This window comes from Bufo gargarizans, chromosome 3, assembly GCF_014858855.1.
Source record: "Bufo gargarizans isolate SCDJY-AF-19 chromosome 3, ASM1485885v1, whole genome shotgun sequence".
NCBI classification, from domain to species: domain Eukaryota; kingdom Metazoa; phylum Chordata; class Amphibia; order Anura; family Bufonidae; genus Bufo; species Bufo gargarizans.
This window is the reverse complement of record NC_058082.1, coordinates 457,691,869-457,836,047: the sequence shown is the minus strand read 5'-3', so window position 1 is coordinate 457,836,047 and position 144,179 is coordinate 457,691,869. Positions and strand designations below refer to the sequence as shown.

The 144,179-nt window shown below is 43.9% G+C and overlaps 1 protein-coding gene across 1 annotated transcript; it reads right to left on the bottom strand.

Annotated features, from left to right (window-relative positions):
* Positions 1-23,807: 23,807 nt before the first annotated feature.
* LOC122931669 (amine oxidase [flavin-containing] B-like) lies at positions 23,808-134,392 on the bottom strand. The gene is made up of 17 exons (XM_044285739.1): positions 134,356-134,392; positions 132,512-132,606; positions 120,222-120,363; positions 113,620-113,709; positions 104,540-104,547; positions 98,864-98,955; positions 96,830-96,971; positions 85,165-85,314; positions 84,464-84,623; positions 79,592-79,688; positions 74,130-74,147; positions 72,380-72,415; positions 46,133-46,190; positions 42,058-42,155; positions 40,605-40,716; positions 37,801-37,863; positions 23,808-24,070 (listed from the first exon to the last, which is right to left on the bottom strand). Exons 1-17 carry the CDS (start codon positions 134,390-134,392, stop codon positions 23,912-23,914), a joined length of 1,557 nt encoding a protein of 518 aa, XP_044141674.1. The 3' UTR covers positions 23,808-23,911.
* Between the last annotated feature and the right edge of the window lie 9,787 nt (positions 134,393-144,179).

The following is a 144,179-nucleotide window of genomic DNA, read 5'->3' as shown; positions in this document are numbered from 1 at the left end:
GATATTTAGGCCCAGCACCCAGGCAGAGGAGAGAGGTCCCGTAACAGACAATCTGGCTTCATGTCAGCAGAGAATCAGTCTGCATGTCATAGCAGAAAATCAGGCTTCACGTCAGCCACCACTGCAACAGTCCATTGTCAGATATTTAGGCCCAGCACCCAGGCAGAGGAGAGAGGTCCCGTAACAGACAATCTGGCTTCATGTCAGCAGAGAATTAGTCTGCATGTCATAGCAGAGAATGAGGCTTCACGTCAGCCACCACTGCAACAGTCCATTGGCATATATTTAGGCCCAGCACCCAGGCAGAGGAGAGAGGTCCCGTAACAGAGGATCTGGCTTCATGTCAGCAGAGAATTAGTCTGCATGTCATAGCAGAGAATCAGGCTTCACGTCACCCAACATTGGAACAGTCCATTGGCATATATTTAGGCCCTGGCACCCAGACAGAGGAGAGGTTCATTCAACTTTGGGTAGCCTCGCAATATAATGGTAAAATGAAAATAAAAATAGGATTGAATGAGGAAGTGCCCTGGAGTCCAATAATATATGGTTAAGGGGAGGTAGTTAATGTCTAATCTGGACAAGGGACAGACAGGTCCTGTGGGATCCATGCCTGGTTCATTTTTATGAACGTCAGCTTGTCCACATTGGCTGTAGACAGGCGGCTGCGTTTGTCTGTAATGACGCCCCCTGCCGTGCTGAATACACGTTCAGACAAAACGCTGGCCGCCGGGCAGGCCAGCACCTCCAAGGCATAAAAGGCTAGCTCTGGCCACGTGGACAATTTAGAGACCCAGAAGTTGAATGGGGCCGAACCATCAGTCAGTACGTGGAGGGGTGTGCACACGTACTGTTCCACCATGTTAGTGAAATGTTGCCTCCTGCTAACACGTTGCGTATCAGGTGGTGGTGCAGTTAGCTGTGGCGTGTTGACAAAAGTTTTCCACATCTCTGCCATGCTAACCCTGCCCTCAGAGGAGCTGGCCGTGACACAGCTGCCTTGGCGACCTCTTGCTCCTCCTCTGCCTTGGCCTTGGGCTTCCACTTGTTCCCCTGTGACATTTGGGAATGCTCTCAGTAGCGCGTCTACCAACGTGCGCTTGTACTCGCGCATCTTCCTATCACGCTCCAGTGCAGGAAGTAAGGTGGGCACATTGTCTTTGTAGCGTGGATCCAGCAGGGTGGCAACCCAGTAGTCCGCACAGGTTAAAATGTGGGCAACTCTGCTGTCGTTGCGCAGGCACTGCAGCATGTAGTCGCTCATGTGTGCCAGGCTGCCCAGGGGTAAGGACAAGCTGTCCTCTGTGGGAGGCGTATCGTCATCGTCCTGCCTTTCCCCCCAGCCACGCACCAGTGATGGACCCGAGCTGCGTTGGGTGCCACCCCGCTGTGACCATACTTCATCCTCATCCTCCTCCACCTCCTCCTCATCCTCGTCCTCCTCGTCCTCCAGTAGTGGGCCCTGGCTGGCCACATTTGTACCTGGCCTCTGCTGTTGCCAAAAACCTCCCTCTGAGTCACTTCGAAGAGACTGGCCTGAAAGTGCTAAAAATGACCCCTCTTCCTCCTCCTCCTCCTCCTCCTCCTCCTGGGCCACCTCCTCTTCCATCATCGCCCTAAGTGTTTTCTCAAGAAGACATAGAAGTGGTATTGTAACGCTGATAACGGCGTCATCGCCACTGGCCATGTTGGTGGAGTACTCGAAACAGCGCAACAGGGCACACAGGTCTCGCATGGAGGCCCAGTCATTGGTGGTGAAGTGGTGCTGTTCTGTAGTGCGACTGACCCGTGCGTGCTGCAGCTGAAACTCCACTATGGCCTGCTGCTGCTCGCACAGTCTGTCCAGCATGTGCAAGGTGGAGTTCCACCTGGTGGGCACGTCGCATATAAGGCGGTGAGCGGGAAGGCCGAAGTTACGCTGTAGCTCAGACAGGCGAGCAGCAGCAGGATGTGAACGCCGGAAGCGCGAACAGACGGCCCGCACTTTATGCAGCAGCTCTGACATGTCGGGGTAGTTGTGAATGAACTTCTGCACCACCAAATTCAGCACATGCGCCAAGCAAGGGATGTGCGTCAAATTGGCTAGTCCCAGAGCTGCAACGAGATTTCGCCCATTATCACACACCACCAGGCCGGGCATGAGGCTCACCGGCAGCAACCACTCGTCGGTCTGTTGTTCTATACCCCGCCACAACTCCTGTGCGGTGTGGGGCCTGTCCCCCAAACATATGAGTTTCAGAATGGCCTGCTGACGTTTACCCCGGGCTGTGCTGAAGTTGGTGGTGAAGGTGTGTGGCTGACTGGATGAGCAGGTGGAAGAAGAGGAGGAGGAAGCCGAGAAGGAGGAGGTGGCAACAGGAGGCAAAGAATGTTGCCCTGCGATCCTTGGCGGCGGAAGGACGTGCGCCAAACAGCTCTCCGCCTGGGGCCCAGCTGCCACTACATTTACCCAGTGTGCAGTTAGGGAGATATAGCGTCCCTGGCCGTGCTTACTGGTCCACGTATCTGTGGTTAGGTGGACCTTGCTACAGATGGCGTTGCGCAGTGCACACTTGATTTTATCAGATACTTGGTTGTGCAGGGAAGGCACGGCTCTCTTGGAGAAGTAGTGGCGGCTGGGAACAACATACTGTGGGACAGCAAGCGACATGAGCTGTTTGAAGCTGTCTGTGTCCACCAGCCTAAATGACAGCATTTCATAGGCCAGTAGTTTAGAAATGCTGGCATTCAGGGCCAGGGATCGAGGGTGGCTAGGTGGGATTTTACGCTTTCTCTCAAATGTTTGTGAGATGGAGAGCTGAACGCTGGCGTGTGACATGGTTGAGACGCTTGGTGACGGAGGTGGTGGTGGTGTTGGTGGTACATCCCCTGTTTGCTGGGCGGCAGGTGCCAACGTTCCTCCAGAGGCGGAGGAAGAGGCCGAGGCGGCAGCAGCAGAAGAGGCCGAGGCGGCAGCAGCAGAAGAGGTAGCAGGGGGAGCCTGAGTGACTTCCTTGGTTTTAAGGTGTTTACTCCACTGCAGTTCATGCTTTGCATGCAGGTGCCTGGTCATGCAGGTTGTGCTCAGGTTCAGAACGTTAATGCCTCGCTTCAGGCTCTGATGGCACAGCGTGCAAACCACTCGGGTCTTGTCGTCAGCACATTGTTTGAAGAAGTGCCATGCCAGGGAACTCCTTGAAGCTGCCTTTGGGGTGCTCGGTCCCAGATGGCGGCGGTCAGTAGCAGGCGGAGTCTCTTGGCGGCGGGTGTTCTGCTTTTGCCCACTGCTCCCTCTTTTGCTACGCTGTTGGCTCGGTCTCACCACTGCCTCTTCCTCCGAACTGTGAAAGTCAGTGGCACGACCTTCATTCCATGTGGGGTCTAGGACCTCATCGTCCCCTGCATTGTCTTCCACCCAGTCTTGATCCCTGACCTCCTGTTCAGTCTGCACACTGCAGAAAGACGCAGCAGTTGGCACCTGTGTTTCGTCATCATCAGAGACATGCTGAGGAGGTATTCCCATGTCCTCATCATCAGGAAACATAAGTGGTTGTGCGTCAGTGCAGTCTATGTCTTCCACCGCTGGGGAAGGGCTAGGTGGATGCCCTTGGGAAACCCTGCCAGCAGAGTCTTCAAACAGCATAAGAGACTGCTGCATAACTTGAGGCTCAGACAGTTTCCCTGATATGCATGGGGGTGATGTGACAGACTGATGGGGTTGGTTTTCAGGCGCCATCTGTGCGCTTTCTGCAGAAGACTGGGTGGGAGATAATGTGAACGTGCTGGATCCACTGTCGGCCACCCAATTGACTAATGCCTGTACCTGCTCAGGCCTTACCATCCTTAGAACGGCATTGGGCCCCACCATATATCGCTGTAAATTCTGGTGGCTACTGGGACCTGAGGTAGTTGGTACACTAGGACGTGTGGATGTGGCAGAACGGCCACGTCCTCTCCCAGCACCAGAGGGTTCACTAACACCACCACGACCATGTCCACGTCCGCGTCCCTTACTAGATGTTTTCCTAATTGTTATGGTTCACCACAACAACAAAAATATTATTTGGCCCAATGTATTGTATTCAAATTCAGCTGAATATAAATTTAAGGCCTAGTATTTAGGCGCTGGGTGACCGGTATGGATTTAGTGACAGAATTAGACTTGGAAATGCACAGTAGCGTGTGTGTGAAGTTATTCTGAATGACCCTATGTGCACCTTGAATATTATATACCCTTTTAGGGATAGATTTCAAATAGCTCTGATATAGCAGAAACCACTAAATTATGAAATTGCTAAATTGGGAATTGTATTTCAACCCTGAACAAAAAATGTGCTTTAACGGACACTAAATAACTTGCCCAGCCACAACAGTACAGCGGTAACGACAGATTTAGCGGGATATAAATTTGAGGCCTAGTATTTAGGCGCTGGGTGACCGGTATGGATTTAGAGACAGAATTAGACTTGGAAATGCACAGTAGCGTGTGTGTGAAGTTATTCTGAATGACCCTATGTGCACCTTGAATATTATATACCCTTTTAGGGATAGATTTCAAATAGCTCTGATATAGCAGAAACCACTAAATTATGAAATTGCTAAATTGGGAATTGTATTTCAACCCAGAACAAAAAATGTGCTTTGACGGACACTAAATAACTTGCCCATCCACAACAGGACAGCGGTAACGACAGATTTAGCGGGATATAAATTTGAGGCCTAGTATTTAGGCGCTGGGTGACCGGTATGGATTTACTAACAGAATTAGACTTGGAAATGCACAGTAGCGTGTGTGTGAAGTTATTCTGAATGACCCTATGTGCACCTTGAATATTATATACCCTTTTAGGGATAGATTTCAAATAGCTCTGATATAGCAGAAACCACTAAATTATGAAATTGCTAAATTGGGAATTGTATTTCAACCCAGAATAAAAAATGTGCTTTAACGGACACTAAATAACTTGCCCATCCACAACAGGACAGCGGTAACGACAGATTTAGCGGGATATAAATTTGAGGCCTAGTATTTAGGCGCTGGGTGACCGGTATGGATTTAGTGACAGAATTAGACTTGGAAATGCACAGTAGCGTGTGTGTGAAGTTATTCTGAATGACCCTATGTGCACCTTGAATATTATATACCCTTTTAGGGATAGATTTCAAATAGCTCTGATATAGCAGAAACCACTAAATTATGAAATTGCTAAATTGGGAATTGTATTTCAACCCAGAACAAAAAATGTGCTTTGACGGACACTAAATAACTTGCCCATCCACAACAGGACAGCGGTAACGACAGATTTAGCCGGATATAAATTTGAGGCCTAGTATTTAGGCGCTGGGTGACCGGTATGGATTTACTAACAGAATTAGACTTGGAAATGCACAGTAGCGTGTGTGTGAAGTTATTCTGAATGACCCTATGTGCACCTTGAATATTATATACCCTTTTAGGGATAGATTTCAAATAGCTCTGATATAGCAGAAACCACTAAATTATGAAATTGCTAAATTGGGAATTGTATTTCAACCCAGAACAAAAAATGTGCTTTGACGGACACTAAATAACTTGCCCATCCACAACAGGACAGCGGTAACGACAGATTTAGCGGGATATAAATTTGAGGCCTAGTATTTAGGCGCTGGGTGACCGGTATGGATTTACTAACAGAATTAGACTTGGAAATGCACAGTAGCGTGTGTGTGAAGTTATTCTGAATGACCCTATGTGCACCTTGAATATTATATACCCTTTTAGGGATAGATTTCAAATAGCTCTGATATAGCAGAAACCACTAAATTATGAAATTGCTAAATTGGGAATTGTATTTCAACCCTGAACAAAAAATGTGCTTTAATGGACACTAAATAACTTGCCCAGCCACAACAGTACAGCGGTAACGAGAGATTTAGCGGGATATAAATTTGAGGCCTAGTATTTAGGCGCTGGGTGACCGGTATGGATTTAGAGACAGAATTAGACTTGGAAATGCACAGTAGCGTGTGTGTGAAGTTATTCTGAATGACCCTATGTGCACCTTGAATATTATATACCCTTTTAGGGATAGATTTCAAATAGCTCTGATATAGCAGAAACCACTAAATTATGAAATTGCTAAATTGGGAATTGTATTTCAACCCTGAACAAAAAATGTGCTTTGACGGACACTAAATAACTTGCCCAGCCACAACAGTACAGCGGTAACGACAGATTTAGCGGGATATAAATTTGAGGCCTAGTATTTAGGCGCTGGGTGACCGGTATGGATTTAGTGACAGAATTAGACTTGGAAATGCACAGTAGCGTGTGTGTGAAGTTATTCTGAATGACCCTATGTGCACCTTGAATATTATATACCCTTTTAGGGATAGATTTCAAATAGCTCTGATATAGCAGAAACCACTAAATTATGAAATTGCTAAATTGGGAATTGTATTTCAACCCAGAACAAAAAATGTGCTTTGACGGACACTAAATAACTTGCCCATCCACAACAGGACAGCGGTAACGACAGATTTAGCCGGATATAAATTTGAGGCCTAGTATTTAGGCGCTGGGTGACCGGTATGGATTTAGAGACAGAATTAGACTTGGAAATGCACAGTAGCGTGTGTGTGAAGTTATTCTGAATGACCCTATGTGCACCTTGAATATTATATACCCTTTTAGGGATAGATTTCAAATAGCTCTGATATAGCAGAAACCACTAAATTATGAAATTGCTAAATTGGGAATTGTATTTCAACCCAGAACAAAAAATGTGCTTTGACGGACACTAAATAACTTGCCCATCCACAACAGGACAGCGGTAACGACAGATTTAGCGGGATATAAATTTGAGGCCTAGTATTTAGGCGCTGGGTGACCGGTATGGATTTACTAACAGAATTAGACTTGGAAATGCACAGTAGCGTGTGTGTGAAGTTATTCTGAATGACCCTATGTGCACCTTGAATATGATATACCCTTTTAGGGATAGATTTCAAATAGCTCTGATATAGCAGAAACCACTAAATTATGAAATTGCTAAATTGGGAATTGTATTTCAACCCTGAACAAAAAATGTGCTTTGACGGACACTAAATAACTTGCCCAGCCACAACAGTACAGCGGTAACGACAGATTTAGCGGGATATAAATTTGAGGCCTAGTATTTAGGCGCTGGGTGACCGGTATGGATTTAGTGACAGAATTAGACTGGGATATGGCCAAAAAATAACCACACTATTGCTGGTTAAATGCACTTGGTGTGACAGCTTGACCAACCACACTACTGAGGGTTAAATGCACTTGGTGACGGGCGCAGCTTGCCCCTGATGTAGTATATGGCCAAAAAATGAACAGACTATTGCTGGTTAAATGCACTTGGTGTGACAGCTTGACCAACCACACTACTGAGGGTTAAATGCACTTGGTGACGGGCGCAGCTTGCCCCTGATGTAGTATATGGCCAAAAGATTAGCAGACTATTGCTGGTTAAATGCACTTGGTGTGACAGCTTCACCCTGATGTAGGCTTTAGCCAAAAAACAACCACACCATTGAGGGTTAAATGCACTTGGTGACAGGCGCAGCTTGCCCCTTATGTAGTATATGGCCAAAAAATAAACAGACTATTGCTGGTTAAATGCACTTGGTGTGACAGCTTCACCCTGATGTAGGCTTTAGCCAAAAAACAACCACACCATTGAGGGTTAAATGCACTTGGTCGCAGCACCGCACAAGACACAAAATGGCCGCCGATCACCCCAGAAAAAAGTGACTGACAAACGGTCTGGGCAGCCTAAAAACAGTGAGCAATTGAATTTCAGCAGCTCAATGATGCACAGCTGCAGATCAATCGATTAATCAAGTCCTTTGGAGGAGTTAATCTGCCTAATCTCGCCCTACTGTCGCAGCCGCAACCTCTCCCTACGCTAATCAGAGCAGAGTGACGGGCGGCGCTATGTGACTCCAGCTTAAATAGAGGCTGGGTCACATGGTGCTCTGGCCAATCACAGCCATGCCAATAGTAGGCATGGCTGTGACGGCCTCTTGGGGCAAGTAGTATGACGCTTGTTGATTGGCTGCTTTGCAGCCTTTCAAAAAGCGCCAAGAAAGCGTCACGAAAGCGCCAAGAAAGCGACGAACACCGAACCCGAACCCGGACTTTTACGAAAATGTCCGGGTTCGGGTCCGTGTCACGGACACCCCAAAATTCGGTACGAACCCGAACTATACAGTTCGAGTTCGCTCATCCCTAGTCCTTTTCTTTTGCGCCCTGTCTTTTAGTGATACAGCAGTTTACGACCGCAAATGTGGCGTTTCTGTAAACTGCAGTATCAGGGCAATAAATATTAAGTTTTGTTTGGTTGTTAACCCTTGCTTTTTTACCAGAAAAAACGGATTGAAATGGAAAAGTGCCAAAAATAGATGTTTTGGCACCGTTTAAATTTAGTTTTTGACTGTGTTAATCGGGGGGGTTAGGTCATGGGGTATTTTTATAGACAGGTGCACTCTGCAGTCTTACTAAACCCTCAAACTGAATTTAAAATTGAGAGATTAGCCAACTTGTCCTACGGTGTAGGACATGTCTGAGCCCGGGCACCACGCCAAGGTTTCTCAAGTAGCCCGGGACCTAACACTCTCCTACCTGAGCCGTACCAGGAGCCAGTGGGCAAATTACAGGAGCATGAGGCAGACTCACAAACAACTCACCAGTTATCTCCAGCATTTAACCATGCTTGCAATGGGAGGAGGGAGGAGTCTGCGAGTCCCACTCAAGACTGGCTGATATGGCCCAGGCCTCACAGGTGCACCTAAATGTGACCTGTAAATGGAAAGCAGGCACATTTAAATTGGAGTATATACACCTCCAGACAATTCTATATATACAAACTGAAAAGAATAGTGTGGTATTAGCAGGAGGTGCTCAAACCCACATGCAATCGTGCATATATATATATATATAGGGGAGCAAATCCTGCACTTGTTGCCCGCTGCTAATGACGATCCCCAGCAAAAATGCATACGGTGGAGGATGCCCGCAGCGAACCACAAGTACCACAATAGACATCCCACACAAGATAGCAATTATGTGGATGTGATAATCAATATAACAAAATAATAGCAAAGACAGGTGCACTCTGCGGTCTTACTAAACCCTCAAACTGATTTTAAAATTGAGAGATTAGCCAACATGTCCTTCGGTGTAGGACATGTCTGAGCCCGGGCACCACGCCAAGGTTTCTCAAGTAAAATCAGTTTGAGGGTTTAGTAAGACCGCAGAGTGCACCTGTCTTTGCTATTATTTTGTTATATTGTTATATTGATTATCACATCCACAACTGCTATCTTGTGTGGGATGTCTATTGTGGTTCGCTGTGGGCATCCTCCACCGTATGCATTTTTGCTGGGGATCGTCATTAGCAGCGGGCTACAAATGCAGGATTTGCGCCCCTATATATATGCACGACTGCATGTGGGTTTGAGCACCTCCTGCTAATACCACGCTATTCTTTTCAGTTTGCATATTTTTATAGAGGAGATTCTTATGGACGTGGCGATACCTAATAAGTCAACTTTTTTTTACAATTATTTCGGTTTTAGACTATATTATCCTTTTTGATACAAAAAAATTGTTTGTATCTCTAAAGTCTAAGAGTCTTTTTTTTTTTTTTTAGCCGATTATCTTATGTGGGGGCTCACTTTTTTGCAGGATGAGAGGGCGGTTTTATTGGCACTATTTTGGGGGCTAAATGACTGTTTGATCGCTTGCTATTAAACTTTTTGTTATGTAAATTGACAAAAAGAATTCTTTTTAGCACCTTTTAAAATTTTCTTTGGACCGTGTTAATCTTGGGGGTTGGGTCATGGGGTATTTTTATAGAGGAGATTCTTACGGACGCGGCGATACCTAATAAGTCAACTTTTTTACAATTATTTCGGTTTTAGACTATATTATCCTTTTTGATACCCCAAAATTTTTTGGGTATCTCTAAAGTCTGAGTCTTTTTTTGGTTTTGTTTTTTAGCCGATTATCTTATGTGGGGGTTCATTTTTTGCAGAATGAGAGGACGGTTTTATTTGCACAATTTTGGGTGCTATATGACTTTTTGATCGCTTGCTATTAAACTTTTTGTTATGTAAGGTGACAAAAAAAATCTTTTTTTGCACAGTTTTTTGTTTTCTTTTTTGGACCGTGTTAATCTTGGGGGTTGGGTCATGGGGTATTTTTATAGAGGAGATTATTACCGATGTGGAGATACCTAATTTGTATACTTTTATTAAATTATTTAAGTTTTTAAATATTTTTTGGGGTGTCTCAAGTCTTAGAACCGTTTTTTTATCCGATGTCAGTGGCTAAATTGGGATATAAATTTAGTACTCCATGGAAGTGTGGTACTCCCTGAAGCAACCAATAATGCAGAGGTTCGGATGATCGGGGCACGTGTCACATTGAGTAGTGGTGTCCTTCCGTATCCGCCTCCTGTGACACACTCTGCACCCTTTTTTGGGTGCTCCAGTTCCTGAGGTACTCCGGCCTGCTCTTTCCCAGTCTGAAAAGATCAGGGCCTTGATGACTGCCTCCTAGAACTGAAGGAATGTCCCTGTGTTGCCAGTGCTCCTGGACAGCACAAAAGAGTTGTACAAGGCAACCTACACCAAGTAGACTGCAACTTTTTTGTACCATGCCCGGGTTTTGCACATGGCATTATATGAGATCAACTCCTCCCATATACTGATTGTAGTCGACGATACAATCAGGTTTGAGGACCATTGCACAGGGACAGGGGTGATGCCACTGGTGGGGGAGGGCAGGGAGGCTGCTTTGATTTTTCCGCACGGTCCCACAAGCGGACGTAGATCTGGCGGCAAGAAACTGGAACAAGGGGATACTAGTATAAAAGTTATCCACGTAAAGGTGGTAACCCTAATCTAGCAGTGGGTGCATATGGTCCCACACAAGTTTCCCGCTAAAACCCAGAGTGGGGGGATATTCTGGGGGTTGAATACGGGAATCTCGCCCCTCGTACACATGAAACTTGTAAGTGTACCCTGAGGTACTCTCACAAAGTTTGTATAGCTTCACGCCATACCTACCTCACCCGCTTAGAGGGAACATACTGGCGGAAAATGAGTCTCCCCTTGAACGCAATGAGAGACTCATCAACCGCGACCTCCCTTCCAGGTACATAGGCCTGTACAAATTTGGCCCCAAAGTGATCGATGACCGTCCATATCTTATACAGACGGTCATGGGCAGGATCACCTCGGGGGGGACATGCTGCATTATCTGAACAATGCAGACATTTCCCGATGGCCTAAAACCGGGAGCGTGTCATGGCCGTACTGTAAAGTGGGGTCTGGTAGAGGACGTCCCCACTCCAGTAATGCCTGACACTAGGTTTCTTGACAAGGCCCATATGCCGTACGAGGCCCCAAAATGTCCTCATCTCGGCTGCACTGACCGGCGTCCAGCAACCGGGCCTAGCCAAAAAGGAGCCCGGGTGTTGAGCAACGAACTGTTGGGCTTACAGGTTCGTCTGCTCCACCATTAAATTTACCAGTTGGTCACTGAAAAAAATGACAAAATAAGTCATATTCAGTGAAGCCCACTGTGGAAATCTGGATTCCTGGTTGGCCTACAAAATCAGGAATCACGGGCTCATATCGCTCTGGGGAACACCAGAAAAGTTCACCGGCAGGGGGCTCCATGTATTTAACTGGGGGGCCGGAAAACTAGTACGAGCCCCAGAGCTGCTCGTACTAGGGTGGGCCACAGGGTCCCTAACATGGCGGTCCCTTTGCTCTGCCTGGCGGCATCTCCGCCGCCTTGGGGGCTCATCATCATTGCTAGATGATGAGGAGGACGCGGATGACAACAGGAAAGTGGGGTCATTCTCGTCCTTACTGGGACTCTCGGACTCGGAGGCAAGCTGGGCGTATGCTTCCTCGGCTGAGAACATCCGGCGGGCCATAGGGGAGTGTGTGTCTGCGTGTGTATGTGTGCATGTAAATCTTTATTTGGTGTGCGTGTGTTTGGGGGCACGGGTGTTTGCGAACTCACCCTAAAACTAACAGAATTTTTTTTTATTTTTTTTTATTCTTAACCGCTGATCAACCGTCCGAAGTTGATCAGCGGTGGGGTGTGTGATGCGCTAACAGTGGCCGGACGCTAAGAGTGCCGGCCACAGTCAGCGTATGCACATAAAAAAAAAATCCTGTGCCCCAAAAAAGTTGGGGGGGGGGCAGGGGGGCAAGCGGCAGCACCCCTGGGGGGTCTAGGGTCACACAGCTGTACTGTGGACCCCAGACACGCTACTTAGGGTGATGCAATAAAAGTTTTTTTCACACTAACTTTCCCTTTATTATCCCTGCCTAGCCCAACCTTTCCCTATACTTTACCTAATCTAGTCACAGGACCCCCCTCCCCTGGCGCATCTAGCCAAGGTGCCTGCTCAATGATTTGTGTCCTTAAGTACCAGGTACGTCATGTGTCCTGAAGAGGTTAAAAAGGTTAAAAACTTTTAAGCCTTGTAACAACCCCAAAAAATAAAATGGCATTCCCAAAATGATTCAAACATAAAGTAGGCATATGGGGAATGTAAAGTAATAACTATTTTTGGAGGTTTATGTATAATAAAATTAGAAAAATTGAAACTTGGAAATTTGCCAATTTTTCGAAATATTTAGTAAATTTGGTATTTTTTTATAAATAAAAATGAATTTAGCATTGACCTCCACAGTGTCCACACCTTTAACAGTGACCACAACAGTGTCCACCCCTTTAACAGTGACCTCCACAGTGCCTGCCCCTTTACCAGTGCCCGCCCCTTTAACAGTGACCTCCACAGTGCCTGCCCCTTTAGCATTGACTACCCCTTTAACAGTGACCTTTGTAGTAGCTGACCATTTAACAGTGAACTTGACAGTGCCCGTCCCTATAATAGTGACCTCCACAGTACCCGTTCCTTTAACAGTGACCTCCACAGTGCTCGCCCCTTTAACATTGACCACCCCTTTGACAGTGACCTTCATAGTGGCCACCCCTTTAACAATGACCTTCACAGTGCACCTCCCTTTAACAGTGACTTCCACAGTGCCAGCCTCTTTAAAAATGACCTCCGCAGTGCCTGCCGCTTCAACAGTGTTCTCTACAGTACCCACCCCTTTAACAGATACCTCCACAGTGCCTGTACAGTGCCTGCCCCTTCAACAGCGACTTCCACAGTGCCCGCCCCTTTAACATTGATCACCCCTTTAACAGTGACCTTCATAGTGGTCGCCCCTTAACAGTGACCTCCACAGTACCTGCCCCTTTAACAGTTACTTCCACAGTGCCCGCCCCTTTAAAAATGACCTCTGCAGTGCCTGCCGCTTCAACAGTGTTCTCTACAGTACCCGCCCCTTTAACAATGAACTACACAGGACCCGTCCATTTAATAGTGGCCTCTTCTCCCATGCATGTAGCAGTGTAGTTGTGCCATCATACGTCATATGACTGAATAGTTAAGGACCTACGAACTGCTAAAACCTGTGATCAGTTGTTATGGCAACCTGGAGTAGGACCTGCGAGCTTCTATTGGCTAATATGGGACATGTGACCGTGTGAATGGCAGTTCGGATTTAAGTGAAAGGCTTGCTGGATTCTAATGGCTAATGCAGGTAATTTTTGGGGAATATCTCAGGAACCTGGAGAGCTGAAACAATGACCTTCGCAGTGCCTGCCCCTTTAACAGTGACCTCCACAGTGCCCGCCCCTTTAATAACAGTGAGTTGGGATATGAGTGAAAGACCTGTAGGCTTTTATTGGCTAATGCAGGTCCTTTTTTGGGAATATCTCAGGAACGGTAAGTCCTAGAGAGCTGAGAGCCGGTCTTAAACCTTCTTTACCTGTGTGCCAAATTTGGTGATAATCGTTCCAGTCGTTTGGTCACGCATAAAGAAAGTCTAGACAGACAGACAGACAGAAACACATTTTTATATATATATATATATATATATATATATATAACAGATACAGTATATAAGTATATCACAAAAGTGAGTACACCCCTCAAATTTTTCTAAATATTTTATTATATCTTTTATTAGGACAACACTGAAGATGTGACACTTTGCTACAATGTAGTCAGTGTACAGCTTGTATAACCGTGTAAATTTTGTGTGCCCTCAAAATAACCCAACACAGCCATTATTGTCTAAACCGCTAGCAATAAAAGTGAGAACACCCCAAAGGGAAAATGACCAGATTGTGCACAATTAGCCATTTTCCCTCCTCGGTGTCATGTGACTTGTTAGTGTTACCAGGGGCATAGTGTGGGGGGGGGGCGGGGGGGCTGTTGCTGGGGGCACCAGGCAGCAAACACTTCAATGAGGGTCATGGGAGCCTATGGCTCCCGTCCCCTCTGTTCTTCCTCATAGGTTTCAGGCTAGTGGCCTGAAGCCTATGAGGCAGTAGAGCGAGCGTAGTGTCAAGAATGTAGTTGATCCTGGGAGGTATGATGTCAGGGGAAGAGGGGGTCATCCAGGGGATGTGGCCTAATGATGTGCGGGAAATTCTACAGAGCAGGAGCAGAGTCTGCAGGTAAGTATGTGGAGGAGAATAGTGACTGTTATTTTTACTTGGGGGGGCTTTTTGCAGGGGCTGAAAGGAGAAGGAATCATCTTTGTTATGGAGACTGTATGTTAGAGGGGTCTGAAGAGAAGGTGGGGGTGATATTATTTACATGGGACTGTATGCTGGAGAGGCTGAAGGCAGGGGGGGGTGATATTATTTTAAATGGGACTGTATGCTGGAGGGGCTAAGGCAGGGAAGTGATGTGTCTTACATGGGACTGTATGCCGGAAGGGCTGAAGGCAGAGGGGGGGTTGTATCTTACATGGGACTGTATGCTAGAGATGCTGAAGGCAGGGGGAGTGATGCATTTTACATTGGACTGTATGCTGGAGGGGCTGAAGGCAGGGGGAGTGCTGTATTTTATATAAGACTGTATGCTGGAGGGGCTAAGGCAGGGAAGTGATTTGTCTTACATGGGACTGTATGCTGGAGGGGCTGAAGGCAGAGGGGGGGTTGTATCTTTCATGGGACTGTATGCTGGAGGAGCTGAAGGCAGGAGGAGTGATGTATTGTACATTGGACTGTATGCTGGAGGGGCTGAAGGCAGGACGAGTGATACATTTTACATGGGACTGTGCAAGAAGGGCTGGAAGGCAGGGGTGTGAGGCATCTTACATGGGACTGTATGCTGGAGGGGCTGAAAGCAGATGGCAAAGAGAGGGAGTGTGATATTATTTACATAGGACTGTATGTTGGAGGGGCTGAAGGCGGGGAGTGATGTATTTTACATGAGACTGTATGCTGGAGAGGCTGAAGGCAGGAGAGTGATGTGTCTTACATGGGACTGTATGCTGGAGGGGCTGAAGGCAGGGGGAAGGTTGCATCTTACATGGGACTGTATGCTGAAGGGGCTGAAGGGGGGGCATAATTATTACTATAATACTACAGAGGGGGCCATTATAATATTAATAATATTAATACAGAGGAGGAAATAATAATAATACAGAGGGGCCAGTATATATTATAATTATACAGAGGGCATTATAGTTATGGGCACTACGGGGAGGTCTGTTATCTGAGGATAATAGTAAAGTGAGAAATCCCCCAAAAAAATCTGTGAAACTCTACAGAGATGAGAAGCGGCTGAAAGCAGTTATCATGACGGTCCTATCTCCGAATGAAGATGCTGAGGAAAGTCTACATCACAGGAGAGATCACTGGATGCAACAGGTATGGTGCGGTATTCTCCTGTATATTTCATAGCAATGTATGTTATGCCCATCCAAATATCTGTTTGGGGGGGGTGGATATAGAATTAGGGCCACACTGCCGAAGCCTGGCCCCAGAGTTCAGGTCACACTGTGTGTGTTCTGAATTCTGGGGCCTCACACCCATCTACTACATTATCTGTACTCAGAGTTATCTGTGTTATCTGTGGTGTTACATAGGACTGCAGATGACATCTACTGCATTATTTGTAAAAAAGGGGCGTGGTCACAGGTTGGGGGCGCAATACTTGGCTTGCCCCGGGTGCTGGCAACCTACGCTATGCCACTGAGTGTTGCTAGGTCTCAAATGTGAAGTGAAATGTGAAGAGGGAGCAGGTGTGTTAAATTTGGTGTTACCACTCTCAAAGAATCTCATACTAGCCACTGAAAGTTCAACATGGAACCTCATGTCAAAGAACTATCTGAGTATCTTAAAAAAAGAATTGTTGCTCTACATAAAGGCTATAGTAGAGCCTAGGCTATAGGACGATTGCCAACACTCTAAAACTGAACTGTAGCACGGTGGTCAAGACCATACAGCGATTTGACAAGACAGGTTCCACTCAGAACAGGTCTAGTCATGGTTGACCAAAGAAGTTGAGTGCACATGCTCGGCGTCATATACAGAGGTTGTCTTTTTAAAATAGATGTATGAGTGCTGCCAGCATTGCTGCAGAGGTTAAAGAGGTTAGCCTGTCAGTGTTCAGACCATACGCTGCACACTTCATCAAATTGGTCTACATGGCTGTTGTCCCAGAAGGAAGACTCTTCTAAAGATGATGCACAGGAAAGCCTGCAAACAGTTTGCTGAAGACAAGCAGACTAAGGACATGGATTACTGGAATCATGATTTGTGGTCTGATGAGATCAAGATAAACTTACGGTATTTGATCCAGATGGTGTCAAGCGTGTGTGGCGGCAACCAGGTGAGGAGTACAAAGACAAGAGTGTCTTGCCCACAGTCGAGCATGGTGGTGGGAGTGTCGTGGTTTGGGGTTGCATGAGTACTGCAGGCTGTGGGGAGCTACAGTTCATTAAGGGAACCATGAATTGCAACATGTACTGTGACAAACTGAAGCAGAGCATAGACACCTCCCTTTGGAAAATGGGCCGCAGGGCAATATTCCAACATGATAACGGCTCCAAACACACCTCGAAGACAGTATACACAAACATATACACACTACAGAAGTCAGGACTAATATATTTATATACACACACAGGGATATTTGGCTTGTGGGTAACATTTCACCATAGTTGCTACTCTGTATCAAAATCTAGGGGTGTAAGCATGCTAATCTCCAGATCTACCCCCTGGGAACTGGTAGACTTTCAGACTGATGATAATGGTTGATACCTTTTCGCAAAAGGCTGTCTAGCAGGACAACTTTACACTCTAGACAATGTGTACCTCCCCAACACCAATCAACACAAGGCTCTAGCGCAGGGGTCAGCAACCTCTGGCACTCCAGGTGTTGTGAAACTACATCAGGTACTTCCATCTTATCCTAGTGTCACTTTTAGACGTGGTCCAAGACTAAAGGACCAATTGGTGCATAGTTTTCTCCCCAAAATTGGGCAGGAAACAGGATGTGGTTAAAATCTAGACTGATGGGGTCCTATCCATGTGGTGGTTGTACTTTCTGTAGGTTCTTACAAAAAATTAAAAAATTCTCTAATCCAGTTGATGGAAGGGAATATGAAATTTGGGAATGGTTTAATTGTAAGCAGTGGAATAGTATATATAGCTTCATGTACGTGCCCAAAATTATACGTCGGTAAGACAGTCCAGGAATTGAGGAGACGAATATCGGGGCACATCAGTGCAATAAATACTAAAAAAAGATACATCATTGTATAGACATGTTTCATATGTTCATAATGGTTGTAAAGGTGTGCTGAAATTCTGGGGTTTTTTCCAAGCTAAATTGGGCCCTAGATCTGGAAACCTGGATGCCAAGCTATTAAGGGAAGAGGCCAAATATATAGATTATCTAGCAAAGCCCCAGCTGGACTTAATGAAGGTTTTTCTTTTTCTGCCTTCTTATAAAAATAGTTCATACTGGATATGCATGTTTATGGAAAATTTGGGATATATCATAACTGCCATTTATGTGATCACAAATGAATAATATAAATAAAATAGAATAAAATAAAGTATATGCGCAAGGTCATAATTTGTTATAGGTCATATGATGACCCCATACCCCCCTTGCAACTGAGGAACAAATATAGGCGTATTTCGAGTACCTTTTCTGTTACTATTGAAGGATGGAGGCTAATGGTATTTTTATGGGGAATATAAAGTTTATTGTTAATATAATGGATACAATTCCCCTTTATGTCCTGCAAATATAGTTCTATATAAGTGTGATCCGTTATTAATAGTATACAAATTTATATCTTTGTGCCTCCATCCTTGCAATTGTATCCAGCAGACAGCTACTATCTAACAAATGTGTCTATTTGCAAATGCCCACTCCTACCTCCATGACATGGAGGAGGTGGGCCGATGACGTCGATTCTGACGTAATTAGATGGTGCCGATAAACAGAATGGGCAGGGGACGCGTGGTGATGAGCTAATCGCTAAGCGTCCATGCACTCGATACTGCTGACACGCCCCCTGCAGCTGCGACCAATTGGTCTGCCGCTGCGCACAAACAGGGGCGTGACTTAGCTAATATAGCCTCCAGTTCCTCAGCGCGCCGACACTAATCCCCCTAACCCCTGACGAATCCGCATTGCGGCGAAACATGTCGGGTGGGGACTAGTGTTATGCGCAGTTTAATTTTAGGCAGACGTTAGTACTGTAGGAGCTTCATTAAGTATATATGGTCTCAGAGATACGACAAATATCTTCCTGAGTGTATGTGAATGTTGTGTTCTGAGTGGCAGTGACAAGTGATACGCAGGTCCATCTAATAGGTGTTAGGATTTACAGTTGGGACCTGGGCCCAGGTCTTGGTGTTCCCTAAATAGGGTCACATCCTTGTTTCTGTGTATTTAACTGCACACCATAAATCACTACATTTCACCTCTCTTTAATCTCCTCTCTCTAATGTGAGAGAAACAGTTTCAATCAGCAACTCAGCATAATCCAGTACCATCGTCTGATAGTTTTAAGTGTGTGGGTATTGGGGTATCTATAACCCTATTTTAAAGGATTAAATAAAGTTAATGTTTTAATTTTCATATAGTAGTACCCCTACAGGGATTTTTTGGTCCAGTGACCAGTGGTGTGTTTGAGGTTACATCTCCCATCATGCACACTTGCTGGCTGTTCTCTAAACTCCCACTCAAGTGAAAGGAGCATGCTGGGAGTTGTAGTTTCGCAACAGCTGGAGTGCCGAAGGTTGCTGATCCCTGCTCTAGCAGGAATACTATTGAAATTAGACGGTTTTGCGGAAGGTGTGCTTTTCGTCGGGGGGATCTAAATGTCGCCATACACCCGCAGATAGACATATCTAGAGGGGCTTCACACTTGGCCTATTCTTATCTCCATAGTATCAAATATCTTCTACACTCCCACCAACTAAGGGCTCTTTCACACTCGCGTATTTCTTTTCCGGCATAGAGTTCCGTCGTCGGGGCACTATGCCAGAAAAATCCTGATCAGGATTATCCCAATGCATTTTGAATGGAGAGAAATCCGTTCAGGATTCATCAGGATGTATTTAGTTCAGGACCGGAAAGTTTTTTGGCCGGAGAAAATACCGCAGCATGCTGCGCTTTTTGCTCCAGCCAAAAATCCTGAACACTTGCCGCAAGGCTGGATCCGGAATTAATGCCCATTGAAAGGCATTAATCCAGATCCGGCCTTAAGCTAAACGTCGTTTCGGCGCATTACCGGATCCGACGTTTAGCTTTTTATGAATGGTTACCATGGCTGCCAGGACACTAAAGTCCTGTTTGCCATGGTAAAGTGTAGTAGGGAGCGGGGGAGCAGTATACCTATCGTCCGTGTGGCTCCCGGGGCGCTTCAGAGTGACGTCAGGGCGCCCCACGCGCATGGATCACGTGATCCATGCGCATGGGGAGCTCTGACGTCATTCTGGAGCACCCCGGGAGCCGCATGGGCGGTAAGTATACTGCTCCCCCGCTCCCCACTACTACTATGGCAACCAGGACTTTAATAGCATCCTGGCTGCCATAGTAACACTGAACGCATTTTGAAGACTGATCAGTCTTCAAATGCTTTCAGTTCACTTGCGGTGTTACGGATCCGGCGGGCACTTCCGGCAACGGAAGTGCACGCCGGATCCTAACAATGCATGTGTGAAAGAGACCTAATAGATGTATGGAGGGCGGTGAACCCAGATGTCCGGGACTACACCAATTACTCTGCGGCAAGAGATGTCTACTCCAGGTTAGACTACTTCCTGATAAGACATTCAGCGGTTCCTCTTTTAGCTTCCTCCTCAATCGACACAATGACCTTCTCTGATCATGCTATGCTCCATGCTTCTTTGAGGATCCCGCTTCCAGCACCCAAATCCTGGCAGTGGCGATTGAATGAGTCTTTAATAAAGGATCTAGTGATCTCAAGATATCCACAAGGTTCTCTCCAGTTACTTTGAGGAAAACCAGGTGGATAACACTTCCCCCCTTACATTATGGGCGGCTCATAAATGTGTGATCAGAGGGGCTCTCATTAAGCATAGAGCCAGGTGGAAAAAAGCAAGAGCAGAGGAAATCTCCCAACTTCTTGCGGAGGTCTCCCACCTTGAGCTTGTTCACAAACAAACAACCTCATGCCCAGTCGACTAAGGCTACTTTCACACTAGCGGCACGGACCTCCGGCAGGCTGTTCCGTCGGATTCGTCCTGTTGCTAGTGAACGTGTGCCCCTGGACTACAGCTCCGGCCCCATTAACTATAATGGGGGCAGGGGGAAGTTCCGGCGGAGGCACGGCAGCGCACGGCGAGAGGCTGATGGAATAAATGTCGGACATGTAGTTTTATTCCGGCAGCATTGAACAGCATTGCTCTCGAACCCCTCTAGCGCTCTTGCCCTGGACAATGGTGCGGACACCAACCGCTCTTTCCGCTCACCCCACCGTAGGCCCCACCTTATTCCAATTCCACAAGTATGCTGCCGTGAACATACTATCCCCTTCACTCTCCCCATTGTTCCCAATCCTGGGTCACCCGGACTTCCTAGTCAGCTGTTCCTCAGGGCCATACCTACAAAGGCGTCTGAGTGGTAAGTGCAGGGCCCTTCAGAACTGCAGGGAGATGGCTCACATATTCCGAATTACAAAACCTATCGGACCCGTGTGCCCTGGGGCATTGGAGGGCTAGACAAATATCTCACTTCCTCTCCTCGATCCCCTCGTCTCCGGGCTTTGACAGATCCTTGACTTAATTTGAAAAGGTCTGTATCGGCTCAGGAATCTACCGACACTCCGAGTTTGATAGAGCGCTGGTAGCTCCGGATCCGGACTTCCGCTCAACATATATTGTTAAATGGAGCTCTGATCTTGGGACAGACATTCCCCCCGACCAATGGCCAAAGCTATTCCACATAACGCATAAATCATCCATCTCCTGTAAATTTCAAGAAGCAGGTTTCAAGATACTCTCTAAATGGTACTATGTCCCGACCAGCCTACAACAAATGTTCCCCTCAGTATCTTCACTATGCTGGAGATGCGAGTCGGCACCAGGCACACTGATTCATATCTTTTGGCACTGTAGTAGAATCAGACCATTTTGGGAGTCAGTACATAAAACCATGACACAGATCTTCTCCTTTCAAATTCCGAATTCTCCGAGGTTTTTTTTATTACACCTTTCAGACCTACCTAACTGTCTACTATACAAATCAATATTGCATCACCTAGTAAACACTGCAAGGACCTGTATCCCAGCCAGATGGAAATCACCTTCCTCACCTGCTATACACCTTTGGGTCAACAAGTTAGAGGACATTCAGAGAATAGAGGAACTAAAAGCCACCTTGAAAAACTCTCATGAGGCATTTGTCTCGGTATGGACTTACCTTCCAGGACACACCAGAATACCATGCTCTGTTAACATAATGGAGACCTCCTTTCTTACTTTACTCATCCCTCTTCCGCTCCCACCCCCCTTTTTTTCTTTCTTTCTCCTCTCCCCCTTTCCCCACAACCCTCCCTTTATATTGCTGTTTGTCTCCCTCCTACTGACTGTCTAAATATACTGTATTTAAGATAAGATTGATAGTTTAAACCACTGTTAGACTATATCATATGGACAATTGACAAAGCACAATAGAGCTGAAACTGATTTGTCACAGAGGACTCTTCACACAGGTCAATATTTGACATGTTTTATTTCAATGATGATGAAATTATTGAGTTGCTGATGACTTGCTTTACAGATATATGTCTGATATGTTTTATTGTAATGAAGAGACACTTGTTCTTGTCTTTATTGAAATTGCTTAAATAAAGAATAAAAAAAAGAAGAAATATATGCGGATTAAGGCCCCTTTCACAAGAGCGAGTTTTCCGAGCAGGTGCAATGCGTGACGTGAACGCATTGCATCCGCAGTGAATCCTGACCCATTCATTTCTATTGGGCTGTGCACACGAGCGGTGATTTTCACGCATCACTTGTGCGTTGTGTGAAAATCACAGCATGTTCTATATTCTGCGTTTTTCACACAACGCAGGCCCCATAGAAGTGAATGGGGCTGCATGAAAATCGCAAGCATCCGCAAGCAAATGCGGATGCGGTGAGATTTTCATGCATGGTTGCTAGGAGACGATTGGGATGTGGACCCCATCATCATTATTTTCCCTTATAACATGGTTATAAGGGAAAATAATAGCATTCTTAATACAGAATGCATAGTACAATAGGGCTGGAGGGGTTAAAAAAAAATAAAAAATAATATAACTCACCTTAATACACTTAATCTCGCAGCCCACCTTCTCTTCTGTCTTCATCTTTGCTGTGCACAGAAAAATGACCTTTGATGATGTCACTGCGCTCATCACATGGTCCGTCACATGATCCATCACCATGGTAAAAGATCATGTGATGGACCATGTGATGAGCGCAGTGACGTCATCAAAAGGTCCTATTCCTCAAAGAAAAAGACAGAAAAGAAGCCGGGCTGCACGATCAAGTGGAGTAAGGCGAGTTAAATTATTTTTAATTTTTTTTCACCCCTCCAGCCCTATTGTACTATGCATTCTGTATTAAGAATGCAATTATTTTCCCTTATAACCATGTTATAAGGGAAAATAATAAAATCTACACAACACCTAACCCAAATCCGAACTTCTGTGAACAAGTCTGGGTTCGTGTCTGGGTACCAAACATGACAATTTTTCTCCCGCGCGTGCAAAACGCATTACAATGTTATGCACCTGCGTGGAAAAAACGCAAACATGGAACGCAATCGCAGTGAAAACTGACTTGTTTTAGTGTCAAAATTGCACCATTTTCCCTGAATGCATCCGGCCCCAATCCGCAAAGCCCATGTGAAAGGGGCCTAACATTGCAAAGAATGAAATCTTAAACGGAACAGTACAAGTGATATGCTGCAAATTTAAAATCTGCACAGTGGTACAATTTACCCTGCTGGTTTTTATTTGCCTGCCATGTATAGACGAGAATTCTCAAAATCACATCAACATTGCTTGTATTGAAAATTAAAGAAGATTTTCCGCACACGATTTCACGGTTGCATCATACCCTAAGGGCTCATGCACATGACCGTATGTATTTAGCAGTCCGCAAAAAACGGATCCGCAAAAAATACAGATGACGTCCGTGCGCATTCTATATTTTGCGGAACGGCACAGCTGGCCCCTAAAAGACCAGTCCTATCCTTGTCCGTAATGCGGACGATAATAGGACATGTTCTATTTTTTGCGGAACGGCAATACGGACATACGGAAACGGAATGCACACGGAGTCACTTCCATTTTTTGCAGACCCATTGAAATGAATGGTTCCATATACGGTCTGCAAAAAAACCTAATGGACACGGAAAGAAGATATGGTTGTGTACATGAGCCCTAAGAGATAAGGTTAACGTGGCATGTGGCTTATACGCTGTGTATACCAAATAACATAACAGAATTGGCTGATTGTCACCATGAAAATGAGACCAGTATTGTGAACTTATTTAACATGAGCAATGAAGCCTTTCTTGTATGCAAAGAACCCAAGAGCAGTTGCAGAAGCAATGAATGTAGAGTAGCCAATGAACCTAACAAATCCTTGAGCTGATGGCAAATTTCTTTCCAAGAACAATCTAGTAAATGGTAGTGCAGGAACATCCTACAAGAGAAAGATCACAGCGTTAGATGACAATGCCTCATATATCTTCATAAAATGTTAAGAAATGTTCACACCATGTTTTTTTCATCCTGGTTATTTTTTTTTTTTCAACATAACAAAAAACATTTCCTACCATATCCACATACCGCAATTAGCTTCTATTGCAAGACCTTAAAAACTGGTTACATCTGGATTTTAAGGGTCCGCATACAGCGTGTCCGCAATGGGTCTGCAATCCGGAAGATGCGGTGCGGTGAGGCCATAGAAGCCGCTGGCATTTTTCATACCACATGCTGTTTCTACAGTGTTATAACAGTATAGCACTTTGTAGCAAAAGTTTGAAGGACATTTTTTTCAGGTGTTTTTTCCCCTCGAAGCAGAAGCAATCCAGCAATAGCAATTTATCATAAACCGGGAAATGCAGACCAGGTCCAAGGTATCCTGAGGCTGGGAGTCGCTCTTTTCAGGGCGAGTGTTCAGACATACAGCCACGCTAGACTTACTTCAATGGGTCCGCAAAAACAACGGAAGGTACTCCGTGTGCATTCCGTTTCTGCATTTCCGTTCCGCAAAAAAGTTGTGCATGTCCTACTATTGTCCGCAAATCACGGTGCGAGACCCCATTCAAGTAAATGGGTCCGCAAAAAATACGGAACGCACACGGAACACATCCTTATGTCATCCGTATTTTGCAGATCCATACAGTAGAAATGCTATGCCCACCCATATTGCTCATGTGTTTGGTGATTTATAAGTTGCTGTTTCTGTTTCCGATCTGCAAAAAACGGATCGCATACGGAAACCATACGGATGTGTTTTGTGGAATAACGTAAAGGAAGACAACTTAAATCAGAGAAAAAACTCTCAGATATGGAACAACAGATCTGTGAAAAACGGACCGCAAAACCACAACGGTCGTGTGCATGAGCCCTTATACTGAATATAGAAGTGTCATGTTTGACTGTAATCCAAAAACATAATCTATGTTTGTTTAGCCGTTTAAGCCTTCATCACATGAGAATGTCATCAAAGCCAGAAGTTTATCTCAGTCTTTTATCATTACGTTGTTTTTTTTGGGCCAATATTCTATGCTGATTCATTTCATAACATATCTTTGTAACATATGCAAATTAGGGCTCGCAAGCCACCCTCGTAGGTGCCCTGCTAGCTCAGCCTTTTCTTTGCTTCCCCCGCCCCTTCCTTCCCTCCGCCCACCCATCCTTTCCCTCTGACCGCCTATCTATGAACTTGTTGTTTCAACAAGATCCCGCGCCTGCACACTCAGTCTGTCGGCCGGCGCACGCGCACTGCGATGCCCATTCCTTGTATGGCATCACAGTAATTAATGTGCATGCGCCGGCTAACGGTGCGAAGCCGGTGGATGCGCATTAATTACTGTGATGCCGTACAAGGTATGGGCATCACAGTGCGCGTGCGCCGGCCGATGGGCTGAGTGCACAGGCGCGGTGTCACGGCTGAGGATAGGCAGGTCACCTCCTACACATCCCTAATTTTGACCCTGTCTCCTATCCGTATGAGCCAACCCTGATGGTAGGAGGGCTCATACTCCGGAACCTGATATTCCTGCTAGCCCTCAGGGTGGCCCTGGACTAGGAGCAGGGTAAGACGACCTGTTCCTCCTAAACACGGAGGAACAGGAGTCTCACTGGCCAAGCTACATTGAAAGGGGAACATGAACAGACATATGGCAATGACAGGTAAATGAGACTAGTACCACACTTACCTGCCACAGACACACAACCTGGAACCCATGTACAAGTGCTGCTGTCCACAACAACACAAAGGACACAGCACACAACAGACATCACACGGGAACCCAGGAAACCATATGCTGCAATAACAAAGAGACCATATAGGTCATTTATAGGCCCAAGTAGCCACACCCACACAGACACACCCAGTGTTCACACACACAGAAGGGATTTAACCCTTCCAACACCAGGCAAGGGAAGACGGCCACTTAAAGGGGAAATACACACATAAACATACACTTCACCTGTTGCCGCGGGCAACGGCATGCGTGGGAACCATGTCCTGGGGATCAGCCATCGGGCTGAGACACTGCCACCACATGAACACAACACCACACGTTGCCACGGGCAACCAAGTGAAGGAAAGTGTCACAAAACACACCATAGGCCGTGACACGCGGGATCTCGGCGAAACAACAAGTTAGTAGATAGGCGGTCAGAGGGAAAGGATGGGCGGGCGGAGGGAAGGAAGGGGCTGGGGGAAGCGAAGAAAAGGCTGAGCTTGCAGGGCACCTACGAGGGTAACGCCGCCCCTGGGCACTTGCGAGCCCTCATTTGCATATGTTACAAAGATGTTTTTTGATGGTTTTATAAGTCCAGGATTGATGCTAAAGGTAACGTTTTTATTAACTGTAAGCATGCTAGAATGCTATGGGAAGGTTTTTTTTTAATAGTTGTAATTTTTTTCCAATCTGAACTTCAGATGAGAAAAAAATTACAACTATTAGACAAAGAAGATTATAGCACTATATTAGCTAAATTTCTCTATATTCGTTTTTTCGAATATTTACTATATTGCTATATATTCTTGTTTTAGAATATTACGAATATTTGAAAAAAAATGAAGTTATAGCAATATAGCGAATATTTGAAAAACGAATATAGAGCAATTTAGCTAATATAGTGCTATAATATTCTTTGTCTAAAAGTTGAAAAATTTGCAATAAAAATGCAAAATTCGAAAATTCGCATTACGAAAATTTGCATATTACACGATCATTTCCTTGCCGATTTTTCGAGTAAAAAAAAAAACGTAGAATATAATGAATATTCGAATTTGCGAATATTCAACGAATATTCTGCAAAATATTTGCGAAATATCGCGAATTCGAATATGACCCCTGCCGCTCATCGCTATTCTGTAAGAGAGGAAGATGCTGAGCTCGGGGGATATATTGTTTTTATGATGTTATTCAGTATTTTAATGAAAAAAGAAAAGCTGTAGTCAGAAATCATCGAAAAAGCCTACGAGTTCTGCTTTTCCCGACAAACGCAGCCTGATTGACATTTTCCCGTATAAGATAGTATGCACTGCTGTCAATCACTCTATGTTTGGCAGTGGGAGTAGGACTCTGTTCTTTATGATTCCTGGCAGTTTGTAAACTGCTTTTTACGTGCAAATATCAATTCAAATTCTAGAACACTATATAGTAACTATATACCTATATTAGAATAGGTGACTTGAAACTCCATAGGAAAAACTGAGCTCTGAAAAAAGAGGTTTGCTATGCTGAAGGTAAAGGGGTTGTTCAATGGTAGAAAACATGGCAGCTTTCTTATACAAACAGCACAACACCTGTCCACAGGTTGTGCGTGGTATTGGAGCTACTTTCCACTGAAGTGAATGGGAATGAGCTGCAAAACCACACACAATCTGTGGACAGCAATGGGACACCTTTTTGTCGGGGCCCACAACCATGAAGTGATGGCGAGCAGTCATTGGTGTAGACAACCTTCATTTACTTTTCTCTCTTTAAAGAGGAATTTCTCATCACAGTCATATCACTAGAATATGTCTCCATTGTCTGATAGGTGCGGGTCGCACCTCTGGGACCCACACCTATACCGAGAACGGTGCGGGCAGAGCAGCAGGTTTACGGCCACCACCAAGCTCTCTCCCCATATAAGTGAATGGGAGCACAGTGCGAGCAAGCCACGGCTCCAATAAATTTCTATCAGGACCGACGGAAATAGCTGAGCCAGCTCGGCTATTTTCGGCGGCCCAATACACATGCGCCCTCCACCACCTGTCACCACCAGACATCTGAGAAGCTCTGACAGACGTTCTTCAGAACCTCCTCCTTGAGGTTCCTTTTGTTTTGCTTTCGTTTTCTCATCTCGTTAGCCTCTCTCAGCTGTCATGTAGTTGCACCGATTGCATCCCTTTAAATCCCTTCCCATACTGCATCACTTTGCGGTTTATACAACTTCCTGGAGTGTGTGCATGCTGGATGCTACTACTGAGTCTTCTACAAATGATCATTCATTTGTGTTTTCCTGTTTGCTGGATCCCAGGTGACCCTGACTCCCTCCGTATCAAGTGTAGGGAGTCGGTGGTCATCTCCCCTCACTATTATAGGGTGTTCAGGTGTTATACAGTCGAGTAATGAGGATATGCGATCATCTACCATTGAGATTTTTGCATAGGCTGAGCAGTTAGGGAGAGAGCCAGGTCTGTTGCAGGGCTCTCCCTTTGGTTCCTTAGTTTTGGATCCAGTCAGTCGGATCTTCATTTCGTGTCTTCTAGTTTTCTGTACACCTTCCGTGACACCACCTTTCCCAGCTCCGTTCTCAGTGTAGGTCGCAGCAATATGCCCCCATTGTCTGTGATGGGAAAACCTCTTTAAGAGTATATTTTTCACAAACAGACAAACAGGTTTTGTGGCACATTTTCTTACACAATTAGGCCAATTTCACACAAGTGTATTCAAGGGGTTTGTCTTATCTTGCTGTTACTAAGATGAGATGAGACACAGTCCCGACCACCAGCCGGTCAGAAACAGCGTAGCATTGCAAGCTATGCTATTTCTGAGATAGGGAAACAGTATAGCTTCCTGTTCTATGCTGTTTCCACAGCTCTTATGCACCACAATGGGAGCTACTGAAACAACGAGCGTTGCAACGCTCTACTGTTTCCCAACAAGGTGGTCAGGACTAGTGATGAGCGAGCATGCTTGGCCGAATACCTGTTCGGCTCGAGCATCGCTATGCTCGGCATATGGCGGTACTTGGCTGAGTACCACATGTGCTCGAGCGGCATGCTCGAGTCTCCTCCCCGCACGTTTCTCGGCTGCTATGCAGCCAATAAACGTGCATGTAAGTACTGCCATGACTGTAATGCCAGTTTTCGAAAACTGTCCTGCATCCAAAAACTGTTTCTTTAGGGCAAATTCCAAAAATCTGGGCCTAATATAGTGTCCATATTCTGTGGGTTTCTGCGACATATACTGTCCTGCATCCGAAAACAGTTTCTTTCAGGCAAATTCCAATAATCTGGGCCTAATATAGTGTCCATATTCTGTGGGTTTCTGTGACATATACTGTCCTGCATCCGAAAACAGTTTCTTTCAGGCAAATTCCAATAATCTGGGCCTAATATAGTGTCCATATTTTGTAGGTTTCTGCGACATATACTATCCTCCATCCGAAAACTGTTTCTTTAGGGCAAATTCCAATAATCTGGGCCTAATATAGTGTCCATATTCTGTGTTTTTCTGCGACATACTGTCCTCCATCTGAAAACTGTTTCTTTTAGGCAAATTCCATTAATCTGGGCCTAATATAGTGTCCATATTATGTGTGTTTCTGTGAAATATACTGTCCTGCATCCAAAAACTGTCTTTAGCGGACTGTAAAAAATCTGTGCCACATCTAGTGACAAAACCATTAATAAGAAGGTGAGCACTAAGGGACAGGGAAGTGAGCATGATGCTGATGGTGCACACAGAGGCCGTGGCCCTGGGAGCAATGAAACTGTGCCCGCTGCCAGTGCACCAGAAAAATATACACCGTACCCAGCTTCATGTCCAACTTAGCTGGGTGACGCAGGACAACACTGTCCAAGTCGGACCAGTGAGAACAGTTGGTCGGTTGGATTGCTGAAGATAATGCTTCCAGTCGGTTAAGCACCATCTCTTCCTCCAAGTCCAGTCTCTGCACCCAAGAGTCTGGTCAACTGAATCCTCACTCTGATCATCCTTCCTCCCACATGCAGAGGCTTGCCAAATGAGTGATCCCACACTCTTTCCAGTGCCACTGCTTACATTTGGCCCTCGTGCCAGCACGCTTGAAGAGGGACCTGAGATATTGTGCCCTGTTTCCCAACCTCTTAAGTCTTCACAGTCTCAAGAAGATGACGGTGGTGAACAGCAATCAATCATTCACAAGGTGGATGATGATGAGACACAGTTGTCAATCACTGAGGTTGTGATTAGATCAAGTCAGGAGGATGAGCAGAGTGAGTAAGTGGAAGAGGAGGTGGTTGACGATGAGGTCACTGACCCAACATGAGAAGGTGAAAAGCCGAGCGAGGACAGCAGTACAGATGGGGAGGGATCTGCAGCACTGCAACAGGCTGGAAGAGGCAGTGGGGCTGCAAAAGGGAGAAGTCGGCCCACACCAAACAGGCCTGCAACCGTTACACTGAGCACCCCTATGAGTAAATCTACCTTGCCAAGGGCTAGGTGTTCCACAGTATGGCGCTTTTTTGATGAAAGTGCAGACAAAAGAGTGGTAATTGCAATTGTGCCGTACCAAAATGAGCCGGGGTGTGAACACTAGCAACCTCACCACCACCAGCATGATCCGCGACATGGCATCCAAGCACCCTAACAAGTGGGCTGAATGCCTGGGTCTGCGGGTCACACCACTGCTTCCTCTTCACTACTGTTACGCACTGCTGGCCAATCCCCTGTCGATGACGCAGGCCCGGATGCCCCTCGCATGAACCATCAGCAACAACATCCACTTCCATGTCCCAGCGCAGCGTCCAAATGTCCATAACACAGTCATTTGAACACAATCACAAATACCCACCCACAGGCCATAGTACTAAATGTGCAACTTTTGAAATTACTAGACTCATGAAATGTTGCCATTTAGGCTTGTGGACACTGAGGCCTTCCGCAGCCTGATGTCGGTGGACATCCCTCGGTATGCTTTCCCCAGCCGCCACAATTTTTCACGGTGTGCCGTGCCCGCCTTACACCAGCATGTGTCCCAGAACATCACCCGTGCCCTGACCAATGTAATTACTGGGAAGGTCCACTTAACCACGGACTCATGGACAAGTGCTGGTGGCCAGGGACGCTACATTTCCCTGACCGCACACTGGGTGAATGTTGTGGAGGCCGTGAGTGAGTTGTACCCTGGGATGGCACATATGCTACCCACGCCCTGGATTTTGGGCCCTATGTCCATCAGGGTCTCCGCCAACAGCTATGTTACTGGCTCCAACCCCCACTTCTCCTCCACTGCCTCCTCCTCCACTTACACCTCATGCAGCAGTCAGCAATCAGTCGCCAGCTGTAAGCAGTGTAGCACTGCTGTGGGTAAGCGTCAACAGGCCGTGCTGAAGTTTATCTGTTTAGGGGTCAAACAGCACACTGCTGCAGATATGTGGCAGGGTATAAGGGACCAGACCGAGCTGTGTCTCTCGCCATCCAACCTACAACCAGGCATGGTTGTGTCTGACAATGGCTGTAACTTGGTGGCGGCTTTGGAGCTCGGCAACCTGACACACATCCCATGCCTAGCCCACCTCTTAAATTTAGTGGTTCAGCGGTTTATCAAAACCTACCCCAATTTGCCAGAGCTGCTAGTGAAGACGTGCCGCGTGTGTGCTCATTTCCGCAAGTCATCCACAGCTTCAGCTGGTCTGTCAATGCTGCAGCAGCGCTTGCGGCTTCCAGCTCACCGACTGTTGTGACGTGAGCAAGCGCAGGAACTCTACGTTCCACATGTTGGCCAGGCTTTGTGAGAGGCAGAGGGCATTTGTGGAATACAAGCTGCAACATGGTTGTCACCTTTCGAGTCAACTGCCACTATTTACAAGAGAGGAGTGGGCATTGATGTCAGACCTCTGTGAGGTTTTAAAAAGCTTTGATGAATCCACAAAGATGGTTAGTGGCGATAACGCTATTATCAGCATAACCATCCCACTGTGTCTACTCAAACGATCGCTGCTCACAATTAAGGATGACGTTCTGAATGTGAAAGACCAGAAAATGGTGGAGGACATTACACAGGGTGATAGAAAGCCCACCCTCAGTTCGTCTTCTCAGCTCGAATTGGATCATTAAGAGATGGAGGAGGAGGAGCTGGAGACAGTTGCCTCTGCTTCAGAGGGTAGTACTCATGGAACTTTAATTCCATCTGTTCAGCGTGGATAGGCAGAAGAGGAGGAGGAGGATGAGGAGATGCTGATGTTGACATCGACGTCTTGCCTGTTGGTACTCTGGCACACATGGCAGACTTCATGTTAGGCTGCCTTTCCAGCGACCCTAGCGTTATGCGCATTTTAGATAACACGGATTACTGGGTGTTCACCCTTCTCAACCCCCACTACAAAGAGAATTTCTCATCTCTCATTCCTCTGGTGGAGAGGACAAGTAAAATGGTGCAATACTAAAAGATCCTTGTTGGAAAATTGCTCCACAATTTCCATCTGACAACGCTGGCGGCAGAGTCCGTAGTTCTTTGGCCAACCAAGGAGGGGAGACAAGGGGAACACACAGCAGTTCCAACAGAGGCAGAGCAAAACTCTCCAAAGCCTGGGACAGTTTCATGACACCCCGCCAGCACCCTCACCCTGATGTGTGGCCCCTACTGCCACAAGGAGAGAAAATTTTTGGAAGATGGTGAAGGAGTACATAGCAGACCGCGTCAGCGTCCTCATTGATCCCTCAGTGCCTTACAACTACTGGGTGTCCAAGCTGGACATGTGGCACAAACTGGCGCTCTGCGCTTTGGAGGTGCTGGCCTGCCCTGCCACCAGTGTTTTGTCTGAGCGTTTATTTAGTGCTGCTGGTGGCATTATAACAGATAAGCGTATCCGCCTGTCAAGTGAAAATGCTGACTGGTTGACTCAAAAATGAACAAGGCCTGGATTGACAATGACTTCTTAACTCCACCAGAGGAATGCTGATAAATATAAAGGCACTTTACACGTGTTGCTTTTAATGTAGTTAATAGACTGTATTCCCATGCACCCCTTCCACCACAAACAAGGGTATATTGTTGAATCTTTATTTTCTCATCCTCCTCCTCCTCTTCCGTCATATCAATATGCATTGCTTATTCGTCACATATAATGCCCTCGCATATATAGGCTTTTTTTGAGGGTCCACTCACCAGCAGGCCCTCACATCAAATTTTTTAGAGGGTCCGCTCACAAGCAGGCCCTCACATTTAATTTTTCAGAGGGTCCACTCACCAGCAGGCACGCAACTCAATGTGAATGAGGCCCTCCTTTATGTGATATACAGGTTGTATCAGAATGCCTCTTCCTTGTAATTTTTGGCAGCACTTGCACTTTATATACAAGTAAATATACAGGAAAGAATGTTTTCAATCAATTTTTCTATAAAATCGATTTTTTACTTTGGTTTTGTGCGTAAAACCTTAATTAGATTGTGGGCCTGGTAATCACTTTAAGCCCTTTTAAGCTGCATCAGCAGCAGCATGGTGATGAAAATGAGTGGCAAGGTGACATGGTGTGGAGATGGCAGCATGAGGAGTCCACATAGTGGCACAATGACTGAGTCTGGATAAAAGACTAAGGCCACAGATTGTTTAGAAAGATGCAGATGGAAACAATCTGTGGAGCTGTATCACGGTCACCTGCAGATTAATGCAGCCATCAAAATCATGTTGGGTTTGTCGGTTCCACCTCAGCTCACCAGCAGGCCTGCACCTAAAATCTTTTACTGGGTCAGCTCACCAGCAGGCCAGAACCTAAAATCTTTTACAGGGTTAGCTCACCTGCAGGCCCGCAACTCATGCTGCCTTACTTTGAAGCAGTAGCCGTAACCGTTGTATGAAAGTGCATAGGGACGTCATTGACGGAAGATATGTGTCACCAGGGTTCCTGGCCTCGCTGAGGTAAGAGCCAGTAATTTTAAGTGTCAGCCGCAGCTAGTGCTGACTGACACTTTTGGTTATTTAGTGTGGCTGTAAAGCCGATCCGGGCCAGCTCTTACTGGGAGCAGCCAAAGTGCAGGGTGGGTGTCTGTTCCCCAAATTCCAGGCCAGGTTTTTGTTAGGGATTTAAAACCCAGCCAGCAGTCTCAGCTGGTGGTGAATTATCCTCCATCTGACAAGGAAGCTGTAGAGTCTCTGTTTTATGAGATCTAAGGATGTGTGCCATGCTAAAGTGCTGAGAGCTGCATTACTGGGAAGCAGGCCCCTAAAACCTGTTGTGGACTGCTTCTGACACAACCGCTGACACGGTGAATGTTTTTTGTTCTGTGGACTTGCCCTGGAGTAAATGAACACCAAGACGGCATGCTGTCATTTTGTTTATGTGTGAATAAACACTGAACTGTTTAAGTTAAAGACTTTGTTTTTGCCTCTGTACTGCGTCCGCTAATCTGCCTACCAGAGCAAATCCCCACACTGTTTATCAGGCTCCCTCTCCGAAATTGAACAATTATTCACCATGTTAGGCGCATAAAAGAAAATCGAGTGTTGATAGGGAAGATATCCAAATGGATCGCTGACATCAAGGGGACGTGCAATCAGGCAGAAGTTATCTCGAGTCAACAAAGCGGCAGCAGAGCCTCTCCTATATAACGTTTCCTCATCCAAAATACTGCAGTAACATTCCCTATAATTTTGTATTACTCATTCCAATAACAGGGTTAACATCTTAAGAGTCCTGTATTGTTATTTATTGTCACTACCACCCAGAGTCGGGAGTGGGTGCCTGCTGCATTCCTTGGATTCTTGAACTTTAATAACTTGACCCACCCTCTCTGAATGAGCAGAGAATAGTCAGGAAAAGCCGAGGTCAAATACCAGGAGAGAAACGAAGTACAACAGGAGTCCGCAAAGAACTGTCAGGTGGAAGCCGGAGTCAGGATACCAGGAGAGATGCGCAGTACAGGAGGAGCAGGTAAAGGATCGTCAGGGAACAGGATCAGGTGAGTATTCAGTAGTCCAACAAATAGCCAGGAACCTAGAATTAACAGGCAACCTGTGGCCAGCAGGCTACTTGTATTTATAGTGGGGTCTGAGGGTCATGTGACGTGGCCAGCGTCACATGACCGACAGACAGACATGTCGAGCACCGAGTGATCAGCTCGGCGCTCAAGGCAGACCTAAGAGCAGGGAGCCTCCCAGCTAGCAAAGCTGCTCTGGGAACGAGGCCAAACACAGATCCTCGCTCTTGAAGCTAAGCAGTAGGTCTGCGGCTGATGGGAGACCAAGTGTGCCTTTGGCGCCCTGTGAAAACCAGCAGGCCATCAATCATAATTTTTCAAGGGTGTGCATGATGCCCTCCTTTATGTGTAACAAAGGGTGTTTTGGAGTGCCAGTTCCTTGTAATTTTTGGCAGCCCTTTCACTTAGTGCATAGGCTTTATAAGTGTAGGAGTCCCACTACCTGAACAAATGTACCACAACGTGAAAGAGGCCCCCCTTTATGTGATATACAGGCTGTTTCGGAGTGCCTCTTGCTTGAAATTTTTTGCAGCACTTGCACTTTATATACAATTGAATATACAGGAAAGAATGTTTCCGAACAATTTCTCCTGTAAAATAGATTTTTTGGGGGGTTTTGTGCATATTTTTGTCAGTCTGTAAAAGTGGCATATAACTCAGACAACATTGTTCCCAGCAGCGTCCTGGGAGTCCAAGATGCATCCAGATGTTCCCGATCCATTTCGGTGGTGTTTCTGTCACTTTCTGATCTTTTCCAATGGACCAGGCACCCTCCCCTCTTCGGTGCCTGGGTGTCTCCCATTGACTTCTATTATACTCGGGTGTTCGGCCGAGCACACGAATATAGCAATGTGTTCAGGCCGAACACCCAAATACTTTGGTGCTCGATCATCACTAGTCAGAACTGTTTCTCCTTTCATTGTTAAAAAAAAACCTGCTTGTGTAAATATTCCCTAAAGCAGAAGTCAGCAACCTCCAGCACTCATGCTGCTGTGTGGCTACAACTCCCAGCTGTTCTTGTATATCCTACAGAAGCGAATAGAGCATTCTGGGAGTTGTGCTTTCAGAAAAAGTTGCAGAGCCAGAGGTTGCCGATTCCTGCCCTAAAGGCTAAAAATACTTCTGGAAGATGCCTTAAATGTTTCTAAATGATCAATCTGTTGGAAGTTATTTTTATGTGCCGAAATTACCCAGTTATCTACATAATTTCAAATTCACTTACAATGTCGCTAGTCTGGCTTAATTACTGTTACGCTCTGTTCACCATGCATTTAAAGCCCCTGTTTGTCATTTACGCAATGATAAACTAAAGACAGCATGCAGCATTATTCTTGCTAAAAAATACCAGAACCCCAATGAACCCCATTATAAGTTGACAGGGTCCACTGGTGCTAGTCTTGTCATCTGTGTACTGTCCGCATCCGTATGTTCTGTAAATTATAGAACACGTCATTTTCTTGCAGACAAGAATAGCCACTCCTATTAACCCCTTGGCTACCGGAGGTTTTTTCGTTTTTACTTTTTCATTTTTCTTCCCTATTTTCCGTGACCATAACTATATTTCCGGCACTTTCTAATGCCACCATTAATTATGGCATAAAATGTAGTGAGAAGCAGGAAAAAAATTCCAAATAGGGTGGAATTTGGAAAAAAATGCAATCCCTCAACTGTTTTACGGGTTTTGTTGCCACAGCGTTTCGTTTGCGGAAAACTCATGCCCTTTAGTCTCCCCAAAATTTTTTTACATCACCATAATCTGACCCCCATAACATTTTTTATACTTATGTCTACTGAGCTGTTTAGGGGCTCATTTTTTGCGGAACAATCTGCACTTTTTATTGATACCATTTTATAGTGTATGTGACTTTTTGATCACACTTTATTAAATTTTTTTGGGTAAGAGAAGCAATGAAAAAATGGCAAATCGGCCATTTTGACCCTTTTTTCCGTTAAGCCATTCGCCGTATTGGATTTTTTTTCCAATTTGAATAGTATGGGCGTTTTTGGTTGCGGGGATCCCATGATGTTTATATTTATTGTTATTTAGGTATTATTTATTTTTTAATTATATGGAAAGAGGGGGTGATTTAAACTTTTATATTTAATTATTTTTGTTTTAACATTTATTTTTTATGATCATTCTGTGGTTCACATATAAGCTTATTAATTATGTTATTTAATTTTTCATTTTGTTCGTTCAAGGATTTTTTAATTGCCATTGAAAGTCAATTTTGCTCATTTCTTATGCTGGCCTGCCATTTGGTGGCCAAAATAAGAATTGCAGCATGAACACTTTCAGCCTCATCAGCGAGACTGAAAGTTTTCAGCGTAAGTACCGATGCCCCATTTGGCCACACGGGGCATCAGTAGCAAGCCCTGAAGTGTGAGCTTCCAGTTTTTTGTGCATTTAGATGCCATGACTGCACTTGGTCACGGCATCTGAAGCATTTAATTAACGCGATTGGCATTATTGCCGGTCACGGTAATTAGACGCAGGTCTCTGCTGCATGAAACAGCAGTGATCTGTGCGCCATGACGCCTGATGCACGTGCAAGCAGGCGCCATGTTCGGACAACGCCCCACACATGTACGCCGCTGGTAGCGAAAGGGTTAATAGGACTGAGAAAAATGTGGATTGCACACGGAATGTAGCTGTACTTTGTGGATCCGCAATTTGCGGTCTGCAATACGGACAAGGTCAAGCATGCGTCCTGGGTAAAATCAATCATGTCAGAATATATGAAACAGAAAAAAAGATCTGCTGCTACGGGTTTGTAATTCTAGCATGCGTGCTCATGATGAAGTCATATCTTATTTACAAATGATAATCATTAGGACAATTTTCCTACAGCTGCATCCCACCAGCTTCAATTTTCATCAGCTCTCCCTACAGAGCGCCGCTTACATTGTTCAGCTAGAGGGAAGCTGTAGATAATGAACTGCAGAGAATGGTGTTACAGAGAAAAGAGTGAAGCTCAGCCATTAATTATATGAATTGAAAGAGCGATGCAGAACTTACCGCACTCTCAGGTTCAGGCAACCATATTTCATTCTCCGGAATGAGTCCCATTTTGCACATTATCTGTAAGTATTAGTAATGCATTTTACAGTTTTATAATTTCACAGTATGAAAGCACATAATGATTTGAATAGAACAATTTCTACAAAATGTTGATTAGGATTGAACATTTAAATTTTAGATCTGCAGATAAAGAAAAATACTTGTATGGGAATATTAAAAAAAGGATTTTCAAGTTTAGCTTATAAAACAAATAACCCTTCCTATTCCAATTAAAATAAAGCTCTACCTTTACAGCAAATGTAAAGAATATATTAGTGATTCATATAATGAAACACATATGTGCATGCTCGTATAAGGGAAATCAGGATGAACAGCTGCTGGCCAAACAAGCCGACAGCTATAGAAGATGTATGGGCCTTCAGACCCATCAGACAATAAGACAGCTTTTTATGGCAGCCTGTGTTCGGTGACTGGGATACAGTTGAGCACAGTTTATTGTAAAACAGACTAAAATCTGCTGATCTCCCTGCATGCAAACAGCAATGAGTTGTAAAGTTACACCTAAAAAGAATGTTCCTATAACTAAATCAGCTTGTATTCAAGAGATCAGACCATTTTCAAAAATCCTTTAGTAGGATACATAATGCATATGTGTTACACCGGAAATCTACACCAGCGTCTTGCTGGCATAGATGTCTTTTTCTGGGTCATGGATCCCCCAAAGATGTGCCAAATTTTATGGAGAGGCATGTGCTTTGTTACTAATTTTTGACGCTTCATATGCCAGCAAGCTTTCCTATTAAGACTAGTGTCAGAAACGCCAGTCTTATTACATTCCCCCTATGAAATCAATGGAGATGGGTTCCCTTTATTAATAATATTGCCTGTCACCTGCACTATACTGCCTTCACTGAGGGCAGCATAGTGCAGTGACAGACCCGCTGTCAGTGGTTTGTCACTTTTGGGATGGCAGTCGGTACTTTTAGAGTACTGATATGCCGAACCCCATGCAAGCGGTGTGACAAAGATAGGTCCAATAATCTTCACTGCCCCCACCTATGGACGATGAGTAACAGATTTCTTACCTGTTGTGCATAGAAACGAATACTGTCATCATCCAGAGGCGGGTTAAGGTGGGGACAGCGAGCCTCAACAAACTCTTCTCCGAGCAGCTCTGGTGTGCAATGCGGGCTTCAGCAGGTCAGTACTCTAAAAGTACGGACTGACTGCTGAAATCAGCGGGTCTGACACTGTACTGCACTGTCCTCAGTGAGGGCAGAGTAGTGCAGGTGACAGGTTCCGTTCTATTATTTATTTATTTTACTATCTATTTTTTAACTGGTAAAAGGAGATTTCAAAAATGTCCAGATCCAGAAAAAACCTTTTAAGTGTTAATAGTTCCCTAATATATTGTGCCAGGAGTCAGATCTAAATTTCTCACGCAAGAGCAATCAATTTATCATCAATATGCTCCCTCTAATTGCCAAAGCATCTGTCTGGACTTTGGTATATGACAAAGTAAGTTGTTCATAACAAGACATGGATATGCCACATCACTGAAGCTAAACTGATTTGTGTGTCCCATACAACAAATTAGGGAAAAAAACTAATATTAAAGAGGTTTTCCAGCAGGTCAGTTGGTGGGTCTGACTCCTGGCACCCCTGCTGATATGCTGTTGAGGAGGCCATGGTTTCTTAATAGGCCATTGACGTCACCTTCATTGGTCACATGGCATATCTGCAACTCAGACCATACTATGCTGTTTATTCACTTGAATGGGAGCAGAAATTCAATATGCCAGCATGGACACTACACAGTGGATGGAACCTTGTGCTTCTGGTTCCATCAACTGTGCCATTTTTAGCGTCGATGGATGCCCGAAACAGCCATCGGATATTGATTACCCATCCTAAGTATAAGTCATCAATATCTCCAGGCTAGAAAACCCCTTTAAGTGTTGTATATGTTATAGAAACAAATAAATAAAACAGTTTTAAATAATACAAAGCAATGTTCACACTTATGTTAAGTTTTCATGTTCCATCACAGGAGCAGAAACATGCAAATAATGGATTACTGTACATTAGAGACACCTGTGGTGCCTTACAGACACCATTAACTTATAATGGGGTCTGTCGGGTTCTGGCCTAGTGTCCGTCATTTCGTCAAATGTGACAGAGGCTGCTGATGTGTGAACGGAGCCTAAGAAGAACATGAAGCAATGACTGGACTAAACAAAACTACAATACATGTGTGTGTGGAGGGGCAATTAATGGATACGAAAAAAAAAAAAAATGAAGAGGGTAGGTACAGGATGCTGAAGGAGCCAGAATAAAGAAATGCATATGCGAGATAGAAAGTGCAATTGGCTGCAAACTCCACTAGAGGGCTCTAAAACATAACTGCATTGAGATGATTTTTAACTGAGACGTTATCTGAAAAAATACACAATCTAAATGGAGCCAGATCCTCATTAAAACATTTGATTTGGAAAATGAGAAACAATGTAGATTCATGTGTTTCATTTCATTTTAATCAACATCCTCAACGTTCTACAAGAGGTTCTGTTCGCAATACTGGGGTCAGAAGAGCGGCAGAAATGTCTGTACAGATGTTCTATGGATGAAGCTGCCTGGTAATGTTTGATGGCTTGTTAATGATAATTAGAGAGACAAGCACGGCCACCTTAAGGAACATGCAGTAAAACTTTCTGTAGTCTCTCCATAACAATAAACTTTTTTTCAATGTCTTCTATAATTATTTTAAATAAAATGTAAAAATAATTGTGTAGAAACAGTACCTCTCTGGCGGCTCTCTCCCCAGCCTGGACTGCTCCATCCATGTATCCACTCCACTGAGTAGCGGTTTCTGTTCCAGCAAAGTAAAGCTTCCCAAAGGGCTGCCGAATGACACTGTTGAGAAAGGACATGCTTTAGGCAATTCATAGTTACTCAATACACGAATTACTGTACCTAACGCCATGTTTGACATTGTATTTACACATACAAAGTATGCCAAATCCTGTACAATAGTGAAGATGCAGATCCATCTCTGCCAAAAAATGAACTGGTCATACATCAAAGACCGACAAAATTACTATACTGCTCCCCCTTATCTTCCAGAGTACCTATAGCTATACTCAGATTTTTTTCTACTAACGTAAATAAGTCTAGGGTTCTGTGAAAGTTGTATCCAATGCTCATCTAGGGACAAGAATTAAAACTAAGATGGTCATTAGACCATTTTAAAACCTATGGTCCAGATTTATTGTCTTTGCCAAAAATCTGTCTAAGAAAATGGCAAAATTGGCGCATTTAGGTGCTCATTTATCCCAACTGTCTAACAGCAAAACGGTCTTAGTTGTCCACAGCAACCAATCAAAGCTCAACTTTCATGTCCTAAAGGGCTCTTAAAAAAATGAAAGCTGAGCTTTAATTGGCTGCGACTGGCAACTAAGACAGTTTTGATAAATGAGGCCCTTAGGGTGTCTGCAATTTTTACATGGTCAACAAGAGGGCATGGCTTGGTGGAAAGTGGGCAGAGATTCGTCGGAAATGAGAACTAATTTGTGGAAACATTTTGGCGCAAGTTTGGTGTAAAAATCTGTCTAAAAGTAAGCCAACAAGTTGGTATAGAGTCATAGAAAAGAGTCTATCCCTGCACCAGCCCAAGCCCCTGTGATAAATCTGGCGGAGGTCTAGACATTATGTCTAAGCTTACACCATCTTTAGGATTAGTAAACCTGGGCTTATATATCATAAAACAGGACATCATAAGAAGACATTTATGTGTTTCTAACCAGATTGCTTGGTTCTTAGACATCATGCACACAACTGTGTCCGTATTGCGGTCCGCAAAATATGGACATCTGTGTGCAATCCGCATTTTTCTCACGCCCATAACTAGAAATGGTCTGCAATACAGACAAGAATAGAACATGTTCTATAATTAGCGGTTATAACAGAAAAGAACAGAATCCATAAAACGGAAGGAGATGGATCCGTTCTTCTGCCTATAGACTTGTATTATGACGGAATGCAAAACAGAAGCCTTTAAAAGGCATTCCGTTTGTTTTCCATCCTAATAGAATTACAGATCATAGATCCTGTCACCTAGAAAGAAATGGGTCTATGCACACTAGCACTCAGTGTCCCAGTGCCAACACAGTCAGTCTGTTCTTCAATCTTCTCAACGTACCCACATTGTAAAAATACAAACAGTCTCTAATTTTACACTGATTTGCTCCGCATTACCTTCCATACTGTGTCATGATTCCTGGTGGGAAGTAGGCAGCGTGACAGCCCCCAGAATACTGTTCCTCACTCCAATTCTTTTCCTCATAATGTACAGTCTATTCAATAACAAACAGGCCATTTAGTAGTCATATACTAAACATAAATTACTACATATCATAAATAAGGTGAAATTTAAAAGGGTTTTCCGAGACTTAAATACTGATGGTCTATCCTCTGAAAAGGTCATCAGTATCTTTTTGACACCCGGGACACCACACCCGGGACACCCACCAATCAGCTGACTGAGAATGCACCGTCACTCCTGTGAGCGCTGCGGCCTTCTCCCTTCTCATCAAACACAGTGCTGTACATTGTATAGCTGCTGTACTTGGTATCGCAGCTCAGACCCATTCACTTCAATGGGGATGAGCTGCGCCTAGGCCAAGGGTGGGCAACCTGTGGCACTCCAGCTGTTGTGAAACTACAACTCCCATCACAACAGCTAGAGTGCTGCAGGTTGTCCACTCCTGGCTAGGCCATATGAACGTGTTGTCACACAGCCTAAGAAAAGCTCAAGAAGGCCGTGTCACTACTTTCTCAAATATATACCACACTGAAAAGAGTAAATACACGTCCCATGGGTTTTAAAAATTTGTAGTCTTTATTCAAATTAATCACAACTCAAACATAATCTAAATAATATTATACATAATGACTAATAAGCATGTAGTGAATATGTCCAATTTATAACAACACCTATACTAAAGGTAAAAAGTCTATGGCACAATGCTAGTACCAGGAAAAGGGGGTGCTGTGGACTGAATATGTGCCGAGCCAGATGGGAGAAACAACCCTCTGAATGTCGCTCAGTGCCAAGTCAATGCACCACCTTCCTTGAGCAGCATCAAGGATAATACAGTTAAATACAAATACCCAAAAAAGTGACCAGAGACAGAGTAAAGATCGTACCAGAAAGATTCAGGATAGGTGGATGTTATCTCCTCGACGTACGTTTCGCCGTTCTGCGTCCTCAGGAGGAGTGTTTTAAATGGGGCCAAGTGATCAGTATTTAAAATAATAAACTGTCCAATGAGAGGTCTCCTTAGCGATCACATGATGTAAACGACAAATAGTGGCTCCATGCGGCGCATGACCAATCAGCTTCCGCCCGTCTCCCTACTCAGACGCCAGTAAGGGCAGTCGCGGAGCGGCACTGACCGACGTCACTGACTTCCGATCTCCTTGGAGACAGAGGAAAGCCTGCTAGCCGCCAGACCGTCATGCGCACTCGGCCAAATTCGTCTCGCTATGTGATTAATGAACGCGTTTAAGAGCTATGGTTAGGTGCATTGTCAGAAATGGGAAAAGAGGCAGATGACATGAGTAGAAGACAAGAAAAGAGGCAAGAGAAATAACATGGAAGGATTCTAGGAAAAGGGATCTTAAACTCTATGATATAGATCTATGGTACATTGATTTGAATATTAATAGGTTCATAAATAGCAGCATCTCATAAATACATTTAATATACTCCCTATCTTAAAGTGCATAATGAGTGATTGGTATCCGAAAATGCATGATCTAAATACCAACATAATGTGGGTATTTAGATCATGCATTTTCGGATACCAATCACTCATTATACTTTCTGGTACGATCTTTACTCTGTCTCTGGTCACTTTTTTGGATATTTGTATTTAACTGTATTATCCTTGATGCTGCTCAAGGAAGGTGGTGCATTGACTTGGCACTGAGCGACATTCAGAGGGTGGTTTCTCCCATCTGGCTCGGCACATATTCAGTCCACAGCACCCCCTTTTCCTGGTACTAGCATTGTCCCATAGACTTTTTACCTTTAGTATAGGTGTTGTTATAAATTGGACATATTCACTACATGCTTATTAGTCATTATGTGTAATATTATTTAGATTATGTTTGAGTTGTGATTATTTTGAATAAAGACTACAAATTTTTAAAACCCATGGGACGTGTATTTACTCTTTTCAGTGTGGTATATATCTATTTATTGAGTATCCCAGTGACAGTAATTGTTACATTATCTGACCTATTGGTGATTAATTGCTTTCTCAAATAGCTGATCGGCTGGAGTCCTAGATGTCAGACCTCCACAGATCAGATTCTGATGACCCATGATAGATTGTCAGTATTAATGTCTCAGAAAACCCCTTAAATTTAAAAAAAGAAATATTCCACAAAGAAAGCCTAAAGCAGTGGTGGCGAACCTATGGTACAGGTGCCAGAGGCGGCACTCAGAGACCTCTCTGTGGGCACCAACACCCTGGAAAAAGTCTATGGTGTACAAATATGCCTTAGACTTTTACTGCCATTCATCAGAGCAGGGCGCGCTGTGAACAACACAGGCAGCTCATTGAAAGTGGGCAAGCTATTATAGCTAAACAATAAAGTACATAGAAGATATACTATAGTGGACTGTAGTATTTAGGTTAAATTGCCGTGTTGACACTTTGTGATAAATAAGTGGTTTTGGGTTGCAGTTTGGGCACTTGGTCTCTAAAAGGTTCCCCATCACTGGCCTAGAGCAAAGTCTCTGATTCTAGAGCAAAATCTCTGCTTCTAAATTGAAAATAAAATAAAAAGAATATAGACCTCTGAAGAAATACAGATAGTAAATGCTATAGAACCATGTATTTTTAGCAGATTAAGGAGGGATCAGAATGTTGTGGCAGTACTAGAATTCCTACAATGCACCTGTACTACAGTTATGAGCATCAGGTAGGCCTACGGTAATGGAGTACTCAGCATTTTCAAAAGGGGGACAATAAAAAAAAGAAAAATTCTCAGATTTGGCCAGCCATATAACATACGGGTTCTATTCACCTTAAATTTATAGGCTAAATTGAAAAAATATTTTTGCTAGCAAAAAAGTATACAACATGTCCTGACACATGTCCATACCGTAGGTCTCTAAGTGCCCTCTGGCATAAGTGTAAAGCGGTTGTCTCAAAGTCCATACTGTCTCCTTTGCTGGCTTAATTCATTTTTCCATTACATTATACACTGCTCATTTCTATGGTTACGAACACCCTGCAAGCCAGCAACAGTGGCTGTGCTTGCACATTGTAGGAAAAAGCGTTGGTCTCTCTCCTATAGTGTGCAAGCGCAAGGGTGGTCATAACCATTGAAACAAGCTATAACGTGATAGAAAAAATAATCGAGCCAGCAAAAGAAGCAATATGGACAATCACATTACATTAGTAAGTGCCTTGTATTAACTTTCTCTACATGATAAATGCCACTTGCTGAAGTGAGACAATACCTTCAGCCTAATCCCTTAACTCATTAAGGCGTGGATGTATGCCATGGAATGCCTTAAGGAGGTTGATCAAAGATCTAAACTTATTTGCTATTCACAAGATAGATGACAAGAATCTGATTGTTCAGAGACCTCTACTGATGAGAACATGACTCCTGTAACCCACCTATATGGATTGTAGGGGGTTGTGCATGCACGCTGAAGCTCCATTCACAGGATTGAGGGCTGATTCACATGACCATAATAGGTCCAGGAAACATGGCCGGTGTGTCAACCGCATGTCGTGGACCAACCGTGGCTCCGCTGACCAGAACTGACTGCAGCATAGGTATTTATGGTGCAGTTAACTGCTATCTGATCAGGGGTCTAATGTACTGTACTCACCATCCATCTGGATACAGTACAATTGACCTGTGATCACATACCAAGTGACCACAATAAATTACTATGATGCAGTCAGTTTGGGTCAGGGGAGTCATGGTCGGTTCGGAAGATGCGGCCTATACGGGGGCCATATTTCTCTGAATGATCATGGCCTTGAGAATCAGCCCTAAGGCTAGGGCTTCACTGTGACCTTTTTTTAGCTCTACTGATTGACGTTAACTATCAAGACAAGGCTGCAGATTAGGTTGGATGCCATCTTATGGACTGCAGCTCTCATTCAATAGTTAAAATCAATCAGTAGCACTACAAAAAGTAGAAGTGTAGCCCAGTATACATATATGCAACAACTCAGACTATTGAGACGATTAACATGAAAGTCATACTATACAGTTGTAGTAACAAAAGATAACTTACATGTAAAGCTTTGTCAGTTCCCATTGCTTTGGCATAATACTCACTTATTCTTCTCTTTCTATGTATAATTAAACAAAGCATATTTAGATATGGGCTTAATTATATAACCACTCCTAATCATTTCATTTTTTCCCAAATTTTAGGCCAGTTAAATTAAGGAATTAACCATGTCTTGTTGTGGCACCTTTCTACTTCACTCAGCCTGTAAAGAATACATTTTGGCTAATTTCACATGAGTGAGTTTTCCATCCGGATGCAACGCGTGAAGCGAACGCATAGAATCCTGACCCATTCATTTCAATGGGTCTGTGTCATCTTTACGTTCAGGAAAAAATTGCAGCATGTTCTATATTGTGTGTTTTTTAATTCAGCCTTGGACCCATAGAAATGAATGCGGCTTGCGTGAAATACGGTGATTGCATCTGAGCTGAAAAAACTAAAAAACAGAACACAACTGACTAAATTTTCTACAAAACCATCAGCTTTTCCCTGAACAGATCTCGACTCATTCCCTATCGCTCATGTGAAAAAGCATTTTCAGAAAACAAATTGGAGCTGCAAATACATTCATTTCATCACACAAACTGATTTAGTACGGTTCTTCTTGTGAAAGTAGATTCAGCGCCCAGAGCTGCAAACAGACATCTTGGATCTCTCTTCTTATTTAACATTCATTGACATATCTTAAAGCGGATGTGCTGCTCTGTGTACGGGAAGCTGCTTTCTACTAGCTCAAACACTTTGTGCTGTTTTGCTAATAGAGCCTGATGAAAAAAACTGGGGCAGATTTACAAACCTACAGATGGTGAAAACTTGGGCTACTTTCACACCAACGTTTTTGCTGGATCAGTCATAGACTTCATGTAATAACGTTGTGAATTAACTTTACTGTAAAAGACCTTTGTATCGAACTTGGGTTCGGTTCCAAGTGGTACCTTGGAACCAAACCAAGTTTGGTATCAAGGTTTTTTACAGTAATAATTAATTCACGAAGTTATTACATGAAGTCTTGCGGGTCTTCGCGTTGTAATAACTTCAGCTCATTGGAGCATCTGAAGTCGATTTGCTCATCCCTACTCACAATGTAAGTCAATGGGGACACAATAGAAAATGGATCAGTCCCCCACTGACTTTCAATCGTTTTTCATATGTAAACAATAAAGAAGAGCTTTTAGAGGATCTCCATTGCCTCTGGGACCTTTCTTTCCAAAGTTACTTGCAGCCTGCTACGGGAACACTCCCCTAGGGCCTCTGGAGCCGGGATCACATATTCCACCAGGAAGGTGAGCTGGACTAAGTTTTTCTATATTTCACAAAGTGTTGTTTCCGTGCTACACCCCTGGTTTCCCGATGAGATGATATTACCTCTGGCTCTACATTTAAATCTTATATTGCGGATTGCCACTGATCGTTACACGGACACACCTGTTCAACAATGGCCTTTTGTACCCTGCTGGACAGACAGTCTAAAGCGGATTCAGTTTTTTCTGTTGAAGATCGTGTTGGTTCCAGCGATTTGGATTTAAAAAGTGGAATGAATAATCTGGAACGACTATTAAGTCAAGAAACCCGTGTTTGGTGGGACTGTATTACCCTTACTAAATATATGGAAAAAAGCATGATTCCGTGTGGGTTAAGGATTAAAAAAGTACCCACTACCGTCTTTTCTGATGACTTTGTGTGCAGATGGAACAGTATCCTGTCGGACTGCTCAATGAAATTGATGAAACTCATTATAGACTTTGAGAATGACAAATTGAATGGGCTACAACAGGAGATCCAATTCTGTAGAGAATCGCTGGCGAAATTCAGCAGCAACACGGAATATGTCTTAATGGAAGAAGAAATGAAAATATCAATTACCAAATTAGAGGACACTATTATGGAATATAAACATTCCAAGTATCAACGCAATTTGTATGATTATACCAACAACCAGGTTTATGAATGGGGGAGAAGGGATAATATTTATTCTACACCTAAATCCATTCTCAAAAACCGCAAGAAAAAGAAAACACACAAGAGAATGTCCAGAGTTAGCTTCTCCTCTGATACAGAGGGATCTGAATTTTCGCATGCAGCCGGTCTATTGGAGCCGAGATCTGATGTCTCCGCCCTGCCTCTCTCACCTGAGGAGAGTGGGAATACTGCCTCCTATTATAAAAGGTCTAAAATAGACAAAGAGATAAAAGATATGGGGAATGTTCCAAAAAAGTAGAATTAGGGGGGGACGGGGGCACCGGTCAGCGGCATCCAAGATCCACCCGACTGCAGATGAAACTAAAATGAATTGTGAACAGCTAAGTGTGGTAAACTTGTCTAGTATCAATCTGAGTAACGAACAGAAATATGTGTTATCTCTTGGTCTTAATTTTGCACCTACAGCTCATTTTGATATGTTTTCTACCTTGCTTGATATTAATAAATTTGTACGCAATATTACAGTGTCCCGGCACTGCCATGATATCCCAGCTCCTCCTGATCCCCCACCGGATGAGACACGGATTTATGAAGAAAATTCATTAAAAGACTTATTGTTTAAATAACAAGTATCTTTGTGTTGTCTCGTGGGTCTTCAGGAGGAGCAGGGAATCGTGGAGTCACTGAAACCAAGTAGCAAATTTCGTACCCGAAATTCCAAGTTCTACTCCATTATGTCACGCACAGGTAGCATGGATGTATTTCAAGAAGTGTTGGAAAAAGAGCTAGATAGAATCCAAAAAGATAGCTTAAAAATTAATAAGCCTAATAATCTTAGCCAATCTCAAGCCCGAGCACTTCAAGAGTTACAGCAGTGTGACACCTTGGTTATTAAAATGGCGGATAAGGGGGGGGGGGGTGGTCGTCATGGACAAGGAGATATATGGCAACCAATTGCGGGAGATGCTGGTGGACACATCCACGTACAGTACACTATTGAGAGACCTATTAAGGGAGTATAAAGATGGTTATATGTCACTGTTAGGAAAAGGAAAGGATATGGGTATTTTCAGTGATAGTGAATATAGGTATCTGTGCGTGGATGTACCTGTCACCCCGATCATGCATGCCTTGCCCAAGATCCATAAGGGCGTCCACCCCCCCCCCCCCCTTCGCCCCATAGTATCTGGAATGGGATCCCTTACACAGCGCCTGGGTAGCTGGCTGGACAATATTCTCCAGCCCCTAGTCAGGCGCACACCAGGGTTCCTAAAGGACACGGCGGATGTATTGCGGGCCATGTTCAGCTTCGTATGGGAAGCGAATTACAGGTGGATCACGGCAGATGTGGTTGCCCTCTATCCTTCTATCCCCCACGGAGTTGCCCTGCTGGCCATGGAGTACCACCTTCACAGGTATACTGGACTGAGTTCTGGTTATATCGATTTTGTCTGTGAAGGTACAGCATATTTGCTGACTCACAATTACTTCATGTTTGATGGTGTGCACTACCTACAGACCCGTGGAGTGTCAATGGGGGCCAAGTTCTCGCCATCACTGGCAAACTTGACCATGTCATATTGGGAAGAAAAGTTCATTTATAATTTGGACAACCCATTTGGGTCTGGTTTGGTCTGGTACGGCAGATACATCGATGACGTGCTCATGGTATGGGCCGGGGATGTGTCTGCTGTCCCAGACCTCCAGGCGTATTTAAATAATAACTACAACTTACGATTTACATGTTCCGTGCATGAATCCCATATTAATTTCCTCGATTTGACACTCCACGGCAGTCCAGGTGAGGTGGTGCACACCTGCACGTATAGAAAAGAGGTGGCTGGCAATTCGATTCTAAATGCCAGGGTTATCACCCCCTGCATACCATCAGGGCAATTCCTGTGGGGGAATTTGTCCGTACTGCCAGAAATTGCAGCCAACCAGAGAAATTAAAGGAGGAATTTGTTAAGGTGGAACTAAGACTGAGGGCCAGAAGTTATCCCAAGTGGATGATTCAAAGAGGGAGAGATATTGCATTAGGGAAGGATAGAAAAGAAATGCTCTTTGGGAAGGCTAGATGTAAAAAACAAATGAAGGTTTCTGTTGGCAGTAGGAGGGTACAAGGAGACAGTGACCAGGACAATGTTCCTACTCTTTCTCTAACATACAGTAGCGAATTCAATACAATTAGTTCTACAATAAAACGATGCTTACCCATCTTATTTGATGATGAGATCTTATATAAAGCTCTAAAATCAGGCTGTAGAATTGTTTCCAGAAGAGCCACTACGTTGTCCTGCTCGCTGTCTCCGTCCCTCTACACTTCCAACAGAATGGGAACCAGCTTCAAAACAAGTTGGCTTACTTACAAGGGATTTACAAGATGTGGAGGGAATCCATGTAAGACTTGTAACTATGTGATCCCTATTCAGTAATTTGATATTTGATAATTCGGATCATTCATCTAGCTTTCCCATCCGTAGCTACATTAATTGCAATACGGAGGGTGTTGTCTATGTCATCCGGTGCACAAATTGCGATCAGATGTACATAGGCAGCACAACCCGTAAATTTAAGAGCCGAATTCTCGAACATTTAAACTATATCATCAATCCAAATGCTTTGAATATCTCGAATGCGGCGAGGCATTTCATACAGAAACATGCCCGCCGGGTATCATTTTTTCAAGCTTATGCTATAGAGAGAGTTTTGGCACCCAGGAGGGGTGGAGATCATCGCAAGAAAATCCTTCTCCGTGAGGCCTACTGGATTTTTAGACTTAACACCAGAATTCCAGTAGGTCTCAACTTGAAAAAAGAACTAATGTATATTTACCAATAATTGTATTTAATAGTAAAATGGTTCCAAATTAGTTCCACCACTTGTGTTTGACAAAAATGTCAAACACATTTTTATGAATTCTACATATTTGTAGCTGACTGGAAGTTCTGATTAATTTGGGCTTCATGCACGCCCGTATCCATCTGTGTTAAGGGTGCTGTTCACATGGGGCGATATCCTTCCTTCTTTTATACCTGTCCATATATAGGTCAATTAGATCCTGGGTATTTAGGAGAGGTTTGAGGCTGTCTTCCCATGTCATGCACACATAGTCACCAGCATTTGTAAGCAATTGACACTTCTGCAATCTAATATACGGGTTTTAGCAGTCTATATTTACTGCAAAGATAAAAATGTTTACTATGCAATCAGCTATGTCATATGTAATCCCAGCTTATTGTAGGGTACAAGGTCATTTTTGTTTTATGTTATTTGTATTATATGTTTTTAAACCGGTGAGAGGATATCAATGTTCACACAGTGCGGCTTTTCTCCCCAGTGAGTAAAGACCATGGTATTCCATGGGTTAATATGTTCAGAGAATTGCAGCACAGAGTGTTACTAATTATATTAGTGATTGGTGAAACAAACGAAAGGTGTGTTGCACTGTGTGATAGCCTATGGGGTTGGAGGCTCCCCGCCTCCCTTTGGATTTTGGAGGGAGGAGTATTCCAACTCCTTTAAATTGTGGGGTCACACATAGCAAAGTGTTACGACTAAGGGTACCAACCCGAAACGCGTCAACGTTTATGCTGTGTACGATGTGGCGATGTCCGTTTTTCATATGTGAACAATAAAGAAGAGCTTTTAGAGGATCTCCATTGCCTCCGGGACCTTTCTTTCCAGAATTCATGACTGTTTTCCTCATTGCTATGTTACAGATAATTCAACCGGATCCATTCATAATGGATGCAGGCGGTTGTATTATCGTGACGGAAGCATTTTTGCTGATCAATGGCGATCCAGCAAAAATGCTGGTGTGAAAGTAGCCTTAGGGCTGCTTCACACGAGCAGATGCCGTGCGTGACATCCGCTGCGTGAATGACAGCCAAGACCCGATGCGGACAGCAGAAGCACGGAGCATTAACATGATTGATAATGCTCCGTGCCTCTCTGTGATCTCTTTACTACAAAATCACAGTGAGATAAAGTTGTCATTGTGATTTTGTAGTAAAGAGATCACAGAGAGGCATGGAGCATTATCAATCATGTTACTGCTCTGTGCTTCTGCTGTCCGCATCGGGTCTTGGCTGTCATTCACGCAGTGGATGTCACGCACGGCATCCGCTCGTGTGAAACAGCCCTTACTGACAATCATGGATAAGCATTTGTATAAATACTTGTGCCTGATAATTGGCCTGTGGAAGATATGCGAGAGATCACCGGATCTCTCTCTCTAGTGATGGGGGGATGTCAGTTCAGGCGCAAAAACTGCCAAATGCTGCTGCGTTTACGGTTTGTCATAAATCAGGTGCAGCATCCGGCAGCGCGCGAAGCTATGATAAATCTGTCCCTTTTTTTTTTGGTCTTTCCATGTCACTATTTATACAATCCTGCAATTTTCACAGGTCCTCTTTGAAGGGAATGTGGTTTACTGGTGTGGTTTACTGAAGTGGAGGGGTCAATAAGTGTAAAGGCAGATTCATTGGCCTGTATTTGTGGGAGGGGCACTGCTGCCTTTATGTTCGGCCGGCGTCCCTCCCACTTTGTACGTCGTTCGGCGTTCTGGAGCGTAACTGGGTCCCTATTTTTGGAGAGCGGTGTATGCAGGGAGTGGAGCAGTGTCTCATCGGCAGCGGTGTCCATTTGCGGTGAGTAGCTGCCACGTCCTTCAGCCCAGCGCTTCTAGGTGAGGGGGGGGCACCCCTGCACCAGAGCGGTCTGCCAGGGAACAACGCTAGCTCCCCACACGGCATGACACGTTAGGGTGTATGGGGCAGCGTGTCCCCGCTCAGCAGTTTGTTTCATTGTCTGCCACGGGCCGCCGTGCTGTTAGATAGACAGGGATACGGGGTGCGGGGGGGGGGGATTTTGTTGGTGAGGGCTTTTTAAAGTTACAGGGTTGCCACCAGTCTGTCCCGTTGTCAGTAATGGCAGGTTGTGAGCCAGTGTGTGTGTGGAGCCCTGTACCGGGTCGGTTAGTGGTATCTTGAGGGTGCCAGTCTTTTCCAGGGGTAGAAGGAGGAGTAAATATATATAATTGGATATGGAGAAAAAAAAGGAGGGGAAAATAACTGTCCAGGGAGGGTAGTGGGTTAATATGGAGGAGTGTAGGGTAGGGAGTTAGGGCCGGGGGGGTGGTCTTAGAAGAAGTGCTGCACGGTCTCCGGCTGCAGTTAATTTCTCATTCATGGGGTTCGTTAGCTCCTTATCACCTGAGGCTCTCCCCATTAGGGAGGCAGGACATAGCTGCAGGTTGTGTTTTTTTTTTTCCCTTCTCCCAGACAGTAGGCGGGGTTAGTGGGTACGGCTCGCAGGCCGTAATTTGTGCGGTTGCGGTCACAGGTCACGTTCTTGTAATGAGGGAAACTTTGGAGATGGAAAAAAAATTAAAAAATTTAATGAATGATCAAAAATAGAAAAAAAATTAAATAAAAGAGTAAGGAAGGTGAGAGGTCATATAAAGAGTAAAACATGTAAGTTAACATAGACTCCTTCATTCTACTCGCTAGTCATTTGCTCACCCTCTTCTTACCGGCTTGATGTGTAATCCAGTGTTGACGGCATAATTGTTTGCTTCTAGGTTTAAGCATTTCTCTCAAGTTACGTCACGGATCTTGACTTACCTGCCAGGTAGTAGGTGTCACAACCAGACAGCTGAGAAGCTCTGACAGAGGCTTTTCAGAACCTCCTCCTTGAGTTTCTGTGTTGTGGTATTCAGTTCCTCCTCTCGTTAGCCTCTCTCAGCTGTCATGTGTTGGACTAATTGCTTCCCTTTAAATTCCTCCCCAGAATGCTTTTCTGGGCGGCTTATACTTCTTCCTGGAGTGTGTGTGCATGCTGACCTTGTTCTCCTGTCTGCTACAAAGCTAAGTGTTGTACCTTTATCTGTTATTTTCTGTTTGCTGGATCCCAGGTGACCCTGACTCCCTCCGTATCTTGTGTAGGGAGCCGGTGGTCGTGTCCCCTCACTATTGTAGGGTGCTCAGGGCTTTATAGTCAAGGTTCGTGGATATGCAAACCTCCACCATTAGGATCTTTGCATAGGCTGAGCAGCCAGGGAAAGTGCCAGGTCTTCTGCAGGGGTCTCCCTTGGTTCCTTAGCTTTTGGATCCAGCGAGTCATTTATACATGTTGCTTTGCCTTGTTTCCTGTACACCGTCCGTGACAGTAGGGTACACATCGGGGGGGAGGAGACAGGTTGCAAGTGTTGTTCATATCTCATTCGCTGTCCGTTGTTTTGTGTTATATTGTCTCTAAAGCTGAATGTCGCGAGCTTCAGATATCGTTGAGGCTTCTGTGGATGAGGATGTTGTGGGAATGTCTGAAGGTGGCAGTATTCCATCCCTACTTGCATGGACTATCCCTAGAATTACTACAGAACTAACAAAGAGGGGTATTCCTTTCCCGGCTTCCCCAGCTGTTGAAAGACTCAGTGGCTCTGTGTCGTCTCCAGGACCACGGTGCAAACGTCACTCACCCAGTTACACGTGATGTTAAATAGCTTAATGTCGTCCGTTACTAGTATACAAACAAGGTTGAGACGGTAGAGTCTCGTGCATCAGTCGTTCCTGTCTCTTCTCCGGACCTACCCATTGCCTCTACATCCGCAACAGGTGGCTGTCGTTCAACGCAGGCCGTTCCCAATGTCTTTCCTGCACATTTTGTTCCGGCCAACATCAAAAAGGATATATTAGAGGGTAGGGATGCTAACCTTGCTTCTTTGCTGATTGCCACCAGGGACTTGTCTGACAGTAAGGTCCTTGTCTCTGTGGTGCTGAGAGGTCGTTACCACTGCCTCAATCGCAAGTTGATGATCCCCAAATTTGTCATGGCGTTCAGTCTGTTTAGAGATGTGATATGTTCTGTTAGGCCTGACAGGAGGGAAGAACTTGATTTGTACCTTTTCCGAGTCACAGAGTTAGGGTATAAGTATGGTGGGTGTTCGTTTTATGATTATCATTGTTCCTTTTCCGCCAAGGCAGCGGCGGCTTTAGCACAGTTTCAGTTTGTCACAGATTGGTCCAATTTAGACACTGAGTTATTTTCTAGGCATTTTGCTGGTTTAAAAGCCCCTTCCTGTTTGTTATGTCAGTCGATTTTTCACTCAGCTGAGTGGTGCCACAAGTCAGCCACCGGTGCACCGTCTAACCCTTCTGGTTTGTCGGCCGGACCTCTAGACGTGTTCAGGTCTTCCAGCTCAGTTGACAAGTTGGGTCGGCCTATTGTTCAGTTGGGTAGGGCCCAGATTTGTAACAATTACAACTACTCAGTGTAATTTCAGTCAATGCCGCTTGCTACATATTTGTTCCAATTGCTTCAGGGCCCACCCCAAAGTCACTTGTACATTAAAGTCGATCAAAGCCTACATGAGTGTGGTGGATACTGGTTGCTTACGGGGGTTCTTGGTGTGTCATCCTAATCCAGGTTTCGTGGAGTTTTTGATTTCAGGATTTTCTAAAGGTTTTCATACTGGGTTTGTCACCGTTCCAGAGTTTACGCACAAATGTAAGAATCTTCAGTCAGCTGGCAAGAATCCTAGCGCCATAGACAAGTTGATAAATGCAGAGTTAGATAAGGGTTTTTTGATCGGTCCTTTTAAGGTGCCCCCTTTCCAGCGGTGGAGAGTTAGTCCCATAGGGGTGGTCACGGGTAAGTTTAGTAAGAAGGAGAGACTGATCATAGACCTGTCAGCCCCACATGGTTTCCATATTCCCAGCCTCAACTCCCTTATTCCATCAGAGGAAGTGGGCATGAGGTATTCCTCCATTGACCAGGCTATCACCATTATCATTCGGTTAGGACCCAGAGCAGCATTGTCCAAGGCCGATATCTCTGATGCCTTTAAGTTACTCCCTATTACTCCAGCTCTCTGGCAGTGGCACAGCATTAAGTGGAGGGACCAATACTAACTCACTTTTGGTTCTAAGAGCAGCCCGTGGCTGTTTGATCAGTTGGCTCAGGCCCTCCATTGGGTATTAGAGAATAAAATCCACTGTGAGCATGTCATCCATTACTTGGATGATTTCCTGCTGATCAAGAGGCCAGGGCCGGCCCCCCTGGATCTGGGGAAACTTTTGAGTTGTTTTTCTCAGATGGGTGTCCCGTTATCCCCCAAGAAAGTTGAGGGCCCATCCATAGTCATTACTTTCCTAGGCAAAATATGTTAGCCAGATTGCCGTTGAACAAGTTAGTTAGGATCAGGGAAGTCGTTCACAGGTTCTCAGTTACCACCGTGGTCACTAAGGCTGATTTACAGCCGTTACTGGGCATGTTAAATTTTGCTATGAGGATCATCCCGCAAGGGAGGTCATTTATTTTCCACTTGTTGGCCCTCCTCGCTACTGCTCCAAATCCGGACAGCCTGATACGCCTGGATAGTCAGGCCTTATCTGACCTACACATGTCGGACCACTTCCTCAGCCAGTGGAATGGGGTGGCCTTGTTTATTCCCGAATTGTCTAGCCTGTCTCCAGTTATCTTCTCGGACGCAGTTGCTGGCGCAAGTTTTGCTGCTATTTTTGGCACCCACAGGGTCGCAGGTGAGTGGCCAGCTAAGGTTAGACAGATCCCGGGTTTCCTGCAAACCTCCGCACTCTTCGAGCTGTACCCCATAGTGGCGGCTGCTTTTATCTGGGGCAGCTGCTGGACAAATCTCACTGTGTTGTTTGTAACAGACAATGCCGCAGTGGTAAATATTATAACCAGTGGTTTGTCTAAGTCATCACATGTCATGTGTCTCATGAGGCGTCTAGTTCAACTCTCTTTGCAACATAATTTCTGTATTACTAGTACGCATGTACCGGGTTCTCAAAATGTGGCAGCTGACGCCTTGTTGAGGGCTAATTTTCCCCTTTTTCGCAGGTCATTCCAGAGGAGGATGTTGCGGGCGCTGCTGTCCCTCCCCACGAGTTGCTAATGTTGGTTTGACTAGTCATCTGGCCACAACCCATACCTTATTAGCCGAGTCACTTTCTCTGAACACGGCTAGGGCTTACCGCACTGGGTGGGCCGTATATTGCACATTCCCGGAGAAATGCCCTCAAGGAGAGTCCAGCTTCATCAAATACATCCTTGCTTTTATAGGTTACTGCCACTCGGAACTTAAGCTATCACACAACACAATGAAATCCTACCTGTCAGGGGTGCAGCATTTCCTTTCCGTTAGTCATCTAGAACGGGGTTCGTTGTTTTCTGTTCACGCAAAAGCAAGGCTGAGGGGGTTAAGCAGATGTGGCCCAGGAGGCCAGGTACGCAGACAAGCCGTTACTGGTAGGCTATTCTGTAACCTGTCTGACGTTCTGGATAAGAATCCTTTCAGGGTTTTGCCCAGCTTGGTGCTTAATGCAGCTATTTATTTAGCCTTTTACGGTTTCTTGAGGCCTAGTGAGTTTACTTGTCTCCCCAATAGTAGTAAGTTTGTCACAGTTAGCCAGCTGGTTCCACATCTTGAGGGTTTCACGCTACTTCTGAGGACTTCCAAGACCTCTCAGACGGGTCCTCCAATCCCAGTGTCCTACTTCCCCACGTCTCACCGATGGTGCCCTGTCAGAGTTATTCAGCAGTTGCTGGCAGCCTTAGTAGGTCACAGGCCAGATAGTCCACTGTTGCCTTTTGGGGTGTCGCCACTTAGTACTCGCCAGTTTGTGTCTCACATACGCTCCTTAGTTGTGAGTCTGGGCGGCGACCTTGTTTCTATTTCAGGTCATTCATTCCGTATAGGAGCGGCGTCCGCGGCCTCCAAAAGTCAGGTGCCCGAGCACGTTATCCAGAAGTTGGGTCGCTGGAGCTCCTCCTGCTTCAGTTGCTACATTCCTCATCCCAAAACTGAGATGTCATTGGCTTTCCAAATTTTGATCTTGTGATTATGTTGTAATAAATTACTCTTGCTACTCTATGCTTTTTGCCCTCTTTCTGGTGTCACTGCTACGTCGCGGTTGTGGCACAACACAACTGCTTAGGCATAAGGTAGTTGCAGGTGGGATAGGGTGCATTCTCTCGGTAGCCACGACCACGAGTGTAAAGGCCGATTCATTGGCCTGTATTTGTGGGAGGGGCACTGCTGCCTTTATGTTCGGCCGGTGTCCCTCCCACTTTGTACGTCGTTCGGCTTTTTTTCCCTCCCACTCGCCTTTATTCTTGTTACTCATGGAGGGGATGCCCTCTTTCTGGTGTCCCTGCTACATCGCGGTTTCGGCACAACTCTAACCGCTCAGGCGTAAGGTAGTTGCAGGTGGGATAGGGTGCATTCTCTCGGTAGCCACAACCACAACTTTAAGTGTAACAACTAGTAATGGTGCATGTGTCACCTCATTAAATGTACCTGTCCAAATAAATGTGTTTCCTGTCATTGCTTTGTTGTGTCCGGTCATGCTTATTCTTCTGCTAGATTAATTTTAAGTATTTGTTTGCGACACACACACACACATACACACATAGCACTGCCATACATACATACAGCTCTGTTATACCCATACTGCACTAAAATACAAACATACCACTGCCATGCACACATACAGCTCTGCTATACACATACAGCACTACCATATACACATACAGTCCTGCTATACCCATACACCTCTGCTACACCCATGCAGCTATGCCATACACACACCGCACTGCCGTACACACATACAGCTCTGCTACACCAATACAGCTTTGCTATACACACAGCTCTGGTATATACACATACAGCCCTGCTACACCCATACAGTTCTGCTACATCCATATACCACTGGCATGTTACACACATATACATACACTGTATAGTCTTCCTGCTCCTGACATCATCAAAGGTCCTTAAGCTGTACTTTGAGTTCTACTCTCCTTTCAGTTCAGCACAGGGCCTTCCTTCCCTTACACTGAACAGATCGTTCTCCTGCTCTCCTGCTTGGTGTTGGCTGGAAGAGGTGAGTGCACATGCACAGCTCTCTCACTAATTGGGCAAAGCTCTGTATATGCACTCTGTCAGATCATTAAGGACGCGGTCACGGGGCTTGGCCATGCTGGATCTCCCTGACCGCTGTTTATAAGATGCAGGCACTTTTTTGCACGATTTCTTCTTGCTAAAAAATGTGTCTTATAAAGCGAAAAATACGGTAACTCATTAAACATATTTATCTTCTTAAAGATTTTACTCCCAATAAATAGTGGAGTGTTAGATATAAAATATACCAATTGGGGAACAATTATAATTTTGATTAACTTATACTGTCTGTCTTGGATAATGTTAATCAATTCTAAAGTTGAACTTTTACACTAATCTTTTTTAATAAAGGGGGGAATATTCAAATCAACATAAGCAGAAGGATTTGGAAAAACCTTCTCACATAAATATTTGAAACTTCCTTAAAGGGAATCTGTCACCTCCATATGGCCATATACAGTGCTTACATGGCTCTGTAGCACACCTATACAGGATTGTAACGGTACCTTTGTTCTTTTCGTTAGACTTGCACCAGCAGGAAAAACGAAGTTTAATTCATATGCAAATGAGCTCTCGCAAGTGCCCAGGGGCGGCGTTCAGTGTGTAGGTGCCCTGGCTGCTCTGCCTTCTTTTCACTTTACTCCTCCCCAGCCTTTTCCTTTGCCCTATCGATGAGGCAAGAGACTTGGAGGGCGGGCAAAGGCAGATACTGGGGAGGAGTAAAGTGAAAAGAAGGCAGAGCAAACTGAGCACCTACACACTGAACGCCGCCCCTGGGCACTTGCGAGTGCTCATTTGCATATGAATTAAACTTTGTTTTTCCTGCTGGTGCAAGTCTAAAGAAAAGAGCAAAGGTACCGTTACAATCCTGTATAGGTGTGCAACAGAGCCATGTAAGCACTGTATATGGCCATATGAAGGTGACAGACTCCCTTCAATACTCAAGTCTAGTAAAATTCTCCTGTGTATTCACCCCAGGATATAATGGCAACATAGAGGATTTCTTCCATTTTTGTATCTGCCAAAAATGATGATTACACTTACCGGTACCACAAAGTGAAACAGCCGGCACTCCGCTATTCATGCGCGGTGCACGTGTCCAGGGTCGGCGTCCCGTGAATATACAAAGGAGAAGACCGGCACTCGCAGAAGTAGATGCAATGCTTCTTTTTATTTCCACATAGAGGAACCAAGTAAGTGACGAGTTTCAACTTTGTAATCGAGTCTTTGTCAAACAAATAAGTGTATAACAAACAGGATTTAAATAGCCCGCTGGATCTGGCGTCATGGAGTGTGACGTCAGGTAGTCAAGGCAACATGTAAACAAAAAACAAAAAAAACGGATGCGGGCAGACAATGCAAATGGGGATACACGAGATTACACACAAATAACAATGTTAATGTAAACTAAGTAAACGGTAAGTAAATTAATACAGTTATTTGTTATTTTACCAACAGAGGACACAACATCTAATTAGTTGTTAGAAAAATAATGCACAATAATAAAAACCTGAGAGGATAGTTTAAATATTCATCACATTTTCTGTAAAGAAAAAATAAATCTATTTAGTTATGAAAGCTCATTGTGTAAACAATAAATCCCTAAAGAGTCTATGAAGTATTAATGGAATAGAAAATACTGGAAAAACATTATGGCGGCATCGGTCAAAATGAAAAGGAATTGGTAATAATAGGTTATTTTTTCGTATAGTTGACTTATGTTTACAGAACCTGTCTTTTATGCGAGTTGATGTTTCTCCAACATATACTAGCCCATATGGGCATTTCAAAATGTTTATAACAAAATTACTGTTGCAAGTAAAGAAACCATTAATGGGAAATTTTTCCCCTGTATGTGGGTGAGTGAAGTATTCCCCCTTGATAACACTAGAACAGTGAATACATTGCAGACAAGGAAATGTGCCTCTCCTTGGTGTGGATATTGTCATTTGTCGTGATAGACTTTTACAACTCCCTATATCAGCTCTAATTATGGTGTATCTAATGTTTTTGGGCCTTCTGTAGCATACCATGGGTAGACTTTGAAATTCCTGTATTGTTGGGTATGCCTTCCTCATAATAACCCAGTGCTTATTGATGACACTCCTACATTTATTAATCCAAGGGTGATATTTCACCATAAAAAGGTATACGTGTCTTGTTTGTTTGATGTTGTGCTGGTCCAGACACTGCACTGGTCAAGTTGTCACTTTCATGTTTTAAACAGGGATTCAGGGTATCCTCTCGCTAAGAATTATTTTGTTATATCATCAAATATGGACCGCGGCATCCGAGACTATTCTGTCCACACGCTGAAATTGTGAGTATGGTAAGGATTTTTTAACCGCAGATGGATGGTTACTTGTAAAGTGCAAGAGACTATTTCTGTCAGTTTCCTTGATGCATAAATCAGTCTGTATATGACCTCCCTCATTGTTAATAATGCAGGTGTCAAGAAAATGTATCCTCTCACTATCCCAATGGATGGTAAATTGAAGTTCTTCCCATATGGAGTTCAAGTAAGTGGAGAAATCAAGTAAGGATTGAATGCCACCCCGCCATACGCGAAACATTTTGTGGATAAAACAACGCCATAATGCAGTGTTTCTTATAAGATTCATTGCCATAAATATTTGTATTGTCTGCCCGCATCAGTTTTTTTTTTTTTTGTTTATATGTTGCCTTGACTACCTGACGTCACACTCCATGACACCAGATCCGGTGGGCTGTTTAAATCCTGTTCGTTATACACTTATTTGTTTGATAAAGACTCGATTACAGAGTTGAAAACTCGCCACTTACTTGGTTCCTCTATGTGGCAATAAAAAGAAGCATTGCATTTACTTCTGCGAGTGTGGGAAAGAAAAGAAAAGAAAAAAAGAAAAAGAAAAAAAAAAAGAAAAGAAAAAAGGAAAAGAAAAGAGGAAAAGAAAAGAAAAAGAATCTGCCCCCAGGGACAGGAAACCTACAGAATAAAAAGGTGGAGCCACTCTCCCACCTCAGTGGTTTACAGAGCATGAGAGAGACAATGACCCAAGTTAATAATGTATGCTTCATCAAAAATACAATCTTTTTTTTAATGCAAGACCCAAGCGCCACAAAAACAGAACCCGAAAAAGAAATACCAGGGAGGGAATAAGGAAGGGTGCTGTCGTGGGGTCTGGAAAATCTGATTACCGGTAAGTGTAATCATAATTTTTCCCTTCGCCCATGAGAGCACTACAGAGAGAATTACAGAGAAAAATAAATTCCTTCCTTAGAGAGGGACCACCAATTGCAAAACCTTTCTGCCAAAAGAAAGATCAGAAGAAGAGTTTAGATCCAAACGATAGTGACAAATAAAGTTAGAAGGAGAAGAACACGTGGCAGCCTTACAAATGTGTTCAATAGAGGCACAAGCCCTTTCAGCCCAAGAAGTAGAAACAGAACGGGTGGAATGTGCTTTCACCAACAATGGGGGAGAAAGACCTGCCTCCAGATAAGCTATATAAATCCCCTGCCTAATCCATCTAGCCAGAGAGCTTTTAGTAGCCCTCTTGCCTTTGTTGGGGCCTTAAAAATGAACAAACAAAGCCGAAGACCTTCGCCAATCTTCAGTAGCCTGAAGATAATTGTAACGGCACCGCTTCAGCAGACAAGGGGTTAAGATCCGTTTAGGCGATATGCCCCTTTCCGAGAGACAGGCACAGCTACCGCAGGACACCAAACTCCCGAACTGGATACAAAATAGCACTCCAAACTGGAACCTCACACATAGCTGTCAGCAGACTAACAGGAAAAGGATCCAATCAGCTTACACTCCTGGCAATCAGTCTCTAACAGCATACAGGGAATCCCCCCAATAACGAGACAAGGCTCCGTCTTGAGGGTCAGCAGTGATCTGAAGTGCTGGCACACCCAGCCTGGTTTTTATTACAGTTTTGCAAATACAGAACAGATACAACATATCCCCACAATGCATCATGGTTTCCTCCCCTCTGTCCCGGAGACGACCGAAGACAATCCAATTATCTCTCAGGACAAAGGGGAGATCACCAATACACATGTGGAGACAACAGCACAGACATCACCATTTAAACACACAATGGCACACCCCCACAGCAAACACAGACATTTAACATATCCCCAGATAGCTCAAGTCTGAGTGCATATCATTAGGTGACTGGCACTCAGAATACATGAATACAATAATATTAGCTATCTGGGTGCCCTCACATAACATACAATTTAACCGAACGCATAATAACATAAAATACAATTCTACAGACAGATTTAAGCTGTGCGGCCGGTCTGTTTTCTCCTTTAAAGTTACTATGGGCCATAATCCTGAGGCAAGAGGCTTTTAAACAGCCCTCTCCAAAACCCAGTGGCGAGGTTGGTTTCGCCACACATCTCCCCCCCCCCAGGGAAGACTAACCAGATACCTGACCTCACGCCGGTCGGTACCTGAGTTAGTCTGGCAGCCCACCCACAACCCAATACTGGACCTGTAGAATTTAGTAGGCTGTCTCTGTCCAGTGAATCCACCAAGGTTATATTGGTAGCTGGTACTCCCGGTCTCTGAGTTGCTCCCTGGCTTGGAGTGGAGGTTGCTTTGTGGGCAGGGATCAGCGGTACTCTGCCCTGGTGCCAGCGTTACCACGGAAGAAGCCTGGTTGGAGTCTGGTTGTTGGAGGGGGAAACCGACTGTCTCCCCTTTGGCTAAACTGCCCTGTTGCTGGGGGACAGGAACAACTGTCCCTACCCCCTGTGCTGTAAGTGCAGAGACCATGGTCCCATCTGCACAGTTGTGGGGCTTACTGTCTCCCCCTGGTGCGTTAAGCTGCCGCTGGGGAGAGGGGGTAACGAGCTCCTCTCCCATACATACTTCCAGCCGCTGGGGAGGGCGACCGACTGCCTCCGCTCCCAATACAGTGTCCTGCTGCTGGGGAAAGGAGACTGGGCTCTCTATTCCCTGTAGGACACTCTGCCGCTGGGGGACAGGACCGACTGTCTCTGCCCCCTTTAACTCCATCTGCCGCTGGGGAATGGAGACTCGGCTCCCAATTTCCAAAAAATCATGCTGCTGCTGGGGGGCAGGAACAACTACCTCTGCCCCCTGTAACTCAGCCTGCCGCTGGGGAATGGAGACTAGGCTCCCAATTCCCTGCAGGACCGGTGGAGAGACCTCGGTCCCATCTCCACCGGCCACCTGGGGTTCTTCCCAGTAAACATCAACTATATCCTCCCAGCTGAAGGGCTCTGGACCTGGGTCTGACTTCTTGCTGTCCTGCTGAGCCTTTCCAATGGAGTGGAAGAGATCTCAGTAGTCCTGCTCCAGTTCCCACTCCAGGGTTGCTAGGTGAGCCAGGTCTTGCTCGACCTCATGGGGGTCATCCCACTCATGCCTAGCCTCCCTCTCATAGAAAATGTCCTGAAGTCTGGACTGTGCAGGGCTCCCGAAGTCAGGCTCTGCAAAGGACTCCCATAACAAGCCAGGACCATCAAACTCCTCTCCCTCTGGCTTGTCATGCTCAGCTGTCCACGGTATAAACTGTGCCATATACCACCAAAGCGCCTGGTAGGCATCCTCCAGCCATAGCTCCTGCCATACCCGGTGCTCTAGTTCCTTCACCCATTCCTCCAGGGGCTGCTCTCCCAGGAAGGACAGCCGCAGGGCCACTTGCTTCTGCAACTGCTGCTCTTCACTGGGGAGACTCTCACCTCGCTGGTATTGTACATTATCCAGGGCCTGGTACCAGATGCCTTTCCTTAATGCATCCCGGCCATCCAGGTCCTCCTCCTCGTATAACACTGCTGGTTCCATCCTGGTGCTTTTAGGGTCGCTGTACTGGGACATGCGTTGCCCTTAAATTGTAGAATCCAAAGAAATGGTGTCTCCTGTAGCTGTCCTTCTGGCTGTAGGAACGATCCCACTGCTGCCACCAATGTAACGGCACCGCTTCAGCAGACAAGGGGTTAAGATCCGTTTAGGCGATATGCCCCTTTCCGAGAGACAGGCACAGCTACCGCAGGACACCAAACTCCCGAACTGGATACAAAATAGCACTCCAAACTGGAACCTCACACATAGCTGTCAGCAGACGAACAGGAAAAGGATCCAATCAGCTTACACTCCTGGCAATCAGTCTCTAACAGCATACAGGGAATCCCCCCAATAACGAGACAAGGCTCCGTCTTGAGGGTCAGCAGTGATCTGAAGTGCTGGCACACCCAGCCTGGTTTTTATTACAGTTTTGCAAATACAGAACAGATACAACATATCCCCACAATGCATCATGGTTTCCTCCCCTCTGTCCCGGAGACGACCGAAGACAATCCAATTATCTCTCAGGACAAAGGGGAGATCACCAATACACATGTGGAGACAACAGCACAGACATCACCATTTAAACACACAATGGCACACCCCCACAGCAAACACAGACATTTAACATATCCCCAGATAGCTCAAGTGTGAGTGCATATCATTAGGTGACTGGCACTCAGAATACATGAATACAATAATATTAGCTATCTGGGTGCCCTCACATAACATACAATTTAACCGAACGCATAATAACATAAAATACAATTCTACAGACAGATTTAAGCTGTGCGGCCGGTCTGTTTTCTCCTTTAAAGTTACTATGGGCCATAATCCTGAGGCAAGAGGCTTTTAAACAGCCCTCTCCAAAACCCAGTGGCGAGGTTGGTTTCGCCACAATAATGTAACAAACAATGCCTTCCATCTAAAGAGTGAAATTCCCTCTCTTTACAGGTCTTACAAACTTAAGGAAACAGCTGGCACTCCTCTCTTAGCGTCGTGGTGCTCGCGTCAAGGGCATGAAGAAACCCGCTTCAATATTCAAGAAAAGACCGGCACTCACTGTGTTGGTAATTCAGTTGGCTTTATTCAAAGCATTTCAAAGGAAGCGACACGTGTTTCGGCTCAACACCGAGCCTTTGTCAAGCAAAGTGAAATCAAATACAAGGAAATTTAAATGCAGCGCCATGTCCGGCGTTCAGACGTGGTGACGTCACACACTCACGATTACATTGCATGTACAAGATAAATACAAAAATGAACATATAAAAATGACAACCGAAGACGGATCACCTCAACCTAAGATCACGATGGTAAGTGGATACTTGTGAATATTTATATATGCAACAAAATAAAGTAAAAACGAAAAGGGGAAAAAACGAAAAGGGGAAAAAAGGGAAAAAAGATGTAGGAATGGCAGACATGTAGTGCAGCCCAATATATAGAAACCAATGTCAAATTTAAATATTCAAAAAACAATATCTTGAGATATCTTCATCTCTTACAAAACTAAACATAATTACATGATTTTTATTATAGATTTCATATATTCACATTTTCACATTATTTTCAATATTTTCTCTTTTCATTTTTTCTGTGACTGAAAAAGAAATGAAATGGATCAAATCCGTAATATACCAGGAGTAAAAGATGTTTGAAAAATATTAAACATACAACATCCGATACCCTATAGGAAAGAACTCACTTCATAGTCTCGATTGAGACCTTTACAGGTCTTAGGGTCATTGCAAAAAGGGGGAAGAACTATCTCCTGGGATCTATGAAATTAAGAGGAAACTTTTGGTAAAAATGCAGGTTCCGGATGGATAATAACCCTATCCTCAAGAATAGTAGTAAAGGGAGGGTTTTCAGAAACTGCATGTAGTTCACTAATTCTACGAGCAGAGGTTAAGGCTGCCAGCAAAACTAATTTCAGAGTTAAATGCTTAATAGTACTGGATTCAATAGGTTCAAACCGTGGCTGTGTTAAAGCTTTTAGAACAAGGTTCAAATCCCAAGGAGGGACTCTTGGCATCCGAACTGGAGCAGACCTGTCAATAGCTCTAATAGACCCTGATAACCCAAGGATCTTGAGCAAAATTATGTTCAAAGAGAACAGAAAGGGATAAGACCTAGACCTTCAAAGTATTTTTGGCCAAACCTAAAGCTAAGCCCTTCTGAAGGAACTTTGAAGGAATAGACACAGAACTAGGTAAATTTCTAGGGTCTAACTCATCACAATCAAAAGATTTCTTCAAAATTTTAGCATAAATTGATACTGTCACAACCTTCTTACTTTTAAGTAAAGTGGCTACAAGACCCTGAGAGAAACCCTTCTTGACTAGGAGGTCCCTCTCAAATTCCAAGCCTTTAAGTGAAGACCCCGAACTTCCGGATGCAAGATAGGACCCTGCGTCAGAATGTCCTGGATCTCTGGAAGAACCCATGGGTCCGAGACTGACATGGTCATGAGAAGAGTGAAGCATGCCCTTCTGAGCCAAAATGGAGCATTCTTGCCTTTTCTCTACTAATCTTTTTCAGTACAAGGGGTAATAACTGAAACGGGGGAAAGCATATGCCAGGGTAAAGTTCCACTTTAAAAGAAAGGCATCCACCCTATAAAGGAATTCCTTGGGTTTTAGGGAACAAAACTGATCTACTTTCCTGTTTTGATGAGAAGCGAAAAGATCTATCACTGTTGTACCCCAAAGATCCGTAATTAGTGGGGAAAAAATTTATGGGTTTAAAAAACATTCCCCCTGTTTCAGCTGGCATCTGCTAAAAAAAAATACGCCTGGACATTTTCCCTCCCTTTTATATGAAGGGCCGAGACATGACTGACCCTCCCTTTTAACCCTTGAAATAACAGATTCACTTCTAACATAAGTGTCGCTGATTTGGTTCCCCCTGATGATTGACATATGCCACCATTGTTTGGTTGTCTGACATAATTCTGATATGGCCTGATCCCAACAAAAACCAGGAGAATTCCACTGCCAACTGCACCACCAGAAATTCCTTCCTGTTGGAAGAAAAGGTCTTCTGAGTCTTTGAACAAAGACCCTGAAAATTCTGGCCCTGGATATCAGCTCCCCAACCCTAGGGACTTGTATCTGTAGTTAGGACTAGTGGATCTGGGTAATTCCAAGGAATGCCCTGAACAAAATTTTCTCTGTTTTCCCACAAGACAAGGCTCTTTAAGGTTCTTGCAGATATCCGCAGTTTGGCTTCTAAAAATCCCTTGTTCTTCTTGAAGCCTGAAAGAATCTCTATTTGCAACTGACGGGAGTACATCATCAAGCCTTGGCCAAAAATCAAAAGTAACATGGCACTCACCATCTTCTCCATGCCCGGAGCTCGCAGCCTGCTATCACTCCAACGGAGGAGCCAATGCACCTGCCACAAGATCTTGGAATAGCTCTTGGATCTCCCTAGGATCCTAGGGTTCTAGCAGCTGGAAATACTGCTGGATGGACCCCAGCAGGATAACGCTAGCCCTCTAGGGACCCTCTAAGAAGAAATAGACCAGTGGTATGCGACCTGTGGAAAAAAAACACTGTAGGTCTCCTACTACAGGGACAGGAAAACACTGAGGTGGGAGAGAGGCTGCTCCTTTTTTTTCTGTAGGTTTCCTGTCCCTAAGGGCGGATCCTCTCTCTCTGTGGTGCTGTCGTGGGGGAAGGGAAAAAGATTTTTAGGTCATCGGCATACAAATTGATCCTCCCTAATGATAATGGCCATGGCATTATAGCGTAAAGCATCTTGCACACAAGCACATCTGTTTTGTGGTCCAGAAAATTGTGGATACGCAAAATACAGATGCAGTCCATGCATCCTGCACTTTTTGCAAGCCACATTCTAGAAATGCCTAGTCTTGTCCGCAAAACAGACCAGAATAGGACAGGTTCTATCATTTGCAGCATAGCCACATGGCTGTGGACAGCACATAGATGACATCTGTGTGCTGTCCTAATTTTTTGCAGCCCTATAGAAATTAATGAGTTTGCATTTGATCAACAAAAAATGTAGATCGGATGTGGACCAAAAAATACTGTTATGTGCATGAGGCTTAAGGGAGAGAGAGGACAACCCTGCCTTGTATCTCTACCCAACTCAAAATAATCCCACTATTTATTAATACCGTATTTGTTTGACTATAAGATGCAGCTAGGATTTAGAGGAGGAAAATAAGAAAAAAGTTTCATAAGACCCCAAAATTAGACCCCCAAACTCTAAAACTTACATCACTTACTCCAGACAGCGCTGCCACTCTGCAGATCCAGGATTCTCAGCTCCCTGGTCTTCTTCTGGCCCACACTGCATGGTGACCGGAACTCACACAGCATCAGGTCATAGTGCACGCCTACATGCACTAGGTCCTGATGCTGTATGCAGTCAGGACACAGTACAGAGTGGAAGAATACCAGAGAGGGTTAGTACAGCCGTCGCCTCCTGCAAACTAATACAATTTTCCCCTATTTTTTAGGGGGGGGAATGTGTCTTATAGTCCGAAAAATATGGTATTTTAGCTGTCTATACTAAAGGAGTTTAATCCTCGTAATAAATGCCTAGCCCAAACCAAATTTTTCAAAAATAACCCAGAGAAACCTCCACTCCACACTGCTGAAGACATTAACGGGCCTTAGAGACAGTATGGGGCCGAGGCCTGCACTGCTCCCACAGATTTGTGAAGAGCCCATGTATATTATGCAATGTTGACTTCAGAGAAGGAGATCGGTCTATATGAACTCGGATGATAAATGTCCTTATCAGGTTTAGGAAACAATACAATTGTAGTCTTTTCTATTGATCTTGGCAATCTACCCAGTTTCTGTGCATAGATTAACACTTCAAGATAGTTCTTGCTTATATTTTTTGTACAGATCCTGGCATCTTTCCTTTGGCATATCTAATATAGCCCTTTTAGCCTCTTTATAGATAGGGAGCTCAGGCATTTCCCTTTGCTCTGAATTAAAAACTGGAATATTGACTCCCTTCAGATAAACTCTAATCAGATTCTCATCATAATCAACCATTGAGGTATACTGTTCCTAATAGAAGTCCAAAGATACGGTACACCCATGATCGATTTTGGGTCATAACATATTAACCCCTGCTTATTCCTTAACCCTGGGACACAAGTTGGGACTCCACTTGGGAAATTTTTGGACAGTCCATAAAAATAGGCAACCTGTGTCCATGAAAATAGGCAACCTGTGTCCCATAATTTTCTTGAGACTGGTGGGAATTTACTAGATTAATTATGGTGGTAATTATAATTTTACAGATCACAGTTAGGGATGAGCGAATCTACTTTGGATGAAACATCCGAAGTCCATTCGCTTAAACTTCGTTTCAATACTGTACAGAGCGAGCGCTCCGTACAGTATTAGAATATATTGGCTCTGATGATCCAAAGTTATTACTTCGCAAAGTCTCGTGAGACTTTGCATAATAACTTCAGAAATAGATTTATACAGTAAAAAACTATTTCCGGGACTCTGGTCCAGTTCCAAGGTACCACTTGGAACCGAACCCGATTCCGAGAAATGTTTTTTTACAGTATAAATCAATTTCTGAAGTTTTAATACAAAGTCTCTTGAGACTTCGCAAATTAATAACTTCGGCTCATCTGAGCCAATACATGCTAATACTGTACGGAGCGCTCGTTCCGTACAGTATTGAAACAAAGTTTTATGTGAATCGACCTTGTATGTTTTATCCGTAGTCGATTCGCTCATCCCTACTCACAATAAATGCAGGTAATTTCTTATCAGTATATTGAGCTATATAGTACTATATAATATTTATCATTCGTTATGGTTTTCCAATGTGTCCGTAAAAAATGTTGACCATGATTTTAAGATAAATTGTCAGGAAAAAAAGAAATCTGGTTGGCAACTGTGCTACCTCCTTCCCTTCAATACCGTGAACTCCTTTCAAATTATTCTATGCTTTGGGCTTTCTCCTTTAGATAATTAAATAATAGGAATCTGGGTCCTACTCTCTGCTGCACGGGAGACCCGTGCAGTGCTTAGATTAGGCTGCCATAAAAAGACGGTCATCTAGCCTGAGGCCCATTAGTGACCATCGTAAAATGGCGTATTGGCAGTCTCTAAGGGGTTAATAGTGCTAATAAACGCCTCTAGATTCGAGCCATTTATTTATCTCTTGCTTAATTAATGCCATAATATTTGCAAACGAGCAGAACATAAGAAGGTCATCACTGCCACATGTCACAAAAGGTGCTCAAATCACCACACTCCAAGCATCATACTTACCGTATAACAATAGCAATATGAAAAAATGACATAATATTTATGACAAGAAAACAGAAAGCTTTAGATAAATATTTCTGACTAGCTCCATGTACAAAATACATCAGAAGACATTTTCAAGCTTAAAATAACAACATCATAATTACAGCATATTACCTCAAAACATGAAAGCAACCATGGCAGCTTAGTTTAAGATTATACTGTATGTCCCATGTTTTCAATTCCGGCCAGTATAAGGATATGTTCACACTGAGTTTTTTTTTTCAGTGATTCAGTGTAGAAAAACAACTCATATCTGCTACCCTTTATTTTCAATGGGCTAAATAACCAATATTTCTGTTTTCAGAACACTGAAAAAAAGCATCCTGCCCTATCTTGGTGCAGTTTCTGTGCCGGATACAAAGCTAAAACCATGGTGAGTGGCCACACACCGATTAGCTCCATTGGCTAATCAGCATGCAAAAAGGTGGAATTAACCACAGCAGAAGTCTGAGGCTGAGCCTTAGCTTTCGTCTGTGGATTTAACTAGTATTACCTGTGGATTTATTTGGGACATCTATTTTAAAGAGGAATATTTTAGAATAGCCCCCAGCAACCTGTTCTAGAGTAGGATTAGGACTGGTTGCCACCACTTGAAGAGCTGTCAACAGGGGTGAGGGGGTGTGGCCTAATTTCACACTACATTGCTCTACAATAGATGGTAATCATGTGATTCTGCCTATGATATCTTGTACCATCATGGCTGAGCAATCTGAGAGGAAAACTCACTAATGTGTAGTATAATTAAGTGCCAGAGCATAGTGTGTAGTGAGGCCCTGCCCACACACCGCCCTAGCAGATCTGCAAGTGGAAGCAACCAGTCCTGCTCACATTCGAGGACAAGTTGCTGGCGGCCATTTTAAATCTTTCCAGTAGAATCTCTTTAAGGTACTACTTTCTAATACTGGACCATGTTACTGACTAGCAAATTAAAGGGGTTCTCCTGGCTTTTAATATTGATGACCTATCCTCAGGTCTCTCTTCCTGTTACTGCTATGACTATGGCACAGCAGCAGTGAGCAGGAAGACAGAAGGGAGACGGAACATGCACACTGCGTGCACCATCTTCTCATACAGGTGATCTGCATAGGGTGCTGGGTGTCGGACTCCTGCCAACCTGATATTGATGGCCTATCCTGAGGATAGGTCATCAATATAAAAAAATCCAGAGAACTCCTTTAAGGGGATATACTAATCAAATGTAATGTTTTCTTTTACATTCCTGCCCATAAATAAAAACCTTGTTGATTTGATCAAAACCCCCAAGAGACCCTTACCTCTCCTCCTTAGTAAGATGTGTCAATTTAGATGCTCTTCTGCATAAAACTAAAGAGAAGAAAAATAATGGATGTCAATTAAGATATACACAAGCTTATCAGACAATGAATGTCCAGATTGTTATTTTTCACTTTGTATCTTTCTTTGCAACAACATTTCACCATAACGTACAGCTTCTGAAGCCCTGACCACATGATGAGATTTGCAAAAGTAAAAACCGTTGGATATTCCGCTGCAGAAGTTCCTCTGGTTTTCTCTGGCTGTTGTTTTACAATGTAAATGCCACGGACAAGCTTGTAGTTTAGCACCATTGAATGGAGCTAAACCATGAATGACACCTGCAGTGGTTTCCAGTGGCGTCTATTCGGACACAGTTGGTGCAGTTATAAACTGTTTCCACATGAACAGCAGTGTCGCCACCCATTGCATCCAATCGGTGATGCTGCAGCTTCCTGGCACGGTGTCTGCATCAAATTCCGCCAGAAAAAGACTAAGTGTGAGTTGGGCCTTATGAATACAGATTCCAAGGGGTTAAAGCTTTGATATCACTTGGCAATATCACTGACATTAATTTTTCTGTTGATTTTTATATTCTATTTTCTGTACATAATTATGAGGAGCTCATCTTTTCTGAGCTGCTGCTCTGCTTTGTTGAGAGCACTTAGAGATGCTTCACAACAGTCACAGGGACAGAAGACATTGGTACCTGGAGAGGATTTACTGACCTCTATGTCTGCATGCTCTGTGGCCCATGCAGCAGTCAAGGAACAGGTAGGAGTCCATCACCTGTTGTCCGTGGTGGATCCTGAGTTATTTACTTCCAGCTTTTTTATGTACAGTAAGTGTTACAGTTAAGTGGACCTCTGCCAACCACTCCCTCTCCTTTAAAAAGGATTTAAATCTAAGTAAAAATAACCGTAACATTAAAAATAATACCAACTCTGTCGATTATATCCCCCCCTCCATTCCTAATATATGAAACCGGCCATTTAATTTTCGTGTAAATAAAAATCCTATACCCTCCCATTATATCGGGCCTGTCAATACAAGGGTTGTGTATAACAGTAAGATATACTCGCAACATAATACCAGACAGAATCAGGGTGGCCCATCCAATAAGAGCCCACACACAAGGAGTAACAACAGCCAACCTATTAAGATTAGAACAGGAGTCTGCAATTATCTGGCCACCCCAATACCAACGCGACTGGCACAGGGGTATCCTTGTTTGTCCATCCTACTGATTCCTCCATCATTGAGGTAAAACCCATTCCACTCCTTTATCCTCTAGAATCTAATTCTCCAACACTTTTATCTCCAGGGTTGGGAACGATTTCCCAACCACAGTGTATAATGGACTCTTCGGTGGTTCCATTGAATCTATCAGATTCCAGCATTTCCAAATCATTGGAATTACTCACTAATTTGTCTGTCCATTCTTCACCTAAGTCATCCACTAATCCCTCTTCCCCTATTGGTCTTTCTCCACATTTGAATAACTCCTCTTTTTTAGAACAGGTTTCCCCGACCATCAACAAGGGACCTTCGTTATTACCGACCAAGAAAATTCTGATGAGTTTTTTAGCTTTAAGCCCATTACTAAGATCCACCGATCCCTCCCCCCTCAAAACATCCATCACTACTCCTCAATCACTCAAGATAACACACTCCTACACACCTGTTTCCAGCCTAAAGAAGAAAAAAAGATCAAATATAGATCTAGAGGATGCAGGGGAAGTGGAAAACAACGCTCCAGTCAACAAAAAACTAAAACCAAGAAAGGAAACTCTGAATATAGTAAAGTAAATAGTGTAATTCACAATACTATAGATTTTGAAAGAAAGTTAGGAATTTTTAATCTATCAAAACATAGTCTAACGAAAAAAGAAATCGAACTACTGGGCAAAGGACTTTCCTTTTGTCCAACTAACCAACCCAATCTATTTGAATTGTTTGTCGATTTGAATCAGTTTACGCGAAAACTAACTTTACATCGACATTTTTTTTTTACGATTAAAAATTCTATGCAAGAATTGGGCATTACAGAGGAAAGTACACTATCTCCTCCTGTTATTTCTAAAGCTACTACTGCTATACATACACGAGTCACTGGTGCTATGACATCATCACTAATTTCAAATAGTGACCACCCTTCTGACAAGGTATCCATAGACGATGCTAGTTCTTCAACGAGTAGTGGCGTGATGATTCCACCATCCACTAATATGTTCTGTGACCCTCAACAGACCCCCATTATCTCTAATGTGCAGATTAAATCCTCCTTCTTCCCCCTCGATAGCAGAGGAGCCCACATCGAAAGCTTTTTCAATGTGGTTTTATCAGATTTTAAAGAGAGTTTTTCGTCTAAGCCCACCAACTACACCACTAGTAGCAATTTAAATCAAGTCCTTTCAAAAGCTTTAAGGTCTCTCACACAGAGGAAAGATATCGTCATCAAAAGCGCAGATAAAGGCGGAGGTATTGTCGTTATGGATTCTTCCTACTATCTGGCTGAATCATTATGCATCCTCTCAGTTAGGGATTACTATTGCATTCTATCACATGATCCAACCAATGACTATAAAAAAAGTTTAGCACACCTTATTGATGAGGGTTTTAGTCAAGGTATTATTAACAAAAAAGAACGGGCTTTTTTGAAAGCCCCCCATCCCATGTTATCACGTTTTTATTTTTTACCAAAAGTGCATAAGTCTGTGAGTAACCCCCCAGAGAGACCAATTATTTCCGGTGTGGGTTCACTAACATCCAATCTATCCGATTATGTTGACAGCTTATTACAAAAATATGTTTTACAGCTACCGTCCTTTCTGCGTGACACCTCGCATTTAATCACCACTTTAAACCCTTTTATATGGAAGGATACCTACTATTGGGCCACATTAGATGTCACCTCTCTTTACAGTAACATCTCTCACACTTTAGGCCTTCGTGCAATAGAGCGAACACTCAGTCTGGATCCCCTGATGCCGAATTCTCAGAAATCATTTATATTGGATTCTGTACACTTCATACTCCATCACAACTATTTTATGTTTCAGGATGTAAATTTATAAACAGTGTAAAGGGACAGCAATGGGGACTAAATTTGCCCCCGCCCACGCAAATCTTTTTATGGGTGCATTCGAGGAGAAGTTTGGCCTCCTATCACATTCCAACATTGTATTTTATAGGAGATACAGAGATACATAGGCGATATCATCCTGATTTGGAATGGAGATTCGTCATCTCTTATAAAATTTACGGAACAAATTAATAAAAATGATTGGAACATTACTTTCACGCTGGAACATCATCGCACCAAGGCTTAGATCTAGAACTAGAAATTATTAATAATAAAATAACGACCAAAACGCATTTTAAAAAGGTCGATATGAACAGCTATTTAGATTATAAAAGCTGCCATCACACGAAATGGCGGAATAATATTCCCTATAGCCAGATGCGTAGAATCCGCAGGAATTGTTCAGACGATGTCACGTGTAAGGAACAACTAACCATCTTGAAACAAAGATTTTTGAATAAAGGCTATCCAAATAAATTAGTAAACGAATCAATGAGAAGGGCCCATGAAAGTTCTCAAACAGAAAGTCTAAAAGGGAAAAAGAAAATTGTCAGTGAACAAGAGGACACTAAACAATTTAGTCTTAACTTTATTACCTGCTATAATACACAACATAATGACATCAGGAAAATTATGAATAAACATTGGAACATCTTGTTAAAAGGCCTCATCATAGGTACATCTATCCCCAGAGCCTCCAAATTAATTTTTAAGAGAGCTCAGACCTTGAAGAACATTTTGGCTCCATCTTGTCCCAAATTAGCCACTGGGGGTAGTAAAGCGACAACACAAACATGTCTTAATCCTTCCACGATCGGCTTTGAAAAGCCTAGTCCAAAGAACTGCACTGGTCCCCACAAATGTGGTGTGAAAAGGTGTATGTGTTGTGCTATGATCAATGAGTGTGGTAAACAACTTACCCTACCTTACCCGAGGGAACATGTAATTTTAAAACAAAATATGTCTTGTAATAGCACTAATGTTGTCTATTTACTACAATGCCCTTGCGAACTTTTATACATGGGTCGCACCACCCAATCATTGAGAGAACGCATGAACGAGCATCGCTCGAATATACAACGAAAAGTTAATACACATAGCGTCTCTCGCCACTATGCCCTCCGCCATGAAGGGGACCCTTCCTCTTTGTTGGTCACACCTTTAGAATTGATACCCCATCCCTTCCAAACTTTATGTAGGAAGGAAATGTTTAGGATTTTTTAATTAAATACTCTGTCGCCGTTCGGTTTAAATGAATCACTAGAATATACACATTACTGATCTTTGTTCTACGTTTAAAACACTATAAACTTTTTTTAGTCGGATTATACTCCGTTTCATACACAATTTTTTATATATTTATAAATTATATATTTTTATATTTAGATTTTTAAAATAAATATTTCTTAAAATAACCTTATACCATTTTCCCCCATAGAAATCGTTTGATATAATTGATTCTATCAATTTAATATTAAAGCATTAATATCAAAGCATTATCAATATTATTATTATTAATATATTTATAATAATATATTTATATTTATATTCTATTCATATTCAATATATATATATATATATATATATATTCAATATATATATATATATATATATATATATATATATATATATAGATAGATAGATAGATAGAGAGAGAGAGAGAGAGAGAGAGATCCCCCTAGATTTTCTTGCCTTGTCAGACTATATTATAGGCACTATAATACATATTATTATTAATATATTTTTTCTTTTATATGTAAAAACAGTTTTTTGACCAACTATAGTTTTTTAAATGTGTGTTTTTATCTCCTTTAATGTTCCTCAAAATATCTATATCATTTTACATATTATTTGGCATATTGTTTTGCATATACACATATATATGTATTTTTCATGCATATAGGAGCCTTCCTGAGATCCAATACAGGGGCACTCGCTGCTTCCATTCCAACACTGTTTGGGACTGACATTAGATGGAACGCACGCCGACAAGCGTGCGTTCCATAGTTGTCATGGATCTCATGGGGCCGCCCATCATCTGAAGCTCCGGGTGTTCGATTTGCCAACATCCGGCTTGGCAGCGGAATGGAACGCGAGCCGACCAGCTTGCATTCCACGGTTACCATAGCCTTTATGGGGCTTCCTGTCCCTTAACGCTCCTTGTCTTCTTGTTGTTCCGGTCTGTCTAAGTGGAATGCATGCGTCACTGTGTGCGTCCCACAGGTTCCGCCCCACCTCCATTTTTTGTTTTGCTGATATGCAGCTACAACTTGGAATATCTCCATTTAGGAGAGGTAGTATATGTCTTTATGTATGGCAGTATGTTTTTATGTTATATGTTTTATGTATATGTGTATGAATTTGCCATCTGCATTTATCTTAAGGCATGATGTAACATCTTTATGCAAAATTCTATGCGTTCCACTGACGTCATATCCGTTTTTTCCGGCAGCTACCGAACTAAGTTCAGAATTTCTATTTCTTCTTCCATTTTTGATTTAAATATTATTGGCTTTAGTTGTAATATCGTTTGTCCCCCTATGGGACTGTAAAACTGATATAGATTGATTTTTGCATTCTTGAGGTGACTGTGTATGATGTCATTTCCGTAGCCACGCCCACAAGAATTTGGTGCCGATTTTCGATTTGTTTTGATTGGTTCATTTGGTATATATGTATCTGTAGGCAATCACTCACCTTCTCTATCTGCTCCTGAGGAAGGGGGATATTATATAGACCCCTGAAACGCATTGAGCTTGTTTTATTCTGATTAAAGAGAGATTTCACGAAGTTAAGGATCCGCCTGCTGTTTCCATCTCCACCGCAGATTCGGTCCACTTACCTGGATCTCTACCATTCTACGAACGACCTCGGATCAGGGGGGTATCACCCCAGGTGTCTTGAGCTTATCCTGTAGGTGACCTTCCTTGTGAAGTGAGTGGAAAAGCTCTATGCTCTTATTACTTGTTTTTACGTATGTATATTTATACATGTATGCGCCAATCTTCCTTTGAGCTCCATTTGATATACCTCTCTTGCTGAGAGGTGTATAGATTTTGAGGTCTTGGTTTAGTTAGAACTATATGTTATTATAGTGAAGGCCTCTTTGGCGTTAATACCGACAAGAACCAACGATATCAATACTTAATTCACCGGTCTTGTATGTTTATCTATTGGGGTATTTACCTATCTGATCACTATCTTCCTATATATTTATCACAGACTGGAGGCTTGGCGCTCATCCTTTTCCTTCCTGGTGTCGTCCCTTTTACTTCACGGGTTACGGATTTAGTTTTTTCTGTTTTATGTCCTTCCTGAATAACAGGGCCAGGCAAGTTGACTATGCAGGAACCTGACCCTGTAAATCAAGAAGAAGGAGAGGCTGGCAGAGAAGCACGAAAAGCAAGGAGCACAGAGCTCTCAGTGCACTTAACTGCTAATCTGCATACGGATTAAAAGTACATTTTCTTCATAATAAATCAATGGATCTCTAAGTGAAAGGAATTATTTCATTCCGCTAAGCTAGCAATACAGGGTATTGTGCCTGGTTTAACATTGTGTTTGGTGCAACTAATCTGATACTGTGATCTGGAAAATGTCTGGGTTGTGCTTATTAGACATACAAGCACTCTTCCCTTGTTTTTTGGGGAAAAAGACACTCATTATGTGAAAGTTGCCCTTATTTTATGGCACTGCGGCTTCCATTACTTTCATTGTTCTGTCCTTTAAAAGAAGTAAAGCGATGGGAAAAAAATGCCACTGTTAAAATGTTCTGTATCACGCAGGGCAAGGGCTGTTTGTTGATAGTCTTTACACCTCAGGAACGGGCGCCGACTTCTCTGGGGGCCGGGACTGCAGGAGTTTCTTTTCCTATAGTGTTCAAGCACAAACACCGCTGCGAGAGTGTAGGGTGGTCGCAACCCCTGGATACAAGTAGTGCATAATGGGATGGTAAAATGAATTAAGCCAGTAAAGGAGGCAATATGGACAATCACAATACATTAGTGAGTGGCTTGTATTAAATTTCTCTACATGATAAATGCTATTTGCTGAAGTGAGAAAACCCCTTTAACCACCTGCAATATCACATTTCTATAGTTAACATTTTGCATTGATAACATTTTTTTACCCCATTATAGCTGGGCATGAACCATCAGGCTTTGTATCATCTAAGGTAATCTCAACTGGAGTGTCTTCATCATCAATAAATATAGCTCCACTGTAATATTTTGAGGAAAACAAGGAATGAGAGAAAAGTAGTAATGAGCGACAGATATAGACCATTATTTTCTGTTATACAAGTTTATAACTTATTTCTATATTTTTCGTCCAGTAGCGGGCACTCCTGAGTATTTGTCATATGTAAAAGGTCTGAAATACATGAGCATCCTAAAGCAAAACGGTTCATTCAGTGAGATGTTGCATTAGTGCTGCAGGCAATGTTACGGCTGTATTAACGTTTATTAGCGATGATCTGGCAGTGTAAAACTCCTGCCGATTACCCAGTGAACAAGCAAACGGTTGTTCATGGGGAAATCCAAATCTTTTCACAGGTTTAAAAATAATCGTTTGCAGGCGGCAGATTGTGGTGTCTAATCATTTTCTGCTGCCGGGGGAACACAGGGGACCAGGTGAATCTCCCTAGTCCCCCACCACCCGCACAAGTGGCAAATGGCACGGTACACTGACTGCAGACAGATAGGCAGCCCACAGCACCTCAACAAGTCTATGATCATATAAAAAGCTGGGTAGATTATGTAACATGGATTATAGATGCACAGGGTAGCTGCGATGACTTCTAGGTATACAGGCAGGCCAGCCAGCATCATCTTTCATCAGGAACCTACGTTCTAGAAGTCGTTGCAGGGGCCCCCATAATCAATCTTCTTACAGAGTCTTGCTGTTGTCTGCTACTGCATGAACAGATAATATTTGCACGTAGTGTTACAATAGGCCCCCAGAATAAATTGTACTGGTGGGCCCAAGACATGCCAGTCCAACACAGGCCTTTAGATACAGTACACGCTTATACGCAGTCTATACAGCATTTGCAAACAACAAGCAGCAATGTAAGCAATTGAAGTTGACTGCCCATAACATTCTTAACCCCTTAAGGACGCAGGGCGTATCGGTACGCCCTATTTCCCGAGTCCTTAAGGACTCAGGGCGTACCGGTACGTCCTAACTTTAAATGCAGATTCCGGCGCCGCGGGGGTTAATGGAAACGGGATGCCGGCTGAAATCATTCAGCCGGCATCCTGTGACAACGCCAGGGGGGGTCATGTGACCCCCCCCTATCGGCGATCGCCGCAAACCGCAGGTCAATTCAGACCTGCGGTTTGCTGCGCTTTTTGCAGTTTCTGACCCCTGCGGTCCCTGACCGCGGGGATCAGAAACTTTAGTGTACCTCAAATATAGATTTTACCTCCCCCCTGCACCCCTGCATGATTTTTGGCCGGCGGGTGGTGCAGGGGGGGGAGTTGTGGGCGGTGGGGGCGGTGCGGGAGGCGGGCGGTGCGGCAGCCGGGATCGCAATCCCCCGCCCGCCTCCCCTTGAAAATTCGTTGGTGTAGAGTGGGTATACCAGGGTGCCAGCACATTGCTGGCACCCTGGTATAAACGGCTGACATCGGTGATGCGATGTCAGCCGTTTAACCCTTTCCATACAGCGGTCCGTACGGGAAAAAGTTAACAGTAAGAAGTAGCTCCCTCCCTCTCCCATCGGGGGGCTGCAGTGTCTTTGCAGCCCCCCCGAATGGAGAGGGAGAGAGCTCCCAGGCAGCCCCCCGAAGCCCCGTCCTTACCCTTCCCCGTCTGCGCAGTTCTGACCACTACTGAGCAGACGGGGAAGGTTCCCATGGCAACAGGACGCCGTCTCAGGCATCCTGCTGTCCATGGTTCTGAACAGATCTGTGCTGAAAGCATAGATCTGTTCAGACAAAGTGTAAGTAAAATACAGTACTGTACAATATATATTGTACTGTACTGTATTATACAGACATCAGACCCACTGGATCTTCAAGAACCAAGTGGGTCTGGGTCAAAAAAAAAGTGAAAAAAAAGTAAAAATCAAAAAAACACATTTATCACTGAATAAAAATGAAAAAAATAAAATTCCCTACACATGTTTGGTATCGCCGCGTCCGTAATGACCTGATCTATAAAACGGTCATGTTACTTTCCCCGCACGGTGAACGCCATAAAAAAAAAAAAAAAAACTATTAGGAAATTGAAATTTTGCCCACCTTACTTCCCAAAAAAGGTAATAAAAGTGATCAAAAAAGTCGCATGTACGCCAAAATAGTACCAATCAAACCGTCATCTCATCCCACAAAAATCATACCCTACCCAAAATAATTGCCAAAAAACTGAAAAAACTATGGCTCTCAGACTATGGAAACACTAAAACATGATTTTTTTGCTTCAAAAATAAAATCATTGTGTAAAACTTAAATAAATAAAACAAAGTATACATATTAGGTATCGCCGCGTCCGTATCGACCGGCTCTATAAAAATATGACATGACCTAACCCCTCAGGTGACCACCGTAAAAAAATAAAAATAAAAACGGTGTAAAAAAAGCCATTTTGTCATCTTACGTCACAATAAAGTGTAATAGCAAGCGATTAAAAAGTCATGTGCACCCCAAAATAGGGCCAATCAAACCGTCATCTCATCCCGCAAAAAATGAGACCCTACTTAAAATAATCGCCCAAAAATTGAAAAAACTATGGTTCTTAGACTATGGAGACACTAAAACATTTTTTTTGTTTTAAAAATGAAGTCATTGTGTAAAACTTACATAAATAAAAAAAATTGTATACATATTAGGTATCGCCGCGTCCGTGACAACCTGCTCTATAAAATTACCACATGATCTAACCTGTCAGATGAATGTTGTAAATAACAAAAAAAAAAAAAGTGCCAAAAAATCTATTTCTTATTACCTTGCCACATATAAAAGTGTAATATAGAGCAACCAAAAAACATATGTACCCTAAACTAGTACCAACAAAACTGCCACCCTATCCCCTAGTTTCTAAAATGGGGTCACTTTTTTGGAGTTTATACTCTGGGGGTGCATCAGAGGGGCTTCAAATGGGACATGGTGTCAAAAAAAACTGTCCAGCAAAATCTGCCTTCCAAAAACCGTATGGCATTCCTTTCCTTCTGCGCCCTGCCGTTTGCCCGTACAGCGGTTTACGAAGACATATGGGGTGTTTCTGTAAACTACAGAATCAGGGCCATAAATAATGAGTTTTGTTTGGCTGTTAACCCTTGCTTTGTAATTGGAAAAAAAATATTAAAATGGAAAATCTTCCAAAAAAGTGAAATTTTGAAATTGTATCTCTATTTTCCATTAAATCTTGTGCAACACCTAAAGGGTTAACAAAGTTTGTAAAATCAGTTTTGAATACCTTGAGGGGTGTAGTTTCTTAGATGGGGTCACTTTTATGGAGTTTCTACTCTAGGGGTGCATCAGGGGCTTCAAATGGGACATGGTGTCAAAAAACCAGTCCAGCAAAATCTGCCTTCCAAAAACCAAACGGCGCACCTCTCACTCTACGCCCTGCTGTGTGGCCGTACAGTAGTTTACGGCCACATATGGGGTGTTTCTGTAAACTACAGAATCTGGGCCATAAATAATGAGTTTTGTTTGGCTGTTAACCCTTGCTTTGTAACTGGAAAAAAAATATTAAAATAGAAAATCTGCCAAAAAAGTGAAATTTTGAAATTGTATCTCTATTTTCCATTAAATCTTGTGCAACATCTAAAGGGTTAACAAAGTTTCTAAAATCAGTTTTGAATACCTTCAGGGGTGTAGTTTCTTAGATGGGGTCACTTTTATGGAGTTTCTACTCTAGGGGTGCATCAGGGGGCTTCAAATGGGACATGGTGTCAAAAAAACTGTCCAGCAAAATCTGCCTTCCAAAAACCATACGGCGCACCTTTCACTCTACGCCCCGCTGTGTGCCCGTACAGTAGTTTACGGCCACATATGGGGTGTTTCTGTAAATGGCAGAGTCAGGGCAATAAAGATACAGTCTTGTTTGGCTGTTAACCCTTGCTTCGTTAGTGGAAAAAATGGGTTAAAATGGAAAATTAGGCAAAAAAATGAAATTCTCAAATTTCATCCCCATTTGCCAATAACTCTTGTGCAACACCTAAAGGGTTAACAAAGTTTGTAAAATCAGTTTTGAATACCTTGAGGGGTGTAGTTTATAGAATGGGGTCATTTTTGGGCGGTTTCTATTATGTAAGCCTCGCAAAGTGACTTCAGAGCTGTAGTGGTCCCTAAAAATTGGGTTTTTGTAAATTTCAGAAAATTTTCAAGATTTGCTTCTAAACTTCTAAGCCTTGTAACATCCCCAAAAAATAAAATATCATTCCCAAAATGCTACAAACATGAAGTAGACATATGGGGAATGTAAAGTCATCACAATTTTTGGGGGTATTACTATGTATTACAGAAGTAGAGAAACTGAAACTTTGAAATTTGCTAATTTTTCTAAATTTTTGGTAAATATGGTATTTTTTTATGCAAAAAAATTCACTTTTTTGACCCAATTTTAGCAGTGTCATGAAGTACAATATGTGATGAAAAAACAATCTCAGAACGGCCTGGGTAAGTCAAAGCGTTTTAAAGTTATGAGCACTTAAAGTGACACTGGTCAGATTTGCAAAAAATGGCCAAGTCCTTAAGGTGAAATAGGGCTGAGTCCTTAAGGGGTTAAAGAAGAAAACTCTGAAGTATTACTTCTACCTGAATCAATCACTGTTGAAATGAGTGATTAAATAGTGCCATTTGCAGAATACAGGTGCTGCTTAAGGCAGCCTACATCCTGTAAGCTAAAACAGCATAATAGCAATCGCAGTGTCTATAAGGCTGATACATTTCAGTATAATTATCAGTATCTACTCTTTTGAGAGTTATGGTTTATATAGAAAGCTTATACTCGTAAAACACATATTAGCATACTAGTTTCAATGTATATTTACCAAGTTTTCTCCAAAATGCTTCCTTGTAATACATCATGGTCTTTATTACAGATCCCATTGGAAGCCTCTGAATTAACTGATTTCTAATAGGTGGCAGCTCAGGATTAAAATGAATCTTTGTAGTTAAAATTGGTGGTATAGCACTTATAACATACTTGGCCTTAAAAAAAAACAAAAAAAAAAAACATTGATAACTATTACTCATAGTACTTCCACTGACCACTAGTAGCTCACAGAGTATTGTCTAAACCAGAGATCAGCAACCTCCAGCACTTCAGCTGTTCTGAAACTACAACTCCTAGGATCCTCTTTTCACTTCTATGGGAGTTACAAGAACAGCCAAGGAAGTGTGCATGCTGGTAGATGTAGTTTCACAGCAGCTGGAGTGCGGAAGGTTGCTGATCCCTGGTCTAGACTAATGCACTGTAAAAAGCTAATCCTGACTAAGTTCTAATAATTTTCGTTGTCAGTTCACTGACTGCAAGCATAGAAGCAGAGAACTTGAAAAATAAGCATGAAATGATAATACATTTTTCCATACATTTTTAGATAATAATTCATACTGGACAATGCCAGTGACATCTTGCACATGGTCCACAAATGGTGTAGCTTCATAAAGAGATTGTGCAATATACTCCTATAAACCAGATGTCAAACAGCACTAAACTTAAAAAATACATAAATAAAAGCAAGGAACTTACCTGATAGACTTCATGGTTTAAGGTCTCCACAATGACATTTTCACCAGTCTGATCAAGCCTCACCACTGGTCTCTCTAATTTAACACGATCCTTAAGAAGCTCCATTAACTTCTCACTAACCTGACCAGCACCTCCAACAAACTTTCTCTCCTAATAAAAATAAAAAATAATGAATAAAAGAAAATGCAGATAATACAGTTACAAATTATCAATTCACTACAAAACAAACCAATTTCAAAAGTATAATAATAATTATACATCTTCCATCTTCTGCTTCTTTCCTTGGGTATTCAGGCAGTTTTAGCAAAAGGCCATTTTCCTTCTAACAAGACGTATGTGCATCTTTTTCTTGAACAGGCCTTCCTTTTATCTGCCCTGCTGTAGGACAGGAATCCTTGTCTGTAGGTCCTCAGGCCTCCTTCTGCTATTGAGAAGACGATTTTCATTTTCTTGTTCATTTGTACTCTAGTTTTTTTTACTTTTATATGGCACGCAGGGGTGTACCTAGCCTTTCTGCTGCCTGAGGCAAAAACTGATATGGAGCCCCTCCCTCTCCAAAGCCAATTACTTACCCCTTCCCTTAATCCCATGGCCCTTAGGCTGCCCCTCTTGCCCCTACTTGGTGCTGCCTGAGGCAATCGCCTAACCTGGCCTTATTGGTGGTGCACCCCTGATGGCAGGGGCTGTATCTATTTTTTTGCCTTCCTCTAGGCATGTGTATTTTTTCCCTAGGGGCCAGCCCCTCAGGATCTCATTGAGGTATACCATAATTCTTTGGACTCTACCTTGTTTTTTAACATTAATTTATTTCTCTTAGTTTTTTCCTATCTACCAGATCTATTCTATGGCAGTTTGCATGGCTTTTCTCTTCCCACCCTCTCAGACTGCTTTGGATGTCCCATTGTGCTGTGTCCCCAAAAGAAAATTGGATTTTAGTATTTACCATAACATCCTTTTCTCGCTTAGTTCATTGGGGGGACACAGATGCTGCCCTCCATTCTTTTGGTTTACCTTCCTGGGTTCAGAACATGTTGCTTTCTTCTTGCAACTACTTGTATTGTTTGTCTCCTACTGCTATTGGTACAAACTGATTACATTTGTGTCTATGGAAAAGGTATAGTTCCCCTGGAGTTCTGCAATCATATATTTGCTTAACAGCAGTCATATGGAGATGGGAAATCTCAATCAGGAGATGACTGATTGACTTCTGTGGGTAGATGTGTTTGCATGCTCTCTGACCAGTCACTGTGCAGGGAGAATGGGGGATATGAGCTGTGTTCATCACCTATTGGCAATGGATTCACCCTGTATTACTTGCTTTGATATTTCTTATGATAATGTGATGACTAGGGATGAGCGAACTCGAACTGTATAGTTCGGGTTCGTACCGAATTTTGGGGTGTCCGTGACACGGACCCGAACCCGGACATTTTCGTAAAAGTCCGGGTTCGGGTTCGGTGTTCGTCGCTTTCTTGGCGCTTTTGTGACGCTTTCTTGGCGCTTTTTGAAAGGCTGCAAAGCAGCCAATCAACAAGCGTCATACTACTTGCCCCAAGAGGCCGTCACAGCCATGCCTACTATTGGCATGGCTGTGATTGGCCAGAGCACCATGTGACCCAGCCTCTATTTAAGCTGGAGTCACATAGCGCCGCCCGTCACTCTGCTCTGATTAGCGTAGGGAGAGGTTGCGGATGCGACAGTAGGGCGAGATTAGGCAGATTAACTCCTCCAAAGGACTTCACTTGATTAATCGATCGATCTGCAGCTGTGCATCATTGAGCTTCTGAAATTCAAATGCTCACTCACTGTTTTTAGGCTGCCCAGACCGTTTGTCAGTCACTTTTTTCTGGGGTGATCGGCGGCCATTTTGTGTCTTGTGCGGTGCTGCGACCAAGTGCATCCAAGCTGCGACCAAGTGCATTTAACCCTCAATGGTGTGGTTGTTTTTTGGCTAAAGCCTACATCAGGGTGAAGCTATCACACCAAGTGCATTTAACCAGCAATAGTCTGTTCATTTTTTGGCCATATACTAAATCAGGGGCAAGCTGCGCCTGTCACCAAGTGCATTTAACCCTCAATGGTGTGGTTGTTTTTTGGCTAAAGCCTACATCAGGGTGAAGCTGTCACACCAAGTGCATTTAACCAGCAATAGTCTGTTCATTTTTTGGCCATATACTACATCAGGGGCAAGCTGCGCCCGTCACCAAGTTCATTTAACCCTCAGTAGTGTGGTTCGTCAAGCTGTGACACCAAGTGCATTTAACCAGCAATAGTCTGTTCATTTTTTGGCCATATACTACATCAGGGGCAAGCTGCGCCCGTCACCAAGTGCATTTAACCCTCAGTAGTGTGGTTGGTCAAGCTATCACACCAAGTGCATTTAACCAGCAATAGTCTGTTCATTTTTTGGCCATATACTAAATCAGGGGCAAGCTGCGCCCGTCACCAAGTGCATTTAACCAGCAATAGTCTGTTCATTTTTTGGCCATATACTACATCAGGGGCAAGCTGCGCCCGTCACCAAGTGCATTTAACCCTCAGTAGTGTGGTTCATCAAGCTGTGACACCAAGTGCATTTAACCAGCAATAGTCTGTTCATTTTTTGGCCATATACTAAATCAGGGGCAAGCTGCGCCCGTCACCAAGTGCATTTAACCAGCAATAGTCTGTTAATTTTTTGGCCATATACTACATCAGGGGCAAGCTGCGCCCGTCACCAAGTGCATTTAACCCTCAGTAGTGTGGTTGGTCAAGCTATCACACCAAGTGCATTTAACCAGCAATAGTCTGTTCATTTTTTGGCCATATACTAAATCAGGGGCAAGCTGCGTCCGTCACCAAGTGCATTTAACCAGCAATAGTCTGTTCATTTTTTGGCCATATACTACATCAGGGGCAAGCTGCGCCCGTCACCAAGTGCATTTAACCCTCAGTAGTGTGGTTCGTCAAGCTGTGACACCAAGTGCATTTAACCAGCAATAGTCTGTTCATTTTTTGGCCATATACTAAATCAGGGGCAAGCTGCGCCCGTCACCAAGTGCATTTAACCAGCAATAGTGTGGTTATTTTTTGGCCATATCCCAGTCTAATTCTGTCACTAAATCCATACCGGTCACCCAGCGCCTAAATACTAGGCCTCAAATTTATATCCCGCTAAATCTCTCGTTACCGCTGTCCTGTTGTGGCTGGGAAAGTTATTTAGTGTCCGTCAAAGCACATTTTTTGTTCTGGGTTGAAATACAATTCCCAATTTAGCAATTTCATAATTTAGTGGTTTCTGCTATATCAGAGCTATTTGAAATCTATCCCTAAAAGGGTATATAATATTCAAGGTGCACATAGGGTCATTCAGAATAACTTCACACACACGCTACTGTGCATTTCCAAGTCTAATTCTGTCACTAAATCCATACCGGTCACCCAGCGCCTAAATACTAGGCCTCAAATTTATATCCCGCTAAATCTCTCGTTACCGCTGTCCTGTTGTGGCTGGGAAAGTTATTTAGTGTCCGTCAAAGCACATTTTTTGTTCTGGGTTGAAGTACAATTCCCAATTTAGCAATTTCATAATTTAGTGGTTCCTGCTATATCAGAGCTATTTGAAATCTATCCCTAAAAGGGTATATAATATTCAAGGTGCACATAGGGTCATTCAGAATAACTTCACACACACGCTACTGTGCATTTCCAAGTCTAATTCTGTCGCTAAATCCATACCGGTCACCCAGCGCCTAAATACTAGGCCTCAAATTTATATCCCGCTAAATCTCTCGTTACCGCTGTCCTGTTGTGGCTGGGAAAGTTATTTAGTGTCCGTCAAAGCACATTTTTTGTTCTGGGTTGAAGTACAATTCCCAATTTAGCAATTTCATAATTTAGTGGTTCCTGCTATATCAGAGCTATTTGAAATCTATCCCTAAAAGGGTATATAATATTCAAGGTGCACATAGGGTCATTCAGAATAACTTCACACACACGCTACTGTGCATTTCCAAGTCTAATTCTGTCACTAAATCCATACCGGTCACCCAGCGCCTAAATACTAGGCCTCAAATTTATATCCCGCTGAATTTGAATACAATACATTGGGCCAAATAATATTTTTGTTGTTGTGGTGAACCATAACAATGAGAAAAACATCAGTAAAACAGTAAACATAGTAAGGGATGCGGACGTGGACATGGTCGTGGTGGTGTTAGTGGACCCTCTAGTGCTGGGAGAGGACGTGGCCGTTCTGCCACATCCACACGTCCTAGTGTACCAACTACCTCAGGTCCCAGTAGCCGCCAGAATTACCAGCGATATATGGTGGGGCCCAATGCCGTTCTAAGGATGGTAAGGCCTGAGCAGGTACAGGCATTAGTCAATTGGGTGGCCGACAGTGGATCCAGCACGTTCACATTATCTCCCACCCAGTCTTCTGCAGAAAGCGCACAGATGGCGCCTGAAAACCAACCCCATCAGTCTGTCACATCACCCCCATGCATACCAGGGAAACTGTCTCAGCCTCAAGTTATGCAGCAGTCTCTTATGCTGTTTGAAGACTCCGCTGGCAGGGTTTCCCAAGGGCATCCACCTAGCCCTTCCCCAGCGGTGAAAGATATAGAATGCACTGACGCACAACCACTTATGTTTCCTGATGATGAGGACATGGGAATACCACCTCAGCATGTCTCTGATGATGACGAAACACAGGTGCCAACTGCTGCGTCTTTCTGCAGTGTGCAGACTGAACAGGAGGTCAGGGATCAAGACTGGGTGGAAGACGATGCAGGGGATGATGAGGTCCTAGACCCCACATGGAATGAAGGTCGTGCCACTGACTTTCACAGTTCGGAGGAAGAGGCAGTGGTGAGACCGAGCCAACAGCGTAGCAAAAGAGGGAGCAGTGGGCAAAAGCAGAACACCCGCCGCCAAGAGACTCCGCCTGCTACTGCCCGCCGCCATCTGGGACCGAGCACCCCAAAGGCAGCTTCAAGGAGTTCCCTGGCATGGCACTTCTTCAAACAATGTGCTGACGACAAGACCCGAGTGGTTTGCACGCTGTGCCATCAGAGCCTTAAGTGAGGCATTAACGTTCTGAACCTGAGCACAACCTGCATGACCAGGCACCTGCATGCAAAGCATGAACTGCAGTGGAGTAAACACCTTAAAACCAAGGAAGTCACTCAGGCTCCCCCTGCTACCTCTTCTGCTGCTGCCGCCTCGGCCTCTTCTGCTGCTGTCGCCTCGGCCTCTTCCTCCGCCTCTGGAGGAACGTTGGCACCTGCCGCCCAGCAAACAGGGGATGTACCACCAACACCACCACCACCACCTCCGTCACCAAGCGTCTCAACCATGTCACACGCCAGCGTTCAGCTCTCCATCTCACAAACATTTGAGAGAAAGCGTAAATTCCCACCTAGCCACCCTCGATCCCTGGCCCTGAATGCCAGCATTTCTAAACTACTGGCCTATGAAATGCTGTCATTTAGGCTGGTGGACACAGACAGCTTCAAACAGCTCATGTCGCTTGCTGTCCCACAGTATGTTGTTCCCAGCCGCCACTACTTCTCCAAGAGAGCCGTGCCTTCCCTGCACAAGCAAGTATCCGATAAAATCAAGTGTGCACTGCGCAACGCCATCTGTGGCAAGGTCCACCTAACCACAGATACGTGGACCAGTAAGCACGGCCAGGGACGCTATATCTCCCTAACTGCACACTGGGTAAATGTAGTGGCAGCTGGGCCCCAGGCGGAGAGCTGTTTGGCACACGTCCTTCCGCCGCCAAGGATCGCAGGGCAACATTCTTTGCCTCCTGTTGCCACCTCCTCCTTCTCGGCTTCCTCCTCCTCTTCTTCCACCTGCTCATCCAGTCAGCCACACACCTTCACCACCAACTTCAGCACAGCCCGGGGTAAACATCAGCAGGCCATTCTGAAACTCATATGTTTGGGGGACAGGCCCCACACCGCACAGGAGTTGTGGCGGGGTATAGAACAACAGACCGACGAGTGGTTGCTGCCGGTGAGCCTCAAGCCCGGCCTGGTGGTGTGCGATAATGGGCGAAATCTCGTTGCAGCTCTGGGACTAGCCAATTTGACGCACATCCCTTGCTTGGCGCATGTGCTGAATTTGGTGGTGCAGAAGTTCATTCACAACTACCCCGACATGTCAGAGCTGCTGCATAAAGTGCGGGCCGTCTGTTCGCGCTTCCGGCGTTCACATCCTGCTGCTGCTCGCCTGTCTGCGCTACAGCGTAACTTCGGCCTTCCCGCTCACCGCCTCATATGCGACGTGCCCACCAGGTGGAACTCCACCTTGCACATGCTGGACAGACTGTGCGAGCAGCAGCAGGCCATAGTGGAGTTTCAGCTGCAGCACGCACGGGTCAGTCGCACTAAGAACAGCACCACTTCACCACCAATGACTGGGCCTCCATGCGAGACCTGTGTGCCCTGTTGCGCTGTTTCGAGTACTCCACCAACATGGCCAGTGGCGATGACGCCGTTATCAGCGTTACAATACCACTTCTATGTCTCCTTGAGAAAACACTTAGGGCGATGATGCAAGAGGAGGTGGCCCAGGAGGAGGAGGAGGAAGAGGGGTCATTTTTAGCACTTTCAGGCCAGTCTCTTCGAAGTGACTCAGAGGGAGGTTTTTGGCAACAGCAGAGGCCAGGTACAAATGTGGCCAGACAGGGCCCACTACTGGAGGACGAGGAGGACGAGGATGAGGAGGAGGTGGAGGAGGATGAGGATGAAGCATGGTCACAGCGGGGTGGCACCCAACGCAGCTCGGGTCCATCACTGGTGCGTGGCTGGGGGGAAAGGCAGGACGATGACGATACGCCTCCCACAGAGGACAGCTTGTCCTTACCCCTGGGCAGCCTGGCACACATGAGCGACTACATGCTGCAGTGCCTGCGCAACGACAGCAGAGTTGCCCACATTTTAACCTGTGCGGACTACTGGGTTGCCACCCTGCTGGATCCACACTACAAAGACAATGTGCCCACCTTACTTCCTGCACTGGAGCGTGATAGGAAGATGCGCGAGTACAAGCGCACGTTGGTAGATGCGCTACTGAGAGCATTCCCAAATGTCACAGGGGAACAAGTGGAAGCCCAAGGCCAAGGCAGAGGAGGAGCAAGAGGTCGCCAAGGCAGCTGTGTCACGGCCAGCTCCTCTGAGGGCAGGGTTAGCATGGCAGAGATGTGGAAAACTTTTGTCAACACGCCACAGCTAACTGCACCACCACCTGATACGCAACGTGTTAGCAGGAGGCAACATTTCACTAACATGGTGGAACAGTACGTGTGCACACCCCTCCACGTACTGACTGATGGTTCGGCCCCATTCAACTTCTGGGTCTCTAAATTGTCCACGTGGCCAGAGCTAGCCTTTTATGCCTTGGAGGTGCTGGCCTGCCCGGCGGCCAGCGTTTTGTCTGAACGTGTATTCAGCACGGCAGGGGGCGTCATTACAGACAAACGCAGCCGCCTGTCTACAGCCAATGTGGACAAGCTGACGTTCATAAAAATGAACCAGGCATGGATCCCACAGGATCTGTCCGTCCCTTGTCCAGATTAGACATTAACTACCTCCCCTTAACCATATATTATTGGACTCCAGGGCACTTCCTCATTCAATCCTATTTTTATTTTCATTTTACCATTATATTGCGAGGCTACCCAAAGTTGAATGAACCTCTCCTGTGTCTGGGTGCCGGGGCCTAAATATATGCCAATGGACTGTTCCAATTTTGGGTGACGTGAAGCCTGATTCTCTGCTATGACATGCAGAATGATTCTCTGCTGACATGAAGCCAGATTGTCTGTTACGGGACCTCTCTCCTCTGCCTGTGTGTGTGCTGGGCCTAAATATATGCCAATGGACTGTTGCAGTGGTGGCTGACGTGAAGCCTCATTCTCTGCTATGACATGCAGACTAATTCTCTGCTGACATGAAGACAGATTCTCTGTTACGGGACCTCTCTCCTCTGCCTGTGTGTGTGCTGGGCCTAAATATATGCCAATGGACTGTTGCAGTGGTGGCTGACGTGAAGCCTCATTCTCTGCTATGACATGCAGACTGATTCTCTGCTGACATGAAGCCAGATTCTCTGTTACGGGACCTCTCTCCTCTGCCTGTGTGTGTGCTGGGCCTAAATATATGCCAATGGACTGTTGCAGTGGTGGCTGACGTGAAGCCTCATTCTCTGCTATGACATGCAGACTAATTCTCTGCTGACATGAAGACAGATTCTCTGTTACGGGACCTCTCTCCTCTGCCTGTGTGTGTGCTGGGCCTAAATATATGCCAATGGACTGTTGCAGTGGTGGCTGACGTGAAGCCTCATTCTCTGCTATGACATGCAGACTGATTCTCTGCTGACATGAAGACAGATTCTCTGTTACGGGACCTCCCTCCTCTGCCTGGGTGCTGGGCCTAAATATATGCCAATGGACTGTTGCAGTGGTGGCTGACGTGAAGCCTCATTCTCTGCTATGACATGCAGACTGATTCTCTGCTGACATGAAGCCAGATTCTCTGTTACGGGACCTCCCTCCTCTGCCTGGGTGCTGGGCCTAAATATATGCCAATGGACTGTTGCAGTGGTGGCTGACGTGAAGCCTCATTCTCTGCTATGACATGCAGACTGATTCTCTGCTGACATGAAGACAGATTCTCTGTTACGGGACCTCTCTCCTCTGCCTGTGTGTGTGCTGGGCCTAAATATATGCCAATGGACTGTTGCAGTGGTGGCTGACGTGAAGCCTCATTCTCTGCTATGACATGCAGACTGATTCTCTGCTGACATGAAGCCAGATTCTGTGTTACGGGACCTCTCTCCTCTGCCTGTGTGTGTGCTGGGCCTAAATATATGCCAATGGACTGTTGCAGTGGTGGCTGACGTGAAGCCTCATTCTCTGCTATGACATGCAGACTAATTCTCTGCTGACATGAAGACAGATTCTCTGTTACGGGACCTCTCTCCTCTGCCTGTGTGTGTGCTGGGCCTAAATATATGCCAATGGACTGTTGCAGTGGTGGCTGACGTGAAGCCTCATTCTCTGCTATGACATGCAGACTGATTCTCTGCTGACATGAAGACAGATTCTCTGTTACGGGACCTCCCTCCTCTGCCTGGGTGCTGGGCCTAAATATATGCCAATGGACTGTTGCAGTGGTGGCTGACGTGAAGCCTCATTCTCTGCTATGACATGCAGACTGATTCTCTGCTGACATGAAGCCAGATTCTCTGTTACGGGACCTCTCTCCTCTGCCTGTGTGTGTGCTGGGCCTAAATATATGCCAATGGACTGTTGCAGTGGTGGCTGACGTGAAGCCTCATTCTCTGCTATGACATGCAGACTGTTTCTCTGCTGACATGAAGCCAGATTCTCTGTTACGGGACCTCCCTCCTCTGCCTGGGTGCTGGGCCTAAATATATGCCAATGGACTGTTGCAGTGGTGGCTGACGTGAAGCCTCATTCTCTGCTATGACATGCAGACTAATTCTCTGCTGACATGAAGACAGATTCTCTGTTAAGGGACCTCTCTCCTCTGCCTGTGTGTGCTGGGCCTAAATATATGCCAATGGACTGTTGCAGTGGTGGCTGACGTGAAGCCTCATTCTCTGCTATGACATGCAGACTGATTCTCTGCTGACATGAAGCCAGATTCTCTGTTACGGGACCTCCCTCCTCTGCCTGGGTGCTGGGCCTAAATATATGCCAATGGACTGTTGCAGTGGTGGCTGACGTGAAGCCTCATTCTCTGCTATGACATGCAGACTAATTCTCTGCTGACATGAAGCCAGATTCTCTGTTACGGGACCTCTCTCCTCTGCCTGGGTGCCGGGGCCTAAATATCTGAGAATGGACTGTTCCAGTGGTGGGTGACGGGAAGCCAGATTCTCTGCTATGGGACCTCTCTCCAATTGATTTTGGTTAATTTTTATTTATTTAATTTTTATTTTAATTCATTTCCCTATCCACATTTGTTTGCAGGGGATTTACCTACATGTTGCAGCCCTTTTGCAGCCCTCTAGCTCTTTCCTGGGCTGTTTTACAGCCTTTTTAGTGCCGAAAAGTTCGGGTCCCCATTGACTTCAATGGGGTTCGGGTTCGGGACGAAGTTCGGATCGGGTTCGGATCCCGAACCCGAACATTTCCGGGATGTTCGGCCGAACTTCTCGAACCCGAACATCCAGGTGTTCGCTCAACTCTAGTGATGACTACTAAGAATTGATATCTACAGAATGGGAAGTCTGAGTCAATTGTAAGGCTGAGTGACCAGAGTGAAAAGTAAAAGATTTTAAGAAGTGTTTTTTAACTATACCAAAATATGTTTAACGTTTTAATTCACATAAAACCTAAATTCAAACAATGGATCATTTTCTGACATTAACCTTTAAAACAGGGATCAGCAACCTTCGGTACTCTATCTGCTGCAAAACTACAACTCTCAGCATGCAAACATGCTTGGCTGTTCTTACTCCTACATAAGTGAATGAAGCATACTGGGAGTTGTAGTTTCTGAACAGCTGGGAGTTCCAGAGGTGGCTAATCGATGTTTTAAAATAACTTTCTGACAGTCTTTAAAGGGTATTCTAAGTCCCTAACGCTGACGACATCTTCTTGGAATCAGTGGTGACATTCTGTACACAGAATATACAGGACATCACTGCTGAGGCCAGTGATTGGCTGCAGCAGTGACCTATGTGCTTGAAACCTAACTGCTGCAACCAGAAAAACAAACCAGTGGGGAAGACCAAAGCTCAGTGTTGGAAGAAGCAGAGGTGAAAAGGGTTGAGTATCTATTCTTGTGTTATTTTACCACATGTATAGGGGTTGCATGAATTTTTCACTCATACAACTCTTTGAGCTTTACTAGAACTTATCATATGTCAAGAGTTATTTTATAAAATGTGTCCTAACTATTTTGGATCTGTGAAGAGAGTGCGAGGTTTACAAGGAGAGAGATGCTACGATCAAGCTTCCTCATGTCACATTCAGAACATATTCTACAGACGCACAAGTCTCTATTATACTCTGTAACATTAGTACTTCTGCACTCCGGGCAGCGAAAATCCTGAATTTGAAACAGGAGAGTATGACTCTACTACTCTGCTCAGAGTAAAAATCAGGCTGCACTTTAGAAAAGTTGTACTTATTCCTGTCTATGTAGTATTACTTTGAACTTTGAGCCTTTTTATGGGCAGACATGCTTTCCTGGCAATAACTGAGGTTAGCGATTCTCTGTCTTACAGCAGAGAATTGGCTTCTGCTTAAATTATGGCACAGTTTCGAATTTCACCCGCCATTGCTATTTTTACATTTTATGAGGAGAATTTATCATAGGGAAACTTTTTAAGTCATTTTTTTGTCTGCATTGTATTTTACCAAAGGTCGTACATTGTTTAATACATTTGGTGCATCTTTATAAATAACACTGCAGTCTACACATGTTACTCTATTTTTGGCTCCTCCCTTTTAAAAAAGTCGCAGTTGATAAATCTGGTGTGTGTCTAATTAACATAGCCTTCCACACCACAAATGGCGAGAACGGTGTTGAAATCACAAAAAGTTGCAATTTATGTCCAAAAATGGCATGAGCCAACATTTGTGACTTTTAGTTACATATTGAATCTTGTATTTGCACTATAAAACATGAATTACCTGTGCTCCATTTTCCACTGAAAACATTCGTTGTGTTCCGCCACTGAGTTTTGTACACCAGAGGTACCATAGGACAGAAACATTTTGTGTTTCAGAAGTGACATTCACATTTACAAAAAGCTCAGCAATTTGTTTAGCTGCCCTGTTAAAATACATGTAAATGTTGATTTTACATACAGTCTTATTAAAGCATTCTTCATCTACAAATGTGGAGACCATAATAAATACTGTAATAAAGTGTAATCTCAACCAAATATGGCCATACATGTCAAAAATGGCACGACAGCAGGATCAGGTAGTCACAGGGATTTTACATCAGTTTAGTTAAAAGGGATTTTCATAACAAAGACATTTACCACATACTGTACCAAATGGATATGCCTGATGGGTGCAGGGTTGGCCGCTGGGACCTCTAATTATGAGACATTTGTCAATATTCCATATGTGTCCACAGCCTATAGGGAGAACCCCCTTAAAGAGGTATTCCAGTTTTAATGATTACATTTATTTATTTAGAGAACCAGATATTGAACAACTTTCTAATATACATCTATTTAAAATTTTGCTTGCAGACCATTAATATATCCATAAAGCTGCCTCTCCCTAAAGAAGAAAAATGGTATGGCCCATTTAAGTCCTGTAATATGCATCCACTATAAGAGCTGGAAAGGATTAAACATTGTGTCAGTCATGTGAGCCGTCATGTGACCCTCACAAGTATCATGTGACCTGGATTCAGTTAACTGCCCAGGTATCTAACAGGTGAATAGCAGTGTATTGAGGAGAAGAACATATGCAGGATATAGAGCATTACTACCAGCAGCAGTATCTCACTTTGTCTGTCAGTGTCTGTGTAGAAACAGATTTGTGTGTTTTTTGCACTGAACTTTAACATGACAACATCACCTAAAGACAAGGTTTTACGTTTAAAGGGGTTTTCCTAGACTTTTCTACTGATGACATATCCCTTGGCACTACTGCGAGCGCCAAGGCATTCTCAAAAAGCTAATCAGCGGGAGTCGGACCCCCACCGATCAGATACTGATGACCTATTCAGAGGAAAAGTCATCTGTAGAAAAGTCTTGGAAAACCCTTTTAATTGATACATAGAATCACAAATACACCTCCCAAAGATGCTATATAGAAAAATCCAATTAAGGCCTCATGCACACGGCCGTTGCCCAGCCATGCCCATATTGTGCTCCGCAAACAGCGGGTCTACAATATATATGGGCACCGGAAGTTTGTGCACCGCATCACAGACGCGGACCCATTCCGTGGGGTTTCTTTCCGTGCCTCTGCACAATATAAAAATAGAACATATTCACGAAATAAAAATATTCAAGTTGAATGGCTCTAGATCCCTCTGCTGCAATGCTGCAGCTGCACAGATGGTGCCGGTGCATTGGGGACCGCAAATTGGGGCTGTGTACATGAGGCCTAATAGTGAAGCCTGGGATGGATAGCAGCTGACCAATCCCATCTGGTCGCTAGGGAAACAGTGCCTAACAATCAGTCTTTTCTAAGTCTTTTCTGTATTATCAGGCAGAACATCTGTAGCATACGGTCTTGGTTCTCCATCCTCAGTATAGTTCAGCAATAGCCGACTGGTGGGGGTTCAGCTATTTGAGGGGGCTGCCCCACTGGGACGAGTGTTGCAGCTGTACACTGTATAGTAGCTGTGTTTGGCGTTGCAGTTCAATCCCAATCAATATAATTGGACTGAGCTGCACAAAAAACATGTTAATGATGGCTGTGATGGTTGAGGACAGCCAGGTGCAGGACTTTAGCAAAATTGCTGGGTCAGTTCAATAAAGTGGCCCACTGTTTTAATAAGAAGAACTGTAATAAGTTTATGCTGCGCTTAGTTAGGGCAGCAGAAAACCGGTGACAGATTCCTTTTCAATCCTGACCATCCCTTTATTACAGATACTGGGACTTCACTAGACAGGAAACTGCTTGCAAATACTAATCATTTTGCATATTTTCAAAATTAACTATGGTCTTACAATATACTGAAAACGTAATTATTACTTTGTCCAACAAACTTTGTCTATAAACTCCTTCATTGTCATTTTGTCCCACTCTTCAGCATGTGGTGCTTCCCAAGGAGAGTCAACTGGAATCTGAATGAAAAAAATAAATAGTTACCATCATTTACAATTTTCCTCTTTACCAGAGCTGTATTTACCCCTAGGCACTGGCATCGTTGTTAGTTAAAAATAAAAATAATTTTAAAATAAAATACTTGGCTTTAATTGAACAATTCTGTTTATAGCTATAAGTTCATTACATGAATATATAACATTTTATGAATTAATTTGTATGAAATGATATAGACTATGTAAATTCTGAAGCTGCATAAAAAGTATGAAATGCATTAGAAGTACAACAGCCATATGCCGACTTCCCCAAAAAGGCATACAAACCAAAAAACAAGCACATATAAAATATATAGCAAACAATTCTTGTGCCTTTAATTAATGTAACATAAATCTCTAAAAAGAAAGAAACTTTAAATTAGCATGCTTAGAGGGGTTTTCTAGGACTATTTTTCAGACTACAGGATACACCAGACTACAAGACTCAGGTTCAGACAACAGAAAATTATACCTATTAAACCTTCCCTGGTCGGTCACTAACTCTACCGTTTAGCATACGGGGGTTAATAGTTTTGGTCAGCTCCTATTAACCCCTTCACGTCCGCAATCTGTCGATATACGTGATAACTACACATGCCCCATGCAGTTATCACGTATATAGACGTCGGGACCTTTAATTAGAGAAAGCGCTGCTTCACTGCTTTATGCAACGCTTCCCCGCAATGAAATCAGCTTCCTGCTTCTGCCCAGAGATAACCGAGCCTTTAGCTTCGGTTTCTGGGCAGAATATTTTCTGTTGACCACCACGATTTTTGTTCAATCGTGGTGGTCATATGGCTTACATAAATCGGCGCTCCCCTTCAGCTTCCGACTCACTCCTCCTCACTCCTCCTCCTCCTGGACATCGATAACAATTAAAATATGCCTCGATCTTCTTCTGCCCAGGGATAACTGAGTTTCTGGGCAGAATAGTCTCTTTTGACCACCATGATTTTTGGCCAATCGTGGTGGTCATATGGCTTACATGAACCGGCGCTCCCCTTCAGCTTCAGCCTGGCCCCGACTCACTCCTCCTCCCTCCTCCTCCCCCCTCCTCCTCCCGGGCATCAAAAAGTAAAAGACATGCCTCGATCTTCTTCTGCCCAGGGATAACTAAGTTTCTGGGCAGAATATATTCTGTTGACCACCACGATTGTCCAATCGTGGTGGTCAAATGTTTACATGACACAGCACTCCTGTCCTTATTTCAGCCCCCCTTCCTCCTTCACAGCGATCCAGTGAAGGAGGACTGAAGACACAGTGTGACACTTCTCTCTATATCTTTATACATAGTATATAGATATATAGCTCTCCATATTATCTATCATTTGCCCCAACTAGATTAGTCAGGTAGGAAAAAAAAATAAAAAATAAGAAAGATATTTCTATAAGGGTAGGGTACAGGTGTCCTTTAGTGATGTTTCAGTTCTTTTACTGGAAACAATCCGCTTAGCCCCAGTAAGAGAACTGAAACATCACCACTTGGGTGAATAACAGACACCACTTTTTTTTTTTTACTTCATCTTGATGTGACGCAGATTTTCTTCATATATATATATATATATATATATATATATATATATATATATATATCAAAAGGAAAATTCAAGGCAGCACAAAATTGTAACCAAAGTATGGATTGCCCGCAATAAGACGCAACCCACCGTCTTGAAATACAAGTCTCAGAAAGCGGACTGAAACGTCGCATGGGTGAAAAATGGACCTTACATCTTTTTTCGCTGATTGGAAGTGCTGCAGTCTTTTCTTTGTATTTCAAGACGGTGGGTTGCGTCTTATTGCGGGCAATCCATACTTTGGTTAAATTTTGTGCTACCTTGAATTATCCTTTTGATATCTATACAGTATATAAAAAAAAAGCAGTGTCACACAGAGGTGTCTCTAGCTTTCAAACTTTGGGGGGGCACACTGGGGGCCAGGACAAAAGTAGGGGGGCAGCTATAACAATGATACATTTACTCAAGTACACTTAGAAATGTTGTGATACTTTACCCAATACCTAAAACCGCAACAGGGAAGAAAAGTCCAGCTGTCTGTGGATGACACTTTTATAGAGAGGGGGATCTGTGGGTGACACTGCTATGGGGGGGGGGGGGGGGCTGTGGATGCCACATACCGTGTATAGCATCTTATTTGTGGTCGGGCACTCACGAAGAAGGACTCCTACCTGCTGGCTGGCTAAAGCGGTTAGAGTTATGCCGAAACCGTGACATTGAAGGGATAGCTGAAGGAGGCCATCCCCTTGGTGTGAAGCTGAGATTGAGGAGGGGTAGGGTGGGAGAGTTTGACACAACGTTCATTGAAGGAGGGGCAGAGGTGCCATGATATAGGCAACCGTGCCCCTCCCACAAATACAGGCCAATGAATCGGCCTTAACACTTGTGGTCAGGCACTCACGAAGAAGGACTCCTACCTGCTGGCTGGCTAAAGCGGTTAGAGTTATGCCGAAACCGTGACGTTGAAGGCATAGCTGAAGGAGGCCAAAAAGAACAACAATTTCTATCATATCGGAATGCTACAAACATTTATTCATAACAACAAATTCGGACAAGCAAGATTTATTTCAGTATACGGACAAGGAATGTAGCGGCTGAAACAGGACGAACGCCAATGTCCTAGTCTTTTAATTATATGTACTGGAACCCGATTCCTTGATGCGGCGGATGCCGCCCCTATGCGAAACGAATGCCAGGATTATGAGGACGGGTCTACTGCCAGATTAGTCAGTAAAACATGAATATGAGTTATGAATTGGGGACAGGTAAGGCGAGTATTATTGAATGGTAGCAAAGGACTGCCGGGCGACTTGTTTGGCAAAGAGGACAGAAGCTGTTGTAGCACGCGCACGGGACACCAATGATGAGAGGTCAGGAAGAAAAACACCTGGGTCGGGGGGCCTACCTGAGAGGTCTTGGAGGTGAGTAGCGAGAGTATGAAACCATTTCTGGAAGCCGAGAGCTGACCGAGAGTGACGTATCTGCTACTGTTAGCCGGGGAAGTAAACTCGGCCGGTCTCAAAAACCCGTAAAAGGCCAGGTACATGGCAGCTTTTATTATCAAACTATGCAGGGCACCGAATGGTTTTTTGTCTAACAAGTTGGAAAGGTCGCGGAAAAGCTGGCCAGTGACTGGTAGCCGGAGAGTGCGTGACTCGCAGTCGCTTTTCTCGAGACCCCTCAGAGTAGCATTAATGTTATGGATTAAAAACAATGAACCTGGCTGGGTGAAACTCATGGCTCTAAAATGTTGCACCCCTGCAAGGTAGGACTTGACCGTGACCGAGCGGTGGCGAGATGAGCGTCTATGGAAGGATTAGAGCAGCGTATAGAGGGACTGGGCTCCCGATGGCGGCTGGTTCTGGACAGATCTGTGAAAAGAGGGTAAAATTAAAACGAGATAACGCGTCGGCTGCTGCGTTGTGGTTACCGGCTATATGTGAAGCTATGTAACGAAACTGGTGTTGTAATGACAGAAGGACCAGGCGCCTAAGAAATAACATGACATATGGAGACTTAGAAGAACCACTATTGAGAATCTCGATGACGGCTGCATTATCGGACACGAAGGACACAGTCTGACCTGACCAACTTTGACCCCAGGTATAGGATGCTGCCACTAAGGGGTAGAGTTCAAAAACTGCTGAGGTACGGAAAAACCCAGGAATGGAACTAACTTCGATTGGCCATCTCTCTGCTAACCAATGGTTGCCAAAAATAGCTGCGAAACCTGTATTGGCAGCAGCGTTGGACAAAATTACGGGGGAGTTGTTGGATATTGTGGGAACAAAGAGCGAGATGCCATTCCATTGCGTGAGAAATTGATCCCACATGTTCAAGTCAGCCATGACCATATCGTCCAGACCTATGCTGCTATCCTGGGAAGGGGCTGTAGGAAAGAGTGAAAGTAAACGAGATACAAATGCCCTACCTTGCGGAATTATGCGCATCGCAAAGTTCAGCATACCTAACAGGGACTGTAGCTGAACTGTTTTAACCACTCTAGTAGATGTGAAATTATGAACGGCTTCCCTGATTCTCTGTAATTTGTCCCTTGGCAACCTGGCAACCATGTTCTGGGTGTCCAATACTATACCAAGGAATGTGATGACTGCGGAGGGACCTTCCACTTTCTTGGGAGAGACAGGAACCCCCAATTGTCTGAAACACTCCAGTAGCAAATGAAGGTCTATGGGGGGAGCGTCAGGACGCTCAACAATTAAAAAATCATCCAGGTAGTGAATAACATTGCTACAGTGGAATTCATGGACTAAAATCCAGTGGAGAGCCTTGGCTAATTGGTCAAATAACCACGGGCTACTCTTAGACCCGAATGTGAGATTGGAAGCAAAATAATAAAGGCCCCTCCATTTGATGCCATACCATTGCCAGAGGGATGGTTTGATCGGTAGTAATTTGAAGGCGTCTGCAATATCGGCTTTAGAAAGGATGGTGCTGGGACCTAACTGTAAGATAAGAGCGATGGCATATCTCATGCTAACCTCTTCTGATGGAATGAGAGAGTTGATGCTAGGTATAGGGGTACCATGCGGGGCGGACAGGTCGATAATCAACCTCTCTTTGTTACTGAATTTGCCAAACACGACTCCTATCGGGCTGATTCTCCACCTATCAAAGGGTGATGATGAAAAAGGGCCTATCAGGAAACCTTTGACTAATTCCGCTGCTATTAACCTATCTGAGACATCAGGGTGTTGGTCAGCGGACTGTAGGTTCCTGCATTCGTGTGTGGAATCTGGAAGGGCCACCATCCCAGTGTGGAAACCGAACGCGAATCCTGTACTAAGGAACTCCACAAAGCCTGGGTCAGGGTACCTGCGTAGGAACTGCTGCAACCGAACTATATTAACAACACACATGTAATTATTATCTGCTTTTAATGAACAGACTACTTTAGGGTGGGCTCTGAAGCAGTTAGTACATATGTGTAGCAAGCGGCACTGACTCAAGTTACAGGATGCATAGTTGAAATTATTACAAATCTGTGACCTTCCGAGTAGTTTGATGGGTCTACCCAGCTTGTCAACTAAACCAGAGTATTTGTGTGAATCGGACGGGCCGGGAACAGGACCTGTAGAACTAGACCCTTCACTCTGAGCAGCCTTATGACACCACACCGTGGAATGGTCAATTGATTGGCACAGGGAGCATGATGGTGCCTTAAGCCCGGCGAAATGCCTACAAAAAATCTCTGTATCAATATTGGCCCAGTTAGTAAGAAACTGGAACTGACTTAAGGTGGCAGCTGCCTTGGCCGAGAAAGAACAATGGTAGTCGTAGAAGGAACTACCACCATACTTGTACCCCAACTCCGTTATCCTGAACAAGTACAAATCAAGTTCTTCCCTTCTCTCGGGACGAACTGAACAGATTACGTCTCTGTACAAACTAAATACAAGCACAAACTCAGGTACCGTGAGCTTGCGGTTCAGCCTGTGGTCTCGGCCTTTCAGGATCACTGACACATCCCCACAGGCAATTACCCTACTATCAGAAAGATCCCGGGTAGCGACCAGTAAGGATGCTAGATTGACATCTCTACCTTCCAGGATGTCCTTCTTTAGATTGGCAGGAACAAAATGTGCCGGCATAATACCGGGCGCTGTCACAAGGATACCTGCCCCTGTCGCCGTAGATGTGGATGGAACAACAGCATTGATGGTATGCGGAGTAGTGGCAAAACAACGAGACTCAACCGATTGCAACCTGGTTTGCACATCCGTGACAGACGAAGTCAAGTTATTCAACAACAGATGGATTTGTGTCAGAGAGTTCTGAACAGTGACCGCGGAGACTTCTTCCTGCTGCTGAGGGCCTGAGTTAACGACCAATAACCGGTATAACTCAGCCTTCCTAGCAGAAGCGGGATACGAAGTACCCCGTCTGGACAATTTTGACATCAGCCTAGGGACGGTCCAAGTGCGAAGAGACGACAAACTGCCCCCTTCTGACATCCTGGCGGGGTTCTCGTCGACCAAAGCCTCCACTATGTCTGAAGCACGTGACATACCCTGTGGATACAGTATGCATAAATCAACTCCTGACTGTCAACCGACACCTGAACGATGTGACGTGGCTGTGAGTAGGCCGAGACCCATGCAACTGTGAAGAATACAAGTGAAAGGACGAGAGAACCTGAGCCAAGGAGAAGCGATAGCTGAACCTAGAACACCCCGGTGAATGGTGAGTCTGACCGTGGCACAACTGACCCACTACCAGAAGGAGAGAATGGAATAGTACCACGACATAGCTACTGCCATACTGTACCCTGATGGTTGAACAACGTGCAGAATGTGTATGAAGGACGAGACAAATCCTGGAATAAAAATCACATGTAAGATCCTCGCGTACGTCATAGCGCCAAGCATAGAGGCGTGCGTCCAACAATACAGAGATCCTCTAACTAGCACTGAACAAGTATATCGCCCCCTCCCTAAACTCCATCAATCAAGCATGAGTTATACTCTTATAATTATTCCCTCTTTTTTTTTTATAACACATTTTGTTTTCTTATTTTTTCAATTTTTTTTAATTTATACACTTTTTTTTTCCATTCTTTTTTTTTGTGGTCATAACTCCTGGTGGCCACTAGATGGAGCCAACACAGAGCACAGAGTCATGGACTGCACTGCCGGCAGTCACCACCGGAGGGAGCCTGCATCATCCAACACTGCTCCATGGACTGCATTGACTCCAGCAGCCACCAGGGGGAGCCCACACAGTAACCGGCCACACACAGCATGGGCAGACAGCAGAGGAGACCGCAAGCAGGACGCTGAGGTGAGTGCGCCGCAACATGACAAGGGCCAGTACGGGCATGGGGGGCATGAGGGGGAAAGAACCAATCTGCTGCCGCGGACCCTGCCCAACTAATGGCACAGCGGCCCGTGCCAGACGTTAAGGGAGGAGAGAAATTTGAATAGGGATCGCGCTGATCCCTGCACCCTACGATTCATGCCACGTGGGAGCCGGCGCTGCCTGGCAGACGCTCCGGTGCAGTGTGGCCCCCTCTTACCTAGAGAGCCGGCACTGCCGGCCGGACTTGTGAACCGAGACTGCAATGTGGCAGTCACTTACCTGATCTAGTAGCTTGCTTTGCGCAGAAAACGAACTTCTAGGACCAGACGCAATCTTCACACACGGAACGAAGGCCAGCGTTTGACACAACGTTCATTGAAGGAGGGGCAGAGGTGCCATGATATAGGCAACCATGCCCCTCCCACAAATACAGGCCAATGAATCGGCCTTAACACGTGTCATCCACAGATCCACCCCATGACAGTGTCATCCCCATTTCCCCCTCCATAACAGTGTCATCCACAGATCTCCCTCCACGCCTCTCACAGGAGTGTACATTTGACATTTCTAAACTGTAATCCATATCCTGCAGTAACTTTTACTTTAAATCAGGATTAAGCGGCCGCTCATCTCTAGTAGTACCTTAACCTTACACCACTCGGCTAGCTTCAGTAACAGGGCCAGGCTACAGCCTACAGGTACTGCCTGTTAGTTGTTATCGAGCGAGTGCTGATTTCTGCAGGTCAGATACGGATTACAGTTTAGAAGAAATGTACACTCCTGGGAGCAGTTCAGACCAGTGGCGGATCCAGTGCCTGGACTCGGGAGGGGCACTTCCAGATTATTTTCTGTCCGCCGCCACAGAACAAGAGTGCTTATAGAACAGACTACACAGAGTAGAGGTATACTGTATATTGTGGGGCACAGTGTAGAGGTATACTGTATATTATGGGGCACAGTGTAGAGGTATACTGTATATTGTGGGGCACAGTGTAGAGGTATACTGTATATTGTGGGGCACAGTGTAGAGGTATACTGTATATTGTGGGGCACAGTGTAGAGGTATACTGTATATTGTGGGGCACAGTGTAGAGGTATACTTTATATTGTGGGGCACAGTGTAGCGGTATACTGTTTATTGTGGGGCACAGTGTAGCGGTATACTGTATATTGTGGGGCACAGTGTAGCGGTATACTGTATATTGTGGGGCACAGTGTAGAGGTATACTGTATATTGTGAGGCACAGTGTAGGCTATGTGTGTATAACAAGCATATTTTACATGAACACTTACAGTTACTTGGCTTGGCCCTTGGGGATCTCGGACGCCACTTCCACACTTTGGCCGGGGGCTCGGCGGAGCTGATGTTGTGTTTTATCCTAATGAGAAAGATTTCATAATAAGGATTTGGAGAAGGGGCAGAGGGATAGCAGAGCAGGGAGAGGATGGTGCTGCTACTAGGGGGTCATACCATGGGGGAGTAATAAAACCCACCATAATGCCCCCCAGTAGAAATAATTCTCCTTATAATGTGACAATGCAAAAAATACCCCCTTATGCCCCCAGTTGAGCTAATGTCCCCCATAATCCTCTCCCCCTTCCTCCTAGTGCCCCCCATAATGTACCAGTATAAAATACCCCAGTAGATGCCCTCAGTGTCCCCCATAATTTGCAAGTAAAAATTACCCCTTCTTAGTGCCCCGTAGATGACTCCATAGTACTCCTCTCCCCCCTTCCCCATAGTACCCACCATAATGTGTCCCAGTATAAAATGCTACTGTACAGAGCCCCCATATAAAACATGGCCTCAGTAGATGCCCCTATAGTGCCCACCAATAATAAGACCCCCCATTACGTGCCAGTAATAAGCCCCCCATTACGTACCAGTAATAAGCCCCCCATTACGTGCCAGTAATAAGCCCCCCCATTACGTGCCAGTAATAAGACCCCCATTACGTGCCATTAATAAGCCCCCCATTACGTGCCAGTAATAAGCCCCCCATTACGTGCCAGTAATAAGCCCCCCCATTACGTGCCAGTAATAAGCTCCCCATTACGTGCCAGTAATAAGCCCCCCCATCACGTGCCAGTATTAAGCCCCCCCCATCACGTGCCAGTATTAAGCCCCCCCATGTGCCAGTATTATGCCCCCCATCATGTGCCAGTATTATGCCCCCCCATCATGTGCCAGTATTAAGTAAGTCCCCCCGATCATGTGCTAGTATTAAGTAAGTCCCCCCCATCATGTGCCAGTATTAAGTAAGTCCCCCCATCATGTGCCAGTATTAAGTAAGTCCCCCCCATCATGTGCCAGTATTAAGTAAGCAATTACTATAGAAGTGAAAATCCTTCATATTAAAGCAAATGCAGAGATGTTACATGTTTCTATAATTATGTGATAACAAATGCAGAACACATATTCAGAAAATTAAAGCAAAAAAAAAACAATCAAATGACAAGTCTCTTTGCCAAGGCTTAATTGATGATGTTAATTAATTATATTTTAATTAATTACTCACAGGAGCCAGCGGCATAGCTATCAGTCACTGTACTTCATCACCCAGGGCCCCTGCCAGAGCGGCTGCACTAATCTGTCACTGACCTGACATCAGTGACATTGCTCCATCTCCCCCCCTCCTCAGGTCTGATGATGGACAGTCAAGTTGTATATCAGTGAAACAGTATTTTATAAAACACAGTTTCACTTGTAAACAACTTGAATGCCGTGATTTCACAGAATCTGATTATACTAGGTTCCCACCCCATCAATGAGCAACATAACTAAGTGGAGTGCCAAACTTTTTTATTAATACTATGATGATAGACAGTGACTAGCATAAGGTAGGCCTGTTGTGGGTGGAGCTAACATAGCCCCACCCCCTTTTCCTACCCACAATTTCTGTAGCCTGAACCTTCAATTATTATTATTAATATTTATTATTAAAGCGCCATTCATTCCATAGCGCTGTACATATGATAAGGGGTGCACATACATAATACAGACAATTGCACTAATCATAAACAAAATGAGTTACAAACTGGTACAGAAGGAGAGAGGGCCCTGCCCGTGAGGGCTTACAATCTACATGGTATGGGAGAAGGACACAGTAGGTGCAGGTTAAGTTGGTCATGGCGGTATAGAGGCAGCAGGGTCACTAGTTGTAGGCTTGTCTGAAGAGGTGGGTTTTCAGGTTTCTTTTGAAGGATTCCACTGTAGGTGAGAGTCTGATATGTTGGGGTAGCGAGTTCCAGAGTATGGGGGATGCACGGGAGAAATCCTGGAGTCGATTGTGGGAAGAGGCAACAAGAGGAGAGGAGAGAAGGAGGTCTTGTGAGGATCGGAGAGTGCGTGTGGGGGTGTATCGGGAAAGTAGCTCAGAGATGTAGGGAGGGGACAGGTTATGGACAGCCTTGTATGTATTTGTAAGTACTTTAAAGTGAATTTGTTGGGCAATGGGGAGCCAGTGAAGGGATTGGCAAAGGGGAGAGGCAGAGGAATAATAGGGTGAGAGGTGGATTAGTCGGGCAGCAGAGTTGAGGATAGATTGGAGGGTTGCGAGAGTGCTGGATGGAAGGCCACAGAGAAGAATGTTGCAGTAGTCTAGGCGGGAGATAATAAGGGCATGTACAAGTATTTTCGCAGATTCAAAGTTAAGGAAAGCGCAGATGCGGGAGATGTTTTTAAGGTTGGAGGCGGCAGGTGGTGGAAAGGGCTTGGATGTGCGGTCGGAAGGAAAGGGCAGAATCCAAGGTCACTCCAAGGCAGCGGGCTTTGTTGACTGGGGAGAGTGTGCAGCCATTGATCATGATAGACAGGTCTGTTGGGGGGGTTGAACAAGATGGGGAAAAGATTATGAATTCTGTCTTATCCATGTTAAAATTAAGAAAGTGAGAGGCGAAGAAGGAGGATATAGAAGATAGACATTGTGGGATTCTTGATAGTAAGGTGGTGATGTCTGGACCAGAGAGGTAGATTTGTGTGTCATCAGCGTAGGAGTGATACTGAAAGCCATGGGACTCTATGAGCTGTCCCAGGCCAAAAGTGTAGATAGAGAAGAGCAGAGGTCCTAGGACAGAGCCTTGCGGGACACCAACAGAGAGGGAATGAGACGAGGAGGTGGTGCGGGAGTGGGAGACACTAAACGTCCGGTCTGTGAGGTATGATGTGATCCAGGAGAGGGCCAGGTCAGTGATGCCAAGGGATGAGAGGGTTTGCAACAGAGGGGAGTGGTCAACAGTGTCGAAGGCAGAGGACAGGTCAAGGAGAAGGAGGACAGAGTATTGTTTCTTGGTTTTGGCTGTCAATAGGTCATTGGTGACTTTGGTAAGGGCAGTCTCGGTCGAGTGATGGGGTCGGAAGAAAGATTGTAGGCGGTCAAAGAGGGAGGAGAGGTGGGAGGACAGTTCTGAATGGACATGTTGTTCAAGTAGCTTTGAGGCATATGGAAGAAGTGATATGGGGCGATAACTGGACAAGGCAGATGGGTCAAGTGAAGGCTTTTTGAGGATGGGTGTAATGGTAGCATGTTTAAAAGCAGAGGTGAAGACACCAGAGTTTAGTGATAGGTTGAGATGAGTTAGGGCTGGGATAAACACTGCGGTGAGGTTAGGGATGAGGTGGGATGGGATTGGGTCAAGTGCACAGGTGGTCAGATGAGATTTGGAGAGTAAAGTGGAGAGTTTTACTTCTGTAATGGTAGAGAAGCGGGTTTTGGGAGAAGAGGACCGAGCAGTTGTGTAGAGGGTCTGTGGGGACTGTGTAGTAAAGCTTTCTCTGATGTGGACTATCTTTTGTTTGAAATATTTGGCAAAGTCCTCAGCTGAGAAGAGAGGAGAGGGTGGGGGAGCTGGGGGACGGAGAAGGGAGTTAAAAGTGCTAAAAAGTTGTTTTGGGCTGTGTGACAGGGAAGATATGAGAGATGAGAAGTAGGCCTGTTTTGCATCAGCGAGTGAGGATTTGAATATGAGGAGGGATTGCTTGTATGCGGTGAAATAATCTTTAGAATGGGATTTCTTCCATCGCCGCTCAGCAGCCCTGGAAGCTTGTCTGAGTTTTTTGGTCAGGTTGGTGTGCCAGGGTTGTCTGTTGATTTTCCGGATTTTGTTGTGTGTGAGGGGGGCAACAGTGTCCAGAGCTGTACTTAATGTGGAAAACAACACTGGAGAATGTCGCGCTCATCCACAGCAAGAAAAGTTTGAATATGCCGTCACATTTCTGATGTACCCCATGCTAAAATAAAAAATGTTTCTGCCGCAAGTCTGCATTTTGCTGCTGTTCACAATGGTAATACAGACAGCATGTCAGTACAAGGAGTAGAAAGGGTTAACAGACGAAGCAGAGGCGGCGATCACAAGAAAAAGTTGCTCAATCGTGAGTGCTTCTGGATTTTCAAATTAGGTTCACGGATACCATCAAGGTTGAATCGGCGTCATGATACTATTCTACATTACTAATATTTAAACTTTTTTCTATTATTGTAATTTGTTGATTCTATTTTATTTTTCTATGTCTTTTGGCATGTTGTAACTGCTATGTATTTTACTTGTGGAGGATGTCATCAGGGGGTGTGTCCTGTACCTGATTGCGATCACCTGTCCTTGGTGGTCTGCGATTTAGTCTCGACTTCACCTCCTACTGATGCACATCATGACAAAACGATCCACACCTATAGTGATCCGAAACCGGTCGATATCTTGCATTGCTGTATGTTGGTTTTTATCTGCACGGGATTTAATAAAGCCTCAAGTATTTTCAGTGAAGCTGGACCATTTTTCTCTTCATTCTGGGACTTGTACTTAATGTGGTGTTATATAGGGTGGTAGCAGCTCTGGGTCTTGGAGGCAACAGATGGTAGAGAGTGGGAGAAGAGAGTCAGAAAGCAAGCAAAAGTCAAGATGTTTGAGGTTTTTGCGGGGGTGTGCTAGTGTGTGGACTGGGGGAGCTGCAGAAGAGACCAATGAAGAGAAGGTGAGTAGGTTGTGGTCGGATAGGGGGAGAGGCGAATTAGAAAGGTTAGATAGGGAGCAGAGGCGGGAAAAGATCAGATCCAGAGTGTGACCATCTCTGTGAGTGGGAGCTGAAGACCACTGTGATAGGCCGAAGGAGGAAGAGAGTGACAGGAGTCTAGAGGCGGCCGAGTGGCATGTGTCAATAGGGATACTGAAGTCACCCATGATGATAGTGGGGATGTCGGCAGAAAGAAAGTGTAGTAGCCAGGTGTTAAAGTGGTCAAGAAAGATGGTGGCTGGGCCTGGAGGGCGGTAAATGACTGCTACTTGAAGGTTGGAGGGAGAGTAGATGCAAACAGAGTGTACTTCAAATGAGGTGAGCGTAATGGAGGGTGGCAGTGGAGTTGGGCTGTAGGAGCAGGTGTCTGATAGGAGAAGACCAACTCCTCCACCATGTTTGCAGCTGGGGAGGGGGGTGTGAGTGAATTGAAATCCACTATAAGAGACCAGCACGCTAAACATCATTTGGATTGCCACAACCCCGCCAGTGATGCGAGTGGCATGAGAACTGGGGTAATCAGAAGGTAAAACAAAACATAAAACCGTTGGAAGATCTGGTCTAAATAATGAATAATCAAAACAAAATCCAAATCAAATTATTTCATTATTTTGACCGGATCTTTCAACAGTGTTTATGTTTTCTAGAAAGAGCCCTTGCATATTTATGGGCATATGTACATAGTAGGGATGAGCAAATCGACTTCGGATGTTTCATCCAAAGTCGATTCGCATAAAACTTTGTTTTAATACTGTACCGCTCCGTGCCCATTAATATCCTGCCACTGACATCCAGCCACCGCCGCATTCGTTTGCAGTGGTGTCATGAATGAGAAACCTGGACTGCTATAGACCGGAACCGTATTGTCTTTAGAGACAAATACAGGTTCAGTTTGGGATCCTACGACAGGTGGATTCGAGTATGGAGGCCTCATGGCTAGAGCTTCAATCCTGCCTTTCCTATGTTGCAACACACTTCCCCAACTGCTGATGTGATGATCTGAGGAGCCATTGCACATGCCATATGTGTTGCTTCTCATGGCAGAGCTTACAACTAGCATGTTTCAGCAGGATGATGCTCACCCACATAGATTGCAACACTTCCTTGACCTGCTCAGTGGCAAAATGTTATTGCCAATCAAACTTTTATGGGACCAGCAGGGATGCCAACGTTGGGCAAATATGCAAAATTTTTGGGCAAATGTGCCTCAGGATACCATACAGAATCTGTATGTCTCTATGACGAACCATATTTAATTTTGCATCGAGGCTAGAGGTAGCTCAACATGGCACTTGAGCCTTCATTCAATTGTACAGTTTTCCCCAATAAAAGTATCCTTTCATTCTAATATTGTAATCGCATACATATATCATTACATTCACATGTATAAATATTCATTTGATTCCAACAACTCCTTCTTGGTGCATTGTTTTTTGTCAATGTACATTTCTCATAATTCCTTGTCTACACTTTCCTTGTCAAGTACATGAGTCGTCTAAAACCTGGGAATCAAACTGTAATTGTACAGGCCCTGGGTATGCGCTGAGGAAATGCAGAGCTAGATCCGAGGCCAGATAGAGGGTTTCAGGAGTACGGAGCAGTCCATTCTTTGGAGGCCCCCAAACTAACGTGAAGCCCGCCTCCACCACATACTTGACAACATTTAATAAGACTTGTACATTTCTTTGGAGTAAATCATGAAGAATTTGCATTGCAGTGTGCACCATACAGCCAACATGAACAAGCAGGCCATCTTTTTCAAGTGTGGGCACACCCCTTTTTGTGAGACCCCTACCTTGTATGCCCCACCCATTTCATGACATGTCCTCCATACCCTGTGCAGGTGATTTGCCAGCACCAATGGGAATTTGAGAGGTCTCCCCTTTTTCCTGTAGCCTTCTGGATGTTCCAGGAGGGTTGGCCAGTTTGTACTATAGATATAACAACATATACAGTACATACATACCTACTCACAAACACTCACTACATGTACAACTTAATTACAGAATGTAGTTTTAATTATAAAAAATAAAGAGCAGTGAGTTTAATAACTTATTTCCATAAATGCAAATGCACTGGAAATATTACACAGTGAGTCAAACCAATAAAACAATTTATCCAGTTTGTGTTAATCCTTCACAGAAGGTAAAGAAAAAGGGGGCTCCTCCTGATGAAGCAATAAAGCGAAACACGCGTCGAGGAGCACGCCAAACAGAGCCAGCCCACACTTATACAGCACTGAATACAGGGTAAGAAAAAGAGACTTTGATCGGCCTGATTATATACATCGCAGCATCAGATTAAGCGCCTTACAGGTTGCATGGTGTCGGCCACAATATAAGAATGCTATCTATACCCTGTCTATACCCATGCTAGATGCACTGTAGGGTTAGATAGCTGTGAGCACAGCCAGAGCCAGCTTTGATATTTTATGCTGACCTGGGCGCCTTTACACAGCTTTCTGACAGCGAGACAGCTGAGTGTATAGCGACCATTAACTGTTAAAAAGTGATGTTAATGTGGACTGTCTTTTATGGCACTCTGTATGATCTCTGCATTCATGTTTTTGTATATGTCTTTTATGTCATTTAATAAAAAAAACTATTTTAAAGGATATTATATAGTACCGATTTCTCTTTGGTTAATATATATATATATATATATATATATATATATATATATGTATATATATTTGCAAGACAAAGTATGTTAACCCTTTGGAATGATATGGATTTCTGCACAAATTGGTCATAAAATGTAATCTGATCTTCATCTAAGTCACAACAATAGACAATCACAGTCTGCTTAAACTAATAACAGACAAAGAATTAAATGTTACCATGTTTTTATTGAACACACCATGTAAACATTCACAGTGCAGGTGGAAAAAGTATGTGAATCCTTGGATTTAATAACTGGTTGAACCTCCTTTGGCAGCAATAACTTCAACCAAACGTTTCCTGTAGTTGCAGGTCAGACGTGCACAACGGTCAGGAGTAATTCTTGACCATTCCTCTTTACATAACTGTTTCAGTTCAGCAATATTCTTGGGATGTCTGGTATGAATCGCTTTCTTGAGGTCATGCCACAGCATCTCAATCGGGTTGAGGTCAGGACTCTGACTGGGCCACTCCATAAGGTGTATTTTCTTCTGTTTAAGCCATTCTGTTGTTGATTTACTTCTATGCTTTGGGTCATTGTCCTGTTGCAACACCCATCTTCTGTTGAGCTTCAGCTGGTGGACAGATGGCCTTAAGTTCTCCTGCAAAATGTCTTGATAAACTTGGGAATTAATTTTTCCTTTGATGATAGCAATCCGTCCAGGCCCTGATGCAGCAAAGCAGCCCCCCAAACCATGATGCCCCCACCACCATACTTCACAGTTGGGATGATGTTTTGATGTTGGTGTGCTGTGCGTCTTTTTCTCCACACATAGTGTTGTGTGTTTCTTTCAAACAACTCAACCTTGGTTTCATCTGTCCACAGAATATTTTGCCAGTACTGCTGTGGAACATCCAGGTGCTCTTATGCAAACTGTAAACGTGCAGCAATGTTTTTTTTGGACAGCAGTGGCTTCCTCTGTGGTATCCTCCCATGAAATTCATTCTTGTTTAGTGTTTTACGTATCGTAGATTCGCTAACAGGGATGTTAGCATACGCCAGAGACTTTTGTAAGTCTTTAGCTGACACGCTAGGATTCTTCTTTACCTCACTGAGCAGTCTGCGCTGTGCTCTTGCAGTCATCTTTACAGGACGGCCACTCCTAGGGAGAGTAGCAGCAGTGCTGGACTTTCTCCATTTATAGACAATTTGTCTTACCGTGGACTGATGAACAGCAAGGCTTTTGGAGATACTTTTATAACCCTTTACATCTTTATGCAAGTCAATAATTCTTAATCGTAGGTCTTCTGAGAGCTCTTTTGTGCGAGGCATCATTCACTATCAGGCAATGCTTCTTTTGAAAAGCAAACCCAGAACTGGTGTGTATTTCTTATAGGGCAGGGTAGCTGTAACCAACACCTCCAATCTCATCTCATTGATTGGACTCCAGTTGGCTGTTACCTCACTCCAATTAGCTCTTGGATAGGTCATTAGTCTAGGGGTTCACATACTTTTTCCACCTGCACTGTGAATGTTTACATGGTGTGTTCAATAAAAACATGGTAACATTTAATTCTTTGTGTGTTATTAGTTTAAGCAGACTATGATTGTGTATTGTTGTGACTTAGGTGAAGATCAGATCACATTTTATGACCAATTTGTGCAGAAATCCATATCATTCCAAAGGGTTCACATACTTTTTCTTGCAGCTGGCTATATAGCAAGCTACAGCTAATGGTAACTCACAGTAGTCTTTTTTTTTAGAAGCCTTGACTGAATTGCGTATTTCAGGCAACAATCTGGGGCAGCAGGTAAAAATGGCAACCTAACAGTGTTGACTAGACTACATTTGTTGTACCTAACCAGATAAGAGGTTGCCTGATCATTGGCTTACACAATTTTATCAAAATGTGCGCTAAGAACCTCAAACGTACAGTAAATGTACAGTAAATATGACAAATGCAATTAAAAGTAATCAACCCATATAGTCTATGTTTTGCATACATTTCCGGAAACAGAAACTTGACACTAGACACATTAAAGAGGTTGTCCGGGTTCAGAGCTGATCCCAGACTTAACCATAATTTCACCCAGGCAGCCCTCCTGATGTTAGCATTGGAGCATTTCATGTTCCGATGCTCTCCCTTGCCCTGTGCAAGATCGCGCAGGGCAAGGGCTCTTTAATTTACCATAACACACTGCCGGGCAGAGGTTTCTGCTTAGCAGTGTGTTCAGCGACGTCACTGACTCTGATGGGCCGGCTTTAGCGCTGCCCTAGCCGCGTTACAGACTAGGGCAGTGCTAACGCCTGCCCATCAGTGCCGGTGACATCACCGGGCTCACTGCTGGGTGGAAGCCTCCGCCTGGCAGCCCTAAGGAGAGCCCGGTTTGTCACTGGAACTCTAGAAAATGCCTTTGCCCTGCGCGATTCAGTATGAACTTCTCAGATGCTCAAGTAAGGGGGGCTGCCTGGGTGAAAATTGGGATATGTCCGGGTTTAGCTTTAAACCCGGACAACCCCTTTAGATGACTTAATTGAATTTTATTCCGTCATGGCAAATTCTGTTTTATAGTGTAATTTGCAAAACAGAAATGAAGGCAGTAGTGTGATTGCTAAGGCTAACTCCTGAACTTTTTCATAGCACTAAGTCTGTTTCATAAAGAGGAGCCATTATATCAATAAAATAGGTTTAAATGCAGCTACTCAGAATGCATTTTTCCAAGAATATGTTCACTGACCTTTAGAAAGCACTGCAGGCTCAGATTAGTTTACAGTGTACTTACTGTACTTTAGGCAGAAAGAAAAATATATAAAAGGCAAAATGTTCAATCAATCATTTTGAAGATAAAACTGTTTCCCAATATGAGCAAAATTCGATAATTTGTATCACTGTGCCAAAGGTGTTATGTCTGGCTCAAATTCAACTGCAGGGATCGTGCTTTACGTGATGGATTAAAACTGCTGCAAATGTCAATGGAGCTTGACAAGAAGTAAGATTTAATGACAGGGATCAATGTGAATCACAATGCCTATCTTATGGAAGTGTAATTATTATTGAATACTGAAATCTAACCACACTGGAGAAAAGAGAAGATAGATGACAGGGGAGTTGGATCCGCAGTGTACGTGACAGAGCAGAAGTACAACAGTGCATCTATAATAAACTGCCTTTGCTTGTTGTTTCCATAAAAGCGTTGGCCGTATATTGGAGCCATTAATCATGAAATCTGGGAAAACTTGCTATCTTTTCTTCTTATCTTTCTCACAAAGAGCTGCAGAGAAAAGGTTATAGAAAAGAGAGAACATGAAAAATGAACTTTTTTAACCTCCTTGTAAAATAGATTGCACTTCAAAAAAATCACAGGAAGATGGAAATCACTTTGTATGTTGTTTCTAAAGAGAAACCACACATTAAAGGAACTAAGCAAAAGGATTAGCAAAAATGATGTTCAGAATCATTTCTCCATCTCTGACATTCAGCCTACACAGTGGTTAGAGGGGTTTTCCCACAGCCAAGAAACAATATTCTTCTAAATCCTTTTAAGCATCATTCCTTATAGGTACATGTACCAATTTTAGGGTACTTTCAAAATAGCGTTTTTTGATTCCGGCATCACAAAAAGTGCCTTACATCACAAAAAGTGCAACACCAAGCGATCAAAAAGGTGTATGCCCCCCAAAATAGTACCAATCAAACCGTTACCTTATCCCACAAAAAATGAGACCCTATCTAAGACAATCGTCCAAAAAAATAAATAAAAAAGCTATGGCTCTCAGACTATGGAGACACTAAAACATATTTTTTTTGTTTCAAAAATGCTTTTATAGTGAAAAATGTGGGGAAAACCTAAATAAATTAAAAAAAGTATACATATTAGGTAATACCACGTCCATCACGACCTGCTCTAAAACAATATTACATGATCTAACCCCTCAGGTGTACACTGTAAAAATAAATAAATATAAACTGTGCCAAGACAAACAATTTTTTGTCACCTTGCCCCATAAAGTGTAATAATAAATGATAAAAAAAATCACGTACCCAAAAATAGTACCAATAAAAATTTCAACTCTTCCTGCAAAAAACGAGCCACTGCACAAAACAATCGGCAGAAAATTTTTCTTGCATTCAGAAAATGGAGACACAAAAACATATTTTTTTCCAAAAATGCTTTATTATGTAAAACTGAAACAAAGTAGACATGTGTGATATCATCGCGCATGTAACAATATGCTCTATTAAAATAGCACAAGATCTAACCTGTCAGATGAACACTGTAAAAAAAAAAAAAAAAAACTGTGCCAAAAAAATAAGAGAGATTAAAAAATCATATGTTCCGCAAAATAGTACCAATAAAATGGTCACCTTATCCCGAAGTTTCCAAAATGGGGTCAGTTTATAGTTTCTACTATAGGGGTGCTTCAAATGGGACATGGTGTCTAAACACCAGTCAGCAAAATCTGCCTTCCATAAACCATACAGCGCTCCTTTTCTTCTGAGCCCTGCCGTGTGCCCTTACGTCAGTTTGCGACCACATATGGGGTGTTTCTGTAAACCGCAGAATCAGGGTTATAGATACTGAGTTTTCTTTGGCTGTTAACCCTCGATGTGTTAAAGAAAAAAAAAAAAGATTAAAATTTAAAATCTGCCAAAAAAGTGAAATTTAATCTCCATTTTCCTTTAATTCTTGTGGAACACCTAAAGTTTGTAAAATCAGTTTTGAGTAACTTGAAGGGTGTATTTTTCTAAATGGGGGTCACTTATGGATGGTTTCTACTATGTAAGCCCCACAAAGTGACTCCAGACCTTAACTAGCCTTAAAAAGTGGGTTTGTAAAATGTTCTTAAACATTTTAAGAATTGCTTCTAAAATTCTAAGCCTTCTAACCTCCTAAAAAATAAAATTACATTTACAAAATTATGCCAACACAAAGTAGACATATTGGGAATGATAAGTAATACATATTTTATGAGGTATCACTTTCTGTTTTAAAAGCAGAGAAATTGACATTTTGAAAATTGCGAATTTGGTCAATTTGGATTTTTTCATAAATAAAGGTGAAAAATATTGACTCAAATTTATGACTGTCATAAAGTACAATGTGTCACGAGAAAATGGCTTGGACAAGTAAAAGTGTTCCAAAGTTATTACCACATAAAGTGACACATCAGATTTGCAAAAAATGGCCTGGACCGGAGGGTGAAAACTGGACCAGGGTAGAAGGGGTTAAAACAACTCCCAGTTATCCGAAAAAAATAAACATCACTGGTATATGATTAAAACATCCTATTATTTATCCAGCATGGTGAACAACATATAACAAAATTTCAATGTAGAATTGCCGGCTTTTGGTCACCATGCCTCCCCCAAAATATATATATATATATATATATTTTTTTTTAAAAGCAATGCGTCATTTTTACCACATAGTGAATGTCATGAAAAGGAAACCCATAAAACAAAGGCAGAATTGCATTTCCTCCACAAAGATTTTTTTTGTAGTCTCTCATCAATTATATGTTCCACAAAAAACAGATATGTCTACAGAAACATAATAAAAAAAAAAAAGTTATGGTTCTTGGAAGGCATGGATGGAAAAACTAAAATGTCACCATCAAAATCTGCTTGATCCCTAGGGGGTATTAAAAATATTCTACTCGTGATTAATAATGCAATCCTGAGACATACTGTTAATGTCTGTTAGGTCCTGACAAACACAGCTTTTACTAGTAATGGTCATTCAAACACCATTTGACTGCCAGAATGCTTCTGTGCAGGAAATTAATACACTACATTCATAAAGATTACTTACCCTAACATGATGGATAACTCGTTGTGACACATTCACTTTGTAGGTCTTTAAACCTAGCTCTTTTGCTACGCGTAGAATGCGATTTTGAGTCGGTCCCACATAGGCCCCACCAACATCCACATACTGAACTTCTTTGTTCTGGGCAGAAACATGAAAAGAGAAATTACATGATACAGTATATCAATATAGTTATGATACCTCCATTATCAAGGATGATAATTAAAGGGAACCTGTCATGTGGATATTTGATTATAATCTAACTAATTATATACAATCATTAACTACTAAAAAGTACATTAGATGTATTCAATTACTGGTGTGACAGATGGTTACCTCATAATATTCAGACAAAGATGTCGCATGCCGCATGCTAATGAGCTGATTTGAGTCCAGCGTGATGTCATTGAGTCCAGCGTATATTTAATTCAGAGCTATAGCCACTCCCCTGCCCACCTGCTGCTGATTCATATGGAAAATAACTGTCATTCAGCAGCAGGTGGGCAGGGATACTCAGGAGCTCATAAATATTCATGACTCATCATTATCAGCTGGAGCTTTTCAATACAAGATGTTGGCAGATTGACTGGGTCAATTAAAGAAAGTGACCCAGCATTTTGCTAAGATAATCAGTCACTTATTTATGTTGCCCTTAGTTAGGACACCATAAAACTGGTGACAGGTTCCCTTTAAATGATCCTTTAGAAGACCATCTGGAACTATAGGACTCCGAGTTGTTCTCTTGTGTAAAGTCTTTTAAAGGGAGTCTCTCAATTCATTGTAAAATCAGGCACAATGACTTGTAGGGCTAGCTCAGCTGAATGTAAGGACACCTTTCTATTCGGGCAGGTTCACATCTTTACTAACGGTAATCCGGTAGTCTGTTTCGGCAGAAGAATGGACTACCAGAGTTACTGAGGGCTTTCCCACGTACCAGTCTTGATCCCATTTGCGCCTGAGTGAGATGTGCAAATGCCTCTTAATAAATAAGGCGCATATCTGGCATTCAGTGCTCCAGAAACGGATGTCTACACCAGCTAAGGGCTGGCGCACCCTTCTGCTATAACTTACATCAGTTTCTGCCTTAAGTTCTAATAAATCTGGCAGGCCGCGTGCAGCCCTGTCCTCTTCCGCTACCTCCCACCTCCTTTTCTTGCCGCTTGGAATAGCAAATGATGGCAAACTTAGCGCATGCAGCGTAACTTGCAACTTTACACCACTATTGTGACATTCACTCTTTAGTAAATGTCCCTCACTGTCCAACATTGCAAGATATTGCTGCACATTGTTGGATTTCCACTGACTATAATGGGATCAGGCAGCTTTCCAGCATAAATATCGGCTTTCTGCAGGACAAATTCTACATGCAGCTGTATCTATCTGCCCGAAAGCCGGCATTTATACCGGAATGCTGCTGGTTCTGGATACAGTAACTCCAGTAGTCTGTTCCTCATCTGAAACAGACTACTTCAGCATAGATGTGAATGAAGCCTTAGTGATCTATTGCTTCTGGGGGGGGGGGGGGGGGGGGGGGAGTACTTTTAATCCATATGCAAATGAACAGTTAAAGTGAATGTATCGTTAGAAGGTTGCCTATTGTTTAAATCACGTTTTTATATTTAACATATTTTTGAAGAATTGTTGATGTTATTTTTAATTTTCCATATCAATATCTATATTTAAGCAAAACCCTAATTTCTTGGAGATCTGCTTGTCTGTTCTCAGATCTCCAACAGAAGTAAATGGAGCATACTTGGAGTTGTTGTTTCACCAAAGCTGGAGTGCCGGAGGTTGCTGATCCCTGGTCTATACAGATCATTTCACTGCAGTTATCTGCTTATTTGTCATAACCTGCCTGTAATGATATCACCTCTCTGTATAGATAAGACAGGATCCACCATACATAATAGGTGATTGTCAAAGCGTATCTATTCTTTCCTTGTACAATGACCTTTGCACAGGTTACAGAGCATGTCTAGAAAACTCTCCCATAGAAGTCAAGGAGGTCCCCCCGACCACTGTGTCTATGGCCATGGGGCTGCCGTAAAGCAAATTTCTTAATACTGTCTAAATGTTGTTAAGAACATCTCAGCCAAGATGGCTGCCCCCATAATCGTGTTCAGGAAATAGAATAATTAAATCTACAATCACAAAATGATATAAATGGTAAAAAGCATAAATCTGAAGGTGTCGGCCCTTAATAGAGTGATGAGGGGGGAGTCGCAGAGAAAGATGATGAGAAAGCTATTAAATATTTTTTTCCTCACTGTGTTCACTGAGGAAATGCAGAAAATTTCCCATTAAAAGATGGCATACACCCCTGTATCCTAAGAGAATTAAGTTATGTCATAGACAGGCCCTTATTTCTGGTATTTAAAGGGGTTTCTCATCTCAGACAATGGGGGCATATCACTAGGATATGCCCCCATTGTCTGATAGGTGCAGCTCCCACATATGTGATCCGCACCTACACAGAGAACGGAGCCCTGAAAGTGGTGGAGGGAGCACTGCGCATGCGCAGCTGACCTCCATTCATTTCAGTGGGACCTCTATGGGGAGACCGCTAGGTGGTGGACTGACCCAGAGAAACCCTGGGTCCTCCAGCCACCCCCTTTCCCGCTTCATTCTCAGCATTGGAGACATATCCTTTAAGGACTCTATACTGACAGGGAGTGTTCCACAGGATTGGCGCTTAGCAAATGTGGTGCCAATATTCAAAAAGGGGTAAATAAGAGAGCCTGAAAACTATAAGACATTAAGTTTAACATCTGTTGTGGGTAAACTGTTTAAAGGTTTTCTGAGATGCTATCTTCAAGTACCTCAATGAAAATAAGTGTATCAGCATGGCTTCATGAGGCATCGGTCATGTCAAACTAATTTAAATAGTTTCCATGAGGAGGTAAGTTCTAGACTTGACCGAGGCAAATAGGAAATAATAATAACACATAAGATGCTGAGTTATTTGGACAGTCAGAGGGCTAGTCACATGACACAGCTGAGGATCAGAAGAGAGGTTATAACTCACAAATACAGTTACTATAGCACTGAAAATTAACCACTACAGGACCGCCGCACGCAGGATCGCATCCTGGCGGTGGCCCTGTTATTCCTCCTGGATGCGCCGATGCGTCCTCTCGCGAGACGCAAGATTTCGGGCAAGATTTCGGGAATCGTTAAAAGAGTATTTCGTCACCAGCCTGCCAGCCAATGATCAGCGCTGGCAGGCTGGTGACTTTTAAAAAATCTAATCAGAAGCCATATAACACCTTATATTTATAAATATAAGGTGTTAAATGGCTTCTGTGCTCCTCTGCTGGTCCTTTTCGTCGGTTGGTCCCAGCAGAGGAGCACACATCACAGTGAGTACACACCAAACACTACACTTAGCCCCAGATCACCCCCCATCACACCAATTAACCCCTTGATCACCCCTGTCAATCACTAGTGAAAGGGAAAAAAGTGATCAGTGTAAACTGTCACTTTATTTTTTTCACTAGTATTGACTGTTAGGTTTTAGGATAGTTTAGGCCCCTATGTTAAGTAGTTAGCGTCGGTTAGCGCCCGCCCACCGCACCACAGTCACTGATTCGCTGATTAGCGCATCGCTAATCAGCATTGGTACTTTTATAGTATCTGTACAGTAAGTGATCAGAACTGATCAGTCAGATCTATAATAGTATTAGTGTCACCTTAGTTCACCCTCCACCCAAAACGCAGGGTTTGCCCAATCAGTCCTGATCGGTCGCCCACACGTGCGTTCACCCACGCCCGCCCCGCCGCAGTGACAAAAAAATTCATTTTTTTTTATCACTGCACAATCACTTTACAAGCGCTGCAGCAATAAAACAATCAGTTTTGATATTTTTTATCAATCGCAGCCGCTTCCGGTACTTCGCTTGCCTCCCATTTGTATAACAGGCTTGCTATTTTTCTTGGTAGTCTCAGGGAATACCCCCTAAATTTAGTTGACCAAATGGCAAGTAAAGGGTATTCTTCTGAAGAGGCCTACAGGCTTCTGACCCAGTCGGATGAGGAATAGACCACAGGTTGCACAAGATTCAAGGGCAGCAGAGTGGGGCTGGCAATTACGTGGTGAGGCATACACCAGCAGCGCAGCCCATCCTGGAACTAGTACCAGCACTGCCGTACAACATGGTGAAGTGGTGAGCACCAGAAGGGCAGTTGAAGCTGGTACAGTGGCACGTGCATTAGTTCCCCCGTCGCAGCCACCGCACAGACAGACCTGTAGAGCCCCTAGAGTCCCTGAGGTGCTGGCGAACCCTGATTGGCAGGCCCCAACTTCAGCCGCACCAGTAGTTCCCCCTTTCAGCGCCCAGTCTGGAGTTCGGGTTGAGACAGCTCAGATCGGATCGGCACTGTTCTTCACTGTGGAGCTGTTGCACTCAAATTATAGCCGCCAACAAGTAAAGCTTTTATGCCTAGTCTTTCCGAAATTAAAACTTTTCTGGGCATTCTCCTCAACATAGGCATAACCAAAAAGCATGAATTGCGGTCAAATTGGTCCACGAACCCAATTCATCACATGCCCATGTTCTCTGCTGCCATGTCCAGGACACGATTAGAGACCATCCTGCGTTTCCTGCACTTTAGTGACAACAGCACCTCTCGTCCCAGAGGCCACCCAGCTTTTGACCGGCTCCACAAAATTCGGCCCCTCATAGCCCACTTTAACACCAAATTTGCAGATTTGTATACCCCTGAGCAAAACATCTGCATAGACGAGTCCCTTATACATTTTACCGGACGCCTTGGCTTCAAACAATACATCCCAAGCAAGCGCGCTCGCAATGGGGTCAAATTGTACAAGCTCTGTGAAAGGGCCACAGGCTATACGCACAAATTTCGAGTCTATGAGGGTAAAGATCAAACCCTGGAGCTGGTGGGTTGCCCTGACTACCTGGGGAGCAGTGGGAAGACAGTCTGGGACTTGGTGTCACCCTTATTTGGCAAGGGGTACCATCTTTATGTGGACAATTTTATACACAAGTGTGCCCCTCTTTAGGCATTTGTTTTTAGAACAGATTGGCTGCTGTGGCACCGCGCGACCTAGTCGCCGGGGCTTCTCCCAACGGCTCGTTACCACCCGTCTTGCAAGGGGGGAGAGGGCTGCCTTGTGTAACTAAGAACTGCTCGCGGTGAAATGGAGAGACAAGCGTGACGTTTACATGCTCTCCTCCATTCACGCAGACAACAATCCAAATTGAACGAGCAACCGGAGTCATTGAAAAGCCCCTCTTGGTCCACGACTATAATTTGCTCATGGGAGGGGTGGACTTCAATGACCAGATGTTGGCTCCCTATTTACTTTCCCGCAGAACCAGACGCTGGTATAAGAAGGTGTCTGTATATTTAATTCAATTGGCTCTGTATAATAGTTTTGTTCTCTACAGTAAGGCTGGGAGAACAAGATCCTTACTTAAATTTCAGGAAGAGATCATCGAGAACCTCCTGTATTCAGGAGGTTCCGTGGCCCCAACCACCAGTGTAGTAAGCAGTCTACACGAGCGACATTTCCCCAATGTCGTTGCTGGTACCTCAAACCAACCGCCAACCCGAAATTTTTTTTGTGTCTGTAGCAGGAGTGGAATAAGGCGTGACACCCGTTATTTCTGTCCTGACTGCCCTGACCAACCTGCCCTATGCTTAGGGGAGTGTTTCCGGAAGTACCACACACAGGTACATTTAGCATAGGGATTGCGTCACACAGGACAGGCACACAGGGCTCTTAGGGCCATTTCACTCACAGCTGCTGCAAACCTCTCCTTTCACCTGGGACAAAGTGCATAATGTACTTCGCCACATCTCTGGGAGATTTGCGCTTTGCACATTGTCCCATGGGGAAGGAGAGGTTTGTCCTATAAAGGTAAAAAAAGCAAATAAAAAAAAAAAAAAATCACCGGTAAGCAAAAACGTTAATGTTCTGTTCCAAAAGTTCAATAAAGTTTATAAAAGTTAATGTTCTGTTCAAATGTTATTATAAAGTTCATGTTAATAAATTTATTGCGTTGCGGCCTGGTTTTTTCTTTTGTTTTTTTAACTCCTAGGTGGACCAACCGATGAAGCAGCTGCAGCACTGATGTGCATTCTGACAGAAGCATTGTGCTGCTGTCAGATTACACAAAAGTCGGTGTATGCGGCGCTGCAAGACGAGATTTCTCCTCTGCAGTAAAAAAAAACAAAACGTTTGCCAAGGCTTATGAGCTGAAGGGCGGTGTTCATATGTTTTGGCAAACACTTTGTATATAAAAGAAAAACAAAAAAAAACGGCACATCGATTGATGTGAATGGAGAAATCGGGTTTGCCAGGGCATTCGGGCTGAGTAGGTTTGAACTCACTATGCCCATCAGCGAATACCTTAGGGTGTCTTCTTTCCAAAATGGGGTCACTTGTGGGGTATTTATACTGCCCTGGCATTTGAGGGGCCCTAATGTGTGAGAAGTAGTTTGAAATCCAAATGTGTAAAAAATGCCCTGTGAAATCCTAAAGGTGCTCTTTAGAATTTGGGCCCCTTTGCCCACCTAGGCTGCAAAAAATTGTCACACATGTGGTATCGCCGTACTCAGGAGAAGTTGGGCAATGTGTTTTGGGGTGTCTTTTTACATATACCTATGCTGGGTGAGAGAAATATCTCTCTAAAATGACAACTTTGTATAAAAAAAATTGGAAAAGTTTACTTTTAGAGAGATATTTCTCTCACCCAGCATGGGTATATGTAAAAAGACACCCCAAAACACATTGCCCTACTTCTTCTGAGTACGGCAATACCACATGTGTGACACTTTTTTGCAGCCTAGGTGGGCAAAGGGACCCAAATTCTAAAGAACACCTTTAGGATTTCACAGGGCATTTTTTACACATTTGGATTTAAAACTACTTCTCACGCATTAGGGCCCCTAAAATGCCAAGGCAGTATAAATACCCCACAAATGACCCCATTTTGGAAAGAAGACACCATAAGGTATTCGCTGATGGGCATAGTGAGTTCATAGAAGTTTTTATTTTTTGTCACAAGTTAGCGGAAAATGATGATTTTTTTTATTTTTATTATTACAAAGTCTCATATTCCACTAACTTGTGACAAAAAATAAAAACTTCCACTTGGTCTCCCATCAGCCACAGACCTGCTGCTTAGTTTCGGGAGCAAGGATCTGTGTTTGGTCTCGTTCCCGGGGCGGCTTTGCTAGCTGGGAGGCTCCCTGCTCCTAGGCCTGCCTGGAGCGCCGAGCTGATCACTCGGTGCTCGACTTGTCTGTCTGTCGGTCATGTGATGCTGGACACGTCACATGACCCTCACTCCCCACTATAAATACAGGCGGCCTGCTGGCTACAGGTTGCCTGTGATTTTCGTCTCTAGGGCTGTGTGTACTATTATTATTGCTTCCTATTTGACCTCTGGTATTGACCTTGTTTGTTTCCTGACCTCGCTTTGCCCGCTCACTTGGTACCTACGCTATCTCTCGGATTTGACCTCGGCTCGTTCTCGGATTTCGTCTACTGCCTCATCCCTTGTATTGACATGACCTCCCGGACCGACCTTGGCTAGTTGACCCACCATTGCCTTTCCCATCACTGGGTACTGTTGTCTTATCTACCTCCTTGTCTATCCGTTTGCCTTAGTCTCATGTACCGCCTTCTTCTCTGTTCGCTCTGCTCTACACTTACATAGGTCAGGGACCGTCGCCTAGTTGCGCGCCATCACCTAGGGCGGGTGGTGGAAGTAGGCAGGGACAGGGTTGAGGGTGGCAGTTTAGGGGGTGCACTTCCTCTCTACGTTCCTTACCTGTGACAGCAGAACTGCCCAGAGTCAGAAGGTCATTTACGATAGGTAAGGAACAATTACAATGCTCAGCCTTCTTAGATGAGCTACCACTTTCAACATCATTTTTGTAAAGAACTGAGGGGCGGATGTGATCACAAAGGTAGGGGCCTGGAAGTGAAACTATGTAAAACCTCTTTTACATACACAGCCAACAAATTCTGATTTAGGGCACATGATCATATGCATCCTCAAGGTCTTACGACACCCTTTGCTGTATAAGGTTGGTTTAAGTTGATTTTACAGTCTCCATTATGAATCTTTCATATTTTATTAGTTTTTAGAGGTACTTCAGATTTATTATTAGCCAAAATGACCAGTTGGTTTTTTGACCCCCCCCCCAAAAAAAAAAAAAACTGTTGAATAGTGTCACCGCCCCACTTGGTTCATCGGCATGGGAGCACTCACCCCCACTGACAATAGATGCAAGATGCCTTTTTTCTTAAGCTTATTGTAAAGGGAAAGATTTCTATATTGGGGCAAACCTGAAAACTGTGGGGGCAGGTGGATGGACTGCTATACCTGTTTTTAGCATGTTCAGAGTTTGTGGGTTTGTGGTAATTTTTTTTCCCCCTCGTCCTATGGAGTTCTTTTTGGAGTGGAAGGACCCCCCTTTTTTTTTTTTTTCAAAGGACATCTCCTTTTTCTAATATCAATTGGGAAAGACTTCTTGTTATCTATGACCATCTCCAAGATTTTCTCTAAATCCTGACCAAACATATTTATCTAAAATGGAATACTACAAAGTCTTAACTTTTAACTCTCCAGACCAAGAGTTGAGCCACAGAGCCCATCTAGCTATATTTCTTCAGGCTGTGGGTCCAGCTGTAATCTTAACGACTCCACAGTGGCATCAGATAAAATGTCCAAAGCCTCTAAAACAAGAGGAAGTGAGTCTCTGATATGATCATAAGGGGTGTTATCTTTTAATAAACACTCCAAATGAACTCTCTCTTTAAGGCACTAATACAGTTCAATGTAAATTAATGCCAGAGGCGGCATTCCGGCAAGTGATCAATACTTTTGGCCGGAGAGAAAACTGCAGCATGCTGCGGTATTTTCTCTGTCCAAAAAACGAAAGAGGGACTGAACTGATGCATCCTGAATGGAATGCTCTCCATTCAGAATGCATTAGAATAAAACTGCTCAGTTTTTTTCCAGTATTGAGCTCCTGTGACGGAACTCAATACCGGAAAACAAAAACGCTAGTGTGAAAGTACCCTTAAGAGATGATGTTATGTTTTGTTGGTTGTTTTTGTTTGTTGTTTTTTTTTGTGTGTTTGTATTCCCTTTAAGGGAAGGAAGTAAAACCTTGGCAACGTTAGTTGTATGTTTTGCACATAACTTTTTAGAGCAAGATTCTGGAAGATTAACTGAACAAACCACACATTTATGGGGTTATTTCTCAAACTGGGGTAAAGTTGAACTGGCTTATTTGCCCATATCAACCAATCAGATTCCAGCTTTCATTTTTGACAGCTCCTTTGTAAAATGAAAGGTTGAATCACTTCAACAGCCAGTCACTCAGAAACTAACAAATGCAAAAGAAATATTAGCAGTTAGCATCACAGTTCCAGTGCACTGAGCAGTCTCAGTACTGTCTCCTACTTCAGGCATGTTTGCAGAGACAAAGTACCACCATAATGGCCCCTTTTATACAATTTTGTGCTCCAGACCTCAGATCAGAGGGCGTCATCTACCTGGAATCTGTAGCCAGAATCCGCAGCACCCAATAGTCACAAGCACAACTTCATGCCAGAAGACCTAGACATAAAGCAGACATTTACAAAAAGCCACGCTGATTCGGGCCCCCAGTGATGTCATCCGCTGGAGCTGTACTTATCGGGCAGCATTGTCTAAAGAGACCAGTGGGACTCCCTGAGTCTCTGGTCACCATGCGGCACCTAACTGCCTGCCACAACATGGGGCATGTGGGTGGTGATGCACATCCAAGGCCCCTAGATGCAGGCCTCCTTTTGTCCACATTGAAGGCACATGAAGACACTGAGGAGGAACTGGAGGAGGATCTAATTTATTCCTCCTGTACCCACCTAGTGGGAGGAGGGTCATCTCAACTTAAGTGCCGCCATGGAGGATGATTTCTGATCCTCCTCTCCCCTGCCATCTGCTCTCAGGTGAGAGTGAGGAATCCCCCATACAGATTACATGGTTAGCTGATCCCACCAAAATCGGTAAGTTCTTCCAACATTCTGTACATCTAATGTGCATTGCCTGCTGTAGGCATTCAGGCCAATATGCATTACTAGCTATACACATGCTGGGAACAGCACACAAATGCAGCTAGTAATAAGCGCATAAACTATCGCCAATAATATCAAATGGTTTAGTTCCCTAATTTACATTACTAGTAAGTTATCTTACTTTCCTTAGTAACCCTAATTTAAGTTTCCGAGCAGGTCTTCTTACCTGCTTGCCAGCACTGCAGTCCCTATTACTAGCTATACGTGTGTGCTGTTTCCAACATATGTGAAGTTAGTAATATATAGCAGCAAGGTGTATGAATAACAATGCTGAAGGAAATCAGCCAAGTCTTAACAAATCTGTTATCTAAGTATGGCATAAAGGTTTCCAGTGCCATTGAGATGACACCAGCTTAATCTGCAGTTATCTTGAGTTCCAAGGTATACTGCAGTGCAACATCTCATCAGAAATTACCATCTGCATTCTGAGGGTTGCTAGACGGTATGACTATTCTGAAGAATTGGATTTTGGACCAGAAAATTATGTCAGGCTCACATTTCTGTTGTTTTGTATGCAAAGGGAATTTATGGTAGCAAATTGAGAACCAAAAAAAAATAAATAAAAAAATTCTGTTTTAGTATTTCAATACACTAAAAGAAACAGATTGCCATAAATTCTGCATAAATAAAGTGAATCTGTTAAAATAAAAAGGCTGTTTAGTGCAGTATAACTTGGGTTTTATTCATTTAAATCTTTGCTTGGGAGTCAAGTAAGCGATTCAGTAGGTGACAGCTTACCCTGTATGAGTGTGCACCGAGATAGCTGTCAATCACTGAGTAGGACTGCCCACTTGGCTTCTACGCACAGTATGAACCAGAAGTGAAATTAGTAAAATACAAGTTATTAGCGATCGACCGATTATCGGTTTTACCGATATTATCGGCCGATATTCAGGATTTTCAAAGTTATCGATATCAGCATCTATTTTGCCGATATACCGATAACGAATTGGGAACATTTATCGTGCTGCTCTCAGCGTGATCCGTGTTCCCTCAGCAGCACAGGGGAGAAGGAAGCAGCCCTCCCCCTGTGCCGCTGTTGCAACCAATGAGAGTAGAAGAGGAGGGGCTGTGGTCACTGCACCACCAATGATGTTAACTCACTCATTCATTCAAATTCAACAGGAGGCGGGAGCTGGCTGCAGAATCATATAGCTGGCTCCCGACCTCTATGACAGGTAGCTGCGATCTGCTGTAGTTAACCCCTCAGGTGCCGCACCTGAGGAGTTAACTGCCACGGATCGCAGCTACCGCTCGGGAGCCGGCTATATGATTCTGCAGCCATCACCCGCCTCCTGTATATGAATTCATGGGAGAGTTATCTTCTTTGGTGGCGCAGTGCCCCCCCAACCCCAGTAACAAAGACATTGGTGGCACAGTGCACCCCCCCACCCAAGCCCCCCCAGTATTAATCATTGGTGGAAATGGCCACAGGGTCCCCTCTCCCCTCCTCATTGGTGGTGCAGTGGCAGCTTCTGATCGGAGCCCCAGCAGTGTAAGCCTGGGGCTCCGATCGGTTACCATGGCAGCCAGGATGCTGCAGAAGCCCTGGCTGCCATAGTCAGCTCTCTGCTGCTGTGTGCACAGAGCACAGAGCAGCAGAGAGATGGTGAAGTCCTATTCACCTTGATAGAGCTCTATCAGGGTGAATAGGACAAGGGCTCTAGCCCCTAAGGGGGCTAAAAGTTAGCAAAAAAATAAATAAAAAATTAAGTATAAATGAAAAAGAAAGATTTACAAAAAGAAGATACACGATAACAATGAACATGTTCATTTTCAGCAGATTTGTGTAGGAATTTTTTGTTTTTTCAAAAATGAAAATGCACAGAATATTGGTATAAGTTATCGGCTATCAGCCTGAAATTTCACAGATTATCGGTATCGGCTCTAAAAAAATCAATATCGGTCGATCCCTACAAGTTATATATATATATATATATATATATATATATATATATATATTTATTTATTTATTTTTTTCTCACAGCACTGATCTGCTCAGCTCCTACTGTTCTATAATATGTTGCCCGTGGATCAGATTGAATGTTCAATGTGAAAAATTCCCTTTAGAGAGAACATGTATTCATAGTCCATAAACAAATTGGTTATTGTTAATGAAGCCTCTCCACTAGAAGCAGTCAAATGTGGCTTTTATAGCGTTTTCACATATTTGTCAAATCACATACTTACTCTTATAGTATGTATTCTGCCTCCAACTCTGTCTCTTGCCTCAAGCACCACAACACTCAGTCCGGAGTCCACAAGTAGCTTAGCAGCAGTAAGACCTAAAATGGTAAGAGTAAAGTTTTTAAAACATGAGACACTGACTCACCTTTACTAATACCACCAGTAAGACAGTGTATACTTAAGGGTACTTTCAGACTAGCGTTATTCTTTTCCGGTATGGAGTTCTGTCACAGGGGCTCAATACCGGAAAAAAACGCTTCAGTTTTATACTAATGCATTCTGAATGGAAAGCAATCCGTTCAGTATGCATCAGGAGGTCTTCAGTTAAGTCCCTTTATGGTATGCTGCGGTATATTCTTCGGCCAAAATTCCGGAACACTTGCCGTATCCGGCATTTATTCCCATTGAAATATATTATTGCGGGATCCGGGACCTAGTGTTCCGGAAAACCAGATCCAGTTTCCCAGTCTGCGCATGCGCAGACCTTTTATAAATGTGAAAAAATTAAATACCGGGTTTGTTTTTCCAGATTACACCGGAGAGACGGATCTGGTATTTCAATGCATTTGTCAGACGGATACGCATCCAGACCCAGAAACGAATGCTAGCCGTTGCATATGGATTTCCGGATCCGGCAGGCAGTTCCAGCAATGGAACTGCCTGCTAGAATCCTCTAACACAAGTGTGAAAGTACCCTTAACAGTAAAGAGAAGACAAAGCTCATACAAGCGCTGCATTCTCTTCAAACAGTTGATCAGAAAGGGTGGTGGGAGTCAGTCCCCCACTGATCTGATATTGATGGCCTATCCTAAGGGGGGGAAAAAGGCAGACAACCCCTTGAATAAGCCATCTCAGCTCCTATATGCACTTCTACTATATACTGTATACACACATCAGTGTTTTTCTGCGCAGCATAACTTATTTCATCTAGATAATTTTATTCCCAATGCATCTATTCTTTTTTATATTAGAAGTTTATTAATGCATCTGCACCTTGGTGTCCCTGCACAGTATCACACTGACAGCCTGACTGGACACTGTCAGATTGGATCGCACCCACCCTGCTGGTAACACAATCACTGAGGAACAGAACAACATACAGCAGTTACATGAACAGATATTCTAGACTCATTATTATGTGGGAATGCAAGTAGTTACTGAAACAGACATGTCAGGAAAGGTGAGAGGCCCTCCTTAAACAGATCTAGTCTACGGTCTGCCACCAGAGTTTATCTACAACTAAGGTTACTACAGTAAATCGTATTTTAATGTATCTGTATTTTTATGCAGTTTTGATCTATATGTACATTAAAAAATCACCTATATCAAGTACCAAAACACACTGCAACACTGGCAGAAATATATCAAAATTATTAATTCATAAAATACAGCATAAAAACTATTATATGCATTTGCACACCACGACCACAAAGGGGGTACCATTTTGGATCAACTATAATATCACATAGAATGTCTAATAAAGGGAAAAATATAGACAAAAAGTGACAAAGACCATAAAGTATTCCCAGAATTCCTAAAGACAAAGAAATATAAATAAAGCAAGTATAATACAGACCCAGATCGGCACCTCCAAAAAAGAAACACACCCGACACGTGTTCTGTGCCAGCTTCCTCAGGGGAGACAGATGTTTTTACGCTGTATTTTATAAATTAATAAAGATAATATTGATATATTTCTATGTGTTGCAGTGTGTTTTGGTACTTGGTATAGGTGATTTTTGTGTCTTTTTTGTGAGCACCTGCATAATTTTCTGAGCAACTTAATGGCCCACATTTATAGGTATTCTATATGTACATTGTAAAGCGGTGTTCAATGCTTGACATACATTTTAAATGTATAGCAGCTACTCTTGAGAACTCCATGTTCACACACCAACAAAACATGCAAATATACACTATTTATACTGAAATAATGTCTAGGTGCTGAAAATGTACACAGATCAGAAAACCATCAATGCATAGCATTCCCCCACAAAACAGATCATTTTGTACACGTCTCAATCCTCAAAAAATGTGGATTGGATGCAAAGTTTTTGGGATGAGGATTTGAAGCAGACCTGCCTACAGAAATGGATTGGAAAGGAATTATAAATATATAGTAAAGGAAGGATTTATACTTCTGGCTTTGGCTGAAAATTTGCTATGTTTATCTCTGGTATGTTAGCATTTAGCATTATAGCTTCTCACAAATTTCCCATCATATAAGTGTCCAGGCCTCATATTTTTACTGCTTATGTCAAGGTTCCAGTCTCCATGCCGTCTCTTTATTAGCTGTTTGTTTGCTCTGACTATTCACCATTGTATCCAGCTGTTCTTTGATTAGTCCCTGATTAACTTAAATACAGCCCCTCCTCTATTGTTCACACCTAGAAGTGTAAAAGTAAGGTCTTCATCCAAAAAGCAAACTTACTAAGTGCACAAAATCAAATTATAATAGGATTGTAACTAATGAAATATACACTGCAAACAATGTTTCTGCTTTCCACAACTATTACCCTTATTTTCCTGCACTGAGGAAAACCCAGCAAGGAACTTCTTATCTCTCCCTCCATCTGACCTTCTTCTCATATCTGTTCCTTAACATAAAACCTTCCTGTCTAGAGGGAATTGTAAGAATGATAGAGACAGAAAAACCTGGGAATGTAAAATGAGCCACTGTATCACACATAATAGGATTAGATACGCAGCTCAGCAGACAGTATCACACATAGGATTAGATACACAGCTCAGCAGACAGTATCACACATGATAGTATTAGATACGCATCTTAGCAGACAGTATCACACAGAAAAGGATTAGATATGCAGCTTAGCAGACAGTATCACACATGATGGATTAGATACACAGCTCAGCAGAAAGTATCACACATGATAGGATTAGATACACAGCTCAGCAGGCAGTATCACACACAATAGGCTTAGATACATGACTCTGCAGACAGTATCAAACATGATAGGTTTAGATACACAACTTTGCAGACAGTATCACACGTGATAGGATTAGATACACAGCAGAGCAGACAGTATCAAACAAGGTAGAATTACAGAGGTACACGGCTCCGCAGACAGTATCACACATGCTATGATTAGATACACAACTCAGCAGGCAGTATCGCACACAATAGGCTTAGATACATGACTCTGCAGACAGTATCACATATGATAGGATTAGATACACAGCTCATCAGGCAGTATCAGACATAATATGATTAGATACGCAGCTGAGCAGACAGCATCACGCATGATATTTGGATTCTGGATTTAGTGTTCCTTTATTCTCATGTGTTTGACTTTCGCACATTTAATATTCTCAATAGATCTGCCGCTAAATATCTCATATATGAGGCTAGCTTCTCTGCAGTTTAAGCAATAAGCTAAATGTGGAGCACTCACCGCCCAGTGGTTGTGATGTGTATTGCAGCTTTTTAGAGACAAAATTGACACCACTTCCAGTTTGGAGATCAGGTAAGAGAGGACGCATCTGTATATGTAAAATTATTTTCTTGCTGAGTTCATTGGGGGTCACAGGAGACCATGGAATAGCTGCTGCTGCCACTAGGAGGCGACACTAAGCAAAAAAAAAGTGTTAGTTCCTCTGCTCAGCTATATCCCTCCTGCATACACTGAGCTAATCAGTTTGTACAAAAGCACTAGGAGCAGCCAGGTGAAGCCAACAGAAACCAATTGTATGAAAGAGAGCTGGAAATGGGTCAGAACCAAGAACAGGTGGGACCCACCAAAAATAACCGGCAATGAACTTACTGGGTGGGTGCTGTGGCCCCCAATATGAAAGAAAAGGATTTTACAGGTAAGCACAAAAAAAATCAAATTTTCTCGCTCGTATAATTAGGGGACACAGGAGACCATGGGACATTCCAAAGCAGTACCATGGGGAGGGAATTAAAGACTAGAACAAATATAAGGCCGGTCATAAGGCCCCACACAGAAATGTGGGGAAAGGATGCACAGGAACCCTGAATAGGACAGGAAGAGCATGAACCAGGAAGGCCAGCAAAAGAGTGCAGAACGCAAGGCGTCTTAGACTGGGCAAAAAGAGAAAAACCCAGTTAAACGAAGCCCAAGGACTCGAGAGGCTTTAGAAGATGTGGATAGCAGCACATAATATCCACAAGAAGGATAAACATGTCTGAAGACTGAAGATGATGTGCGGAAGGTACTTCTGGATAACGAGGACCACAGAATTGCTGTGGGGACCTGGACTGGAAATCCAGGATGTCTTGCATGGCAATAGGCCCCATATAAAGCCGAGAGGTGTCTACTCAACAGAAATGAACCTGTAGAATCTGGTTATGCACGAGACCTGGTGAACGAGCAACAGGAAAACCCAGACACGAACTTACCAAATGTGTAAGTATAAGGGTCCATTCACACATCCGTGGAATGTGTCCGCATCCGCTCCGCAATTATCCAGAACGAGTGCGGATGCATTCATTTTCTATGGAGCAGGAATGGATGCGGACAGCACACAGTGTGTTGTCCGCACCCGCATTTCCAGAGCGCAGCCCCGAACTTCCAGTCCGCAGCTCCAGAAAAAAGTAGAACATGTCCTATTCTTGTCCGCAATTGCGGACAAGAATAGGCAGTTCTATGGGTTGCCGGCCGGGTGTATTGCAGTTCTGCAATTTGCGGATCCGCAATACACTATGGACGTGTGAATGGACCCTTAGGATGGGATACTTCAACCCAGGAAAAAACTGGGAAAACTGGAAGGAATTACTGGGCAACTGGCAGAGGACTAGTCCTGTAGGGTATGTGAGGAGATGTGAGGAGAACACTGTGGGCCAATTTGTAAAAGAAAATAGCGAGTAGCCCCTCCCTTGTAAAGAACCCAGCATGAGAAGAGACTAAAAAGTATGTAATATGATCACTCATCAAGACAGAGATAAGGGATGACCAAGGAGGACAAAAAGCCACAACGGTAAACAATCAGAGGAAGAAAATGAAAAACCATAGACAAATGGGGAGTAGTCTAAGAGGAACAGACTGTGTCCCCGGGGATCAATAGCATCCCAGCCGTGCAGTAGAGAGCAATGCAGCAGAAGAGTGCAGCCAAAGCAACCCCCGCAACTGGATAAAAGGAAGACTGCGAGTGATGCTGGAACCAGGACCATATTATGACTGGCATTAGACAGCCTGAGGAAATTGAGCAACCGCATTCTTAAAAGAGAGTAGGCTACAATACATGAGAGAGCACATACACTCACCCCCCTAAGGAGCAGCTATTCTGGAAGACAGATGCCCCAAAGCCGTAGAGGCTTGTCGTGAGACTTCTAACAAAAGAAGCTGCTTGATACTTCACAAACTACCTGGATCAGGCAGACCCAACTGCAGGCTGAAGAACAAAAATACTGCAGTGATGGGTACAAGCAAAGCTGACGGCAAAAATATTGGAGGTGTGTAGATTCATCAGAGACCATCTACTGTCACAGTGTAGCGACTCTGCCTGAAGGGGACAATGTGGTCATCAGTGGAATGTACAGATTGGTCCGAGATAGGAGAAATACTTCTCCAGGAGAGAACGTGATGACTATGTCCGACGTCACAAAAACATCAGAGAAAATCTGGACCTATAAGAAAAAATAGTGCAGGCATTCCAGAACAGTAAGAATCCAACCTTAGGAGTATGGATACTGGCCAGGTAGACAGAAACATAATCTTGGGGGAGCACATCAAGTTGTCTTGCAGAGGGGCATAACGTAGAAAGGGTGTTGTGTTCCAGCAACGAAATATCTATTAGCATTGACAACATGCGACAGCACCATAGTCCCATCCGGTGAGTGGTTAAAAAAAACTGTTGATGCACAGTATGTGCCCTGAATAGGTGTGTCCTCTATATAAGGACATTTCAAATCTAATACTCAACTCTTAAAAGAGGCAGTGTTGATGGTGTCCCAGCATCAACAGTTAGCTCCAATGTCCGAGGAGGTTATGCCAACCAGGGAGAACCCCGCAAAAGTGCGCACCAGAAGTGAATGGCTACTTCTGGGTGGAAGGATGTGATGATGTAAACGGGAGCTGCGTCTTCCTACCCCACCATGCCGAGCTCCGGCGTCCTCATGTGACAGAGCTGCATTGAAGTGCTGGAGATACTGCCCCTGGGCTAAACAAGCGGATGGCCGGTGGAGGTGCTGTGCTTCTGGGTCGGCGTTCCCCGGATTAGTGAGATGCCGGGCTTCTTCGGGTCCCTCCTGTCCCTCTGCTGATTTGTTGCCTATTATAAGAAGATTGCTGAGAATTGTGTACATTGAGACTATTTTTTTCTTTTGTTCCCTTTGTTTTGTTTTTTTGCCTTCTCTTTGGTTTTTTCCCCCTTTTCCTGCTCCTTAATTCCACATGGAGGTGCGAGATTTAATTGAATTAGAGGGGAACAACTCCCTTGAATAAGATAAAAGGGAAAAGGAGGGGGAGTTAGAGGGAGGGGGAAAGAAAAGGGGAAAAAAAAACAAAAGAGAAAGAGGGGGGGGGAAGGAAAAGGGGAAAAAAGGAAATAGAGAAAAAAAAGGCCCCTAAGCAAATTAGGTGTTCAGCGGACCATTCAGCCTCAAAAAGGGGGCAGAAGCCATTGAAATTGGCCAAAATTGATCAATTTTAAAAATCCCCATATGTAATTACAAAGGCAGGACAAAAAGGAATGTCTGAATTAAATATAAAAAAAAAATACTGGATCTAGAGTGGAAGAAGTACTGGATGACCATCCTCAAGATGAGGGGGTGGAGAAGGAAGATTTAAATGTCCTGTCTATTGTGGAATCTTCCCCATTAAAGGAAATCTTGGCTGTGGTTAAAAATAATGGAGAATTAATACAGAACATCTTGACACAGCTTGGGGCAATCCAGATAGACGTGGCCTTGATAAGAGATGATCTTACAAAGATACGGGACAGAGTTACAACTATAGAAAAATCTGTGGGGCCCTGGATAATGAAGCTAAAATATCTAAAGCTGAAATCTCCATGTTGAAGATGGATGTAAACATTGTTAAAAAAAAGGTGGTGGATTTAGAGGACATGTCAAGGAGATGTAATGTAAGAATTTTGGGCCTACCTGAAAGTGCTGAGGGAAAAAAATTTAGCTGAAATGATACAGACTTTAATTTTGGAGAGTTTTGAAAAATAATATTTCTCGTCATTATTTTTGGTGGAAAGGGCGCACCGGGTCCCAGGGGGCAAACAAATTCCTGGAAGGCAACCATGAACCATTCTGGCAAAGATACTTGCTTCACGAGACAGAGACATGATTTTGAAATGTCCAGGAAAAGAGGGATGCACTTTGACGGCAGCTAAAAAATGGTAGCAAGCAAAGGGTATTCGTTTGTCTATCCAGCAAAACTGCAGATTATATTCAATGGTAGAACCCATTTTTTGACTCTTCCGACTCTGCGACAGACTAGCTAGATCAAAATAATATCTGAGCAGATTATTCACATTTTTATTTCTTTTTGTGACAATATTGGTGGGGGGGGGGGTGGGGTGGTCTTAGTCGAGAGATTTTCTGCAGAAATGTGGCGGATCAGGAAGTTTGGGGGGAGAGTTTGTGAGTTGGGTTGCGGTGCGTCTTCTAGGATGTGGGGGTGGGGGGCCGGGATTATGATTATTCTACTACTTGGGGAATTCGTTGGCGGATCTGATGACAGCTGGAATTTTTACTTGGAATGTTCGGGGCCTTGGTGATAAGTCTTTGACTTTGTTCAGAGATATTTACCAGCGATTGTTTGTCTGGTGGAGAATAACTTTACAGAGAAATCAGCCCTGCGGTTCAGTAGAGGATAAGCTGCGCAGACCTATCATTCCACTTTTACAAGTTACTCAGGAGGATTTACATAGAGGGATTGATTTTGTCTGCGAGGAATCCTCTATTGATAAGCAGGGGAGATTTGTTTTTCCTTTAGGCCTCCTGCACACGAACGTGTGCTGCCCGTTGCCGTATAGACGGGCGCCGTTCCGTGGGCATTCCACATCATGGATACGGACCCATTCACTTTAATGGGTCCGTAAATCCGGAGATGCGGAATGGTGCAGAACGGAAGCACAGAACGAAACCATACGGAAGCACTACAGAGTGCTTCCGTGGGGTTTCAGCCCGTACTTCCGTTTCGCAAAAAGATAGAACATGTCCTATCTTTTTGCGGAACGGGTGGATCGCGGATTCATTAAAGTGAATGGGTCGACTATCCGCTGCGGCTGCCCCACGGTCGGTGTTTGTGCTTTGCGGGCCGCAGCACGGCCACGGGGCACACACATTCGTGTGCAGGAGGCTTTATGGAAAGCTTTTGGGAAGATTTTTAACCTGGCTTTTAATTATATCCCCCCCCCCTTTTATCTTTATATGTACTTAATTGTTTCTTAACTTTCATGGATCAATGGCCTGAATGCCCCTCGCTAGTTATTGGGGACTTTAATAGTGTTATTAATCCAGAGACGGATAGGATTTCCATGGGGGGGAGATATACATATCCTCACCCAAGGGAAATTCCATGTCTAGGATAGATTTTGCCCTGATAAATAAAACTATTTGAAATATATAAGATGGATGAAATATGAGGCCAGGTCTTTATCGGACCATGTACCATTCTCTCTGGAATTAAACATGAGGGATAATAATCATAGGGTAAGAGCTACATTTAGATTGAACCCCCATTGTATTTCTATGATAGATTATCATGAATCGGTGAAACAGAAGGTGCGTTTCTGGGATAATAACTATAACTCTGTAAAAATCCAACTGGTATGGGATGCATTCAAGGCCTTTATGAGGGGAGTATTTTTTTTAGCAATATCTCTAATTTAAGAAGGGGGTATGGTAAGAAAGCGAGAGACCTAAAAGAAGCAGCCTTAGCTGGTATGAATTAAATTTGAGATAAAAACGGCCCCTACAGACATACGACGAGTAAGACGTGCGTGCCCTCAACCTGATATGGTGAGAGAGCATGGACAGTTACAAAACAAACTGGGAGAGGGAGGCAAGGGAGAGGGAGGCAACTTCTAGCTCCTTGAAATTAAGCCAGCTTCTCCTGGATAAGGAGAAGGTGATTCTGGGTCAGGCGGAAAGCAGTCTTAGTGAACAGATTGAGATTGCAAAGAAGTTTCAGTCAGAACCTGAATTCTCTGCTAAAGAGGTGCAGCTACAAAATACGGTGGAACGGTATCAGTATCAACTTAAAGACCGTAAGCACAAACAATTCAACAGAGATTTTCAGGATTTTCATGACAATAAGGTGTACCAATTTTTAACAAATCCGCCCGTTACCTAGAACACCGACCTCTCCTCCACGGATACGGAAGCCTCTGACGTGGAGAAAGAGAGGTACCCCAAGAACAAGGGGCGTGGACGAGGATCATACAGATCGAGGGGATGAGATAATCGCCCCAGACAGAATCCACAAAATCCCCCTCAAAACCTACCTGTATCCGCGCTGGGCTCTCCTTTTTTAGACCAAGGGGCACACTACCACCTCAGGAGCTGGAACACTTAGCTATAGGCACTGCGTGCCACCCCCCCCTCCCTTGGATAAACGGGTCATAAACCTATCCTCTCGTGTACTCTCACCAATCAAACTTAAATTGTTGGGACGTGGACTTTCCTTTGTTCCAACAAATAAGTTTGACATTTTCCGGTGGACAAGAGATCTTCACCTCTTTGCTCGAAGACTTAAGTGGTACAAATTTCTCAAACTCAGGGACAAAAGGGAAAGTCGAGAATTGGGCGTTCCTGTCGACATTTTGAAGGACGTCCACCTACTCTTTAACCTTGATCAATTACCACCCAACACTGAGGGGTTAGGTCCCTTTACGTCCCTGAAGAACAAAAGCATCAGAATGCCCCCAATGGGAGATGTGTCTTGTGTAGATGTGTTCCTACAACACACTACCTCTGACTTGGCCACCATACACCCTGTTCCACCTAGGTTTAACTGTAGTAAGGAAGAGAGGATGGCCATTGAGAGTCTTGAAAGTGATAAAAACATCATAATCAAACCATCAGATAAGGGGGGGCAATGTTGTCGTGATGGATATGCCTGCATATAGAGGAATGTGTCTCTCCGTCCTGGAAGCAGGGCCGTCTTTACCAAGGGGCAAAAGGGGCAGCTGCCCTGGGCCCAGTTTCTCCTGGGGGGCCCAAGGCAGCTGCCTCTTGAGCCCTGCTAGCTACTGGCCCGGGTGTCAGGCTGTCGGCTACACAGGCATCATGATCGTACTGTGCTAATTATCTTAATTCTAGGACCTTAATGAGTTTTGCTCTAGGACCTTAATGACATCATTACCATTTGACCAGTAACCTAGCAATTACTAGTCACATGGCTATGAGGTCATCACAGGTCCTACTGAGTTTTGCAGAAGTTAACAGTGGAGCTTTTTTGTGTAAAGATTACATCAGAAAAAGGTGACAGGGGCTGTTATGTTAATATACTGTAAACTACTGTATAGTGGGGTGCTGTATACTGTGTGGTGGGCTATATATTGTGTGGTGGGCTGTATATTGTGGGGGGGGGGGCTGGCCTGTATACTGTGTGGGGGCCTGTATACTGTGTGGGGGAGTGCTATACTGCTGTACTGTATAGTGTGGGGGGCTGTATCGTGTATAGTTTGGGGTGCTGTATACATTGAGGTGTTGTATACCGTGAGGTGCTGTATACTGTGGGCTGCTATACTGCTCTACTATATACTGTGGGGTACTGTATAGTGTGGGGTGCTAAACTGCATACTGTGTGGTGCTGTATACTATAGGGTGCTATACTGCATACTGTGTGGTGCTGGGGTGCACTGTAACACTAGGGTGAGCCGAGCCCTGATCTCCTTCCTGCAGAGCGGTGCCCACTTCCAGCCTGAGCCCAGAGCACTGATCCTGAGCCGCTGGAATCTTCAGAACTGGAAGTATTTACAGTCATTCACTGTGCTCTACCAGATGTGTGGATTTTTTGTGTGTGTGTTGTGGTGGAGGGCGTGATTGCCTGCTAAGGTGTGGGAAGGCGGGATCCAGGGGGCCCAAGTAAATTTTTGCCCAGGGTCCAATCAATATTAAAGACGGCCCTGCCTGGAAGACGAGACTGGTTATGAAATACTTCCCAATAACCCCACCAGCAGTCTGCAAGGGACCTTGAGACACGTTCTAGAAAAAGCCAAAAATGCCTCTTTAATTAGCTGTGAGGAATATGATTTCCTGTATCCACTCCATCCGGTAACAGCCACTTTCTACTGTCTGCCTAAAGTCCACAAGGGGACCACTCCAATCAAGGGATGACCAATCGTCTCGGGAGTTGGGAGCCTGTCACAGAACTGCGTGATCTATGTGGATAAGGTGTTGCGTACCTTTGTGTCGGCTTTACCGTCGGCTTTTCCAGGCGATCTGCTTGGAAAGTTGGAGGATATTTGTATTGAGCCACATTGGTTCTTGGCCTCTATTGATGTGGAGGCCCTGTATTCCTCCATTCCACATGAATGAGGTCTGGAGGCCACCAGCCACTACCTTAAGACCAGAGGGCAGCAATTTTCATCACACAATACTTTTACCCTCGAGCTTCTAAACTTCATACTGTCAAGTAATTTTTTTCTTATTTGACGGTCGCATATACCACCAGCTCAGGGGCACTGTGGTGTTTGAGGAACCATCACCTTGGTTTATCGAACACATCGC

Bases quoted from the DNA above. Each gene is read 5' to 3' on its own strand.
- LOC122931669 (XM_044285739.1), bottom strand. From the start codon at position 134,392: ATGGAGTTCTCAAGAGTAGCTGCTATACATTTAAAAT. The intron at 84,624-85,164 runs GTAAGTTCCTTG...TTTTTTTTTAAG, and splicing joins TAAACCATGAAGTCTATCAG to GCCAAGTATGTTATAAGTGC. The intron at 37,864-40,604 runs GTACTGTTTCTA...TAATACTTACAG, and splicing joins GGGAGAGAGCCGCCAGAGAG to ATAATGTGCAAAATGGGACT.